At 43.9% G+C, this 144179-nt stretch overlaps 2 protein-coding genes across 2 annotated transcripts; both read right to left on the bottom strand.

Moving 5' to 3' along the window:
• Positions 1 to 51287: 51287 nt before the first annotated feature.
• Positions 51288 to 117820, bottom strand: LOC137322162 (adhesion G protein-coupled receptor F4-like). The gene is made up of 13 exons (XM_067985276.1): positions 117781 to 117820; positions 108470 to 108637; positions 105064 to 105411; positions 102190 to 102296; positions 94340 to 94398; positions 87417 to 87526; positions 85167 to 85342; positions 73521 to 73691; positions 64449 to 65816; positions 60931 to 60972; positions 60783 to 60839; positions 58646 to 58712; positions 51288 to 51361 (listed from the first exon to the last, which is right to left on the bottom strand). The coding sequence occupies exons 1-13, from the start codon at positions 117818 to 117820 to the stop codon at positions 51288 to 51290; spliced, it is 2787 nt and encodes a 928-aa protein (XP_067841377.1).
• Positions 117821 to 117968: 148 nt separating this feature from the next.
• On the bottom strand, positions 117969 to 141546 carry LOC137322161 (transcriptional activator protein Pur-alpha-like). The gene is made up of 2 exons (XM_067985275.1): positions 140946 to 141546; positions 117969 to 118096 (listed from the first exon to the last, which is right to left on the bottom strand). Exons 1-2 carry the CDS (start codon positions 141544 to 141546, stop codon positions 117969 to 117971), a joined length of 729 nt encoding a protein of 242 aa, XP_067841376.1.
• Positions 141547 to 144179: the final 2633 nt, after the last annotated feature.

The following is a 144179-nucleotide window of genomic DNA, read 5'->3' as shown; positions in this document are numbered from 1 at the left end:
TCTGCCAAATTTTTGCCCATTCACTTAACCTGTCAATATCCCTTTGCAGACACTTTGGGCTCGAATTTAGCAGGCCTGCGGGTTCCCAGCGGGTGGTCCTCCGGGAGCGTCGAAAACGCGAACGGCGAAATTAGTGGGTTGCCCACGCGATCGTAGCAGGCAATCCACTAATAGGATCCAATTACCTGCTCCTCCGGGGTCCACGGCGCTGGCCTGCGCGTCGGGCGGGCTGCGCATGCGCAGTACGATCTGTCAGCTGGAGGCTCTCTAGTTAAAGGGGCAGTCCTCCACTGACAGATGCTGCAACCAATGGGACAAATTGCAGCATGGAGCAGCCCAAGGGGAAGGCTGCTCCCAGTTTAATGATGCCTCACCCCAGGTATCATCAGATGGGGTGAGGAGGAGGGGGAGGACACAGATCTTCCCCCCGGCGGGCGGGAGGAAGCGGCCTGCCTCTGCCACCAAGAAGGCCTGGCTCGAGGTGGCAGAGGGGGTCACCTGCGCCACCAACATATCGCCCACCTGCATACAGTGCAGGAGGCGCTGCAATGACCGCAGTAGGTCAGCCACAGTGAGAACACAAAGTCTTTCCCCTACACTCCGTCTGCCACAACACTGCCCCCACCCCAAATCTCCTTCGGCACCGCCAACACTATTCTGTCACATCACCCTTCATGCCCACTCACACCCCATCCTCATCTTACCTCCACCTACTCACCTCGCCAGTACTCATCCTGCCACTAACACGCGACCCAATCCTCATACAATCTCATTGCTCCATCCCATACTCACCCTCTCGTGCATCTTCCTCACGGCCAGCCTCACTCAACCTGCCACCACCTGTGCTGCAGCCACAGGGCATGCATCACATATGTGCAGTAGGCAGGGTAAGGCAAACGTCTCATCAGCATGAAGGGGGTGCACAAGGGTGTCTGAGGGTTTGTCATGGGTGTTACCCATATTGAATTTCAGAGCAACAAACAGCACACATTATATTGACACCACCACTGCCATGTCTCCGCGAATCCTGTCCATTGTGTCCAATAATGCCCGCTCCTGGGTATCACTATGAGGACCCACCACTGATGCGACCCATCGTGTTACTGCAGAGTAGGTGCAGGTGTATTTGCAGGGCTCGTCCGCGCAGACAACTGAGAGACATCGGCGGTGTTGCCGGCTGCACCCTGGAAGGATGCGGAGGAGAAGGTGTGGAGGACAGTGGTGACTTTGCCAGCGACAGGTAAGCAGTTGGTGCTGGGGCCAGCCAGGAGCAGCTCGGCATGAAAGAGGCTGCAGATCTCCACGACTACATGTCGAGCGAATCTGCGCCTCCCTGTGCACTGCTGCTCGGAGAGGTCCGGGGAGCTGCGCCTCGGTCTGTGGACCCTGTGGCGAGGGTAGTGCCCTCTGCGACGCGTCTCTCTCTGCGGTAGCCCTCCCTCCTGCTGTGCAGGTGGGCGTGCAACCACACCGTGTTGGGGGGATCCACGTCTCTGCGGCGGACGGCGTGGACTGCGAGGCTGCTGGTGGTGGTCATGCTCTTCGTCCTCCGAGGGTGTCCACACACCACCCAACTGGCAGGTGTTGGTCTGAGGGGTTGTGCAGGGTAGGTGTGTGGGTCCTCGGACTGGGGCTGCGGTTTCGTGTCGGTCTGTCCTCTGGCTTGGCCGGGGGGTGGTGGGGGGCAGGGGTTGCCCTATGTGACGCGGTGGCCTCCTGCGTGGGTGAGGGCGCTCCCCCGTGGAGCGCACCTTGGCACCTGCCACAGGCTGCTGGCTGCAACACGCCTGGTTTGAAGGGTCCTGTTTCCCCCAGTGTGGGAAACTGACTGCTTTGAACGTAAAATCCCACACTTCCTCTTTTGACAGCTGCTTCAGCTCATTAACTGACCACAACGAGCAAGTTAAGTGCTCTCAAGTGGAACCCCGCTGGCTTTAATTGCCTGCGGGATTCCCACCAGCGGGGCTTGCGCGCGCAGCCCCGCACGTCAGCGCGGTACCCGGAAGTGGCCGGGATTTCGTCCGAATCCGGTCACGTGATCGGAGATCGGGATTTTCGGGGCCCCCCCGCTGGAAACCCGCAGGTAATCCGACCCTAAAATCGAGCCCTTTGTGTCCTCATCGCAACTTGCTTTTCCACCTATCTTTGTATCATCAGCAAATTTGGTCGCAAGTTACTTTGTTCCTTCATCCAAGTCATTGATATAAATTGTAAATAGTTGAGGCCCCAGCACTGATCCCTGCGGCACCCCACTAGTTACAGATTGGCATTTTGAAAATGACCCTTTTATCCTGACTCTTTGTTTTCTGTTAGTTAGCCAATCCTCTATCCATGCCAGTATATTATTCCCAACACCATGAGCTTTTATCTTGTGCAGTAATCTTTTATGTGGCACCTTATTGAATGCCTTTTGGACATCCAAATATCCTGCATCCATTGGTTCCCCTTTATCCACCCTGCCCATTACTTCCTCAAAGAACTTTAATAAATTTGTCAGACATGATTTCCCCTTCATAAAACCATGTTGACTCTCCTTGATTGTATTATGACTCTCCAAATGTCCTGCTACTACTTCCTTAATAATGGATTCTAGCATTTTCCCATTGACAGATGTTAGGCTAACTGGTCTGTAGTTACCTGCTTTCAGTCTCACTCCCTTCTTGAATAGGGGTGTTACATTTGCGGTGGGACCTTTCCAGAATCTAGTGAATTCTAGAAGATTACAACCAATGCATCCACTATCTCTGTAGCCACTTCCTTTAAGACCCTCAGATGCAAGCCATCAGGTCCAGGGGACTTGTCAGCCTTTAGACCCATTAATTTACCTAGTATTTTTTCTCTAGTGATAGTGATTGTTTTTAGTTCCTCCCTCCCCTTTGCCCCTTGATTTTCGACTATTATTGGTATGTCATTTGTGTCTTCTACTGTGAAGACAGATACAAAATATTTGTTCAATTCCTCTGCCATTTCCTTGTTTTCCATTATTATTGATCTTAGGTAGCGCAAAAATTAGGTAGTGCCTAAACTGATCTTAGGTAGTGCAAAAAATGGGCAATTACGAATCGGCAGACCATTTTACACCCTGCCCAAGATTATTTTCAAACGGTTAATTTCAAAGTGCTGCATACCTCCAGATTTAATATTTTAATGCTCGAAATAAGATGACTTTCTATACACTTCGCAAATAAAAATTGATACTTCTTTGTGCTGAGTTTGCAGATTTCAGCCAAGGTGGCAGTAGGGTCATGAAAGTTAGCCTCAGTGCCCCTCAGTTACAGAGGGAATAATTAACAATGTTCCCATTCTTGATCGCTATCCAGTGACCCCTGCTAGAAATGTATGTGCATGAAGGTCAGGTGTGAACACAAACTGTACCCCACAAAGGAATCAGCATCTTCCGGAAAGGAACCACACATTTCTTATAGAGCTACTGTACCAATCTGACAATTCAGACAAATGAAGGTTAATTTATTGAATTTGTGCATGAGTTCACAGTACCAGATATGTATGGGAGGTCACCTTTTATCATATCTGGTACTTGTAGTAATTAGTCTGCCTTCACAAGTACTGACAGATGTCATTTAGTTTTAGTTTTAGTTTTGGCAGGATTAGGTGGAGGCCAACTCTTCAGACACTAACTGAAATAGGCCTATGTGAAATGGAAGACATCAAAAAAACAAAGGGCTGGAGTTGGGGAGATCAATCCAGACTAACATTACTAAGAAAATACAAATTACATTTTGAGTACAAGAGCCGTAGATGGTGTAAACTCAATTGTGCACTGCCAATAGATTACAATGGCTTCCGATGAAGAGTGAATACTTCACACTTGTATTCCAATAAGACCCAAATTCCTACCAAAGCATTTATTATGAACAAAGATATAGCTTAAGTCACACAATTGTGATTATTTTTTGTTTAATTATACCCATATAGCAAAATCATTCCAATGAGTATTCTAGTGTTCACTGCTGGAATGAGGAGCAGAAAGCTGATTGAATAATGAGGTGTAATGGAATATTTCAAACGTTCCCCATTACATACCAAACAATGCTGGAACAATCACTATTATCATTATTGGATCAGACAATATTGAAATGTGTCAGAAGGATGCAACCATGCATTATGTTTACTTTAGTAAAGCATTGATTCTAGTTTTCTTGATTAATTTAATTTGTTAATTCTAATATTACATTTCTTTTACCTATTATAATAGTTGTATGGTTTTGATTATGGTTTTGATAAGACATTGATAGTGTTAAAATTAATTTTAAATATTTCTCTAGATTTTAAGCATTTCCTATTGAACTCAATAAATTAAAAACTCTCAATACCTGGAAATGATGGAACTTCACTGGCTTGTGCTGCACTTTCCTCTTTTTGATTCACTGAAGCAGCAAGTTGGGCGAGAATTTTCTGGAAAATACACACAATAAATACAATAAAATCTTACATCCTTGTTGTTAATGGATCAAAAACACAAGACTGAAAAACTAATCACTGTTGTCTGAAAGCCAAATTCAATTTAAGAGAACAGAAGACTTCACTCCACTTTTACTCTTGAAAAAATATAAACTTTGATTATCTTCAAATAGATGACATAAACTTATTCTTCATGTCCTATTGCTGCTTTTTTTAGATTGTAAGATTAAAGTCAATCTTTCAATTGTTCTGAAGTTTTGACTAAGAAAGCAAACATGTACGATGTAAAACTGAAAGGATTTCACCATTTGCTCAGGCATATCAGAACAGAACGCTCACCAGCAACTCCAGTACTCCTGTCTCACACCTCCACTAAACACTAATTGCCTCCTAGTGATTTTCACCAACTGTTTATATAGCAAAATACAAGGGTTTCAACAGTTAACCAATTATTATAACGAAGATCCTATTTCCAGTCACAGCTATAGTAGGGCTCAGAGATCATGATCTCTGCACTAGGGACATCAGTCAGCATCCTGGACTTGTTAATAGACTGTATGTTAGGGGCCATTGCTTGTGCACTCTTCTCTTACCCAGGGGATGTTCATTCAAGCTGAAAAAACAGAAAAGATTACTATCGTCTCCTTCTGATGATTCTTAAATGTCACAAATAAGATTCATTGTAATAATATCCAGCACCTAATGGGGAAAGTCTTCCACTCAAGTCTACCTCAGCAGTGGACCACAGAGTTTAGTAAATGGAATTATGATATTTGTATCATGTCAAATACAACTAGGAGTTTGAGGATGAACCATCTTTTTTGAGTGATATAGGAGCAAATCTATACTAAGTTGACCAAAGTAGTATCTATTCAAGATGTCAGTTATTCTAGCATTATTTTCTGTCACTAGAATGAACAAGTAAAGATACAGTAAAAACTGTATGTAACTGTTCAAATCTCTATAAAACAGACCAGCAAGATCCCCAAGTTTAATAATGTTCCAACATTCAGAAACAGATATCCAACTATCAAATATGTCCCAACCCCTCCTACAATCTTAATTATTACTACCTAGAATGTTTTTCACTGTTCACCTATATAAGCTGCTGCTTTTAAAATTCTTGCTATAACGTACCCATAATAAATTACTGACCAAAAGATATTTTCCTTATGCTTGAAGAGCGATTCAATGTGATATAGAAGTTGAGAACCAAACAGTTAACACAGATGTTAATGCAGGAAAAACCTCAATACAAAGAATATTTCCAAATCAAAGAAATACATTGAGCTATGGTTAGGAAGGTAAGGAGCAAATAAAAACTGATCTTAAGGAAAACGAGAAAATTTAAAGTAAATAATCAAACTGGACATTGGTTACTTGGAGTTTGAGATAAAATAGACATAAAAGGATCAATGGTGCATTAAAAGGACAAAAGAGTTTATTGTGTTTTTGGGTGATGAATGTTTGTCCAACAAAAGGAAACATCACCTTTAGGCATTTATGAAAACTCTTGTTATGGTTAATTCTGAATGCCATGGTGTGGTTATAGAGGTTGACAGAAGAAAGATATAAATACAAAAAATTCACACTTCCTTCTACTTGTACAAAATTAACTTTGACACATCTTGAGCAATCTGGTTGAAATATGAATGTTTTCCAACCAAACACAAATAATTCATGCATCACATCAACGAAAGAGTGACTCAGGGATTTAAACTGTAACATATGCACCAGAGGCTCTTGTATTTATAAAGTTTGGTCGATGCAGGAGAAGTGAAAAACCAATCAAAAACTTACGGTGAGAGATGATGTTTCCTGGAACGATTTAACTGCCAAAATAAATGACCAGTGTTTTGTGAACAGTTTAATTTCTTTTTACTGCCAACCCAGAAGATTGTTCAAAAAGTAAACACCATTCAAACTACGCAGGTGTAAGAAATCCAAGAAATTCTGCAACCGAGTTACATAGAGATAGTTATTGCCACTACTGACTTTTCAGGTATTCTTTAGTGCTGTGATCATGAACAATGACTGAGAGCTGCAATTCAGTGATTAACCTGATCAAGGATCCCACCCAGTCCTCAGGATTGGAAAACTAATCCTCTGGAGATAAATATGCAAACAGTAAGACACTGGTGAACTCTGCTATAACACGGAGGAAGCAATAAAGAATATTCAGCAGCACAACAACTGATAGAGCAGCTAGGAGACGGTATCCTGATAGAGTTGATCCGGGGAGTCAGACTTTGCTGTACAGATCTATGTGTCTCTGCCGAAATGTATGAAGCTCAGCAGTAAGTCTATGTTGTTTTTTTTTGCCCTGACATAGCTTAATGTGGTGTTCAATAAAATGTTATTGTGTTTTGGTTGAAGAGGAAGTAGCAAGAAAAAAATGTAGTGCAGTGAATATTTGTTTATCAATAGATAAAATGAAAACATATGTGCCTGTTTTAATGTACTATATATTTCTAATTTACTTTTTAACATTGTGCCTACAATATAAATAGAATCAACCATAACAATTCAAAATGGAACATACCTTAGAGTGTATTTGAATATGGAATATTATTTTTATTACATGCATTGTAATTTCTGTGTGTTTTCTTCAAAACTAATCAACTTTCAATTTACAAGTTGTTGTTTTTTCAGTACATAAATTTACTTTCAATGTTTTAGGTCTTGTTTTGATGCATGAACTGAAGAAACAAACTAAAATATTTGACATCACAGGTAAAAATAAATAACGGATTAAAAATGGAAAAAAAATTATGGAAAATAAACTACTGTTTGGTGCCAATGATTTAATTCCTGAGTGTTGAACATACACATACAATTGTGTATAGATATAGACAGTTAGAGGCTTTTTTGATACTTACTGCTGGATATATAGATTGATATACATGATGAGATCTGCATCAATTAAGAGGTAGAACTTGAAAACTGAGATTCCGAATTACAGGGAATATCACAATGGTGGTAATTTGTCAGTGTAGATTGTTTCATTATATTTGAAACAAGTAAGAATTTTTTTAATATAGTATGTTGTTGTTGGCAAGAAACGGTTTTGTTTCACCACCAAAAAAAAGAATAATTTTCTGTGCAGCTTTTTTTTATGACTTTCTGCTCCTGTTTTTAATGAGTGTAATGTATCTTATCCCAACGGATTGTTTTACTTGCTGGGTGTTCGCACTGAATGTTCCAGCAGTAATTATAGAGCTAGAAATTGCTGCGTTTTCACTAAGGTTATAATCTTCTTTTATGTTTGGGATATTTTGTGGTATTTTGTTTGTGATATTCACCAGTCCAGTTGGTAGAGGTAATATGTGCTCTCAACAGGGAGCTTCACCAGCTGCCAATGCACTGAGTGTGTGCTATGTATGATTGTATGACCATTAATTTAAATGGTTAGAAAATCGTGCATAGTATGAGTCCAAATTTCCCATATGTACCTTGGTAGGCAAGACTCCCCTCCAGAAGTGCAAAATCTGAATTTTGTCCCTAATTTTCCAGTACTTTTGCTGAAAATCACTTATTTAGTTGTATGAATTTATGTTTTTCTCCCCTCCATAGCCTTGGGATTCTAGGCTGATTGAAGCTGCCCCGACACCCTCCCTGACTATGAACAACCAACACAGTACAGACTAAAGATTGAACTGCGGGCCTCCTGATCTGCATGGCTCAGTTCAACACTATGCTGCATATTTACTGACTTTTGTGTAAGCTGCATGGAGATGGAGTAATTTGTTAATTTGCTGCCAGTTTGTATTCCAGAATTTGCCAGCATTGTTTTCAATATGTTATACTCATTTTATTCAGCCACATATTTGTGGGAGAACCCCCACATATTTATCATGGGGGTTCTCCCGACCTCCAGCTGTAACTTTAGCGGAAGATCTGTGATCCCTCGGAGAGATGTTGTAAATGGCTAAAGATCACACCATTTATCCGGTGTTTCCATCAATCTTTTATAAAAGTTACAGATTGAAAAACCCCATGGATATTCTTCTTGTGTCTCAAATTGTCCAGATTTAGGACTTCGAACATTTATACTAAGGTAGAAAGTAGTATTATTGGTTATGTAGTTTTGTAGATTGTGTGTGCTATTACTGGGCCTCTAAGATTTATTATTCTCTGTTACAAATACATGCAGTTGGATTTGAACTTAAACCAAATCTTCATTTTTGTCAAGTAATGATCATCGATTCTCACCCATATTTAAAGTTATCCATCACTATCTCTGTGATACTTCACGTACCAAATTACCTTGATTAGGTATGTTGTGTTAATTACTGCTTGTTCATCATGTTGTTCAAGTTGTCCTATTTCATACTGTTTATCTAATATGTTTGTTGTATTTTCAGCAGCACTTGATAACTTGATAACTCAATTTATTTTTGCTTTTCCTGTGATTATAAAAAAATTGTTGTTTAAAAAAAATTGCCTCCCCCAATGGTTCAGTGGAAAAATGTATGCTATGGTCTGATATTGAGACATACTCATTGCAAAGATTCCAGGAATCATCTTGCTGTTGTCCTGAATCAGTTGATCTTAGCTAAGGCAATGGTTGGGATACTATGGTTCACCTCAGTGTATCTGTTCTAGGGAAGGAAAAAAACCAGCCTGTATTTTCTCTGCTAGAGGGAAACGTTTCCTCTGGTTGTTTTGTGGTAGCAACATCACAAAGAATTGAGAGGGGATTTGTGTCTAGTGCAATTGTAATTGTGGAATTGAAGGAGTTTACCAATGTTTTGTAAAGTGTAGCACAGTGTTGTAGACTCACAATCTGCAATGGAGTGCTTTCTATTAAGAGGAAAACTTCTGTGAGAATTATGTTTTGTTCATGTGTAGGTATTGGGGGAAATTTTCAACTTCATAATGGGATGAAAATTGTCAGGTTCTGCAACGGGCAGGCAATCCACTCCGTCAGATTACCGCCCAGACAGTAAGTTGAAAATGAACCTCATTATGCCTGTTTTCATGTGTCAGCTTGCAGTGAATAATATCACATCATTTTTGGTATATTTTGGATATTTTGTGTTCGATTGTCATCAGCAAAATTGTTGTTATCTGTCACTAATTTGAATCTTTTGTTTGGAGGTTTGCGTCTGACTTTTACCTTTTCTGGCAGTTGTGAGGAGCCTGGTGGGGTCTCTGATGCAGTACTTAGTTGATTGTCAGTTGTTTGAACCAATAGTTGAAGTAAGCTGCTCCTTGGAATAAGGTTGTATTGTGTTTCGGAAGTTGATGGTGTTGTTCCATGGCTAGACAGTTTTATTCTGTTTCTTCTAGTACTGATGCTCATTTTTAATTTTTTTCAGTGCTCACGATTGATTGCCTTAAACGAAGTTAGATATACTGCCCCTGGAAACTCATGGACCATCAGTCCTGGTGTAAGTGTTGGAATCCACCCACCAGAGGCTGCCAGTGCTGACCCTTCCAAGGTATATGGGGTGAGGAGAAGGTCACCCATTTTAAATAACAGCAATGGGCATCCGTGTCACTAAGGACGCAACTGCCAGAACAGGCTGGAAATTGTTGCCAAGGGTGTAATGCTCGGGACAGGGATAGTGTTGGCCCCAACCGGAAAGATTCCTTAATTGTGTCCCTATAAAGGTGTTTGGTAAATTATGCTAAAAATGTTCTGACCTTCGGGGGTTCAGGCCATGAAGTGAGCCCCACTTCTGGCATTCGGCAGGCCAGTATGCTAGTCTCACTCAGTATACTAGCCCACTGCTTTTTCATCAGGCCAGGGCCAAGGAAGTTCCCAGCTTTTTTTTGGGATGAGGGACTTCAGTTACGTGGAGAAGCTGGGGTTGTTCTCCTTAGAATAGAGAACATTAAGAGGAGATTTGATAGAAGTGATCACAATCATGACCGGTTTAGATAAAGTAAATAAAAAGAAACTGTTCCCATTGGCGAAAGGGCCGAGGAGCAGAGGACACAGATTTAAGGTGATTGGCAAAAGAACCAAAGGCGATGTGAAGAAAAACTTTTTTACGCAGCGAGTGGTTATGATCTGGAATGCGCGTCTGAAATAGTGGTGGAAGCAGATTGAATCGTCGCTTTCAAAAAGGAAATGAGTAAATATTTGAAGAGAATAAAATTTGCAGGGCTACGGGGAAAGAACGGGGGAATGGGACTAACTGGATTGCTAGCAAGGCTCGATGGGCTGAATGGCCTCCTTCTGTGCTGTAATGATTCTATGATTTCCTCAGTTACACCTCCTCCTATGTAATTGACCTTGTTTGGGGCCAGTGGAGGTTCCTCCCCGAACAAGGCCTGATGGAAACTGCCTGGGAAAGCCGGGAATGGGTGTTTCTTAGTCCCATCCTCATTCGAGGCCCTTCTGCTGCACTCTCTGCACTTACAGCAGCAATGTGCCAGAAGGGCCACAGATATTTCAGCTCAAATAATTTGAAAAGTTGGAGCTCAATCCAACTCATCCGCAGGGGTTTTCCCAATCATCCTCTGTAAGAAGATCCATGGAAAACCCAGAAAAATCATTGGTAGAAAAGTAGACTCCTAACAACCCGGTTAAATTTGGAGAAAATCAGTAAAAGTATTTTTTTTTATTTTGTAGATTGGTAAGACATAAGAAAACAAGCAAGTGATTTACAGAAAAACACAGTCTAGGTAAATAACAACCCACAATGATTTACACAGTTCACCGCTTCTACCAGGTTCACCATCAGACTTTCACTTTACCCCTAGATAGATTTTTGTTTTAATTAAAGTAAAAGCAAAGCACTTGGTCCTGAATTTCTGCAGGTGTCAGTCCTCCAATCTCCTGCTGGGAGGGGTCAGCAGAAACCCCGGACAAATGGCATAATCGGCTAAAAATGGCCCTTCACCCCATTTCCCCAGGATTTCAGGTGATCTGCTGCTAAAGTTACAGCAGGAGATTCAGAAAACCCCTACAGAAATTCAGAGTCCTTGGGCTCGATTTTGAGAGGGCGGTGGGATGGCAGTGGTGGGGGTGGTGGCGGGGGGGGAATCAGTGGGCGCGCCGGTAACCCGACGACGAAAATCTTACCGTTTCCCATGCGATCGCAAGTTAATTGATGGCCCTTTATGTGGCTTCCAGGTCTGCCGTCCGAAAGCTGTGCAGTGGGCGGACTGCGCACCCGCATCACAGGCTGTCAGCTGGAGCAGCTCTATTTATAGGGTCATTGCTCCAATGGATTTTGCTGCAGCAAACACCAAGAACACACAATATGGAGCAGCACAGAGGCAAGGCTGCTCCAAGGTTCAATGATGCCTCTCTGCAGCAGATACTGTCCAGGGTGAGGAGGAGGAGGGAGGTGTTTTACCCCGTGGATGGAAGGAAGTGGCCTGCCTCTGCCACCAAGAAGGCCTGGCTCGAGGTGGCAGAGGAGGTCACCAGCAGCAGCAACATCTCCCGCACCTGGGTCCAGTGCAGGAAGTGTTTCAATGATGTAACTAGGTCAGCAAAAGTAAGTCCAGTTACTGATTCTCCTGCATTCCGTCTTCCTCATCACCGTTTCCCCTCCCCTCTGCACTGCCAAGACTACTCCATCAAATCACTCCTCGCACCCACTTAAGGCTCATCTCCAACTTAACTGCACTTCCTGAGCACTTCCTCACCTCCCAATTTGTGACCTCACCACTACTGCTCACCCCAATCCTGATCCAATGTGATGACTCTGTCTGATATTCACCCTCTGATGCACCTTTCACGGTCAGCCTCACCCAAAGCAATACATTCATCGGCTGACCACTTCACCATCACTCACGTACAAGTCTGTACTTTCTCCCCTTCTGGGAGAAGAAAACGCAAAATGCACTCGAGAGGGTGAGGACTGGAGGGGGCCACAATAAATAGTGGTCCTCACAGACGCAGAGCAGGAGGTGCTCGAGATCAGCCGCACCCGCGAATGCCTGTCCGTCGGGGACGCTGAGACTGGCACCCCAGAAATGTCTGGTGACACAACTTTAACATTCATCACACACAATATGAATTGATGTTAACATGCCTTTCCATCTTCTACACCTCAGTATGCTCATCGCAACATGACACATCTGTGATGATGCTTAATATTGCCTTTTGTTCTCTTACAGGCCATTCAGCGACCTCAATGACTGCAGAGGACGATTCCTCACAGGAGCTCCAGGCCTCTGAGGGTGCACCGTCACACCTTAGCGAGCCATCCACCAGTGCAGATAATCACACCACGGTGGGTCCTAGTAGTCAGTTAGTTGGGTTGGCACCTGGTGAGTCACCACACATAAGTGAACACGAACAGACACTGGTGGCAGAGGCAGCTGTGGAGAGTCTGCGTCGGTGGGAGCACTCGTCTCCAGGCTCTGCTCAGCTGGACTCAGATGCTGAACCCTGGGGGCCATCCTTTCAAAGGAGGATGATCGAGGGACAGCAGCACATTTGTGAGGTACTGGAACAGGTGCCATGTGCACTCTCCACAATAGCGCAGATGGAGGAGTCCAACTCCTGCATGAGTGGAATGGTGGCACATGTACAGGAGGGAATTTCTGAGATACTGTCACAGGGACATGAGCCACTGTCTGATATAGTGTCACAGGTAAGTGCGGGAATGTCTGCAATGGAGAGAAGGCTAGCCTCCGTTGAGCTTCAAGCATGGCTCACAAATGAGTCCATTCAGGCCCTGACAATGGCCGTTCAGACTCAGGGTGAATAACATCCTGCCGCCTTAAACAGGCAGACAGATACTTTAGAAGTGGCCTTACAAGGTGTCACACATGTCCTCCAAACTGTTGTCCAGCAGAGTGGTAGGAGTGATGTCAGCCTGGCCCAGAAGGGGGATGATAACGAAAGGGGACATGGAAGTGGGGACGCCACTCAAAGCACTCCCATGTCTCACCTGTTGCCCCCCTCTCAACCAGCACCTGCAATGCTGCCTCCTCTCCAGGTGGCTGAGTCAGCCCCTGCACAGGTGCAGATGGAGCAGTCTTTGGGGGGGCCCTCACAGGCTCCAACACCCAGAGGGCATAGGCCGAAAGCAAATAAGCAGTCAGGGCATGAACACGAGCCACCTGCTACTACCTCTGCTGCAGCCACAGGGGATGCACCACGTAGAAGTAGTAGGAAGAGAAAGGATAAGGATTTGTGATCATGAAGGGTCTGCACAAGGGTGTCTGACAGACTGTCGTGTTTTTCATTTATATTTGCTTTTTGTTATATTCACATTAAATGCTTTCATTCTCACCACTACTGCCAGATCTTGCCCATTCTTGACTGGCTTTTGTAATAGCGCCCTTTCATGAGTTTCACCATGAATGGCGACACTTGATGCCACCCAGTGGGTCACTTTACAGTGGGTGTATGTGTAGTTGCAGGACTTATTTGTGCAGGGAGGGAGGTGGAGGGGGGCTGGTGTGGACGTTGCTCTTTCCAGGTGGTGTGAGGACTGGACTCTTCACACTTTCTGATGTTAGGAGAACCGTTCACATATGAGTGACTCCCTGGCCTCACGAGCAGCCAGGTGAGCCGTTGCACTGGCCATGGATTCATCCTCGTCCTCCTCTGCCTCCTCAATGTGGATGGCAGATGTGGATGGGGCCTCCTCCAGCAGTCCCCCTCTCTGTTGTGCCATGTTATGCAGGGCACAAAACACGACTATAATGCGTCCCACTCTGTCCGGTGCGTATTGAAGCACTCCCCCAGAACGATCAAGGCACCTAAATCGCATCTTGAGTGGCCCTATAGCCTGTTCAATTGTAGACCTAATAGCGATGTGGGGTTCCTCAGAGGTGTCATGAGCCACGTGTGCAGGAGGTATCCCTTGTCCCGAGGAGCCAGCCCTTAAGGGTGTTCGGTGCCTGGAATAGGGACGGGATGTTGGATTCCCTCAGAATGAAGGAATCGTGGCAGCTGCCAGGGAATCTGTCACACACATGAAGGAATCTATTACGGTGGTCACAAAAGAGCTGAGTGTTGATGGAGTGATAGCCCTTCTGTTGATGAACAGTCCTGGCTCGTGTGGAGGTGCTCGTATTGCTATATGGGTGCAATCGATTGCACCCTGTACCCGTGGGAAGCCAGCCACAGAGTGGAATCCCACTGCCCTCTCCGTCTGGCTGAGGTTGTCCATGGGGAAGTTGATGTACTGCGAGGCTCTGCGAAACAAGTCGTCGGTGACCGGTCTTATGCACTTGACTTGTGTGCAGACGACGGAGAGACCCCGGCGACGTCCCCAGTAGCACCCTGGAATGATCCGGAGGCAAAGAAGTTGAGGGCAGTGGTGACTTTAACAGCGACGGGTATTGAGATACCACCAGGCCCAGCCGGGAACAGCTCGGCATGAAGGAGGCTGCAGATGTCTGCGACTACTCTGGCGAGGGTAGTGCCTCCTGCGATGGCGCTCCCTCTATTGTTGCCCTCTGTGCTCTTGAGCAAGTCCCCAGCACTGTGTTGTGGAGCTCCAAGTGGCAGAAGTGTATGCTGTCCCTGGTGAGGCTAGTGAAGTTGCTCGTCCTCGGATGTAGTGGTGAATGCAGCCATGCTGACCCCCATCCTGATGGTCTCAGTTTGAGGGGGTCTAAAAAGTTGGTAAATATGCGTAAACAGAAGAATTCTGAGTGTAAACCAAGAATTTTCAGTCTAAACACAAAGATCTCCCTGCCAAAAGTTTGTCTGAGAGAGCTGATTGCCCTGCTGCAATAGCTCACCTTTTATCCCCATCTGTCAAAACAGGCATTTAAATGTTTAACTGGCTGCTGCCTGAAACACGTCTCCTTGAACATGGAGTGTTTCCCACAGCACGGGAACCACGCTGAGATTGAATTAAAATCACACCCCTGCCTCAATCTCCACAAAATTAATGACAAGATCAACTATGTCAATAAGTGGTTTAACTATTGTCCCACAATTTGATTTTAAAATTGAGCCCCTTAAGTTTATCGTTGTGGCTCTGACCACTGATATGTCAGTGTGATGGTGTATATTAAAAATTGTTGGAGGTCGTGCACAGGAAAACAGTGGAAATCTTTCCATTAGTAAACAATGCCATGGTGCAAGAACTGAGTCAACCTTTCATTGATTAATTTAGTTTTCAGAGGATTAAATGTGTGGTAACAGTGTCTATGCATCTCTGTCCTTGATCCATATGTAACTAAGAATGAAAGACTGACATTTGCTGTAGTATAAAGAACATAGTTAATGATCTAGGTCCTCCTAAAAAAATCAAATTGTAGTCTTCATTTCTACTCCTGCCAACAATCAGGTCCAGAAGATGCATGTGCTTTGCATCAGTGGCCTTAATGTGGCACATATAGCATCTAATGTATGTGCTCAAGGCACAGATGTGATTTGCATGCTTCTCCAGAGCTGAATTTTGGTAAGAAAACAATGAGAAATTCCATGCTTTTTTTTAAAGTTCAGGAAGAAATTGGTAAAATCCAGGAATGTACTATTGGTGGAAATGGGTAAAAACTGATATTAAAGATGCCCTAACAATGAGAGTGTGATGTGATTGATGATTGATGGCAGATCAGGCAAAGGTGAATCCAAAGAGCTTCTACAAATACATAAAGGGCAAAAGAGTAACTAGGGAGAGAGTAGGGCCTCTTAAGGATCAACAAGGTCATCTATGTGCGGAACCACAAGAGATGGGTGAGATCCTGAATGAATATTTCACATCGGTATTTACGGTTGAGAAAGGCATGGATGTTAGGGAACTTGGGGAAATAAATAGTGATGTCTTGAGGAGTGTACATATTACAGAGAGGGAGGTGCTGGAAGTCTTAACGCGCATCAAGGTAGATAAATCTCCGGGACCTGATGGAATGTATCCCAGGACGTTATGGGAGGTTAGGGAGGAAATTGCGGGTCCCCTAGCAGAGATATTTGAATCATCCACCGCTACAGGTGAGGTGCCTGAAGATTGGAGGGTAGCAAATGTTGTGCCTTTGTTTAAGAAGGGCGGCAGGGAAAAGCCTGGGAACTACAGACCAGTGAGCCTGACATCTGTAGTGGGTAAGTTGTTAGAGGGTATTCTGAGGGACAGGATCTACAGGCATTTGGAGAGGCAGGGACTAATTAGGAACAGTCAGCATGGTTTTGTGAGAGGAAAATCATGTCTCACGAATTTGATTGAGTTTTTTGAAGGGGTAACCAAGAAGATAGATGAGGGCTGTGCAGTAGACGTGGTCTACATGGACTTCAGCAAAGCATTTGACAAGGTACCGCATGGTAGGTTGTTACATAAGGTTAAATCTCATGGGATCCAAGGTGAGGTAGCCAATTGGATACAAAATTGGCTTGACGACAGAAGACAGAGGGTGGTTGTGGAGGGTTGTTTTTCAAACTGGATGCCTGTGTCCAGCGGTGTGCCTCAGGGATCGGTGCTGGGTCCGCTGTTATTTGTTATTTATATTAATGATTTGGATGAGAATTTAGGAGGCATGGTTAGTAAGTTTGCAGATGACACCAAGATTGGTGGCATTGTGGACAGTGAAGAAGGTTATCTAGGATTGCAACGGGATCTTGATAAATTGGGCCAGTGGGCCGATGAATGGCAGATGGAGTTTAATTTAGATAAATGTGAGGTGATGCATTTTGGTAGATTGAATCGGGCCAGGACCTACTCCGTTAACGGTAGGGCGTTGGGGAGAGTTATAGAACAAAGAGATCTAGGAGTACAGATTCATAGCTCCTTGAAAGTGGAGTCACAGGTGGATAGGGTGGTGAAGAAGGCATTCAGCATGCTTGGTTTCATTGGTCAGAACATTGAATACAGGAGTTGGGATGTCTTGTTGAAGTTGTACAGGGCATTGGTGAGGCCACACTTGGAGTACTGTGTACAGTTCTGGTCACCCTATTATAGAAAGGATATTATTAAACTAGAAAGAGTGCAGAAAAGATTTACTAGGATGCTACCGGGACTTGATGGTTTGACTTACAGGGAGAGGTTAGACAGACTGGGACTTTTTTCCCTGGAGAGTAGGAGGTTAAGGGGTGATCTTATAGAAGTCTATAAAATAATGAGGGGCATAGATAAGGTCGATAGTCAAAATCTTTTCCCAAAGGTAGGGGAGTCTATAACGAGGGGGCACAGATTTAAGGTGAGAGGGGAGAGATACAAAAGGGTCCAGAGGGGCAATTTTTTCACTCAAAGGGTGGTGAGTGTCTGGAACGAGCTGCCAGAGGCAGTAGTAGAGGCGGGTACAATTTTGTCTTTTAAAAAGCATTTGGACAGTTACATGGGTAAGATGGGTATAGAGGGATATGGGCCAAGTGCAGGCAATTGGGACTAGCTTAGTGGTATAAACTGGGCGACATGGACATGTTGGGCCGAAGGGCCTGTTTCCATGTTGTAACTTCTATGATTGATGTCAGGATTTTCTAAATATTTTGCAACTGATACTCATGCATCGTGAACAAAAGTTTCAGTAGTCCCTTTGGAAACATAAACCATCAAGCAGAAACTATTTGGAACTCCTCATCTTAGCCTGGAAATTACTCTGAGCTTTACATTATTACATTTGTGAGCTATAACTAAATGATTTCATGAGTGTCGTGTACTGCTGATTTTGTGGGGCTTTATCATGCATTGCAAAATTACTCCCAGCTTAAATTAGCTGGTCAGTTTCATAAAACCGAATCTATTGGTTAGAGTCATTTGTTAATACCGACATAGCTGGTTTTAAAACCAGTTTATACAATATTCCAGTGCTCTCACTTTGTATGTTCGGTGCGGTCAGAGCAATGATTTTAAAACCAGTGCTGCACCAACAGCTGCAGTCTGCTTTGTTTCAGCTGTTGCCCCTGGCTAGTCCCACAAGCTTTCTAGGACATCTATTGTCACTTTTGCAGAGATACTTGGACTGGGCATCATCTTGAAAGCCAACCACCTGATCCTTCATTGCTGCAGAGGCACCTGCTAGAAAGCATAGCCCCGAAATTCCCAGACCCTAGGGGCACAAAACTGCTGGGCAGGGGAGGAATTTGGGACTTGACTCGGTTATGCCAGATCTCCATTCCCTTTTTTAGCCAGTGTAAAATCACACCAGATCAACCAAATCCCCTTTCCAATCCTTTTTATTGTCAGGAATCTTACAACACCAGGTTATAGTCCAACAGTTTTATTTGAAAATCACAAGCTTTCGGAGGCTTTCTCCTTCGTCAGGTGAGAAAGGAGAAAGCCTCCGAAAGTTTGTGATTTTCAAATAAAACTGTTAGACTATAACCTGGTGTTGTAAGATTCCTTACATTTGTCCACCCCAGTCCATCACCGGCATCTCCACATCATTTTTATTGTCATCATTTTATGAAATACAGTAATAATGAGGATTTTCAATTCACAGCATATTTATTGTGACCATTGCATATTTATAAACTGTGGTAGGTAATAAAAGATATACTTTGGTCAATGCTTACTTGGAACATTAATCCTGATAATACAATTCCTTTTTACTCCACCAAAGTGTAAAATACTCAGTCCATGTAATAATGTGAACAAAATAAACACAGAGATGCCAATAACTGCAGCACAAACACATGTGACACCACACACAGCCTCATATTTTGATAAATAAATTCAAATGAAAAATGTTAAACTCATTCTCGTCAACACATTCTATCGGGTCACACCCTGATTGTACTACAACAGATAATTGTATTCTTTATTACAGAAGCAAGGAAAATAAAACATTTCTTGGTACTTTCCACTTTATCGTTCATTTCACATTTTATTGAAAATAATAAACAAGATCTGCAGAACAAAGTGCTTCTTACACTATATATTTTGCCAATTGATGAATGAATCTCCTGGACTGCTTTTCTACCTGCAACTCCCTCCAACAAATGTAGGTACCCTTGGAAAACAAACGCTAGTCTGATGTGGACTTCTGCATCATGACACAGACACAGATCAGATCTGAGTAAAACTCATTTGGGGTAATTTTGACTTTGTGCAATAGTGTAAAACGGATAGCGTTTTTTATTTCCATTGACAGAGATGTAAAACAGGCTGCTGATTCGCTATCACCCGTTTCACTGTATCGCACAAAATGACCTCCATTGATTCAACTCCATCAGATGGTGTCTCATTGTTTTTGCATCGGTCGTGCTGTTGAATGTTTGTTGGTGCCTCCCCCATCTCCTGGTGAAGCTCACTGGTGTCTTATTATTTGTATAGTCATCCCCGAAGAAGCAGTTTTCCAATCCTTAGGACTGGGTGGGATCATTACTAAATAGATTATTTATTGTGTCTTTTGCCATTTACCTTGTAATGTGTTTTCATTTACCCCCCCTGTTTCTCTAGCCGAAAACCCATATTTCTTTGGCTGGAAGTATTCATTTTCTTAGATTGTCCACTGAATTTAGACAGTAAACAACATGCCTCTGACATCTATAAAATGATTTGTTATCTGGGAATAGGGAAAAAATGGCTCCTTTTGGCTGTGAAGATTATTTGGCATGGTATTAAATGTATGGGGAATTTCAGGGTTCCAGTGCTGCCGTGAAGTTTCATTAAAAGTGAGTGTAGGTTGGAGATAGAACTGCACCATTGTAGTCCCCAAGTGCTCCACTCTTGCATTGAGTGAGGCTTTAAGTCCACAACGGAGCCTTGTAATTTCTGCCCTCGATAAGGTGTCACACACTCATTGATTCAGATCATGGTTCTGCTTAAACACCAGGAAGCTAACTTTTCTCCCCCTCACCCCAGTATAAGTCAGGCATTTAAAAACTCCCCAACTTGAACATAGCTGAACCCGACTGAATTTCCAGGGTTATGTCATTTGTCAATCGGGTAGATTGCTTCTGAATGGGTGGTTGCACCAGGTCGGGGAGGGAAACTGAGCACTGCACCAATATAAGAACAATAATTTGAATTTATACAGCACCTGTAATGGAGAAAAATGTCCCAAGACACAGAGGCATAATCAGAAAAAAATGGACGCTGAGCCAAAGATGGAGATATTAAGAGGGGTGACCAAAAGCTGGATAAAGAGGTTGATTTTAAGGGGTGCATTAAAGGAGTAGAGGGAGGTGGAGAGACAGACAGGTTTAGGGAGGGAATTCGAGAGCATTGGGCCTAGACAGCTGAAGGAATGGGTGCCAAAGGTGGGATGAAAAGAGGTACGGGTGGAGGTGATTACAGAGTTCAGAGATAGGGAAGGGTGAGGCCATGAAGGGATTTAAACATGAGGATCTAATTGAATGGTGGAATAGGCTCGAGTGGGGGTCCACATGGGGTGTTGAGTCTGAGGTCAGGGCCTCGTCTCCTGAAGATGGGGCAGGGGTGCCAGGAATTTTTTACCAGGGCTTGAAGCGGCCCCTTCGTCCTGAGACCGTCGCTCAGATTGTTTTTCTGGGTTGGAGGGAGTGGTGGGAGAATTTGGCATTCTCTGGGCAGGCCAGCTTTCGCTGGCATTTCTTGGGTTTTCGACGAAAAGACCATAGATGCACCCCAAACTACCCAAAGCCTGTTCCTCTGGCCTCCCCCGACTCTGTAAACATTGGTTGGGGCAGCAGCGTTCTGCGGTGGGTGCGGTCCCAGCATAACTTCTGGGATTATGCCTCCAGGGATTTTCTAGGCCAATGAGCTTAATATTTTTCAGTTGAATGTATTTATGCAATCATGAGGCTTCATGCAGTCGCATGCATTTGTGCAGCTGTTACCTGCATTTCTGTGTTTATTACGTTTACTTCGTTACATGAACTGAGGACACAAATTGAATATTTTCCATTTTATGGAGTAAAAAGGAATTGTATTATCACAATTAATGTTCCAAGAAAGCATTGATGAAAGTACATCTTTTATTATCTACCACAGTTTATTGTAGCGATAAATATGCTGTGAATTGAAAATCCATATTATTACTGTATTTCATAAAACAGTGAGAATTAAAAGGATTGGAAAGGGGATTTGGTAGTTGTGAGTCTGATTTCAATTTACAATTGTGTAGAGGAGGCACTTATAGCACTTTAATTTATGCAGCATCTTATCAAAGTGTTTCACATAATTAGTCACTTTTGGGGTTGAGTAGCTGTTATTACGTAGTCACTTGTGAACAAAGGTTAATACTTGGAATGGTTAATATTGACAGAACCCATTGTATAAAAAGTGTATTAGAGAGAAGACTTATTTCTAGAATAGTGTTTATTTATGGTCTTGTGATCAGTTAATCATTGTTACAAATGTTCCACAGGAAACACTGGATACAAACATTCATCTTTAAACAATCCCTGTACTGAATGTTATTTCTCTTGATATCAGCAGAAACACCAATGGTGGGAAACATTAGAAGGAACTCGTGGCCCAAAAATACACAATAATGATTATATTTATATTCAATCAGCTTTCGATTAGGTTACGGTACTACTCACTGGAGTAATACCAAATTACCTTGGTGCACAGCACTTGATTACAAATGGGCACCATTGTTTGAAGATCCCCAGGAAACCAGTTCTCTGATGCATTAAATATGCTCCACAAATATGAAAATGTGAAATTGATTAAAATAAACCTGGTAATCTATGGGCTATTAATAGCGTAAGTGCCCTTTTAATGATGTGATAATTGTTAATGACTGCCAATCAACCTCTCTTGCCCAGAAAGTGAACAATTGAAAGTGTGGAGTTTCATTCCTACAGGTAGTGAATTGCTGCTGGAGATTTTAAAAATGTCAAATTTTAAAACTTAATTGTTTTTTCTCTCTCTCTTAATCCAAACTTTCTTTCCCTCTCTTTATTTCTCTTTCTGTGCCTGATTTGACCCTGAATTCACCCACTCTAATTCACCCTCCTTCTCGGTCCTCCTTTCAGTTATTTCTCAATCCTTAAATCTCATTGGTTAAGGAGATACACTGTTGGTCCTGTCGTTCACCACGGTCCGAGATGCCTTGTTCCCCTCGCCGCGATGATATCAGCGCACGCTTCCAGCAACTTGGTGAGCCAAAGTGTTTTGAGCTGAAGGCTGCAGGAACAAATCTAACCAACAGGGCACACCGTGAGATGCCTTCCTCCAGCAAATTCTGGGCCATTAATTCCTTTCAGGCTGCCCCACCACCTTCAGTCACCCACCCCCCACCCCCAATGCCTGCCATTGCTGCTTAAAAGATGAAAAACCAGGGGCTCAATTTTAAAACCGAGCCAGGAAGGGGGCGGGGGGTCAAATTGAGGACAGGAAACCCATTAGTACGGGTTTCCCCGGACGTCCTTACTATTTGAGTGTTTTTTTTTTGTTGGTTTCCTTTCCGACTGACCAGCCTGATTGGGCACGGGGCATGAGGGTACGGGTGGGCATGGGGAATGGGAGGGCATGGGCAGGCATAGGTTGGCATGGGTGGGCATAGGTTGGCACAGGGTCTTGAGTCATGAGGGGAGGGATCAGGGGTCAGTCACGGGGGAGGGGGGCTCTCAGGATTGGGGGTCATCGCGGGGATCCACGATCGTTGAGGGGGAGTATTGGGGGTCGGAGGATCAGGGTCGGGTGGGAGGATCGGAGCGGGGGAGGAGGATAGGGGTCAGGGGTTGGGGGGTGGATATGGGTCAGGGATCGGGGGTCCACGATCGGGGCAGGTCCACAAGCTGTGCCTTTCTAGGCACCTACCTGTTAGTCTCGGGCCTTCTTGCCTCCTTTCACCGGACATAAAACAGAAGGTCCGGGAATCCCGGACACCCGGGGTTGAAATTGGGAAATTCAGAAAAATGGAGGCCCGAAGCCCCCTTGAAAGGTTTAAAGACCTGACCTGCCTCCTAGGAGCGGGTTGGTCACCCGGCCCTCTTCCTGCCCTGGTAAAAACCGGAAATGGGCGGGTTGGAGGCGGGATGGAGGTGGGTCTGAAATGGTGGCAATATTCAATGCCTCTCCTCCCCCAGCTCACCCATTTTTCACTTTGAAAATTGAGCCCCAGAGGTGAAACTGACCAGATTAGAACTTCAGCCACATTCAGCCAGATCAAACAATTCTTTAATTGGTTAATTGCTTACTCATCGTAGATTACTTTGTCTCCAGCATTCTTTTTTAAGCCCTGAATAGTCAATTTAATGTGACTAGCAGGTCTCCGTGATCTACCTGGAGAAAGAATTTCATTGACTATTTTCATGGGTGACAGGTGCACCAGACATCTTAGGCTGTGGGCAATTCTTTCCACACACTTGAAACAGACAGGAAGCTATTCCAAACGGATACTGTATCATCAGTGGCTTTATCAGAGAATGGATTGTTAATTTCCTGCTTACACCATCCACCACCTATAATGAGCATACTGCGTTTGTACGAACACACCCGTTATAAAAGGTGGGGACTGCACCAGGAAAAATAACCGGCAAAGCTGAATGATTGTCGTAAAAGCCAAACTGCTTCATTAATGTCCTTCAGGGAAGGTAACCTACCACCCCTAACCCTTTTGCCTTGCATGTGACTCCAGTCCCACAATATGCAGTTGCCCTCTGAAGTGGCCTAGCAAGCCACTCAATTGTAATCAATAACGAACACAATCATAAGAGAAATATCGGACTGAGCTAATGGCAATGGCCCAGGCATTTTATCAGGGCAAGAGGAAGGCAATCTCAGCCTGATCGATCTTGCAAAGTGCTCTTCACCAACATCACGTGCCTAAATTGGGGGAGCTGTCTCGTAGACTAGTCAAGTAATGACTTGACATAGTCTTACTCATAGGGCCCGATATTAGGAGGGCGGCAGGTTGGCAGCGGTGGGTGGACTGGGCGCGTGGGTAATGCGCCCAGTGAAATCGGGGTGCTTCGCACTCAATCGCAGCTTGATTGAAGGTACTTACCTGTGCTTTCGGGTTTCGCGCTGGAAAGCTGCGCAGCGGGTGGACTGCGCATGCGCATCATAGGCTGTCAGCTGGAGGAGCCCTATTTAAAGGGGCAGTCCTCCACTGACTGATGCTGCAGGAAATAGGAAAAATTACAGCCTGGAGCAGCCCAGGGGGAAGGCTGCTCCCAGGTTTAATGATGCCGCACTCCAGGTCTTATTGGATGGGGTGAGGAGGAGGGGGAGGACTGAGATCTTCTCCCCGCCGGGGAAGTGGCCTGCCTCTGCCACCAAGAAGGCCTGGCTCGAGGTGGCAGAGGAGGTCACCAGCACCACCAACATATCACGCACCTGCATACAATGCAGGAGGCGCTTCAATGACCTAAGTAGGTCAGCCGAAGTGAGTACACTTACTCATTCCCCTACACTCTGTCTGCCACATCACCGCCCCCACCCCACATCTCCTTCTGCACTGCCAACACTACTCTATCACATCACTCCTCACACCCACTCAAAGCTCATCCTCATCTTACCTGCACTTACTCACCTCGCCAGTACTCATCCCACCACTACCACTCAACCCAATCCTCATACAATCTTATGGCTCTATCTCATATTCACCCTCTCATGCATCTCTTTCACAGTCAGCCTCACTCAACCTGCCACTACCTGTGCTGCAGCCACAGGGCATGCATCACATATGTGCAGTAGGCAGCATAAGGCAAACGTGTCGTGAGCATGAAGGGGATGCACAAGGTGCTTGAGGCTTTGTCATGGTTTTTGCTTATATTTAATTTCTGATCAACTCACATTACATATTATATTGGCACCACTACTGCCACGTCTTTGCGAATCTTGTTTGGTTTGTGCAATAATGCCCTTTCCTGAGGATCACAATGAAGACCCACAACTGATGCCACCCATTGTGTCACTGCAGAGTGGGCGTAGGTGTATTTACAGCGCTCTTTTGTGCAGACGACTGAGAGACGTCGGCGATGTCCCCGGTGGCACCCTGGAAGGATGCGAAGGAGAAGTTGTTGAGGGCAGTGGTGACTTTGACAGCGACAGGTAAGAAATAGTGCTTGGGCCAGCCGGGAGCAGCTTGGCATGAAGGAGGCTACAGATGTCCACAACTACATGTCGAGTGACTCTGAGCCTCCATGTGCACTGCTGCTCAGAGAGGTCCAGGAAGCTGAGCCTCGGTCTGTAGACCCTGTGGCGAGGGTAGTGCCTTCTGCGACGCATCTCTCTCTGCGGTTGCCCTCCCTCCTGCTGTGCAGGTGGACGTGTCACAGCACTGTGTTGTGAAGCTCCACGTGTCAGAGGTGGACGGCGTGGACGGCGAGGCTGGTGATGCTGTTCGCCCTCCGAGGAGGTCATGACTGCAGCTACGGCGGCCCCCATCCGGAAGATGTACGTTTGAGGGGGTCCGCAAGATAGGTAAATGTGTCTGGACGCTGGGGTAAGTGTGCAAGTTTGTGAATTTGATTGTTAGGTGGAGAGTGGTGGAGGCCAAACTTTGTCCAAAGTGACAGAGTGGCCTCCTGCAATGAGTGAGGGTCTCCCCCCCAACGCCTGTCAAATGGACCTTTGCAGCTTCCACAGGCTGATGGCCGCAATACGTCCATTTCAACTGGGAGTGTTTCCCCCAGTATGGGAAACAGTCTCAGTTGACTTGAAAATCCCACCCCTCCTAAAATATCAGGTCAATCAGATCTGTAAACGACCTGAAGTACCTAGTTAATTACTTTAAGTGGCATCCCGCCAGCTTTAATTGCCGGCGGGAGTCCCACGTGCGGGGGCTGTGCGCATGTCAGCGCGTCATTGGGGAACCCGGAAGTGGGCGGGTTGGAGCCGGGCTCCGGACCCGCCCCGGGAATCCCTGATTTTCGCAGCCCCCCCGCGACGAACACACCCACTCGGGGGTGCGAAAATCGAGCCCATAGAGTCATATATATCAGCCAATATCATCCATCATCTTCCTTGGGTATATCCTGTTCCCCTGGCAGGATAGACTCACCGGAGATGGTGGAACAGCAGTATAAAGTCTGGGTGGGCCTGACCCTGGGAATCCTCAACAATGACTCTTGATGCCATGAAGTTTTTTTTTACTCGTTCATGGGATGTGGGCGTCGCTGGCGAGGCCAGCATTCATTACCCAACCCTAATTGTCCCTGAGAAGGTGGTGGCGAGCCGCTGCAGTCCGTTTGGTGAAGATTCTCCCACAATGCTGTTAGGTAGGAAGTTCCAGGATTTTGACCCAGCGATGATGAAGGAACGGCGATATATTTCCAAGTCGGGATGGTGTGTGACTTGAAGGGGAATATATAGGTGGTGTTGTTCCCAAGTGCCTGCTGCTCTTGTCCTTCTAGGTGGTAGAGGTCGCGGGTTTGGGAGGTGCTGTCGAAGAAGCTTTGGCGAGTTGCTGCAGTGCGTCCTGTGGATGGTACACACTGCAGCCACTGTGCACCGGTGGTGAAGGGAGTGAATGTTTAGGGTGGTGGATGGGGTGTCAATCAAGCGGGCTGCTTTGTCCTGGATGGTGTCGAGCTTCTTGAGTGTTGTTGGAGCTGCACTCATCCAGGCAAATGGAAAGTATTCCATCACACTCCTGACTTGTGCCTTGTAGATGGTGGAAAGGCTTTGGGAGTCAGGAGGTGAGTCACTCGCCGCAGAATACCCAGCCTCTGACCTGCTCTTGTAGCCACAGTATTTATGTGACTGGTCCAGTTAAGTTTCTGGTCAATAGTGACCCCCAGGATGTTGGTGGTGGGGGATTCGGCGATGGTAATGTCGTTGAATGTCAAGGGGAGGTGGTTAGACTCTTTCTTGTTGGAGATGGTCATTGCCTGGCACTTGTCTGGCGCGAATGTTACTCACCACTTATCTGCCCAAGCCTGGATGTTGTCCAGGTCTTGCTGCATGCGGGCTCAGACTGCTTCATTATCTGAGGGGTTGCGAATGCAACTGAACACTGTGCAATCATCAGCGAACATCCCCATTTCTGACCTTATGATGGAGGGAAGATCATTGATGAAGCAGCTGAAGATGGTTGGGCCTAGGATACTGCCCTGAGGAACTCCTGCACCAATGTCCTGGGGCTGAGATGATTGGCCTCCAACAACCACTACCATCTTCCTTTGTGCTAGGTATGACTCCAGCCATTGGAGAGTTTTCCCCCTGCTTCCATGGCTTCAAGTGAAACAAGGCCAAGGAAACCTGATGATTACTACTCACTGCACCCCATCAACTGAGGAACACCACCTGGAGGAAGCACTGAAGGAAGCAATGTGCACCACCAAAAATGGCTCAGTGGTATCACCACTGACCAAGTTGGCCAAGTCCTAAGGGACATAGCTACCAGACTGGGTCTGCATCAGCTGATGAAGAAACCAGAACAAGAGAGTACCTACTGAATCACATCCTCATCAACCTACCTATCGCAGATACATCTGTCCAAAATAGCAGTTGCAGAAGTGACCACTGCACATTATTTGTCATGTAGTTTGGCATTACTACCATGCTAAGTAGCCTCCCAAAGCCAGGCATTCATGAGGTGGTGTAGGCCAGCATCAATGCAGAATTGTCAACCATCACAATCTGTAACCTGATGGCCCAGCATTTGCCTTACTGCTCCATCACCATCAAGCTGGTAGAGCAATCCTGATTCATGGGGGAATTGTAGATGGGTGTGCCAGGACCAGCACTGGCCGTACATTAGAATGAGACACCTACATACTGTAATTTCAACACAGGGGTAACCTGGATGCTAAACACAACAAACAACAGGATATAGACATAATCAGACATAAACAGATCTAAGGCACCCCACAACCAGTGTATCAGAGCAAAGCTCTTTGATGTACAATATCAGGTCGAGAATGATGGTGAATAACCAAACGAGTAACAGGAGGAGGAGGCTCCATGAACATCCTCTTCCTCAACCATGGTGGAGCCCAGCATGTAAGTCCAAGAGACCAGGCTGAAGTGTTTCTGAGTGTCTTCATCCAAAAGTGCCAACTGGATGATCCTACTTAGCCTCCTTCCAAGGCCTTCACCATCATAGATACCAGTGTCCAGCCAATTCAGTTTACTCCACGTGACATTAAAAAGCGTCTGATGGGGGCAGTAGCTGAGAGGCTGAATGAATCAAGGGTGGTTTGTTGAGGGGAGAGTGACGACTGTGCTTTGGAAGGGCTGAGACATGGGGCTCGAATTTAGCAGGCCTGCGGGTTCCCAGCGGGTGGTCCTCCGGGAGCGTCGAAAACGCGGACGGCGAAATTAGTGGGTTGCCCACGCGATCGTAGCAGGCAACCCACTAATAGGAATCAATTACCTGCTCCTCCGGGGTCCACGGCGCTGGCCTGCGCGTCGGTCGGGCTGCGCATGCGCAGTACGATCTGTCAGCTGGAGGCTCTCTAGTTAAAGGGGCAGTCCTCCACTGACAGATGCTGCAACCAATGGAACAAATTGCAGCATGGAGCAGCCCAGGGGGAAGGCTGCTCCCAGTTCAATGATGCCTCACCCCAGGTATCATCAGATGGGGTGAGGAGGAGGGGGAGGACACAGATCTTCCCCCCGGCGGGCGGGAGGAAGCGGTCTGCCTCTGCCACCAAGAAGGCCTGGCTCGAGGTGGCAGAGGGGGTCACCTGCGCCACCAACATATGGCCCACCTGCATACAGTGCAGGAGGCGCTGCAATGACCGCAGTAGGTCAACCGCAGTGAGAACACAAAGTCTTTCCCCTACACTCCGTCTGCCACAACACTGCCCCCACCCCACATCTCCTTCGGCACCGCCAACACTACTCTGTCACATCACCCCTCATACCCACTCACACCCCATCCTCATCTTACCTCCACCTACTCACCTCACCAGTACTCATCCTGCCACTAACACGCAACCCAATCCTCATACAATCTCATGGCTCCATCCCATACTCACCCTCTCGTGCATCTCCCTCACGGCCAGCCTCACTCAACCTGCCACCACCTGTGCTGCAGCCACAGGGCATGCATCACATATGTGCAGTAGGCAGGGTAAGGCAAACGTCTCGTCAGCATGAAGGGGGTGCACAAGGGTGTCTGAGGGTTTGTCATGGGTGTTACCCATATTGAATTTCAGAGCAACACACAGCACACATTATATTGACACCACCACTGCCATGTCTCCGCGAATCCTGTCCGTTGTGTCCAATAATGCCCGCTCCTGGGTATCACTATGAGGACCCACCACTGATGCCACCCATCGTGTTACTGCAGAGTAGGTGCAGGTGTATTTGCAGGGCTCGTCCGCGCAGACGACTGAGAGACATCGGCGGTGTAGCCGGCTGCACCCTGGAAGGATGCGGAGGAGAAGGTGTGGAGGACAGTGGTGACTTTGACAGCGACAGGTAAGCAGTTGGTGCTGGGGCCAGCCAGGAGCAGCTCGGCATGAAAGAGGCTGCAGATCTCCACGACTACATGTCGAGCGAATCTGCGCCTCCCTGTGCACTGCTGCTCGGAGAGGTCCGGGGAGCTGCGCCTCGGTCTGTGGACCCTGTGGCGAGGGTAGTGCCCTCTGCGACGCGTCTCTCTCTGCGGTAGCCCTCCCTCCTGCTGTGCAGGTGGGCGTGCAACAACACCGTGTTGAGGGGATCCACGTCCCTGCGGCGGACAGCGTGGACTGCGAGGCTGCTGGTGCTGGTCATGCTCTTCGTCCTCCGAGGGTCTCCACACACCACCCAACTGGCAGGTGTTGGTCTGAGGGGTTGTGCAGGGTAGGTGTGTGGTTCCTCGGACTGGGGCTGCGGTTTCGTGTCGGTCTGTCCTCTGGCTTGGCGGGGGGTGGTGGAGGGCAGGGGTTGCCCTATGTGACGCGGTGGCCTCCTGCGTGGGTGAGGGCTCTCCCCCGTGGAGCGCACCTTGGCACCTGCCACAGGCTGCTGGCTGCAACACGCCTGGTTGGAAGGAGACTGTTTCCCCCAGTGTAGGAAACTCACTGCCTTGAACCTAAAATCCCACACTTCCTCTTTTGACAGCTGCTTCAGCTCATTAACTGACCACAACGAGCAAGGTAAGTACTCTCAAGTGGAACCCCGCTGGCTTTAATTGCCTGCGGGATTCCCACCAGCGGGGCTTGCGCGCGCAGCCCCGCACGTCAGCGCGGTACCCGGAAGTGGCCGGGATTTCGTCGCGATCCTGTCACGTGACCGGATATCGGGATTTTCGGGGCCACCCCGCTGGGAACCCGCCGGAAACACGATCCTAAAATCGAGCCCATGATGCCTGAGGAAACCATGATAATGTCAGCTAGGATCATGGCCATGAAGGAGAATTCAGTGGCCATGAGTTGAGTAGGGTACGGAATTAAGGAAGTATGAGGTATGTCCCGTGAATGATATAAGTTTGGAGAAGGCAAGAGGGAGAAAGGGGATAAATAGTAAAAATACAAGGGTTCAGGGCTTGAGTGGGTAGGAGATCATAGATTGGGGCAGAGAGGAAATGAGGAAGAGGCAAAGGCAGTGTGATGACTGGCCTCAATCTTAGAAACAAACGGGATGAATTTCCTCACCGCTTTCATCGCATTAGAGGGACATAAACAGTGCAGGAAACTTTTTCTGCCTGATTTCCACCATTTAAACACTTTCCCTCATGCATTTTGAACCTTCTTGCAATCCACCTGCCTGGTCCTGACTGACCTCATTTGCATATATTGAAGTGCGGGCCAGAGGCTGCAGCTCCCAGTTTCCTGGATTTAGACTCCTAATGCACTTTGGGTAAATTAGACTGAGATTTTCTACAGCATTTTTTTTTGCCTTTCTGCCTACAGACACCATGGGGGGAATTTTAAACCTTAGGACGGGCGAGGGTGGGAGTTAAAATTTCAAAAATCAGAAACCTGACCCCAACCTGCCTCCAACCTGCCCACTTCCAGTTTTAACAGGATGGGTTCAGGAACGGGCAACTAACCTGGTCTCCAGAGGCGGGTCAGTAATTTAAATACTTTAATGAGGTTGTGTGCCTCAAATTTTACTAGAGTTTTAGATTTAATGGCTGAAGCTGGGTTTCCCAGGTCTCGGAAGACCCGGTAGCTGAAGGGAGGCGAGAACAGCTGAATAGTGCCTTTCTAGCACTGCTTGTGGGCCGAGGAGCAAAAGTGCTTCCCTCCAGCCCCCCACCGCAATCGGCCTCTCTTCCCGTGATCGACCTCCCTCCCCATGATCCGATTCCCACTGCCCCTCCACCGATCTCTCCCCCGACCCATGATCTCTCCCTCCCTCCCTCCACAATCCCCCCCCAACCCATGATCCCCCCACCCCGACCCGTGATTTCTTGCCCTCCCTCCTCTCCGCTCCCCGGATGCGGTCTACTAGCACAGGCCTTCCCAGTCGACAGCCAACTAGTCTCCCAATCTGTCCAGCTGCCAGCCAGGAAACTGAGAAAAGAAACTTAAATGAGGTCCTGCCGTTAAATTCCGCAGGATCTCCACGTTGCCCCCATTTCCGGGTTTCCCGGCTGCTACGACACCCCCTCACTGCTCCTTCCCCGCCTCCCCATAAATATCGGGGCCTTTGACTTGTGACAGGATCAGATCACCGGCAGATTTTCAGGCTGAACCTCTTTTCTTTAGAAAAGAGAAGGCTGAAGGGTGATCTGATAGAGGTCTTTAAAATGATGAAGGGGTTTGATAGGATAGAAGTAGAGAAAATGTTTCCACTTGTGGGGGAGTCTAATACTAGGGGTCATAAATGTAAGATAGTCACTAATAAATCCAATAAAGAATTCAGGAGAAACTTCTTTACCCAGAACATGGTTAGAATGTGGAACTTGCCACCATATGGAGTAGTTGAGGTGAATAGCATAGATGCCTTTAAGGGGTCTTACAACACCAGGTTATAGTCCAACAGTTTTATTTGAAAATCACAAGCTTTCGGAGGCTTTCTCCTTCGTCAGGTGAGTGTGGAATTCCATGGAAGGTACCGCATATATAGTCAGAGAACAATGCCTGGTGATTACAGAGAAATTGTTCTCTGACTATATATGCGGTACCTTCCATGGAATCCCACACTCACCTGACGAAGGAGAAAGCCTCCAAAAGCTTGTGATTTTCAAATAAAACTGTTGGGCTATAACCTGGTGTTGTAAGATTCCTTACATTTGTCCACCCCAGTCCATCACCGGCATCTCCACATCATGGCCTTTAAGGGGGAGCTAGATAAGTGCATGAGGGAGATAAGAGCAGTAGGATATGCAGATAGGGTTAGATAAAGTACGGTGGAAGGAGGCTCATATGGAGCATAAACACAGGCACAGACCAATTGGAACGAATGGCCTGTTTCTGTGCTGTAAATTCTATAAAATTCTATGCTATTATCATGGAGGAGTGATGTGGAGATGCCGGTGATGGACTGGGGTTGACAATTGTAAACAATTTTACAACACCAAGTTATAGTCCAACAATTTTATTTTAAATTCACAAGCTTTCGGAGATTTTCTCCTTCCTCAGGCAAATGTTCGAAGGAGAAAATCTCCGAAAGCTTGTGAATTTAAAATAAAATTGCTGGACTATAACTTGGTGTTGTAAAATTGTTTACAATCATGGAGGAGGAGGAGGATCAGCGCAAGTTGGAGCAAGGGAGAATTAGGCAGCATTTAAGGAGAATGCAGCCCACTTTTTAAAAACTGAACAGAAGTTTCCAGCTAGTTTAGCTGCTTACAGCCATTTAACGTTAATGGTTACATCAATGGGAATGCAAATCAGTAGATCCAGCCAACTCGTGTACATCTCCCTCTAGAGGCCATTGGTGGATGCAACACTTTTTTTTTAAAGGTGCAAATCATTGAGGAAATTCTAGGCCTTACAATTTAAAAGGCTTAAATAGTGGGTTGTGCACAGGATTATTGGAGGTACAGTTTCATTAGCTCTCCCATGCAAATTCACAGGAACTAAATTGTACAAAATGGCACATTCAAAAATTAGCTTTACCCAAAAAAGCTGATTTAAATCTTTTTACACCAAGTTATAGTCCAACAGCTTTATTTGAAATCACAAGCTTTCGGAGCTTTCCTCCTTTGTCAGGTGATTTCAAATAAAGCTGTTGGACTATAACCTGGTGTTGTAAGACTCCTTACATTTGTCCACCCCAGTCCATCACCGGCATCTCCACATCATAAATCTTTTTAAGCATTAGTAATTTCTAAGCTTATCTAGCAACTCAGATGAATACACATATATTTAATGAAGGCTTTACTGTGAATGTACATGTAAAGGTGTTTAAAATGTTATTCCAGAAAGACCATTCAGTGCTTTCATGTGCAGTGCCATAAATTACATTTAATTTGATTTTTACATGTTTATGTTGATGCCCTGTAAAATAAGCCACTCTTCTGATGCTGGTCAGTACAAATGTTTGAAATGAAGGTTATGAGCAGAAATGAAAACAAGTTAGATTTTCTCCAATCTAGGATACAATGTAAGACATCTTACTAAGGAATGTGGATAGGAACAGACCAAAGGTATAGTTCTGGCATTTGAATCCTTCATGACAGAGGTGTGAAATTTAAGCCTGGAGCCAGGTTGCTTTATTATTATTTCCACTTCTGCTTCACTCTTGCAAAAGTAATGGTTCCCTTGTGAAATGACTAAAGTTGAACCCTGTCACTGGTCTTCATTAATGAAGTCTGTCTATTTAAAGTATATTTATTTAAAGTTTGAATACCTATATACTCCCTAACTGTCACTAGCAAATTATTTACTAAACTCTTCTACCAATTATTCTTTTGAAACTAGAAAGTAGCTCACTGAATATAATTTTCTAATTATTAGCAATTGACCCTCTTGTTACCCACAGGACTCTATTAACAAGTTACACATATAGCACACATATATACACACTATATTAAGCTTGTGATTAAAGACAAACATGACTTTGAGTATTTGAGGAATAGAAACTCAAGATAAGGATATAAAGACATAAGAAAGCAAAGATCAAGGAAAGGCCATTTGGCTCCTTCCACAATCTTTCCAAGTGTCAGTTTGGCTCAGTGTTAGCACTCTTACCTCTGAGTTAGAAGGTCATAGACTCAAACCCCATTCCAGGATTTCAGCACAGTACTGAGAGAGTGCTGCATTGTTGGAGGTGCTAAACTGAAGTCCCATCTGTCTGTTCAGATGGACAGAAAAGATCCCATGGTACTATTCAAAGAGCATTCCTGACATTTATTCCTCAAACAACTCCACTTAAACAGATTAACTGGCCATTTGCTTTTTGCATGGCCGTGCTACACGCCAATTATCTTTGCTACTTATTATAACTTCTTAATAAAGCTATTGCACTTTGGAACTAAATGCCTTTTTGATTGAAGAACTGAATCATTTAATTGATCACTCACATATTGTCTCTCCAACATGGAACTCGAGGTGTAGTTTTATACAAAGTGTAAATGTTTGGGTTGTTACACCTGTTAAATGGACAAATTTGGGATCACCCATTTTGGGTCGTGAGAGACCTGTGTAACAGTCCAGGGGCGGTACCCTGGTGGGTTGTTTAAAGTGACGAGAGATTATGTCTTTGCATGGACTCAAGATTCTGGAAAAAAAAGGGAGTTTGTTTAGCTATGCAGATGAGGTTGATAGTTGCAGGAAGATGGGAGGAAAGCCAGTAAAAACTCCAGTGGGTAAAACTAAGATGTTTATCAGGAGAAAATATGAACCTGCATTTTATTAGTTAAAAACTGTCAGGCTTTGTGTGAGGTGGAGACTAAGGTGAAGAAACTAGTAAAGGAGAAGAAAATTAAAGTGGATGATTGGAAAGCAGGAATCTTGTTGTTTCAATTACTCGAGTTAGGGAGGTTGAGAGAGGAAGTTGAAGTTATGAAGGGTAGGTTGAAAGATGAGGTAGAGGAACAAAAAGAAAGATGGAGGAACTGGAGGGGAGAACATGGATTGTGAGCTTGAAGTTTTGAATATGTACAGAATGAGGTTAAGTAGCAAAAATCAAAAATTGAAAATTGGTTTAAGTAAAAAGGATAAATTGGTCTATGATGGAATAAAGAAGGAGAAAGGGAGAGAGTTACAAGCTACAGAATGTGTTCTTTGTTTTCAGTGTACTATCTCTTTGAAAGCCTGTGTGTTTGTTTTCTTTTCACTGTGTGGGCTACGCCCCCTTTCAATGCTTTTGTTGTGTGTTTTTCCCTTTTGTGTAATGTTACAAAGATTTTGTTTCGCTGTGAAGGATATTTTTTGGCTGTTAAGAGAAGCAAGGGTGGAAATAACGGAGGCTCTGACCATCATTGTCCAAATCTCTCTGACTACAGGTGTGATGCCGAAGGATTGGAGGACTGCTAACGTTGTACCATTGTTTAAAAGGGGAGAAAAGGATAGACCGTGTAATTACAGGCCAGTCAGCCTAACTTCGGTGGTGGGCAAATTATTAATACTGAGGGACAGTATTAATCGTCATTTAGAAAGGCAGGGATTAATCAAGGACAGTCAGCATGGATTTGTTAAGGGAAGGTCGTATCTGACTAACTTGATTGAATTTTTTGAGGAGGTAACAAGGAGGGTCGATAAGGGTAGCGGGTTTTTGACGTAGTCTACATGGATTTTAGCAAGGCTTTTGACAAGGTCTCACATCGCAGACTGGTCAGGAAAGTAAAAGCCCATGGGATCCAAGGGAGAGTGGCAAGTTGGATCCTAAATTGGCTCAGTGGCAGGAAGCAAAGGATAATGGTCGATGGGTGTTTTTGTGACTGGAAGGCTGATTCCAGTAGGATTCCGCAGAGCTCAGTACTAGGTCCCTTGATTTTTGTGGTATATATTAATGATTTAGACTTAAATGTACGGGGCATGATTAAGACGTTTTCATATGATGGAGATTGGCCGTGTGGTTGATAGTGAGGAGGAAAACTGTGGACTGCAGGAAGATATCAATGGACTGGTCGGGTGGGCAGAAAAGTGGCAAATGGAATTCAATCCAGAGAAGTGTGAGGTAATGCATTTGGGGAGGGCAAACAAGGCAGGGGAGTACACAATAAATGGGAGGATACTGAGAGGTGTAGAGGAACAGAGGGACCTTGGAGTGCATGACCACAGATCCCTGAAGGTAGCAGGAGAGGTAGATAAGGCAGTTAAGAAGGCATACGGGATACTTTCCTTTATTAGCTGAGGGATAGAATATAAGAGCAGGGAGGTAATGTGGGAACTGAATAAAACACTAGTTTGGCCACAGATAAAGTACTACATACAGTTCTGGTCACCACATTACAGGAAAGATGTGATTGCACTTGAGTGGGTACAGAGGTGATTTTCGAGGATGTTGCCAGAACTGGAGAATTTTAGCTATGAGGAAAGATTGGATAGGCTGGGTTGTTTTCTTTGGAACAGAGGAGGCTGAGGGGAGATTTAATTGAGGTGTATAAAATAAGAGGCCGAGATAGAATGGATAGGAAGGACCTATTTCCCTTAGCAGAGAGGTCAGTAATCAAGGGGCATAGATTTAAAGTAATTGGTAGAGGGAGCTGAGGAGAATTTTTTTACCCAGAGGGTGGTGGGGGTCTGGAACTCACTGCCTGAAAGGGTGGTAGAAGCAGAAACTCTCATCATATTTGAAAAGTATTTGGATATGCACTTGAAGTGCCATAATCTACAAGGCTACGGACCAAGAGCTCGAACAGCGGAATAAGCAGGAGAGCTCTTTTTCGGCCGGCACAGACACAATGGGCCGAATGGCTTTCTGTGCTGTAAATTTCTATGATTCCATGATTTTTCTTCAGTTATATTAAGTATTTTTAGAGTCATATGGAAAGGCACCTGAAGAAAGAACAAAAAGATGATGTAATTTACTGGGTTTTTGTAAGCACACGCTTTATGATAATTTTATCTGTTCTGTATTTTGTTTAGTTTAAGTACAGCTGAATTAAATTGGAGTTATTCAGGTTAACTGATTAATTAAATTGTGAAAAACAGAATTTTCTTTTATTCATTCATGGGATGTCAGCATTTATTACCCATCCCTAATTGCCCTTGAGAAGGTGGTGGTGAGCCGCTTTCTTGAACCGCAGCAGTTTGTGTGGTGAAGGTTCTCCCACAGTGCTGTTAGGTAGGGAGTTCCAGGATTTTGACCCAGCGACGATGAAGGAACGGCGATATATTTCCAAATCGGGATGGTGTGACTTGGAGGGGAACGTGCAGGTGGTGGTGTTCCCATGTGCCTGCTGCCCTTGTCCTTCTAGGTGGTAGAGGTCGTGGGTTTGGGAGGTGCTGTAGAAGAAGCCTTGGCGAGTTGCTGCAGTGCATCCTGTGGATGGTGCACACTGCAGCCACTGTGCGCCGGTGGTGGAGGGAGTGAATGTTTAGGGTGGTGGATGGGGTGTCAATCAAGCGGGCTGCTTTGTCCTGGATGGTGTCAAGCTTCTTAAGTGTTGTTGGAGCTGCACTCATCCAGGCAAATGGAGAGTATTCCATCACACTCCTGACTTGTGCCTTGTAGATGGTGGAAAGTCTTTGGGAGTCAGGAGGTGAGTCACTCGTCACAGAATACCCAGCCTCTGACCTGCTCTTGTAGCCACAGTATTTATGTGACTGGTCCAGTTAATTTCTGGTCAATGGTGAGCCCCAGGATGTTGATGATGGGGAATTCGGTGATGGTAATGCCGTTGAATGTCTAGGGGAGGTGGTTAGACTCTCTCTTGTTGGAGATGGTCATTGCCTGGCACTTGTCTGGCGGGAATGTTACTTGCCACTTATGAGCCCAAGCCTGGATGTTGTCCAGGTCTTGCTGCATGCAGGCACGGACTGCATCATTATCTGAGGGGTTGCAAATGGAACTGAACACTGCAATCATCAGTGAACAGCCCCACTTCTGACCTTATGATGGAGGCAATGTCATTGATGAAGCAACTGTGGATAGTTGGGCCGAGGACACTGCCCTGAGGAAGTCCTGCAGCGATGTTCTGGGGCTGAGATGATTGGCCTCCAACAACCACTACCATCTTCCTTTGTGCTAGGTATGACTCCAGCCACTGGAGAGTTCTCCCCCTGATTCCCATTGACTTCAATTTTACTAGGGCCCCTTGGTGCCACACTCGGTCAAATGCTGCCTTGATGTCAAGGGCAGTCACTCTCACCTCAACTCTGGAATTCAGCTCGTTTGTCCATGTTTGAACCAAGGCTGTAATTATGCCTGGAGCCGAGTGGTCCTGGTGGAACCCAAACTGAATATCGGTGAGCAGATTATTGGTGAGTAAGTGCCACTTGATAGCACTGTGGGCAACACCTTCCGTCACTTTGCTGACGATTGAGAGTAGACTGATGGGGCGGTAATTGGCTGGATTGGATTTGTCCTGCTTTTTGTGGACAGGACATACCTGGGCAATTTTCCACATTGTTGGGTAGTTGCCAGTGTTGTAGCTGTACTGGAACAGCTTGGCTAGTGGTGCGGCTAGTTCTGGAGCACAAGCCTTCAGCACTACAACCGGGATGTTGTCGGGGCCCATAGCCTTTGCTGTTTCCAGTGCATTCAGCTGTTTCTTGATATCATGTGGAGTGAATCGAATTGGCTGAAGACTGGCTTCTGTGAGGGTGGAGATCTCGGGAGGAGGCCGAGATGTTTCATCCACTCGGCACTTCTAGCTGCAGATGTTTGCAAATGTTTCAGTCTTGTCTTTTGCACTCACATGCTGGGCTATGACATCAATTGAGGATGGGGATGTTTACAGAGCCTCCTCCTCCCGTTAGTTGTTTAATTGTCCACCACCATTCATGACTTGATGTGGCAGGATTACAGAGCTTTGATCTGATCCATTTGTTGTGGGATCGCTTAGCTCTGTCTATAGAATGCCGCTTCGCTGTTTAGCATGCATGTAGTCCTGAGCTGTACATTCACCAGGTTGGCACCTCATTTTTAGGTACCCCTGGTGCTGCTCCTGGCATGCTCTTCTACACTCCTCATTGAACCAGGGTTGATCCCCTGGCTTGTTGGTAATGGTAGAGTGAGGAATATGCCAGGCCATGAGGTTACAGATTGTGCTGGAATACAATTCTGCTGCTGCTGATGGCCTACATTGCCTCATGGATGCCCAGTTTTGAGCTGCTAGATCTGTTCTGAATCTATCCCATTTAGCACGGTGATAGTGCCACACAACACGTTCGATGGTGTCCTCAGTGTGAAGACGGGACTTCATCTCCACAAGGACTGTGCGGTGGTCACTCCTACCAATACTGTCATGGACAAATGCATCTGCAACAGGTAGATTGGTGAGGATGAGGTCAAGTAGGATTTTCCCTCGTGTTGGTTCTCTCACCACCTGCCACAGGCCCTGTCTGGCAGCTGTGTCCTTCAGGATTCGGCCAGCTCGGTCAGTAATGATGCTACCAAGCCATTCTTGGTGATAGACTTTGAAGTCCCCCACCCAGAGTACATTCTATGCCCTTGCTACCCTCAGTGCTTCCTCCAAGTGGTGCTCAACATGGAGGAGGACTGATTCATCAGCTGAGGGAGGATGGTAGGTGGTAATCAGCAGGAGGTTTCCTTGCCCATGTTTGACCTGATGCCATGAGACTTCATGGGGTCCGGAGTCAATGTTGAGGACTCCCAGGGCCACTCCCTCCTGACTGTATTCCACTGTACCGCCACCTCTGGTGGGTCTGTCCTGCTGGTGGGACAGGATGGCGATGGAGCAGTCTGGGTCGTTGGCTGAAAGGTATAATTCTGCAAGTATAACTATGTCAGGCTGTTGCTTTATTGTGACCACAGTGAAATTCTGGTTATTGTAAATTATGTGAGCGTCTCTAATTCTGGACATGAGATTGATCACATGTAAAACTTGGCATTTTGAATTTCTTAAATGCTTAATGATTTGAAGTGGATAATGTTGAGTGTAATTGACGGCTTTGAAGTTGTGTTGAGAAATGGAGAGCGTGAATTGATGTCTTTAAATTTTGGGACACTGGAGGTGATACTATTTGTTTAAACGTCTTAGTTGTACTGGAATGTGATAGCACACTGACAGCACCCTTTGATTTTGTGACTGACGGTGTGACCAAAAAATCATTAAAGGATCGCCTGCTCTCTCTAAGTCAACAATCTGGAGATGTCTCGTAGTTGGACTATCTAAGAGTCAATAAAATTTTGGACACTTCTTAAATAAACGCTAAATGCTTTATAATGAGATGAACGAACTGAAATTTGGTCCTCCTGACAAGAATGTGTTTAGAATGAATAATGATGTTACTAATGAGTTCTGCTTGTTTTAACAGATTGTATTATCCAGAATTTAATTGCATTTGGATCTTTGTGCAAATTATCACTGTTTTAACAGCACAAAGACTTTTTTTTAAAAAAAGATAAATTTGAACTTCTTCAAAGCACTTTGTTTTAATTGCATTACAGCTAAATACTGCTATTGCTTTAAACAGATTAAATTAATGATGTGTGGTCTTGTTTTAAATCAATTTGAACATTTACAAAGCATTGGATTTTTTTGGTTTGAGACCTGCTATTGTGATTGACTCCTCCCCCACCCCCTAAGGTTTTGACAAGCAAGAAGTAATTAAACCTTATTTCTACATTGCTGAAGTTAATTATTTGGATTGCACTAGTTTTTTAGGAAGTTGGTTTGACACTTTTTGAGTTTCCAGCATTTCAATCTGATGATTTGCAGCCTTCTGAGTGGAAAGAGCAGTCACTGTACAAACAGTTTCATTGCCCCTTGATAAAATAATCAAAGGTGAAGGCTCATGGCCCAAAGATGCCTTTGACAGACAGAACAATGTTATGGTATGTAATGCAGCAGATGTGGTGACCTTGTATGGATCAGACTGTGAATGCCTTTATTAATGACTGCCTCACATGTGCCCAGTGATGAACCCAAGCCCAGAATTTTCAGATTGATTACATTGCCTGTTTCAGAGGACACAGAAGGGTAATCAGTACGTCTTGGTCATAATTGACTGCTTTTCTAAATGGATTGAGGCTATCCCTGTGAGACAAGCCACTGCTACCCAGACTGCGAAAGTACTTATTGAGCATGTTTTCACTCACTGGGGATTGCCAATGAAGGAGATACTAAGACTCCTAAGAATCAGGCAAAAATTTCACATTCCATGTAACCCTCAGGCTGCTGGGATGGTCGAGCGTGTGAACCGTACCCTTAAGCAGCGAGTTATCAAGGTAGCGGAGAGGCTGGAAAGACTTGGAATGTTTTGGGATACCCCCTCTCTGGAGATGGGACATACTCTGTTCGAGGTTGTGACAGGACGCCAGATGCAGTTGCCAGAGCTTTGGCTAGACGGCGCCCTCTCTGAACCTCAACACAAGACAGACATATATATGGAGCAGTTACATGGTCATTTATGTTAAGTGTACCTAAGTTCCACCCTATCCATTGACCACAACAATAAGTGCCGGCACAAGTTTGGTCCTTATGTTAAGGGTCTTGAAGTGGGGGACAAGGTGACGGTGAAACTGAACAATGTCACAGGAAAGTGGGCAATGGGATTCAAAGGACCCTTCTCAATAATAGACAAATTGAGCAGTAATGTGTACAAGATAGAAGGGATGGATGGGTACATATTAACCACATAAAGAGGTGGGAGCGACAGGATGCTGGAAGGGTACATTCCATCGTTCCTATAATCCTTTTATAGCTTATGGGCAATGACGATGGGTAAATTGAGGGGGACGAGACCGCCTCCGCTGACTCCAGAAGGACATTCCTAGGCTATGAGTCTCATGAGCTTTTAAATTTAACACGGGACTTAGAGTCAAAGTTCAAACATTCTGAACTCTCCTTACCTGAGGGAATAGATGAAAACAATTAAAAACACAAAGAGGACTTGGAGTTGGAAATTCCAAATTCAGCCGTCCTATGTACACCTGTGTGTGGGATAGACAGGGTTAATTTCAGACAGGCTGCCATCTCCAAAAAAGAGAGAGAAACATTGGGAGATAAGTAAGAGAAGCTAGGCAGTCTCTCTCACGGTTTTATGGACATATTTTTCTGGGTTTATTTCGGTTAAAGGAATTATTGTCACGGTGCTTTAGTCAAGTGTGTAAAAATTTTAAGTTTCTTAATTTAAGTGGATATTTGCCCACGGTGACAGAAGGAAATCATGAATTGACAAATCAAGAAGAGCCAAAATGAATTTTCTGCTTTTCTTTCCTTTTAAAACAGGGGACTATGGTTTTCGGGAGGACCAAACTTGTGCCGGCACTTATTGTTGTGGTCAATGGATAGGGTGGAACTTAGGTACACTTAACATAAATGACCATGTAACTGCTCCATATATATGTCTGTCTTGTGTTGAGGTTCAGAGAGGGCGCCGTCTAGCCAAAGCTCTGGCAACTGCATCTGATAGTGCAGGATTACCGAGAGTAGTTCTTTGACATAAAAGTAGCTTCACAAAGTTACAGAGCAACCTTTGCTGGAGAAGTGTTGATTCAGGAAGCGATCCAGTGGTGTTAAGAATTTAAGATGGGGCAAAATTGCTCACCTGAGGACGTCATTCATCAATGGCGTCCTCTTTCTCCACCGGCGAATCCAGAAAGCAAGTTCATGAATGCGCACACGCACTAAAACCAGGAAATCGTGAAATTGGTTTGCTGGTGGTTTGACAGGTCCAAATTAAAGGGCCACACTACACTACAATCAATAAAATCATTAAACATTTGTAAACTTTTCCATCTGCCCAGATAGAATGAAGATACTTACGCCACCAAAAGGTACGCTGGAAAATACCAGCTCTACACTACTTTTTAAAAGCGCGATGATTGTTAATGACTGCGAAACAACAAAAAAATAAATTTTTTAAATGTGGAAAGTCGTATTACTCTTATTTTAATGTATTTTGATCATTAAAAAGAAATTTTAAAATTAAAAATTAAAAAGAAATGTTTTTACTTTTAACTTCTGATTCATTAAATTAAATCACTTGCTTGGGTTTTTATAATAAGATATATTAAATTTTTATTTAAACCAACATACAGAAGTTAACTATAAAGGAATGATTTCTACTTGCCTGCTTCTGGGCGTGACTTCTCTCCTTGACAGATTCTGTGGGAGTGGCTTCCATTCCCACAGTCTGTATCGATACGAAGGAACCTGCACTGATTTCATAGCGCTGAACTTAAAAAAAATTAAAGAGGGAGCAAGTGGACGTCGGAGAACACGAGGTAAGTCTTTTCATAGTGTTTGTCCGCAGGATGTGCGGACAGTCTTGCCTCGCAAGTTCCGGCCCCTTATCTGCAGACATCAGCAGATATCAAATGACACAGCACGGTGACAATTTGGATTAACACTTTGCCTCTCAAAGACTCGACTTTAATCCATTCAGGATTATTTGTTGTCTTCTGAGACAGAGTGCTCGAGGTGGGGGAGATATGGGAGTTACATCCAAAAGTAATTACAAGAACTTCTGTCTCTTCTGTAAAACCACCAAGCCTGGGCATAATTTGTTAGTGAAATTAAAATTGTTAAGATAAATTGATATGCTATAAATTGCTGTTCAAGCACCCGAGAAGGGAAAATTTACCTGAAGTTTAAGGGGATAATCAAACTATATATTATTTAAGAAGAGTCCAGTGTAAGTGGTTCCTGCCCAATATCAAGGAAGAAAGTTTTTGGAGGGAAATAAAATTAAATATTGACAAGTCCTGTCAGTCCAACAATACTGCTATCTGGAATTGGGATCATTTTGAAATGATGGAATGGACTCAAGCACAATACAGTGGGATATTTTGGGAAATAAAAAGTAATCCAAATTGAATTCAAGTAAATTTTAAAAATTGAGTTTTTGGACCAAACTGTAAGTATTGTGTTGGACAGTAAAGTACCTCCAGGGCTCATGAATAAAAGAAATGGTAATTTAATGGGATGTGTAAAATTGGATGAGAGGAAGTGTTTGAGGATGTAAGAAAAACAAAGAAATTACATCACCAAATGGGTATTTTTCTAAGGTCACCAAGTGCTTGGGGCACTGGAAAGCCTGCCAGACAGCCTGCGCACAATGAGAAGGGGCATGGAGGAGTCCAGCTCCAACTTGGCACAGGGCTTTTGCACAGAGCTTGAAGCCCATCCTTTCCCACATGTAATGGGCACCTCCATCAGCACACCTGTGGATCCCACCATGATGCAGCGTCTGATGGCTGATGTCGCAGCTTCTATTGCAGCACAAACTGATGTGATCAAAGGTCTGCAAGCTACGGTTGCTGCTCAGACTGCCGCAATGGAAGCTTAGACAGCTGTTATCGTGGCTCTGGGGACCACTGTGGAACGGGGCTTCCTGGTGGTCACAGCACTCCAGCAATCAGTTCTCCAGCTGATCACCAGGATTGCTGAGGTGCTGCCCCGGGAGAGTGGCAGTAGTGCCATGGCAGTCGGACCAGCTGTCCTCTCTCAGGACGACAACATTCCAGCTCCCACCTCAGCGACTCCGCCAGTGCCCCTGTTGCCAGACTGCTGCAGCCCATGCTGAGATGGTGCAGGCTGAAGCCGGACCCTCCCGGTCCAGAGCTGCTCAAGGTTGTCCTCCAAGGCCATCTGCACTCTCTTCCATTGAAGGCCAGCAGCCTCCCACCACCCGTGCTCCAGTCACTGGAGAAGCACCTCATAGGGACACTAGGCTAGGTAAAGGTACATGAACCAACAGGCACTAAGGGAATTCACAAGGGTGAATAGTTCTGTTCTGTTTCCATCATTTCATTTATTCATTGATAAATGTGACTTTGAATTTGCGTTTGTTGGTGGTTTTTATTTGTGCGATGAGCTGAGGGGGAAACCAATGTGTAGTCAGATGGAGGGTGATTTGATTGTCTTGTGTGAGTGGAAAGGTGGGAAGTGTAGGATTGTTGGTGAGTTGGAGGATGTAGTTGACATTATTGATAGAGGGTACGGATCAGGCGAACGCGCAGAGCCCTTGTAGACATGGCGTGTGGTCCCTGTTGCACCCTTGTGTCTTCCTCCACTTCCTCTTCTGGCTCCTCCCCCTCCTCCTCCTCAGCCTCTTCCTCCTCCTCCTCCTCAGCCTCCTCCTCCTCCACCGCTGGCTCAGAGTCTTCTCCATTCATTGGTGGCAAAGGCTGATCCCTCATGGTGGCGAGGTTGTGCAGCATGCAGCATACCACAGTGAATTTACCCACCCGCTCACTGGAGTACTGCAGGGCTCCTCCAGACCGGTCCAGGCAGTGGAAGCATTGTTTGATGAGGCCTATGGTGTGCTCCACGATGTTGCGTGTGGCAGCATGGGTCTTGTTATAGGCCTGCAGTGCATGTGTGTGCAGGTTCCTGACCGGTGTCATGAGCCATGGCGTGAGGGGATAGCCCTTGTCACCCAGTAGCCAGCCTTTGACTTGCCGAGCCGGGTGAAAGATAGCTGGTACGTTGGACTGCCGCATGACGAAGGCGTCGTGACTGTTCCCAGGGTAGTGGGCATCGACCTCCATGATTCGATGCGTGTGGTCGCACACCAGCTGCACGTTGAGGGAGTGGAAGCCCTTTCGGTTGACGAAGACAGCCGAGTTGATATGCGGGGCACACAAGGCAATGTGCATGCAGCCAATGGCACCCTGCACCATAGGGAAGCCAGCAATGCGAGCAAACCCCTGTGCTCGCTCATTCTGCTTGTCTCTGTGGAGGGGGAAAGTGATGAACCTGTTCCTCATCTGTACAGTGTGCTTGTGATCTCCCTTATGCAGCAGTGCACTACATACTGCGAGATGTTGCACATATCACCAGCAGAGGCCTGAAATGATCCTGAGCCATAGAAATCCAGTGCCATAGTGACCTTCTCAGCCACAGGCAATGCTGTCCTCGCCCTGCTCTGAGGCTGCAGTTGTGGCCGCACCAGTTGACAGATTTTGGTCACGGCTTCCTTGGTGAACCTCAGGCGTCGGATGCAATCCTCCTCAGTCACGTTAAGGTAGAGAATTTGTCCCGGAAGGCCTCCATTGAATATGGCCTCCTGCTCGGTGCCCTGCACCTCCTCCTCCTCCCTCTCTTTGCAGCTTGACCTGCTACGCGTGCCCTCTTTGCATGCTCCCAGTCATGCTCAATGTCCAGCGGGAGCCCTAGCTGACCACCCATAGTTGCCAGGAATGTTGTTCAACCACGGTTGTAACTTTCCGAACCATAAGGCAGTACCTGCCAAACCATTCTCAAATGTACTCTAGGAACTCTCAGTAAGTATAGAGAGCTTCAAAAAACACTTCCACCTCCACCAACAGCTAGAAGCAATAATCCAGCAACTAACCTGCAATACCTGCATGGTTCCTTTAAATAGCGCTAGTGGGGGGGTCCTTCAGGCACTCCAAGACACGTTCAGATAGTCGGGGTTAAGGCTGTGCATTGAGTTGAGCGTTAAGGCCCAAAATGGTGTCCATCACTTTAAATCAGCATTGCACACTGATTGAATGCATTTTCTCCCTACTTTACATGCTTCTGGCGTTCGGTATTTGCGCATGCGTTAACTCTTATACCAAGACGGTGTCACGCTTGAAATGTGCGTACTCAGCCAAGATGCCATCTTGGATGTCGGGGAGGCCATGTAGCACGAAACAACGGGCGCTACACTGACCAATTTAGCGCCTTAAGACTGAGAAGTAGTAAAGGAAACCGTTTTCTTGGATTACTTCGGTAGTTTAAAAACCCTAATATTGAAAGACTGAAATGAAACAATGTAATGCTAACATTGAAAAGGGGGCATCTACCCTTGGGAATCATGCATGGTGGGAAACAGTATACAGTGAGGGACAGCATTCTTGGGCTAGAATTCTCTCACAGATTTAAATTCTTACTCAGTTTCTTCTTATTAGTAATTGCTGTCATAATGCTTTGTGTTGTATCCTCAATGTATAAAAAACTGAATATGCAAATAGATGTATTGTGCCATGAACTAAGGATGGGACGGGAATGTGAGCCTACAGGGTTTCCCCTGTGGGCTCAAAAGAAGGGAATATAAGAGAAGCATTATACAAACTTTCTATATAATATTGATAACCTTGTTAGGAAAAGCATTATATAAGCTTTTCCTGTGAATAAGGTTTTCTGTTCTCCGTATGTTAGCATCACAAGCTTTTGGTTATGTGGTGTAAATGAGGCACCCTTGAATAATGAGCATCCTGTGTGATTCTTATTTCATGTGTGTAAGATGGATAAAGGGAGTTGGCCATAGTTTAGTAAGAATACAGGAAGCTTTGGGCAAGCTTAAGTGCCTTGATAAATTGGAGACAACTAATCATATGGGAAGCAATGATGTCAGATGTTGTGTGTCATCTGAAATGTAAAGGGAGTGAAGTGGATGGCAGATCCATGAGAGAGAGAGGATGATTAATGGAAGGCCCCGTATAGAACTAATGTGTTAAAAAACATACATAAGATGCAAATTAAACCGTATTTGTTAGAACGTTCTCGGAACGAGGCTGGACAACTCAACTCAATTTAAAGGAACTTCGAGAGGTGCACCTCGGAATCTTGTATGGTAATAAACTTTTCCAAGTTGTATTTGAACATCTTATTAGTATGTTTAATTGTGCTCTTGTATTTTAACATCTTTGCTACTTATTATAACCTCTTAATAAAGCTATTATACTTTGGAACAAAACACCTCGGAGTCTTCTTGATTGAAGAACTGAACCATTTAATAGATCACTTACAGGGCCCGCCAATCTCCCTATCTGAATTCTCAATATGTGCTCCTGGGGCAGAATTTTGACTTCGAGCTGGGAAGGGAGCAGGGAGAAGATTTTCAGGTGCGAAACCCAGAAGGTAAGTTGGCCCTTGTTGACCTATTGCTTACTGGGAAGATCGGGAAGCCGTTAAGGAGATTGGATGCTCCAGGGCTTGGAGATCGGAGGGCCGGGAAGAAGATCAGGGGGTCAGGGAGGAGATCTGGGGGCTGGGGAGGAGATAGGTGGACCAGGGAGGAGATCGGGAGCCCAGGGAGGAGATTGGGGGGCCGGGACATGGAGATCGGGGGGCCAGGAGAAAGATCGGGGGGCTGTGGAGGAGATCGGCGGGCCAGGGAGGAGATCAGCAGGCTGGGGTGGAGATTGGGGGCCTGGGGTGGAGATCGAGGGTGGGGGAAGAGATCGGGCGGCCGGGGTGGAGATCGGGCTGCCGGGGTGGAGATCGGGCGGCCGGGGAGAAGATCGGGGGGCCGGGGAGAAGATCGGGGGGCTGGAACTTGGAGATCGGAGATCGCTGAAGGTTGGGTGAAGAGTTGGAGGTAGGTGGAGGTACACCGTGGGGTGGGGGTCCACCATCGGCTGGGGTTGGGTGGGGGGGCAGACGATCACGGATTTCCTGTGAAATTGTTGGGCCTGGAAGAAGCACTTCTACTCCTCTGGACCCACAAGCAGTGCAATAAAGGCACTCACCTCATGGGTCCGGCCCTTCCCACCTGCTTTCACCTAACGTGAATGGGAAGTGATGGGAAACCTGAACAGGTAAGGTTAAATTCATTTTCATTTTCCAATACACAAAATATTAAGTACCTCAAGTATCTCAATGAGGTACATTGCCCTTTTTTAGTAAGGGCCCGCCGGCTTTAAGTGGGGGCGGGATTTCCTGATGTCTGTTGTGCACACACAGACAAACCTGCCTGGGTTAAACCCAGAAGTGGGCGAGTTGGAGCCGGAATGCGTTCCCGCTCCAAAAACCTGTAATTTTAACCTCTCACCTGCCCCCAACCCACCCATTCTTGGGGTTTAAAATTTACCCCTGGTGTGAGAAGCTCTGGGTCGGCAGTGTGAATCTAAAAACCCTACCCTCAAGACACAAGAGAGAGGGACTCACAGTGGCTAGTTTAAAAAGTAGTATTGGTGGGAGCCTGGTAGTAAGTAACCCAACTGAAATAAGAGTGTTGGAAATATGCTATTATTAATGCCATCAAGGGTTGTTAACCCTTATAAATAATAACTTCCACAATGATTCAGGCCCGAGTGTGACTGAACATGCAAGCTTTATCATAGACACAAGAACAACATTCTAATACGGTTATACCAAACAACAAGTATTTATATAACAACGTTCTAATACAGTTATATCAAATAAACAAGAATGGTACAACCTGTCCCTTGGAAGATTCAAGCTGATCAGGCCTGGTATCACCGTCCCGAGAAACTGCTTCTAACTGTAGTGGGACAGGGCCTCAGTTTATTTATCTTTCTGAAGCATATTTGCTTCTGGTAGTTCTGGTAGCTTAACAACATTAGTCCCATGATGTCGTCTGTACCGGACACCACCCCAAAGGGTGCCCATTGTTCCAGACATCTTTACCTGTTTTATGGTGTTAACTGTTGTCCATTCTATCTATCTTACGGGGGAGGGACATATCCTTATCATTCTGTGTATTTTGATTGTTCGGATGTAGACATTTAAGATGTCTCATCCTGCATTTGCCAATGATAAAAGTTACCTAATTAACTGAATGTAAGGAATCTTACAACACCAGGTTAAAGTCCAACAATTTTATTTTAAAATCACAAGCTTTCGGAGATTATCTCCTTCGTCAGGTGAGTGACCTGACGAAGGAGATAATCTCACTCACCTGACGAAGGAGATAATCTCCGAAAGCTTGTGATTTTAAAATAAAATTGTTGGACTATAATCTGGTGTTGTAAGATTCCTTACATTTGTCCACCCCAGTCCATCACTGGCATCTCCACATCATAATTAACTGAACAAAGCTCCTGTAATTAACATAACAGGATTAGTCTGTGTCCAGGTCCTGGGTCTTTGATTATGCCTTGGGACGTTTTGTTATCTGTTTCTGATAATTTGGTCTTCAGTATGCCTGTTCACAGTTTTATTGTCTTTGCAATATTCTCAATGACTTTGCCTGATGTCAGGCATATCATTTTCTGTGGGATGCTGGTTCTCTTTGTATTCTCACAGACACAAGCTCTGCCCACAGCCTCGCTTTGCAGGGTGGGAAACATGACTGTGACTTGGTTTAGAAATTTTATTTCTTATAAAGAGCAATAAAAAATGGGAAAAAAGACTATTTATCCATTGACTCTATTCCTACACATGTACAACTCACTCTATCGAGGATGACCGGACAATTTTTCTCCTTTCTTATATTCTCTCTTCGTCTGCGGAAGGTGTTGACTCAATTTGCAATATAGTTCCAAGGACACAAGTAATCCTCTGGTCCTCCCACAAAAGGCCATTCTTTATGTGTGAACCTGGACAGTGAGTATGGTGTGGAGATGCCGGTGATGGACTGGGGTGTACAAATGTAAGGAATCTTACAACACCAGGTTACAATCCAAACTGTGAGTGACAGCAGGTCATTCAATCATGGGGAGAGATACCACAGCAAAGCCCGGCCCTGTCCTTACCCAGCACCCACACAAGCACACTTTCCAGCAGGAGTCAGGGAATGGTGATCAAAAGTGGGAACCCTGGTAAACATTTTCCCCCCTCCCTACCCAGGAATACCGAGGCCACCCCTATTACTAATCCTACTGAAACCAGCTAACAAAGCTGTCTGCATGGCTCAGTTCCACGTTGACCGGTGTATTTACCAGCTGAGTCATTGAAGGAAGGCAGTCCAGCACATTAGATTCCTGAGGAAAGTTTCTGCAAAGTTCTCCATACATCCAACAGAAAATCAACCAAAATTCCAGTCTAATCTTACAGTGTTGTGAATGTTCTAAGCCCAAGAAGTTGTGAGACCCCAAGCAGACCCATAAAAGGAAATGGGGGAAATACACCTGGGAGGCAAAAGAGGGACATTCACTCACCAACATTAAATAGGACACAAAAACACCCCTCTAAAATTAACTAGGACATTGATAACAAAACCACATTATCTGGTTTACTTATACAAGTGAGGTATCTATGACAGTGAATTATTTCACTAATATTAGCACAATCTTCTAATGAACTATATGATACTGCAGGAAATTATCAACGATCAGCTGATAATTTACACCAAAATTATCGCCCTAGTGTGCAACAAAAATATTACCCCATCAAATAAAGTAATTTATGTTAATGAGATGCCCAATGTTCCACACAATTTTATACACTTTTAACAACAGTAATCATTTCTTCTTGAATCACTTCTAAAATGGTTTCTCGTGGCGTAAATTGATTTTTAAAATCATTTCTTCTGCATCTGAAGATGGTCAGTTTTATCTACGGAGATCCAGCAGTTATTTCGGAGTAGAATAGCTCAGAGATTTGTTGTTATCGCTCGGGTGTAACTGACGAGTAAAATCACAGCTTTCTGTAAGATCAGAACAGGAAAATATTAAAAATAGTTGGAGTCACGTAGCAATGTTGTATTAGTATACATTTACTTACCTGTTCAGCTGTTTTTAATTACAGCATAGAGTTAGGTGTCCACAGCAACAATAACGTATATTCTTATAGCACCTTTAGATGTAAAAGAAGCGTTTTACAGAGTTTGACAACTGAGCAGTGATGGGAGAAAGGCTATGTAAGGTGATTTATAGAAGTAGGTTATGAGGAGTTTTTCAAAGGGAGAGAGGTAACATGGCAGAGGGGTTTGCAGATGCAATGTGATGCTGAGGAAGCTGGAGGCTCTGTCACCTAATGGTGTGAGTGAAAAGGAGGCCAATTGAAAGAGCAGAGGGTACATTGTTGTGAACGTTCTAAGCCCAAGAAGTTGTGAGATGCTCAGCAGACCCATAAAAGGAAATGGGGGAAATACATCTGGAAGGGGGGGCAGGGGAGAGGCAGGAAACAACACTAAAGCAATGTGCATAGTATCCAAAACAAAACCGGGGAATTGGAGGCAATAATTCGTAGCGTGGAGCCAGATGTAGTAGGGATAACTGAAACATGGTTACATAAAGAACAGGACTGGCAGTTAAATATTGCAGGATATAACATATTTTGAAAGGATAGGGAAGGAAGAAGGGGGTGGGGTAGCACTACTAATTAGAGACAACAAAATGGCAATGGAAAAAAGGGACATCAATAATATTAAGATAGAAGAAGAATCCATATCGATTGAGACAAAGGATAAGAGGGGATTGATCACATTAATAGGTATATTCTACAGACCACCTAATAGTGGAAGGGAAGTGGAGGAAGAAATATGTAGGCAAATCTATGAAACAGAATAATAACCATGGGAGATTTCAACTATCCCCAAATAAACTGGCAAGAAGAGGTAGGAAAAGGGGAAAGGAGTTTTGAGAGTGTGTACAGGACTCCTTTCTTACTCAGTATGTGAGAAGCCCAAGAGAGGAATCACTGCTGGATCAAGTAATGGGAAATAAAACAGAGCAGAGAAGAAAAGTAAGCGTAGGGAAACATCTAGGCAATAGTGATCATAACATAATATGGTTTAAAATAATGATTAAGAAAGACATAAGTAAGAGAAAGACCAAAGTAATAGATTGGAAAAAAAGTTCATTTTGAGGGGATGAGAATGGAACTAGAGCAGGTAAACTGAAAAAAAATTTAAAACGGTGATCAATAGAGTTTGGGAGAAATATAATCCTCTAAAAAGCAACAACAAATTAGCCAATAATGAAACACCATGGTCAAATAAATTTACCAAGGAAGAAGATGCTGCCAGAGTCTCAGTAAAGGAAGATATAGTTGAGATACTGAACGGGCTAAAAATTGATAAAGAAGAGGTACTAGAAAGGCTAGTTGAACTTAAAGTAGATAAGTTATCCGGTCTGGATGGGATGCATCCTAGGTTGCTGAGGGAAGTAAGGGTGGAAATTGTTGAGGTACTGGCCATGATCTTCCAAACATCCATAGATATGGGGGTGGTGCCAGAGGACTGGAGAATTGCAAATGTTACACCCTTGTTCAAAAAAGGGTGTAAGGATAAACCCAGTAAACCCAGTCAGTTTAACCTCAGTGGTGGGGAAACTTTTAGAGATGATAATCTGGGACAAAATTAACAGTCACTTGGATGAGTGTGGATTGAATAGGGAAAGTCAACACGGATTTTTTAAAGGCAAATCATGTTTAACTAACCTGATAGAGTTTTTTGATGAGGTAACAGAGAGGGTAGATGAGGGCAATGCAGTTGATGTGGTGTATATGGATTTTCAAAAGGCGTTTGATAAAGTGCCGCATGGTAGGCTTATCATCAAGATTGCGGCCAATGGAATAAAGGGGGCAGTAGCAACATGGATACAGAATTGGCTAAGTGACAGGAAACAGGGAGTAGTGGTGAACGGTTGTTTCTCGGACTGGAGGGAGATGTACAGTGGTGTTCCCCAGGGGTCAGTGCTGGGACGACTGCTTTTCTTGATATATATTGATGACTTGGACTTGGATGTACAGGACACAATTTCAAAATTTGCAGATGACACAAAACGTGGAAGGGTAGTAAACAGTGATAGATTTCAAGAGGATATAGACAGGTTGGTGGCATGGGCGGACATGTGGCAGATGAAATTTAACGCAGAGAAGTGCAAAGTGATACATTTCGGTAAGAAGAATGAGGAGAGGCAATATAAACTAGAGGGCACAACTCTAAAAGGGGGACAGGAACATAGAGATCTGGGGATATATGTGCACAAATCATTGAAGGTGGCAGGGCAGTTTGAGAAAGCGGTTAAAAAAGCATATGGGATCCTGGGCTTTATAAATAGAGGCATAGAGTACAAAAGTATGGAAGTCATGATGAACCTTTATAAACCACTGGTTTGGCCACAACTGGAGTATTGTGTCCAGTTCTATGCACCCCACTTTAGGAAAGATATGAAGGCCTTGGAGAGGGTGCAGAAGAGATTTACTAGAATGATTCCAGGGATGAGGGACTTTAGTTACGTGGATAGACTGGAGAAGCTCAGGTTGTTCTCCTTGGAACAGAGACGGTTGAGAGGAGATTTGATAGAGGTATTCAAAATCATGAAGGGTCTAGACAGAGTAGATAGAAAGAAACTGTTTCCATTGGCAGAAGAGTCAAGAACCAGAGGGCATAGATTTAAGATGATTGGCAAAAGAACCAAAGGTGACATGAGGAAAAATTTTTGTTATGAGTGGTTAGGATCTGGAATGCACTGACCGAGTGGGTGGTGGAGGCAGATTCAATCATGGCCTTCAATAGGGAATTGGATAAGTACTTGAAAGGAAAATATTTGCAGGGCTAAGGGGATAGGGCGGGGAAATGGGACTAGCTGGATTGCATAGAGCCGGCGTGGACTAGATGGGCTGAATGGCCTTCTTCCGTGCTGTAACATTTCTATGATTCTATAAAGAGATATGGGTAAAATTGAAACTAAAAAAAAGGCATATTCTAAGAACGTAGTAAATAAAGGAGAGGATGACAAAAGGAAATACAAAGAGGTTAGGAAGGATGTCAAAAAACAATTAGGAAAGCATAGAGGATCTATGAAATTAAATTATCAAGAAATATAAAAATAAATAGTAAAGTATTCTATACACACGTAAATAACAAAAGAAAAATCAGGATAGGAATAGGGCCACTAAGGGATGCACGAGATAAGCTCACAGGTAATGAAAACAAAATGCCAGAAATATTGAATAGTTACTTTGCCTCAGTATTTACTAACAAGGTGGGTATGACATTGGAAGAGGAGATCAAAAAAGGTAAAAATACAAAATAGAAAGCGGAGAGATAATTGATAAATTAATCAAACTTAGAGAGGATAGTATCCCCGGTCCGGATGGATTGCATCTGCACATATTGAAAGCAGTTAAGGAAGAGCTAGCAGAGGCATTGTTACATATATATAAAAATTAATTAGAAAGGGGAATATTGTCAGAGGGCTGGCGGATGGGTAATGTGATTCCTATATTTAAAAAGGGAGATAGAACAAGTCCAGGGAACTATAGACCAATTAGCTTAACTTCGGTGGTGGGAAAGGTAATGGAATCTTTAATCAAAGATGTAACAGAAAAACATCCAGAAAATGAAAATATAATAAAGAATAGTCAGCACGGATTTCAGAAGGAAAAATCATGCTTGACCAACCTTATTGAATTCTTGAAGAAATAACAGAAAGAGTAGACAAGGGTAATGTAGTAGATGTAATGTATTTGGATTTTCAAAAGGCCTTCGATAAGGTACCACATTTTAGACTCATGACTAAGGCTAGAGCATGTGGAGTCAGGGAACAGGTAACAGAATGGATAGCAAGCTGGCTACAAAACAGAAAATAGAGAGTAGGGGTTAAGGGTAGTTACTCAGATTGGCAAAAGGTGGGAAGTGGCGTCCCACAGGGATCGCTCCTGGAACCACTGTTGTTCACAATTTACATCAACGATTTGGACTTGGGAATCGTAAGTATAATTTCAAAATTTGGGGACGACACAAATTGGGGGTGTGGTTAATACAAAGGAAGAATGCGTTAAAATGCAAGAAGACATTAATAAACTTGGAGAATAGGCATGTAATTGGCAAATGAATTTCAATATAAATAAGTGTGAGGCGGTGCATTTTGGAAGGAAGAATAAGAAAGCCACGTACTGCTTGGATGATAAGAGTCTAAATGGGGTAGAGGAGCAAAGGGATCTTTAAAAGTAGCAACTCAGGTTAACAAGACCATAAAAAAGGCAAATCAAGCACTGGGGTTCATTTCTAGAGGGATAGAATTGAAAAGCAGAGAAGTTATGTTAAACTCGTACAGAACCTTGGTTAGACCACACGTGGAGTACTGCGCAGAGTTCCGGTCTCCATATTATAAAAAGGCTATAGAGGCATCGGAGAAGGTAAAAAAGATTCACAAGGATGATATCAGAACTGAGAGGATATTCTCATCAGGAAAGACTAAACATACTGGGGCTCTTTTCTCTAGAAAATGGAAGGCTGAGGGGTGACTTGATAGAGGTCTTTAAGATAATGATAGGGTTTAATAGGGTAGATGTAGAGAAAATGTTTCCACTTGTGGGGGGAGTCCAAAACTAGAGGTCATAAATATAAAATAGTCACTAATAAATCCAATAGGTAATTCAGGAGAAACTTCTTTATTGAAAGAGTGGTAAAAAAAAGTGGAACGCGCGACCTTAAGGAATAGTTGAGGCAAGTAGCATAGATGCATTTAAGGGTCAGCTAGAAAGCCACACAAAGGAGAGAGGAATCAAAAGATCTGCTGATAGGGGTAGATGAAGTAAGGAGGGAGGAAGCTCATGTGGAGCATAAACACCAGCATGGACCAGTTGGGCCAAATGGCCTGGTTCTGTGCTGTAGACTCAATGTAATTCAATGTAACACATCTGTAATATAGTGGTGGAGGAGGTGGCATAGGTAGGAAGGAGTAAGACGGTGCAGGGCAAACATTTTGAATTCAATGAATTAAGGAGCCAACTGAAGTTGATAAGGGCAGGGGTGGTAAGGGAATGGTAGACTTGGTGCAGGATAGGATGCAGGCAGCAGAGTTTAGAATGAGTGATAGTTTATGTAGGGTGAAATTTGGGTGGTTGGCAAGAGAGCACTGGAATAATCAAACTTGGAAATGAGGAAGTCTTGAATAAAGTTTTCAGCAGTGGTGGGAGAGAAGTAAAGGTATACTGCCGAGTTGCAAATAGGCAGTCTTAGTGGTGGATAGGATATGGGGTTTGAAACGCAAGTCAGGGTCAAACAGACCACAAAGGTTGTGCACAATCTGGCTCAGCCTGAGCAAATTGCCAGGGAGAGGGACAGAATCTAACGCTAAGAGTGCAGACTTTTTTGGTGGCATTGAACAGAAAGGTTCTGCTGAAAGTCTTGCTGATGCTTATCCCCAACTTGATGTTGAAAAAGCAATAGAACAACAAGGCACTGCTTGAGACAACTGCAACACAGAAAGCATTGGGCTCTGGCATAACAACATGAGATACCAATGAACACTTATTGACTTAATCGAAAGTTCTTCTCTCTGCTAACACATTAGGGTTAATTTTGTGAGGCTCTGCTTCCAGCTTGTTGTTCTGCTAGATGTCAATGTGAGTTGAAGATAGGGCTATAATTCTACAGGGTCAATTCTGCAACCCCTGCTCATGTATAGTGAGGCCCCCACCGGAGATCTTCACTCTACAAAATGACCCATATTTATTTTAAACGGATTAGCACCTTTGCTAAATTAATGAAAAGAAGAATTATAGATTCAACCGCGAAATGATTGTACATTAGATGGTGTCATTTTAGGGCCTTGGAAACTGTGATCACCAACACAATGTAATCAGGTCACTGACAATATTACTGCACACTGGATATAAATGCTGTAAAGTAGTCCTTTGTTATGATGACAACGTCCCATTAAGTAGAACCAATACTATTAGCATGACATCATTAAAGCCAATTTTAAACCCAGGTATTTTTCCAGGAGTTTTTCAGGTTTTGTTTTTAGCCTCAAAAACCAGGAGAGAATTAATGGGGAGGAATAGGTGGCAAAAAAAAGGTAAATTGAAAGAAAACCAGTAAAAAATGTTTTTTACGTGGATCACTAAAACTCAAGAAATTAATTATGCCCAAGATCCAAGGCAAGGCTAGCAAAGTTCTACATCTGTGAAGAATGTAACTATGATAGACAAGAGACAGCTCTGGGTGACAAACCAGCAATCATTTACTTGGCAAACCTTAGCTCCATCAGACTCGACCAATCAATTGAATTTCATTATGTATTTACTGTGCTTACTATAAATTTTCAATTTAAAAAAAAATTCTATTATTCCACACATCCATTGCACATCATGCTGATTGGCAGTATACTAAAAACTATCATTGTGCTTTTAAAATGTTTGGATCCATCAACATTTTCTTATGAACTGAATGAAAATACAAGGTACACTGTAAGTTGCTTTATCCCAGTGTGACCCAATAGAAACCGGGCGGGTGAGCAGTCCAAAACGAGCAGGTTAGTCACCTGCTCAGATCCTGACTATTTCCGATTTTAACCTGTCGGATTTTGCAAGCGGATGAGTTGCTCACTTAAAGCCTCATAAATTTATGCAAATCGGTGTCGTGTCATTTCAATAGGACCTGATGGCAGTTTAACCCGGGCCTGAGCGGGGAAGCTGAGGCTACTTTCCCACTAGGCAGAAGCAGGTTAGGAGACAGAAGAGGCCCTGACAGGAAAGAAGCAGGTTAGGAGACAGAAGAGGCCCTGACAGGAAAGTCTAAAAACTTTCCTTTGTGAGCAGGGGGAGCAGGAATGCTGCAGATTTGCCCCCTCCCTTTCCAGATCGCAAGACCCTCACAAGACAGCCCCAGCTTCCGATCCCACCACCTATCTGGAGTCGACGGGCAGCCTCCAGGCTGTGCAGTTTTCGTTCGCTTCCTGCTGACTTCCCGCCCGGAACTTTAATGAGCATTCAAATGAATCCCGGCCGAATTCTGGTGCAGACGGGTAGAAAATTAACTCACAAATGCAGTTTTCCACTGGAAATCCACTGACAGTTAAAATCCAGGCCCAAGATCACCAATTTGATCATATAATTAACATGCAGCAAAACACAAATTCTTTCACTTCAGTAATAACCATTAAATTACAGATATTCATGTGAATAAATTTTTTGGAGTAATGTTTATCATATGACTGGGTCTATTTATGCTCAGTTTCATGGTCGTACTTACCCTTTTTAGCAAAAAACCCATACTTGGGTTTTGGGAAAGGTTTTGAAGTAGAAGTGCTCTGTACAGTCTGAAAAAGTAAAAGCACAAGTGTTACTGCATGAAGCTGCCTTTATTTATTTACTTTTGACTTTTTTTCAACTCTTCCTGTTCCTCAGTTCTCCAAGGAGTGATTCCATGAGGATCAGTGCTCACTGGGAGCACATCTCAGGTAATTACCGCCACACCTGCCTAGGATTTCAAATTTGCTCCCTATAAGCACTGCTCCTTGCTGGGAAAACTGGGTGGTGGAAATGTCTTCTCAAATGTCATACACTATTCCCAAGAAGAACCACCAGCAGACAACTTGCCTCCATGTCACTTTGTATCCAGCCACCTGGGGGCAAGGGGGCAACTTACCCTTGAACTTTCCTCTCTCCCCAATGGCAAGTGCTTCATTTTCACTTGATACATCACTTAGACAGGGCGCCTGAGATTGGCAATTCACTGTGTAAATAATCATGGGTTAGAGCCAATAATATACCCTCCATAGCTTAGAACTTTGCAGCATCATGACATTGTGGAATCGAAGATACCTGGAGATCTCTATCCTTATTTCAGCATATTGTATTACATTTATAGTTTTAGTATTACAAATATAAGAGACCATATTCTAGTCTCCACTCGCCAGGGATGTCTGGAATGGGACATCAATCCAGTATTTAGATCCGGCACTATTTTCTCCACTCGCAACAGACGGAACTCTTTTACTGCTGTCTGGAGTGGGGCTCAAATCTTTCACCTTCTGACTCAGACAGGAATGCTGCCAGTAAACCAAAGGCTCACTCCAGTAAAATAGTATACTTAAGCATTTATTTCATGAAATTAGTTAGTAATAACACAAAAAAAATAGAATAACTACAAACTATGTTAATTAGAACAAAAATTATTAAGCTAAAGCTTCTTCAGATTTGTTTCACTCCTGTACTACAAGATAAAATGAAGTGCAAGATTAAATATGTCATGATTAAAATCTAAAAATTGAGTCATGTTCAGGTAGGTTTGGACACCATATAACAATAATTTTAACTTTTAATTATGACAACTGTTTAAATGACCGCCTATCCATTTTAGTTTTGAATCTGGTTTGGTTTATTTAGTGAGCTGCTCAGTAACAGTTCTATCTTTGTGTGGTTAAATATGTACCAGATAGTCAATGTACTTTGCAGCCTTTCTGTTCCACCACCCCCACCGCCCCCCACCTCCCACCATGGCTGAATTTTTATAGAAAATTCTTACACTACTGCTGTGTATTCTGTTTTGACACCTCATCTTAGCTTTGAATTAATAAGCCAATCTGTGAACAATTCACATAATTAACAAGTTTAAAGGTAAGTTTACCTTCAATGTTTAAATCGCAGTGTAGTGATTTAAACAGTGAAGATAAACTTACCTTTAAAAACTGTTTACCAATTAGATCCTTGATTATGAAGGTACTTAGCACATCTGCACTCAATCTTTACCTGTTGTTTACACGGCTGACCGTATCCTGTCCCACAGTTGCATCCTGCGTGTCCATACCCCCTGTCCTCACTGGCCTACACTAATTCCCTATCCCTCAATGCAATGAATTTAAAATTTTCATCCTTGTCTTTACATTCCATCATGTCTTAGTTTCTCTCCATCTCTGGAAACTCTTCCAATCTCAAGCCCCTTCCACCATCCTTCGGTCTTCCAACCCTGGCCTCCTTGTGTACCCCCACTCCCTGCCTTTGCGCTTTTATTGGTGGAACAGCTTCTTGCTGCCTGAGCTCCATTCGGTGGAATTCCATCCTCAGACCCCTCCATTTCTCCATTTCTATACCTTTAAAATCCTACGCAAAACCCATCTTTCTGATCTAGCCTTTAACCACTTTTCTTTAAACTTCCTGCTATAGCTCACATCCATTCCTCTTGTTAATTCTCTGAAAAGCGCCTTGGAACATTTTGTTAAATATATATATTGCACAAGTTGTTATTATTCTTCCATCCCATTTGTTGTGCTCACTCTTAGAACAGGCAACCAATTCCTTCTTATATCACGTCTGATGAAAGGTCTCCACCTAAAACTTTTCTCTTTCAGATGCGAACGATCTGCTGTGTTTATTTTTTATGACCTTACCTTTGTTTGGGAAGAAAGTCCTGCCAATGAAAACTTCTTCATTAAGACTTCACGCACCTAAGTTGGTAGCAGAACAAAGCATTTTATTAGATTAAGAGAAAATAGACAATGCTGGAAAAACGGTTGGAAATGACATCTGGCAGCTCACCTTATTATCCATGAATGTTCCAAAGATCAAAATAAAGAATCCCTAAGAAAAGGAAGATATTCTTAAGCAGTTAACAAACAGATCTTTAACTAATTGCAAACATTCAAGTAACCAAAACAAAATGACCATCCGCCAAATAGTTTACTCAGGTTAAAATAGGCTTTAAACACCATGCAGAGATTTTTTCCAACCAGTGATATCCAGTACCATTGTTATCAGAGCTTAACTCTTAGATTGCTGGCAGGTCCGGAGAACTCCCTTTCTCCCTGCTCCACAATGCAAAACACAATGATGGGCCGTTTTTGGGCCCTCACTCCACCTGCCCAAATCCAGCTCCCAGTTAAAATCTACACATTTCTTATGCAGAGGGTGGTCAGGATGATTAAAATTCTCATCCTTGTTTTCAAATCCCTCCCTATTTCTGTAATCGTCTTCAGCCTTACAACCCGTTGAGATCTCTGTGCTCCTCCAATTCTTGCCTGTTGCGCATCCTCAATTTTAATCGCTCCACCATTAGTGGACATGCCTTCAACTGCCAAGGCCCCAGCCTCTGGAATTCCCTCCCTAAACCTCTCCGCATCTCTAACTCTCCCTCCTCTTTTAAGACACTCCTTCAAACCAACATCTTTGAACAAGCTTTTGGTTTCATGTCCTAATATATCCTTATGTGGCTCGGTGTCAAATTTTGTCTGATAACACTCCTGTGAAATGCGTTGTGACATTTTACTACATTAAAGGCGCTATATAAATGCAGGTTGTTGTTGTTGATGTGAAGTGATGAACAACAACAACAACAACAACAACAACAACAACAACAACTTGCATTTATATCGCGCCTTTAATGTAGTATAACATCCCAAGGCACTTCACAGGATCGTTATCAAACAAAATTTGACACTAAGCCACACAAGGAGTTATTAGGACTGGTGACCAAAAACCTTGTCAAAGAGGTAGGTTTTAAAGAATGTCTTAAAGGAGGAGAGAGAGGTAGAGAGGCGGAGAGGTTTAGGGAGGGAATTCCAGAGCTTAGGGCCTAGGCAGATGAAGGCACAGTCGCTGATGGTGGAGCAATTAAAATCAGGGATGCGTAAGAAGCAAGAATTTGAGGAGCGCAGAGATCTCAAGGGGTTGTAGGGCTGGAGGAGGTTACAGGAATAGGGAGGGATGAAGCCACGGAGGGATTTGAAAACAAGGAGGAGAATTTTAAAATCGATGCGTTCCTGGACCGGGAGCCAATGTAGGTCAGCGAGCACAGGGATGATGGGAGAACGGGCTCGATGCGAGTTAGGATACGGGCAGTGGAGTTTTGGATGATTTCAAGTTTATGGAGGGTGAAGGATGGGAGGCCAGCCAGGAGAGCAATGGAATAGTTGAGTCTAGAGGTAACAAAGGCATGGATGAGGGTTTCAGCAGCAGATGAGCTGAGGCAGGGGCAGAGATGGGCGATGTTAGGGAGGTGGAAGTAGACGGTCTTAGTAATGGAGTGGATATGTGGTTGGAAGCTCATCTCAGCGTCAAATAGGACGCGAGGTTGTGAATGGTCTGGTTCAGCCTCAGACAGTGGCCAGGGAGAGGGATGGAGTCAGTGGCTAGGGAACGGAGTTTGTGGCGGGGCCCAAGACAATAGCTTTGGTTTTCCCAATATTTAGTTGGAGGAAATTTTTGCTAATCTAGTACTGGATGTCGGACAAGCAGTGTGCCAAATGAGAGACAGTGGAGGGGTCGAGAGAGGTGGTGGTGAAGTAGAGCTGGGTGTCGTCAATGTACATGTGGAATCTGATGTTGGGTTTTCAGATGATGTCGCCGAGGGGCAGCATATAGATGAGAAATAGGAGGGGGCCGGGATAGATCCTTGGGGGACTCCAGAGGTAATGGTGCGGGAGTGGGAAAAGAAACTATTGCAGGTGATTCACTGGCTATGACTGGACAGATAGGAATGGAACCAGGCGAGCACAGTCCCATCCAACTGGACGACGGAGGAGAGGCGTTGGAGGAGGACGGTGTGGTCAACCGTGTCAAAGGCTGCAGACAGGTCGCGAAGGATGAGGAGGGATAGTTTATCATGGTTACAGTCACATAGGATGTCATTTGTGATTTCAGTACTGTGGCAGAACCAGCAGAATCCTTCATCGTTTTTAAAAGGGAACTGAATAAGTGTTTGAAAAATGAAAAAGTAAATGGGTATCAGAAAGGGCAGTGGACTGGAATGGAGGATAGGTCTTTTAGAGAATCGGGTGATGGGGGATTGATTTCTTTCTATGCTTTTAAAGTTTATGATTCTAATGTATCTCTACTGTCTATGAATCTCATCAGTTTAAAAGTCCTGGATTATATCTTTTCTTTAACAAAAACAAACTCAGCTCTACAAGCATATCCTCATAGCTTAGAAACCTTTGTCCTGCGATTATCCTTAGAATCATACAGCACAGAAGGAGGTCATTCGGCCCATCGTGCCTGAGCCAGCTCTCTGAAAGAGCTATCCAATTAGACCCACTCTCCTGCTTTTTCCCTATAGCCCTCCAAATTTTTCATTTTCAAGTATTTATCCAATTCCCTTTTGAAAGTTATTATTGAATCTGCTTCCACCACCCTTTCGGGCAGTGAATTCCAGATCATAACAACTCACTGTGCAAAATAATTTCGCCATCTCACCTCTGGTACTTCTGCCAATTATCTTAAATCTGTGTCCTCTGGTTACTGATTCTCCTGCCAGTGGAAACAGTTTCTCCTTAGTTACTCTTATCAAAACCCTTCATGATTTTGAACACCTCTATTAAATCTCCCCTTAACCATCTTTGCTCCAAGGAGAACAATCCCAGCTTCTCTCGTCTCTTGAGTTACATCGAAACTACAGCTTAGAAACAGGCCGTTCGGCCCAGTTGGTCAATGTCGGCATATACAACCTCTAGTTTGGATGCTTCCAGAAAAAAAACAAGCAAATTCTACCCATTTCAGAGCTCTTGTCCACTACATTAGTTAGTTCCACAAAGAAAGCAAAAGGTTTAAAAGTGCAATAAATGAAGTAAGAAACAGGCAGAAAATGAAGGAAATTAAAAAAGAAAGAAAATGGGTAGAAAGAGGATAAACAAAAAAGTTTGAAATAAAAGGCAGAGAAGGGAAAGAGAAAGCTCATGTAGATATAAGAGGAAACAAGGAAGAAACAAAGATGAATGGAAAAAATACATTTTACATTAATTTCTTCATAAAAAAATAATAGATTAAATGAATGGTGATAAATAAGCCTCACAAGGAATGGTGCTGCTCCAGCTCATCTACTTATGAAGAATAGGCTGTCAAGAAAACTGATTTTCTTGCTATGCTTGTCTCTGGTGGACTTACTTTATGGTGGGCTTTGCTTGTTTCCAGGTTGCTATAAATGTGCATATGTTAAGGAATTATCCATGAAATATTGAACCTATGGATCATGCTTAGTTGATAAATGCTTTATATGAATTCTACTGCTTAGTTAACTCAGATTTATGCAGTATCAAAAGTTATAAGTCACAGATAATACATACCTGAAAAGCATTGAGAATGGTAAATATATAATGGAAAGCAATATGGGAATCCTCTTGAAAGGTCGGTATTCCAAATGCCCAGGTGAGACCGAGGATTGGGGTTAGCACAGCAATGCTTCTCACAATTTGTTTGAACTTTTCGATCTCCTGAGCGTGGCCTCTGGGTTTGTCCCCAATTGTTGGTCGCAGCAGCTTAACTATGACAATCATCAGAATAATGATGTTGATTGCGATGATAGCCAATGCAGGTATAATAAATGCAAGTAGAGGGTACTCTTCCTTCCAGCCGAGCCAGCAGGCATCATCTCTTATGTAATAGTTTCTTGGATAGGCAACTCCAACTGTGATGACTGAGATTATTAGTGGACACAGGTAACCAATACTAAATGATATCCCCGTCATAACTGACTTACTGAGTTCATGGAAAAGGAAAAGCAAACGATATGCAAGTAGTAGGCCCAGGGTTAACATCCAAAAAAATAAGGCAAGATAGAAAAAATGAATGAAGAAAGTAGCAGCTGCACAAGCGTCTGATTCTAGTTTTACAGTTGAAGCCACAATGAACCATATATCAGCTACCAGCAGAGATACAGCAATGTTCAGAATTCCAACATGGCGGGTATATGAGGTTGTATTTTTGGTCACATGCTTCCATACAATGGCCTCTATAATAATGGTGATTACTAAACTTCCCATTGATACAGCAACTCCAATTTTGGTTATATAGTCCAAAGCTATGTCATCGATAGTAGCAGGGGACATTAAAATAGAAAACAATGTCACGTGCTCACATCTGCATTTGATTTCTTCACCAATTATTTCAGAGTCACAGCCAGTGTTATCCCATGTTCCTGCGCCACTAAAATTCCAAAACGCACACGTGGCAGTGTTGATATCAAATGAGTCATTTCTTGGTGAGAAGGTCATTTCAACGTTAACAGATTCCTTAGTTATTATTGTCACAACAAGACCATGAATCAAAAAGTTATTACCAAAGTTAGTATTATTGGGTAAAATGTCAATCCATGTTGGATATCCAATAGTGATAACTGAGCCACTTTTTGGAAGGTTTTCTGGGGCAATGATAATATTAGCACTTAAATTGGAATAATCTGCAATGTTAAAATTATCAAAAGTTACATTAATACCAGAGCGATTGTTTTGAGGATCAATTCTAACAGCATTGAGTTGAACATTATCTTCACTGATATTGAAACTGTTCTCCTGACTGACACGAGCAGTAAACTTTTCCACTGACTCCAGGAATTGGGAACTAGTGTTATTTTCAGCTGGTGTTGTGCTAGTGAGAATTTTCCACATATTTATTGATGCAACAGCAATCACAGAGCTTACAGTTTTTATGAAATTCTGAAAAACACAAAAGAAAGCTTCATTAATCAAATGTTCAGATTCAATTCACAGAAAAACAAATTTTTTTGGAGTCAGAAAATGACCAAAAGACATAGGCTTGAACATACGAACATACAAAAAGACCAGCTGGTCCATCAAGCCTACCCCACACTCATGATGCCTGACCCTTCCTACCAATTGTATTCCAGCACAATCTGTAACCTCATGGCCTGGCATATTCCTCACATTACCATAGCCAACAAGTCAGGGGATCAACCCTGGTTCAATGAAGAGTGTAGAAGAGCATGCCAGGAGCAGCACCAGGCATACCTAAAAATGAGGTGCCAACCTGGTAAAGATACAACACAGGACGACATGCATGCTAAACAGCGGAAGCAACATGCTATAGACTGAGCTAAGCGATTCCACAACTAACGGATCAGATCAAAGTTCAGCAGTCCTGCCACACCCAGTCGTGAATAATGGTGGAAAATTAAACAACTAATGGGAGGAGGAGGTTCTTTAAACACCCACATTCTCAATGATGGCAGAGTCGAGCACATCAGTGCAAAAGACAAGGCTGAAGCATTTGCAACCATCTTCAGCCAGAAGTGCTGAGTGGATGATCCATCTCAGCCCCCTCCCAATATCCCCACCATCACAGAAGCCAGTCTTCAGCCAATTCGAATTCACTCCACGTGATATCAAGAAACGGCTGAGTGCACTGGATACAGCAGAGGCTATGGGCCCCGAAAACATCCTGGCTGTAGTGCTGAAGATTTGTGCTCCAGAACTAGCCGCACCTCCAGCCAAACTGTTCCAGTACATCAACAACTGGCATCTACCTGACAATGAGGAAAATTTCCCAGGTATGTCCTGTCCACAAAAAGCAGGACAAATCCAATCCGGCCAATTACCGTCCCATCAGTCTACTCTCAATTATCAGCAAAGTGATAGAAGGTGTCGTTGACAGTGCTATCAAGCGGCACTTACTCACCAATAACCTGCTTAGTTTGGGTTCCGCCAGGACCACTCAGCTGCAGACCTCATTGCAACCTTGGTCCAAACATGGACCAAAGAGCTGAATTCCAGAGGTGAGGTGAGAGTGACTGCCCTTGATATCAAGGCAGCATTTGACCGAGTGTTGCACCAAGGAGCCCTAGTAAAATTGAAGTCAATGGGAATCAGGAGGAAAACTCTCCAGTGGCTGGAGTCATACCTAGCACAAAGGAAGATGGTAGTGGTTGTTGGAGGCCAATCATCCCAGCCCCAGGACATTGCTGCAGGAATTCCTCGGGGCAGTGTCCTAGGCCCAACCATCTTCAGCTGCTTCATCAATGACCTTCCTTCCATCATAAGGTCAGAAATGGGGATGTTTGCTGATGATTGCACAGTGTTCAGTTCTATTAGCAACCCCTCAGATAATGAAGCAGTCCCTGCACACATGCAGGAAGCCTGCACAACATCCAGGCTTGGGCTGATAAATGGCAAGTAACATTCGCGCCAGTCAAGTGCAGGCAATGACCATCTCCAACAAGAGAGAGTCTAACCACCTCCCCTTGACATTCAACGGCACCATCACCGAATCCCCCACCATCAACATCCGGGGGTCACCATTGACATGAAACTTAACTGGTCTAGCCACATAAATACTGTGGCCACAGGAGCAGGTCAGAGGCTGGGCATTCTGCAGCGAGTGACTCACCTCCTGACTCCCCAAAGCCTTTCCACCATCTTCAAGGCAAAAGTCAGGAGTGTGATGGAATACTCTCCACTTGCCTGGATGAGTGCAGCTCCAACAAAACTCAAGAAGCTCGTCACCATCCAGGACAAAGCAGCCCACTTGATTGGCACCCCATCCACCACCCTAAACATTCACTCCCTTCACCACCGGTGCACCGTGGCTGCAGTGTGTACCATCCACAGGATGCACTGCAGCAACTCGCCAAGGCTTCTTCGACAGCAGCTCCCAAACCTGCGACCTCTACCACCTAGAAGGACAAGAGCAGCAGGCACATGGGAACAACACCACCTGCACGTTCCCCTCCAAGTCACACACCAGCCCGACTTGGAAATATATCACTGTTCCTTCATCGTCGCTGGGTCAAAATCCTGGAACCCCCTACCTAACTGCACTGTGAGAGAACCTGCATCACACGGACTGCAGCGGTTCAAGAAGGCGGCTCACCACCACCTTCTCAAGGTCAATTAGGAATGGGTAATAATTGCTGGCCTTGCCAGCGACGCCCATATCCCATGAATGAATAAAAAAAAAACATCCCCCCACAGGAATATCATCTCTCCTGGGAGAGGCAAAGAAGCAGAAAGACCCATGGCCAATAAGGGGGAAAAAAAAATCAGGAATATTCCTCTCAGACCCCCTCGGGTGATCGAAACCAGTCCAGGAGATCACATTGACCAAGCTTGCCCAAACTGAAAATCCTTTTATATGATGCGGTCTCTGCCCCAGCCAAAACTGGTATAGATCCCTTTTGAAGGCTTGCAGAGAGTCAGCACACACTGCACAAGCCAGCAATGAATTTGCATTCCAGAGGCTCAGTACTCTCTGGGGAAAGAAGAACCACCTAACATCTGGCCTATTCCTACTTCTGCGTAGTTTAAATGTATTTCCCCAAGTTTTCCCCAATCTGTTAAACTGAAATAATATATCAATAGGCACACAATCCAGTCTTTTCATTATTTTATAGACCTCTATCAGGTTTTCTCTAAGTCTATGCTGCTCTAAAGTACATAGACCCAGATCTTTAAGCCTATCTGAGTAATTAAGGTTCTTTAAGCCAGAGATCATTCTTATAGCTCTCTTCTGAACCTTTTACAAGGTCATTATATCACCAAACATGTGAGGGGACCAAAACTGTGCAGGGTACTCCAGATGCGGTCTAACCAATGTCATGTATAATGACAGAAAGATGTCTTTTAATTTGTACTGAATGGTTCCATTAATATAACCCAATAACCTGTTGGCTTTGGCTACGGCTTCTTTACGTTGGTCGTGAACTTTGAGCGATCTGTGCACCGAGATTGTTTTCTCTCTCAACTGCTTCCAGGATCGTTCCCAATAAATGAGAAATCTATAGTGCGTAGGTCCTACCCACATGCATTACAGTGCATTTATCAAGGTTCAATGTCATTTGCCATTGTTTGAGCCATTCTCCGAGCTCATCCAGATCTTTATGCTGAAGATTGTACTCTACAGTCTTAACCCGTGCACAGATTTCTGTATCGTCAGCAAACTTACTGACCATACCCCCAATACCACTGTCCAGGTCATTAATAAAAACACTGAACAACAGTGAGCCCAACACCGATGCCTGGGGAACACTACTAGAAACTTGCCTCCAGGCTGATCCACAATCTTTGACTACAGGATTCGAGCCAATTCCTAATCCAGAGTATCAAATTCCCACTGAAACTACAAGATTCTATCTGGTGAAGTAACCTATTGTGAGGTTCCTTATCGAAGGCTTTCTTAAAATCCAGATAAATAATATCAACAGGATTGCCCTCATCCGCTAACCTAGTTACTTCTTCAAAAAACTCAACAAGTTTGAAAGACACGACTTTCTTTTGCAGAAACTCCCAGTCTCCAGCCGTAACTCCAGTGTAATCGGGTTAAGTGGTGTTTCCGTGGTGTTTTTTTTTCGGAGATTCCACCATTCTCACAGCAGAGTTAAAGTAGGAAACCATAAGAACACCTGCTAAATTTCAGAACTTTTGAGCCTGAAATTTCATGCCGCTTTGGCCATTTCTTGTGCCCAAACTCGTGACTGTGATTTGGGCCACTCCACCATCCGCCCATTGGGTCCTCATGCAGCTGATTTAAATATATTTAACTGAGGATCAGTGGCACTGACACCCTGAATTTCCAGAGGTTGCACTTGCAATGCAACAGGGCTAAGTTAGAACTGGAAATCTAAGCGACATCTGTTTCTGTGACCAGCTGAGATTGCTGGGAGTGAGGAACCTTTGAGCCTAAGCTGTGCCTCCTGACTACTGGAGCTGGGAATGAGAATGCTCAGCAATTTGTTTCTGGTCTTGCCACTAGACAGCACTGGGCTCGCCTCTGACTGCCGGTGGGACGGTGAAACCTCCTCCTCCCCGGGATATTTGGCCTCCACCAACAATGAGAGCTTCTCAGGCACAAGAATTATTCCCAATGGACATATCCTTTTTGTCATTTTGACGATGGAGGAGGAGCAGGAAAGGATGGCGGAAAGAGTCAGACAGTAATTGAGGAGGACACACCCTTTGAAATATTACTGCCCACAAAGAATTCTGGGTGCTAAATTGGGCCGTGTAGCGCCCGTTATGTCGGCACTACGCGGCCTCATGAACATCCAAGATGGCGTCTTGGCTGCGCATGCACGTTTCCAGCGTGATGTGTGCCGGATGCCACCTTGGTATATGAGTTAGCGCATGTGCAAATACTGAACACCAGAAGCATGTGAAGTAAGGAGAAAATGCGTACAGTGTGCAATGCTGATTTAAAGTGATAGACACCATTTTGGACCTTAATTCTCAACTCAACGCTTCCACTGCCTGGACTGGTCTGGAGGAGCCCTGCAGTACTCCGGTGGGCAGATTCTTCGTAGTATGTTGCATGCTGCACAACCTCGCCACCATGAGGGACCAGCCTTTGCCACCAATGATTGGAGAAGACTCTGAGCCAGAGGTGGAGGAGAAGGAGCCTGAGGGGGAAGAAGTTGAGGAGGGGGAGAAGCCGGATGAGGAAGTGGAGCAAGACGCAAGGGTGCAACAGAGACCGCACACCGTGTCTGGAAGGACTCTGCACGATCGCACGATCCGTACCCTCTATCAATAATGTCAACTACATCCTCCAACTCACCAACAATCCTACGCTTCCCACCTTTCCACTCACACAAGACAATCAAATCACCCTCCATCTGACTACACATTGGTTTCCCCCTCAGCTCATCGCACAAATAAAAACCACCAACAAACGCAAATTCAAAGTCACATTTATCAATGAATAAATGAAATGATGGAAACAGAACAGAACTATTCACCCTTGTGCATTCCTTTAGTGCCTGTTGTTCATGTACCTTTTCCTAGCCTAGTGGCCCTATGAGGTGCTTCTCCAGTGACTGGAGCATGGGTGGTGGGAAGCTGTTGACCTTCAATGGAGGAGAGTGCAGATGGCCTTGGAGGACGACCTCGAGCAGCTCTGGACCGGGAAGGCCCGGCTACAGACTGCACCATCTCAGCATGGCTGCAGCAGTCTGGCCTGGCTAGCCGATAGGCGACAACAAGTGCACTGGCAGGGTGGCAGGGGTGGGAGCAGGAATGCTGTTGTTTTGAGAGAGGAAACCAGGTCCGACTGCCATGGCGTCACTGCCACTCTCCCGGGGCAGCACCTCAGCAATCCTGGTGAGCATCTGGAGAACGGATTGCTGGAGTGCTGTGACGCCCTGGAAGTCCCGTTCCACAGGGGTCCCCAGACACACGACAGCAGCAGTCTGAGCTTCCATTGCAGCAGTCCGAGCAGCAACCATAGCTTTCAGACCTTTGATCACATCAGTTTGTGCTGCAATAGAAGCTGCGACATCGGCCATCAGACGCTGCATCATGGTGGATTCCACAGGTGTGCTGATGGAGGTGACCACCCGTTCCATGTTGGAAAGGATGGGCTTCAAGCTCTGCACAAAGCCCTGTGCCAAGTTGGAGCTGGACTCCTCCATGCCCCTTGTTATTGTGCACAGGCTTTCTGGCAGGCTTTCCAGTGCCCCAAGCATTTGGTGGTGTACGCCCATCAGCCGCCTTCTGTAGCCTAGTCCATCAAAGTCCTCATCTGACTCCACTGCAGCAGAACTAGTGAGCGACCTCACCCTCCGGTGAGCTGGCACCTGTGGTATCTGTTGCCCCCACCACGGCTCCTGCACACTTGTGCCCGGAGTCTCACCATGTGCAGATCCCTCCTCTAAACTCGCCTCTAAACTACGCACAGTGTCAGTCTCTGAGCTGGTGGAAGCGAGTGTCAGTTCGAGTGACGGTGTGGCTTCAGTGTCCCCCTCCTCCTCCTCCTCCTCCTCCACCTCCTCCTCGGACGGTGCCGTTAGGTGTTGTTGAGTATCTGCAACAGCAAACAGAAACAGGTTGAGTTCTGGAGCAGGGAGAGGAGCAAGAAGGACATGCGTGCCGACAACATCTGCAGCACGTGTGTCAGAAAAGATAATGGGAGGAGGGAGATGTGGGAAACAAGAAGGAGCATTAAATATACAGAGACCCCCTTGACCGGGACCTCCAGCACGGCATGTTGTCACGGCTGCAGCGACGGCCCGACCAATAATCCGAAGCATTGTCTCCTCTAGGGGGGTGAGGAGTGTAAGCATCTCCGTCCACCCTCAGGTCCCTCCTGCTGCCGCTGTTATGCGCCACCTTCGCCTGCAAGACAGACGACAGTGTGTCGGTGAGTATCCTGCAAGGTGCGTGGGTGATGGTCCTGTCGTGGTCGAAAAGCTACCAGTTTGTGTGACCTGTGAGTGGTGGTTGTGTTGCCTGCAAGTGTGGTACTATGTGTGGGTGAGATGCAGCATGCCGAGTGCAGCAATGCGTATGGATGGACACTATTTGTTGGTGGGGGGGGGGGTGTGACAGGAGGTGTGATGCGTGGAGCAGTGGTGCAGTTGGTAGGATGTGCCACTTGACACTTGCATTCACTCACCTTGACCACTCGTGTCAAATCATTGAACTTCTTTCGGCACTGCAGCCACATGCGTGGTGCCATGCTCCTGGCATTTACTTCCTGGGCCACAGACTGCCAAAGCCTGCGAAGCTGCAGTCTGGAGGGTCTCTTGCCACCCTGCGGGTACATGTTGGCCCTCCTTCGTCCACCCCTCCAGTGCATCATCGGAGAAGTGTGAGGCCCGCTCTCGCGCCGGTCCTGCCATCTTTTCGGCCTTCTTTCCCTCTTCCCAGTGGACCGTGCATGACCCATTTAAAATATGCACCTTCACCTTTAACAGGTGCAGACTGCCGATAACGTGCACTGAGCATGCCCCATTTCCGAATTCCTCATTCTCCCCGTGCAGACAGCGCTACCCACGCTGCTGAGAGGCTGCACGGAGGTATCATTTACTGGAAGTAAAACGCTTTGGCACATCCTGAGCTCAAGAACATCACTGTATAAATGCACGTCCTTTCTTTTCTTTTCTTTTTCTTTATCTCAGCCAACCGCACAGGATCTGTGCAATATCACCCAACATGCCATTGGTGCACGTATTCATCATGTGACTAACACCATTTTCTGCAGGGTTCGGGAATACATCCAGTTTGGCATCACAGCAAGGCAGTAACGAGATAGGCCGATCCAATTTTATGGTGTCGCTGGATTGCTCACAGTGCAGGGTGCAAAAGATGGTGCTCACAGACAACCCCCTCAACTCCCTGAACAGAATGAGCTCAATGTCCAGCTTGTGTATGACAGCATGTGAAGAATCCTTCATGTCAACACGTGATTTGCAGAAAGTTGCCACAATGCATCTGTCCTTTGGAATTCGGCCCTCCTTGAATTCTTCAATGAAGAGAATCTCTCATGGATAATGAGCCCTCAGACAGTGCACAAAAGCAGCAGAGGAACGTCAATGTTTACCTTGCTAAACCTCACTTTCACACAAAAGAGACATAGTGCAGAAACGTGCTATAGTTGGCTCAACACTGTTCCTGGCAGATGCTTGTTCTTACCTCCATATCTGTTTCGCTAACATTGACTCTCAAATTTGAAAATGTTGTCAGAATTCCAACCACAGCTTGGACATTTCCAGGGGTGGTTATGTTCTGCTCAGTTGTTGTGGTGTTGGATAACTGCTCAAGAAGATTGGGAAGATTCTCTTCCAAATCAGTAGAGTTTTCCACCTGAAAAAATGAAATTAGAAAAGATTACAAGAACATATGACATTGATGGACAGGAAAAGACAAGCTGGTAAATCGAACGTGTTCCATAGAGTCATGCTGTAACTGACCATCATGATCCCTAATGCTCCTCCCCACCAACAGCCACATAACCTCCTCGGAGAGGTAAAAAAACAGATTTTTAAGAACCCTCGGCCAATTCAACAGAAAAAAGTCTGGGAAATTCCTCTCTATTCCACAGCAGCAATCAAAATGAGCAGGAGAGCACAGTGACCGTGAGACACATCATCCAATACCCAACCTTCCTTTTGCATGCTGTGATATTAGCCACAGCCAAGAACTCATCCCTTTTGAATGCTTGCAGTGAATCTGCACTCACTCAACAAGCTGGCGACTTGCTGCAAAGATTGATGCCCCCCTGCGAAAACAAAAGGCTCCTGACATCTAATCTAATTCTATGCTTACATAACTTATACGCATATCCCTGGGTTCTCCCTAACCTATCTAATTCAAATAGTCTATCCACATGGTCACAGGTTAGTCCCTTCATTATTTTTAAGATCTCAATCAAATCTCTTTGAAATGTACACTTCTCAACAGGAAGTACAAGCTCTCTAAGCCTATTGTGATAACTGAGGGTTTTTAAGCTAATACTTGAAAGGGAAAAATTTGCTGGGCTATGGGGAAAGGACAGGGGAGTGGGACGAATTGGATAACTCTTTCAAAGAGCTGGCACAGGCATGATGGGCCAAATGGCCTCCTTCTGTGCTGTAGTATTCTATGATTCTAAGTATCAATCTCACTGAGCACAGCTCCCATTTCTATGAGCACCCTTGGGTGAATGCTGTCAGGAGCTGCAGCCCAATCTGTTTTGAGACCTCTTATTCTATCCAGCATCAGATCTGCGTCCACTTTGACAGTTACAGTTTGAAAGCTAACAGTGTTGTTTAATAGCATCTACTGTCAGTTAAAAGCCCATAACTGAAATGCAAACACTTGCTCCTTCCTGTGTGAGACAACAAGACCTATTACAGGCAGAAAAAGTGTGCTTTGCTGTGGAGATGATGAGGAATTAAGAATACCCTGTACCCACTGCATAGTTTGTCTGCATAAAGTGGACCTCTTCATAAAAATCCTTCCAGTGAAATAAGATTGAGAAGAGCCTGGAGATTCAGTCACATTCATGTTTATCAACACACAGACACTTCCCAGCACAGTCACTTTGCAAAGGAACTAAACTTATTCTGGAAAGAGAAACTCACAAATCCAATTTAGTGAAAGTCCAGAAATGATTTTTCATCTATAATGGATGGCAACTCACCAATGGCAGACTTACTTATACATGAATAGTACTAAGAATTCCCAGGCAATTTATTGTTCGATCACCTTGTGTGTGGAGCGTTGTGCATTTATAGTGCATATTGTCTATTACTCCAAGTGGCAAAGTATCACTCTATGCAGTGATTTTAGTGGGCAGAAAATTAGGGAGCGAGCATTAGATACGGGCTCTCAGCCTGCAAAGCTCTGCATCAGGAAAACTAAAGATGCAAATTTATCCCTTAATGTCCAAATTGTGGACAATGCTTTGTATTATTACAGTAGTTTGATGTAACAGGTCAATTTATTAACCTAATAGTGACAGGTATAGTATTTTGGGTTTAGAATCTCATTAGGTTCTCAGCATAATATCACTGTAAGCTATTCTTTTATATCTAAGAATAGAAGATTTATAAATTACTGAAAAAATGGGTCTCGCCACTCAAAAATGGTGATAATATGCATTCAAATTTGGTTTATAAAGCAAAAAATTAAACAATAAAGCTTACTTAATTAAATCAAAAACTATAATGATCAAATCAGTGCTAAACACATAATTATATACAAATTTATTTGCTTTCAAGATGTGGGCAATGCTGGCAATGCCACATTTTATTGTCCATCCATATTGCTCTCATGGGCCTTCTTCTTGAATCGCTGCAGTGTGTGAGGTCATGTTGCTACTCCAATGGTGGTTAGACAGGGAATTCCAGGATTCTGACCAGCAAAGATGAAGGAAATGTTATATATGTCCAAGTCAGGATGATGTATGACTTGAAGAGGAATTTGAAGTGATAGTGTTCCCGCAGCATTGCTATTATTGTTCTTCTTGGTGGCAGAGGTCGCAGGGCAAGAAGATGCTGTCAAAGTAAGCTTCGTGAGTTACAATGAGTTACATCAAAACGACAGCACAAAAACAGGCCATTCGGCTCAACTGGTCTGTGCCGGCATTTATGCTCCACACGAGCCTCCTCCCTTCCTACTTCATTTAACTCTATCAGGATACCTTACTATTCCTTTCTCCCTCATTTGCTAATATAGCTTCCCCTTAAATACATCTATGCTGTTTGCCTCAACTACTCCCTGTGGTAGCGTGTTCCACATTCTTAACACTCTTTGGGTAAAGAAGTTTCTCCCGAAATCACTATTGGATTTATTAGCGACTATTTTATATTTGTGACTTTTAGTTTTGGACTCCCCCACAATTGGAAACTTTGGGCGAGAAATTGGGCCGTCTAGCGCCTGTTGTTTTGGCGCTACGCAGCCTCTTGAAGTGTCAAGATGTCGTCATGGCTGCGCACACACGTTTCTAGCATGACGTGCGCCGGACGCCATCTTGGTATAGGTATTAGTGCACGCGCTGATAACGACTGCCGGCTGCAAGTAAAGTAAGGAGAAAATGGATACAACTAGTGTGCAACGTTGATTTAAAGTGATAGACACCATTTTGGAACTTAACGCTCAACACAACGCACAGTCTTAACCACGACCATCTGAGCATGTCTTAGAGTGCCTGGAGAAATCCCCACCAAAGCTATTTAAAGGGACCATTCAGGATTTACAAGTTATTTGCTGGATTGTTGCTTTTGGCTGTTGATGCATTTGTAACTGTTTTTGGAGGTCTCCTATACTTGAATAGTAGGACGCGGGGACATAGCCTAACATTTAGAACCAGGACGTGCAGGAGTGAAGTTAGGAAACGTTTCCACACGCAAAGGGTGGGAGAAGTTTGGAACGCTCTTCTGCAAACAGCAGTTGATGCTAGCTTAATTGTGAATTCTAAACCTGAGATTGATAGATTTCTGTAAACCAACGTTAATAAGGGATATGGGGCTACGGTGGGTATACGGAGTTAGGTCACAGATCCACCATGATCTCATTGAATGGCGGAATAGGCTCGAGGGGCTAAATGCCACTTCCACGAGATGCTTCCTGTTCTGCACCACCTTCTCCTGCAAGCAAGTAGGACTTGTGTTTGGGTGATGTGCTTGTCATGGTTGAATAACTGCCAGTGTGTGTGGCCTGTGAGTTGTGGGTGGGCGGCTTGAAACAGTGATAATGGGCTCGATTTCCCCGGGAAATTGCAGGTGCACTGGAGGCAGGGGGGGCTTTGAAAATTGGGGAATTCCCATTCAGGTTCAGAGCTCCCGATGTCACTCGATGTCCCCCCGATCTCCCCTTCTTCACCCCCCCGACAGTCCCCCGATCTCCCATTTTTCACCCATCCAGATCTTCCACTCTCCCCCCCCCCCGATCTTCCCCTCTCCCCCTCGATCTTTCCCCTCCACCCCCCGATCTTCCCCTCTCCTCTCCCTGATCTTCCCCCTCCTCCCCCGATCGTCCCCTCTCCCCCTCGATCTTCCCCCTCCACCCCCCAATCTTCCCCTCCCCTCCCCCGATCTTCCCCTCTCCCCCCGATCTTCCCCCTCCTCCCTCCAATTGTCCCCTCTCCCCCTCGATCTTCCCCTCCACCCCCCGATCTTCCCCTCTCCCCCCTATATTCCCCCTCCTCCCCCTGATCGTCCCCTCTCCCCCTCTCCCCTCGATCTTCCCCCTCCACCCCCCGATCTTCCCCTCTCCTCCCCCTGATCGTCCCCTCTCCCCCTCGATCTTCCCCCTCCACCCCCCGATCTTCCCCTCTCCTCCCCTGATCTTCCCCTCTCCCACCCGATCTTCCCCTCTCCCCCCCCCGATCTTCCCGTCTCCTCCCCCTGATCTTCCCGTCTCCTCCCCCTGATCTTCCCCTCTCCCCCCCCGACTTCCACTCTCCCTCCCCCGATCTTCCCGTCTCCTCCCCCTGATCTTCCCCTCTCCTCCCCCCGATCTTCCCCCTCCACCCCCCGATCTTCCACTGTTCCCCCCCTCCCCGATCTTCCGTTCCAGCGCCGGATGACATCTCACTCGCTCTCTTTCTCCACCACCCCCCACCCTCGCGTTGCAGTTCCTGACAGCGGCCAGTCTGTCAATCAGGCTGGCTGCCGGGCGCGAAATCCAGAGAGCACGTTAATCACCATCAATTATAATGCGATCGCGTCGGAAATGGTAAGGTTTGTTTATTCAGGTTTGCCACGCGCATCTTCACTCCCCCCCGCTGCCAACCCACCACTATTTCAAAATTGAGCCCAATATGTAAGGGTGAGAGGAAGCATCTGATTGTCAGAGTTGAGTACTGATGGAAAAAGTTTGTTGGTAGGTGGGTGATGGGGGTGTAGTGCGTGGAGCAGTGGATGCGGCTAGTGGTGCAGTTGGTAGGAGACGCCACTTGACAGTTGACCTCGTTCACCTTGACCACTCATGTCAAAGCATTGAACTTCTTCCTGCATTGCATCCATGTTCGTTGTTCTGTGCGCCTGGCATTGACTTCATCCCCCGCTGCCTCCCACTGCCTTTTGGGCATACGTCTAGAGGGCTTCTTGCACCCCCCACACCCGCCCGCTCCACGGATATAGGATGTCCCTCCTTCTGTCCCCCTCTTGCGCCAAGGCCACTAGTGCATCTGCAGAGAACCTTGGTGCATGCACTCTCGCAGGCCTGGTACAAATTCAGATCGGCAGGTTAGTTAGGTCTGGCATGCAGATTGGAGGATGTGGGATTTAGTAGTGTGCAACCTTTATTCAATGTTTTAACATAACTCATCAGTTTGTAAACATAGGGATGGGACCTGCATCTGTGTTTTACGTGTGCGATGTCTGATCTCCGTTCAGACTCCAGACAGCAGACTGTTATTATTAGCAAATAATAGGTACCGGCTACCTTTCGTTTAAGAAACATCCTCCCTTTAAGAGATTGGGGCTCCCCCTGCTGGTGGAAAGTGCACATTTCCTTGAATTAACGCTGCTGTCAGGTAAGCCCTCAAGCCGGACAAATGTCTCATCCTGCCTGTGCAGGAAGCACTGAGCATGGGTTAATCGCGGATCGCGATACCCACGCCCGGTATTGGGGGTTAACCAATTTAACCCCCATAATCTTTATTTCTATCCTATCAAACCCTGTCATTATCTTCAGGTCAGCCTCTATCAGGTCTATCAGGTCAGCCCTCATCCTTCTCTTTTCCAGGGAAAAGATCCCAGCCTGTTCAGCCTTTGCTGATAAGGATATCCTCTCAGTTCTGCTATCATCCTTATGAATCTTTTTTGCACCCTCTCCAACGTCTCTGTATCCTTTCTATAATATGGAGACCAGAACTGTGCACAATATTCCAAATGTGGTCTAACCAAGGTTCTATACAAGTGTAATATAACTTCTTTGCTTTTCAATTCTATCCCTCTAGAAATGAACCCCAGTGGTGATTTGCCTTTTTTATGGCCTTATTAACCTGCGACGATACTTTTAGTGATTTGTGTATCTATACCCCAAAATCCCTTTGCTATTCTATCCCGTTTCTTATTATCCAAGGAGCACTTGGCCTCCTTATTCCTCCTAACAAAATGCACCACCTCACACTTATCTGTATTGAAATTTATTTGCCAATTACATGCCCATTATGCAAGTTCATTAATGTCCTCTTGCATTTTGATGCTTTCTTCCTTTGTATTAATTACAACCTCAATTTGGTGTCGTCCGCAAATTTTGAAATTGCACTTCCGATTCCCGAATCCAAATCATTCATGTAAATTATGAACAACAGTGGTCCCAGCACCGATCCCTGTGAAACACCACTTTCCACTTTTTGCCAGTAGCTACCCTTAACCCCTACTCTCTGTTTTCTGTTTTGTAGCCAGCTTGCTATCCATTCTGCTACTTGTCCCCTGACTCCTCATGCTCTGACCTTAGCCATGAGTCTGCAATGTGGTACCTTATCGAAGGCCTTTTGAAAATCCAAATATATTACATCCACTGCATTAACCTTGTATATTCTTTCTGTTTCTTCTTCAAAGAATTCAATAAGGTTGGTCATACATGACATTCCCTTCTGAAATCAGTGCTGACTATTCTTTATTATATTTTCATTCTCTAGATGTCTTTCCATTACATCTTTGAGTAAAGATTCCATTATCTTTCCTACCACCGACGATAAGCTAACTAGTCTATAGTTCCCTAGACTCATTCTATCTCCCTTTTTAAATAAAGGAATAACATTAGCTGCTTGCTAGTCCTCTGGCACTATTCCCTTTTCTACTGAATTTTTATACATATGTAATAGTGCCTCTGCTATCTCCTCCCTACTTTCTATTAATATTCACGGATGCAATCCATCCGGACCAGGGATTTCATCCTCCCTAAGTTTGATTAGTTTATCAATTATCTCCCCCTTTTCTATCTTAAATATTTTAAAATATTTTTTGACCTCTTCTTCTAATGTTCTGCCCCCCTTGTTAGTCTCCTTTGTAAATACGGAGGCAAAGTTTCAATATTCAATATTTCTGCCATTTCACTGTCAATACCTGTTCATCCCTTAGTAGCCCTATCCTTGTTCTGATTTTTCTTTTTTTATTTATATGTCTGTAGAATACTTTACTGTTTCTTTTTATGTTCCTTGATCATTTAACCTTGTAATTTCTCTTTGCCTTCCTAATTGTTTCTTTGACTTCTTTTTTAACCTCTCCGTATTCCCATTTGTCATCCTCTCCTTTATTGTTTATGTTCAGAGAGTATTCATTTTTCAGTAGTTTCAATTTTACCCTTATCTCTTTATTCATCCATGGTCTTTCATTGTTGGCTAGTTTCTCCTTGCGTTTTAGAGGAATATATTTCTCCTGAACTCTATTGATCACCGTTTTAAATATTTCCCACTGCTGTTCTTTCTCTTTGTCAAATTTTTACTCCAGTTTACCTGCCCTAGTTCCACTCTCATACCCTCAAAATTAGCTTTCTTCCAGTCTATTAATTTGATCTTTGTCTTACTTATGTCTTTCTCAGTCATTATTTTAAACATTATTATGTTATGATCGCTATTGTCTAGATGTCCCCCTATGCTTACTTCTTTTATCTGTTCTGATTCATTTCCCATTACTAGATCCAGCAGTGATTCCTCTCTTGTTGGGCTTCTCACATACTGGGTAAAAAGGAGTCATGTACTCACTGTAAAAACTCCATTTCCCTTTTGCCTTTCCCTACCTCTTTCTGCCCGTTTACTTGGGGGTAGTTGATAACACCCACGATTATTATTCAATGTTTTTTACTCATTTCATAGATTGGTCTACATGTTTCTTCATCCACTTCCCTTCCACTATTAGGTGGTTTGTAGAATATACCGATTAATGTGATCAATCCCTTCCTATCATTTGTCGAAATCAATATGGATTCTGTTTCTACTTTAATGTTACTTATGTCCCTCTTTTCTATTGCCATTATGGTGTCTCTAATTAGTGCAGTTACCCTAACCCCCTTCTTCCTTCCATATCCTTTCTAAATACATCATATCCTGCAATATTTTAAGTTACAGTTACTTATGTAACCATGTTTCAGATATCCCTACCACATCTGGCTCATCACTATTAATTATTGCCTCCAGTTCCCCCGTTTTGTTTCGGATGCTGTGCACATTGCTGTACAGGCAATTTAATTTGTTACCCTCCCTTTGCCTTTAACAATCATTTTGTACTAATGTTCCATAACTATGTTTGTTCCCTGGCCGTTTATGTTACCCTTATTCCTTAACTTGGTCTGACCTTTACTCTCATTTCCTATTTCTTTTTTCTTCAGACTTATGTTATCTTCCCCAGTTCCCACCACCTCCCCCTCCATCGTACTAGTTTAAAGTCTTATTGACACCCCATTTTACCCTTTCCGCTCGGACACTAGTCCCACCCCGCTTGAGGTGGAGCCCATCCTAATGGTCCTGCTCCTTCCTGTCCCAGTACTGGTGCCAGTGTCCCATGAAATGAAACCCTCCTTCCCACACCAGTCTTTCAGCCATACATTCACCTTCCTGATCTGCCTATCCCTATGCCAATAAGCACATGGCTCGGGTAGTAATTCTGAGATTACTACCCGTGAGGTCCTGTTTTTTAATTTATTTCCTAACTTCTGATATTCTCTTAGCATGACCCCCTCCCTTTCCTTTCCTATGTCATTGGTCCCAACATGGACCATGACAACTTGATCTTCCCCCTCCCTTTCCAAGTTCCTTTCGAGTTGCTCTGATACATCCTTTACCCATGCACCAAGTAGGCAACATACCCTCCTAGACTCTCGGTCGCAACTGCAGAGGACTCTATATATCCCACGAATTATAGAATCCCCTATGACTACAACATTTCTGTTCTGCTCCTCCCCTCACCCCCTGCCCGAACTGTCTCCTGCTCCACGGTGCCATGGTTAGCATTCCGGCTGTCCACCCCGCAGCCTACATCCTTATCCTCACAGGTAGAAAGTACATTGTACCAGTTGGACAGGACCAGTGTCTGTGGGACCTCATTCCCTATCTCCCCTTGGTTCCCCTTAACCTACTGAGCTATGTGTCGGAGCGATTCTAACTTGCACTCCAGCTCAAGGATTCTGAGTTGGAGTGACTCAAAGCAGAGACATTTCCTGCAAATGTGGCAATTCGGGACAGTCTCACTGTTCACAAGTTCCCACAGACCACAGTCCCGACACACAACCTGCACGGCCAGTTCTAGCATTTTAAAAATTTATTTATTTGTTAGTATTAATTTAATTCTAGAACTAATAGACACACTTAAGGCCTAGATTATATTTAGTAGATGGAATTTTGCTTGATTTTAAATTAATTAGTATTTAATTATTCTGAATATTTATTTATTTAACTATTTATTTATAGTTTATAGTTAAAGGTAGAGTGTGTAGGTGTATTAAACACTTAGTTTAATTTCCTCAGGTTCTGCCGCTCCCCACTCTGTGCTAACTGTCACGTCACCTTTTGAGATATTTCGCTGGGTTTGTTCAACTACTTCGATTTCTGCTCTTTTTAACTGTTTAGCTTTAAGGCTTTTTAACTAACTCTAATAGACTAACCATTAAAAATACTAACTACCACTAAAGACACTAACCACTAAACACAATAACCACTAAAAACACTTATCAATAAACTAAACACTTACACTGACTTACCCTCAGCACTCATCTGTTACGTCCTTTTTTGACTTTATAAAAAATTTTTTTTTTTGATTTTGCAGCTCAGGTTCGCCTTCCTCTTTTATTCTCCCATGTCCGCTCTGGCCAGCCTCTTTTATTCACTGTAGTGCATCTTGTAGATAGTACATACTGCAGCCACAGTGCAGCAGTGGTGGAGGGGATGGATACTGAAGTCAGTGGCAGGTCTGCCGATCAAGCAAACTGCTTTTGTGCCAGATGCTGTCGAGTTTCATGAGTACAATTATGACTGTACGGTGGTGAGTATTCCATCACAGTCCTGACTTGTGCCTTGCAGATGCTTTGAGAGGCTTTGAGGGCTCAGGAGGTGCCCAGCCACTGCCCTGATCTTGAAGCCACAATGGTGATTTGGCTGGTTCAGTTAAACTTCAGATTAATGGTAATCCCGAGGATTTTAATGATTGTACTGCTGTTGAAGATCAGGGGGATGTGGTTGGACTTTTGTTTTGAAGGTGATCATTGTCTAACAGTTAGGTGGGACGAATGTTACCCATCACTAGTCAAGCCTGGATGTTAGATATTAACCACTTTAATGTCAGTGTCCATGTGACCTCATCATTTTTGTATCTTCAGGTCCAACAAATAAACCCGGCAATTACAGACCATTCAGCCTAACGTCGGTGATGGGGAAACTTTTAGAGACGATAATCCGGGACAAAATTAATTGCCACTTGGAAAAGTATGGGCTAATAAGTGAAAGTCAGTACAGATTTGTTAAAGGAAAATCATGTTTGACTAACTTGATTGAATTATTTGATGAAGTAATAGAGAGGGTTGATGAGGATAGTACGGTTGATGTTGTGTATATAGACTTTCAAAAGGCATTTGATAAAATAGCACATAATAGAATTGTTAGCAAAATTAAAGCCCATGGGATTAAAGGGACAGTGGCAGCGTGGATACAAAATTGGCTATGGGACAGAAAGCAGAGAGTAGTGGTGAACGGTTGTTTTTCAGACTGGACGGAAGGATACAGTGGTGTTTTCCCGGGGTCAGTATTAGGACCACTGCTCTTTTTGATATATATTAATGACCTGGACTTGGGTATAGAGGGTATAATTTCAAAATTTCCGATGACACGAAACTCGGAAATGTAGTAAACAATGTGGAGGATAGTAACAGACTTCAGGAGGACATAGACAGACTGGTGAAATGGGCAGACACATGGCGGATGGAATTTAATGCAGAGAAGTGTGAAGTGATGCATTTTTGTAAGAAAAACGAGAAGAGGCATTATAAACTCAATGGTACAATTTTAAAGGTGGTGCAGGAATGGAGAGCTGGGGGTGCACATGCACAAATCTTTGAATGTGGCAGTACAAGTTGAGAAGGCTGTTAAAAAAGCATATGGGATCCTGGGCTTTCTTAATGGAGGCATAGAGTACAAAAGCAAGGAAGTTATCCTAAATCTTTACAAAACACTGGTTAGGCCTCAGCTGAAGAATTGTGTTCAATTCTGGGTGCCACACTTTAGGAAGGATGTCAAGGCCTTGGAGAGGGTGCAGAAGAGATTTACTAGAATGGTACCAGGGATGATGGACTTCAGTTATGTGGAGAAGCTGGAGTTGTTCTCCTTAGAACGGAGAAGATTAAGGGGAGATTTGATGGAGGTATTCAAAATCATGAACCGTTTTGACAGAGAAACTGTTTCCAATGGCAGAAGGGTCGGTAACCAGAGGACACAGGTTTAAGGTGATCGGTAAAAGAGCCAGAGGTGACATGAGAAAACATTTTTTAATACAGTGAGTTGTAATGATCTGGAATGCACTGCCTGAAAGGGTGATGGAAGCAGACTCAATCATAACTTTCGAAAGGGAACTGGATAAATACTTGAAGGGAAAAAATTGACAGGGCTATGGGGAAAGAGCAGGGGAATGGGACTAAATGAATAACTCTTTCAAAGAGCTGGCAAAGGCACGATGAGACGAATGGCCTCCTCCTGTGCTGTACCTACTATGACATTATGAAATATTTATAAATTGTGATCATTAGCACAATTGTTTTAAACCAGCTAACACCTGCGTTAAAATAATGCAGTGAAGAATTTGGTACGAGCAAGTTTTACATTTGAACAACAAAAGGGCCTACTGCAGATTCGACTCTTACCTGAAGAAGAATATTGTTGATTGCAGATGATATACAGAAATTTAATTCCGCTTCATACTTTCCATTTCTTCCACATTTTCTCCTCATGGTTCCTGTCTGCCCATCGCAGGGGATTTCTGCGGTTTCACCATAATTTGTTGTGCCATAATCTGGATCACTGCATGGTATTTTATCACCTGTTTCAAGAAAGCAACATTCATACAGCTTTCCAAAAGCTATACAATCTGGTTCTTACTGTTCCTATAAAATTATGTTTTGTTCCACACTCACTGTTTTGAGCATACTTGATTATTGCCATGTGAATATATGCCACAATGTGAAATAAGTGCTTAAAAGATCAATGGAAAATAACTAACGACTGCCAACTACTTCTCTATCCAAGAGCATTATACAAACATCAATTGATTTATTAGGAACCGGAATGTGTCAGTTTGCTAAACATTAAAATATATGAAAGAAAATGTAAAAGATAATGGGAACAATTTTGAAGCGATCAATTCCATCAGGCAGGAGGTGGGTGGAAGGAGCCAGCCATCCACCTGACTGAGGTGGTTGGAGACCATTTTTATGTTTGGGCCTCATTTAAATATAATCGTTGAGTTGCTCGCACACTTGGAGCGGCGACACTGATTGGGGGATTTGGGGGGGGAGGGGGGAAATCCAGCGACTCCTTTGTGGAGCCAAGCTGCCTCGGGTTAGTAAAAAGGCAGGGGAGGGTGAAACAATTCTGGGGTAGGCCCCCGAGGGTCAGACATTTGGGGGAGGGGTCGATTTTTGTGGGGCCACAAGGAGCATTAATGCCCCTACTGACCCCATAAAAATAACTTAAAATCTTTCTCTTACCCTTTTTCGGAGCAACCCACAGTGATCCCACTGGTTAAGCCACTCTATGCCAAGTAGCAATGGGCAGAGTGTGCAAGGCATATGCTCCCCCTGTGGGTACTGCAAAATTGCACTGGATGGAGGCAGGAGGTCATGTAATGAAACTTCCAGGAATTCATCCAACCAGGGTTGGCAACCCTAGGTTAAAATCAAGGCTTCACTTTCCAGTTAACATGCACACCATCAGAGCTATTTCTATAAAATAAGAAGATAAATGAGAGAAAAGGTTCCACTGTAATGGCATTTTGAAAAACTACAATATGGCTCTTGCCATCTGTCCCAGGTCTTACAACTTGTATTCTGCAAAATTCGCCACTTCACCACCAAGGGAGAATTCAAGTTGAATGATTCTGCTTTCCATATTTCAATGTCTTGCATCTAATACCGTAGTTTGAGTTTTAGAAGGGTAATCATGAAGCCTACATTCGAACTGGCAGTAATTTTCACATGTTGTCATGCATTATTTGGCAATCTAGGCACTAAAGCTACAATGGAAACTATTAATCCCAGTTCACAAATTCTGATGTAGCCATTGAGTGGCAAAAAGTATGTTATGCTGGAGGACTAAAAGCACCAACTGAGCCAATTATTGGGGGAAGGCACTGAATCCAATTAAAGTGCATCTCAGAAAAGAGGAAATTGGGACAGACAGCCATTGCATCAGGTCTGTTCCCTCACAACACAGCTCTGCTCCCATTTCCATCCCTAACCGAAGTTCCCAAGGAAAGCCCAGTCAGGGGTGGACCTGTGCCAGAAGGGTACAGGCAAATTGTCTAGGTCAGGAAAGTTAGATACACACCTCTCTCAGCAGGTACAGCACATGTCTTCCAACCAACAGACAACCTAAGAGGAAAATTGGTCCTCATAAAAAAACATTCAGAATTAGAGCATCAACAACTCCAACTGTGCAGCCTTTAGGCAAGGAAACAATAGCAGTCATGCATATTTTGGCCACTGGATCGTCCAAACACCAAAGGAATGAAAAGTGATATCATCAATTATCGACAAAGCAGCAACATCCTGAAAGGTTATGCAAGTCTGGTTTAAATTCTTCTTTGTGCTAAAATTCACATTTTTCAACCATCCCTGCTCCCATAATTCCTACAGAGAGTAATAGGAGTTCTGATTAGATAGTTAACTGTGAGATGAGCACATGTCTTACCACCAGTGGCTCAGACTATGCAGCATCCCTAGTAAGTGAATGTACTTACCATTACATAATTGCCGAAAAGTGTTTTAACATCCAACAATGCAAATATAGACACCCTATTTAGTTAGGCAATAAGTATTCCATTTCTACCATAAACTACACATTTATAACTTGAAACTTTCTATCAAAATTATTTTCTTATGCAAAAATCTACTTACCGGGTACTAATATGTATTTTTCAGAAAGAATTTTGCTGCTGGATTTGATATCAGCATCACTTAAACTCCTGTTAGTGCGTACGTCATAGAGCACAACTACACTCCCGTTCCTAAATTAATAAAGATAAGAGGAGAGGATTATTACAGCCATTTTCTTAAAAAAAAATCATTCAAACTGGAATTAAAAATACTAAGAACTTAACGAATGGGAATTTCTGCCTTTATCTTATATCGTTTGCAGTTGCTAGGATGAAAGTAGAAGCTGCTTTCTTTTCAATAAGCTTCAAAATCTGAAATTGGAGACTCACCAGTCTGGATTTTCCACTGAAGTTTCGGTGGATCCCCAGTGTAGGACATGAGTGCAATGGAGCACAGAGTGATCAGCTGAGAGTTTGGTGAGTGTGGGAGTTCGGTGAAGTGGGGAAAGGAGGTGCTGCTTTGCCTTGCTTTTCCTAACTTTTTCCGCAGATCAGCGGTGGACCTGAGCAGCAGAAGACTGAGAGCGGAGATAAAAGCAGCAGCAGACCTGCAACAAGAGAAAACTACTATGCGATGTCACAGGTGAGGCAGGAGAGTCCGAGAGCGGGAGGAGCGTCCAAGAGGTGAGCACAGTGTAAAAGGAGAGTCCGAGAGCGGGAGGAGAGTCTGAGAGGTGAACGCAGTGTAAATCTAAGGCAAGTCATGGCAGCACAGCTCACACCCGTGATATGCTCCTCCTGTATTATATGGGAAGTCATGGACACTACCAGTGTCCCTAGTGACCATGTGTGCGGGAAATGTGTCCAGCTGCAGCTACTGGCTAACCGTATTTCAGAGCTGGAGCTGCCGGTGGATTCACTGTGGAGCATCCGCGATGCTGAGATTATCGTGGATAGCACGTTCAGTGAGGTGGTCACATCACAGGTAAAGATTACGCAGGCAGAAAGGAAATGAGTGACCGCCAGGCAGAGTAAAAGGACTAGGCAGGTAGAGCAGGAGTCCCCTGGGGCCATTTCCCTCTCAAACAGATATACCGCTTTGGATACTGTTGGGGGAGATGGCTTATCAGGGGAAAGCAGCAAGAGCCAAGTTTGGGGCACTGCAGGTGGCTCTGCTGCACAGGAGGGGAGGAATAAGAGTGGCAGGGCTATAGTGATAGGGGATTCAATTTTACGGGGAACAGTTAGGGTTTCTGCGGCCACAAACGTGACTCCAGGATGGTATGTTGCCTCCCTGGTGCTAGGGTCAAGGATGTCACGGAGCGGCTGCAGGGCATCCTGGAGGGGGAGGGTGAACAGCCAGTAGTTGTGGTCCATATCGGTATCAATGACATAGGTAAAAAAAAAGGGATGAGGTCCTGCAAGGTGAATTTAAGGAGTTAGGAGATAAATTAAAAAGCAGGACCTCAAAGGTAGTGATCTCAGGATTACTACCAGTGCCACGTGCTAGTGAGTATAGGAACAGGAGAATAGACCAGATGAATGCGTGGCTGCATGGATGGTATAGGGGGGAGGGATTTAGATTCCTGGGACATTGGGACCGGTTCTGGGGAAGTTGGGACCTGTACAAGCAGGACCGGGACCAATGTCCTCGTGGGGGTGTTTGCTAGTGCTGTTGGGGAAGGTTTAAACTAGAACGGCAGGGGGATGGGTACCTGAACAGGGAGACAGAGGAGGGGGAAACAAGGACAGAAACAAAAAAAACAGAAAGGGAAGAGCAATCGTGGAAGGCAGAGAAAACAAGGGTGAAAAACAAATAGGGCCATAGTGCAAAATAATACTAAGATGACTAGCAATCTTAAAAAAACAAGTCTAAAGGCATTGTGTCTTAATGCGCGGAGCATTTGCAATAAGGTAGATGAATTAACAGCGCAGATAGATATTAACGGTTATGATATAGTTGCGATTACGGAGACATGGCTGCAGGGTGACCAAGGATGGGAACTGAACATCCAGGGGTATTCAATATTTAGGAAGGACAGGCAAAAAGGGAAAGGAGGTGGGGTAGCGTTGTTAGTAAAGGAGGAAATCAATGCAATAGTGAGGAAGGATATTGCCTCGGAAAATCACAATGTGGAATCTGTATGGGTGGAGCTAAGAAACACCAAGGGGCAGAAAATGTTGGTGGGGGTTGTCTATAGGCCCCCAAAAAGTAGTGGAGATGTAGGGGAGAGCATTAAACAGGAAATTAGAGATGCATGCAAGAAGGGTACGACTATAATCATGGGTGACTTTAATTTATATATAGATTGGTCAAATCAAATTAGCAATAATACTATGGGGGAGGAATTCCTGGAGTGTGTACGTGATGGATTTCTAGACCAATATGTTGATGAACCAACTGGAGAACATGTGATCCTAGACTGGGTATTGTGCAATAAGAAAGGATTAATTAACAATCTTGTTGTGCGGGGTCCCTTAGGAAAGAGCGACCATAACCGTAGTAGTTGAATCTGAAACTACGGTCCTGAATCTAAGTAAAGGAAATTATGAAAGTATGAGGTGTGAGTTGGCGAGGATAGATTGGGGAACTTTACTAAAAGGGATGACAGTGGATAGGCAATGGCTAATATTTAAAGAACGTGTGCAGGAATTACAACAATTATTCATTCCTGGCTGGCGCAAAAATAAAATAGGAAAGGTGGCTCAACCGTGGCTTACAAAAGAAATGAAGGATAGTATTAGATCCAAAGAGGAGACATATAAAATTGCCAGAAAAAGCGGCAAGCCTGTGGATTGGGAGCAGTTTAGAATTCAGCAAAGGAGAACAAAGAGATTGATTAAGAGGGGGAAAATAGAATATGAGAGTAAACTAGCAGGGAACATAAAAACTGACTGTAAAAGTTTCTATAAATGTGTCAAGAGAAAAAGATTAGTGAAGACAAATGTAGGTCCCTTACAGTCAGAAATGGGGGAAATTATAATGGGGAACAAAGAAATGGCAGAACAATTAAACACATACTTTGGTTTTGTCTTCACAAAGGAGGACACAAATAACCTCCCGGAAATGTTTGGGAACCAAGGGTCTAGTGAGAGGGAGGAACTGAAGGAAATCAGTATTAGTAAAAAAAATAGTGCTAGGGAAATTAATGGGGCTAAAGGCTGACAAATCCCCAGGGCCTGATAATCTACATCCCAGAGTACTAAAGGAAGCAGCCCTGGAAATAGTGGATCATTGGTGATCATCTTCCAAAATTCTATAGACTCTGGAACAGTTCCTACAGATTGGAGGGTGACAAATGTAACCCCACTATTTAAAAAAGAAGGGAGAGAAAAAACAGGGAATTACAGACCAGTTAACCTAACATCAGTAGTGGGGAAAATGCTAGAGTCTATTATAAAGGATGTGATAACAGAACACTTGGAAGGCATTAACGGGATTGGACAAAGTCAGCATGGGTTTATGAAAGGGAAATCATGCTTAACAAATCTACTGGAGTTTTTTGAGGATGTAACTGGTAGAATATATAGGGGAGAACCAGTGGATGTGGTGTATTTGGATTTTCAGAAGGCTTTTGATAAGGTCCCACACAAGAGGTTAGTGTGCAAAATTAAAGCACATGGGATTGGGGGGAATATACTAGCATGGATTGGGAATTGGTTGACAGACAGGAAACACAGAGTAGGAATAAACAGGTCTTTTTCCGGGTGGCAGGCAGTGGGGTACCACAGGGATCAATGCTTGGGCCCCAGCTATCCACGATATATACCAATGATTTGGATGAGGGAACTAAATGTAACATTTGCAAGTTTGCAGATGACACAAAGCTGGGGTGGAATGTGAGCTGTGAGGAGGATGCAAAGAGGCTCCAATGTGATTTAGACAAGTTGGGTGAGTGGGCAAGAACATGGCAGATGCAGTATAACATGGATAAATGTGAGGTTATCCACTTTGGTTGTAAAAACAGAAAGACAGATTATTATCTGAACGGTGATAGATTGGGAAAAGGGGAGGTGCAATGAGACCTGGGTGTTCTTGTACACCAGTCACTGAAAGCGAGCATTCAAGTGCAGCAAGCAGTTTGGAAGGCGAATGGTATGTTGGCCTTCATTGCAAGAGGATTTGAGTACAGGAACAAGGATGTCTTACTGCAGATGTACAGGGCCTTGGTGAGACCACATCTGGAGTATTGTGTGCAGTTTTGGTCTCCTTATCTGAGGAAGGATGTCCTTGCCATGGAGGGAGTGCAACAAAGGTTTACCAGACTGATTCCTGGGATGGCAGGGCTGACGTACGAGGAGAGATTGGGTTGACTAGGCTTATATTCACTAGAGTTTAGAAGAATGAGAGGTGATCTCATCGAAACATATAAAATTCTAACAGGACTAGACAGACTAGATGCAGGGAGGATGTTCCCGATGGATGGGGAGTCCAGAGCCAGGGGTCAGTCTCAGGATACGGGGTATGCCATTTAGAACTGAGATGAGGAGAAATTTCTTCACTCAGAGGGTGGTGAACCTGTGGGATTCTCTACCACAGAAGGCAATGGAGGCCAAGTCATTAAATATATTCAAGAAGGAGATAGATTCTTAATGCTAAAGGGATATGGGGAAAAAGCAGGAACAGAGTGCTGAGTTAGACAATCAGCCATGATCATTTTGAATGACGGAGCAGGCCCGAAGGGCCAAATGGCCTACTCTTCCTCCTATTTTCTAGGATTCTATGATTCTATGCAATATATCTGCTCAAACGTACAAATGATGGGAATATGACACGTGATATCTTTTCCATTATTTTTCTCCCAGCAATGCTGAGTGCTAAGACCCCAGTGCATTCCCGGCATCCAGGAGAGCAGGTGGGACGGCAAAATTAAAAAACTAAAGTGCAAATTTCACCTAAGAAATTGCAGGATGATCTTTTTAAAAATGTTGTCTTTTATTCACTTTGGGGCTACCCTGAGGCAGCTGGCCATCCGCACTGTGACCTGGTAAAAGGGTAGTCAAAGGAAGGGTGGGGGCAATTCGGAATCAAAAGGTGATCTTCATGTGGAGGCAGAGGGCATGGCTGAGGCACTAAATGTGTACTTTGCATTCGTCTTCACTAAAGAAGAAGATGCTGCCAATGTCATAGTAAAGGAGGAAGTGGTAGAGAAATTGGATAGAATATAATAGATAAAGAGGAGGTACTTAAAAAGTTGACAGCACTCATAGAGTCATAGAGTCATAGAGTTATACAGCACGGATAGAGGCCCTTCGGCCCATCGTGTCCGCGCAGGCCATCAAGCCCAGTCTAATCTAATCCCATATTCCAGCATTTGGTCCGTAGCCTTGTATGCTATGGCATTTCAAGTGCTCATCCAAATGCTTCTTGAATGTTGTGAGGGTTCCTGCCTCCACAACCCTCTCAGGCAGTGAGTTCCAGACTCCAACCACCCTCTGGGTGAAAAAGTTCTTTCTCAAATCCCCTCTAAACCTCCCGCCTTTTACCTTGAATCTATGTCCCCTTGTTATAGAACCCTCAACGAAGGGAAAAAGCTCCTTAGTATCCATCTTATCTATTCCCCTCATAATTTTGTTCACCTCAATCATGTCCCCCCTCAGCCTCCTCTGCTCCAAGGAAAACAAACCCAATCTTCCCAGTCTCTCTTCATAGCTGAAGCGCTCCAGCCCTGGTAACATCCTGGTGAATCTCCTCTGCACCCTCTCCAAAGCAATCACATCCTTCCTGTAGTGTGGCGACCAGAACTGCACACAGTACTCCAGCTGTGGCCTAACCAGTGTTTTATACAGCTCCATCTCAAAGTAGAAACGTCACCCGGTCAGGGTGGGATGCATCCTAGGTTGCAGAGGGCTCTGGCTGCAATCTTCCAATTCTCCTTAGGATATGGAAGTGATGTCAGAGGACTGGAGGATTGCAAATGTTACACCCCTGTTCAAAAAAGGAAGAGGGATAAACCTGGCAACTACAGGCCAGTCAGCCTAACGTCGGTGGTGAGGAAACTCTTAGAGACATTAATCTGGGTCAAAATCAATTGGCACTTGAAAAAATACGGGTTAATAAATGAAAGCGAGCATGGATTTGTTAAAGGCAAATCATGTTTGACTAACTTGATTGAGTTCTTTGATCGAGTAACGGAGGGGGTTGATGAGGGTAGTGTGGTTGATGTGTGTATGGACTTTCAAAAGGCATTTGATAAAGTACCACATAATAGACTTTTTAGCAAAATTAAAGCCCATGGGGTTAAAGGGGAAGTGGCAGTGTGGGTACAAAATTGGCTAGGAGACAGAAAGCAGAGAGTAGCGGTGAACGATTGTTTTTCAGACAGGAAGGAAGTATACAGCGGTGTTCCCCAGGGGCCGATGTTGGGACACTGCTTTTTTTTATATATATTAATGACCTGCACTTAGGTACACAGGGCATAATTTCACAGTTTGCAGATGACACGAAACTCAGAAATGTATACGTGCACTCGTCTTTAAAGGCAGCAGGACAAGTTGAGAAGGCTGTTGAAAAGGTATACGGGATCCTCAGATTTATAAATGGAGGCATAGAGTACAAAAGCAAGGAAGTTATGCTAAATATTTATAAAACAATGATTAGGACCAAGCTGGATTGTGTCCCACTGAAGAGTCCAGAAAGACTGGCAAAAGTGCCCAGATTTGGAGTTAGGTCGGGTGTGTTGTGTCCCCTGCCCCCTCCTATAAGTAACTTTAGGGTGCCCCTGTGGTCCCATTACAAAGGGAGCCACCTTAAAATTGTGTTTTTTTTAAATTGCAAAGTAGATGTTCAGGATCCAGGCCCTCGTGTCCAAAACAAAATATAATCCGTAATTTTTCTAGTGTTCCATGTGTTGGATCCCACTTTCCAGCTCCTACTTATACATCAGGCTCTCTGTTTTTTGTCATTGGACCTTCAGAATAAAATGCGAGTGTGAAATAGTCTCTCCTCGAAATGTGGGCAGAAGCCTCGACACTGCCCTGATCTGTAAAGATGGTTTCACTTACGTGAATCCTATAATGTTTACTTCAGCATCGGGACGCACTTCTTTGTAGATGTTTTCAATCTAGAGAAATGGTTAGAAATAAATTAGAAAAATAACATTTTAAAAATAAATGTGAAAACAACAAAGGGTGACAAACATTTTTAGTTCTACAGGAATATATGTGTGCAAATGAAATACATTCATATCAATAATCTGGAATATATTGGGCTATGATTTACTGTAGCAGGACATCTAACAGCGTCTGCTATTAATTAGACTTGCCCTTGTACGTTTAGGTTTTTACATTTTTGCGGGAAGTTGCTGTAAGTGCGAGCTGATAACATCACAGCGAGGGAAACAGGGCATCTGGGACCTGAGTGAACAGGGCAAGCAACTGTGTATCTCCTTAACCAATCAGATTGAAGGATTGTGAAATTAACAGTGCAAGGACTGAGAAGGAAGTGTAAATTAGAGTGGGTGAATTCAATGTCAAATCAGGTACAGAAAGAGAAATAAAGAGGGAAAGAAAGATTGGATTAAAAGAGAGAGAAAAAAGAGACAGAAAGCAAAAATTAAAAAGATGTTTTAATTAAAAAATTTACATTTTTAAAATCTCCAACGATTAAAACCTGAAGGAATGAGACGCCACACTTGTAATAGTTAATTTTCAGTACCAGAGAGGTTGACAGGCAATAATTAACACTTATCATGTCGTTAAAAGGCTACTTAGATTGAAATGGATAAGACTTAACTTTCTGTGGCGAGTTTAGTTGGTATCTACCACGCAAATACATCAACTTCACGCTGCTGAATGCATGTCAATGGTGAGGCAGACAGCGAGATCCCATTTACGGATAAATAACGGGGAATGCCATTAGCTTCACCATTATTTTCACAGCAAATTATGACTTATTAAGTTTATTATGTATGTCACGCACTCCTTATTTGGACATCACCATTCTGCCATGCCTCCAGGTAGCATCTCAATCAGATTTAGCATTATCAAGCTGCCTGCCACTGTCACACCCTGCAGCAGTACATTTCTACCACTAGATGGAGCTTCATAAGCTTCACAAGCTGCCCCTGCCTATACCTACAGCATCATCAAAGGACTTTTGAAGGAATCGCCAGGAGAGATCCACTGATTTGTACATTTTGAGGTGATTTCAGAATTATAGGCATATTACTTTGGCTAGTAAGTACATTATCCACACTAAGGTAATGGCCAGGAAGAGCTCCATTTTTTAGAAACACACTCAAGTTACTGAATTATCACTTCGAGCCTAGGAAGAGGTTACCAGGTGGTTGAACATGATACCTTGAAATAACATTGGTATGGCATCCACAATGGTTTAATGCCAATGAGAACATTGTATTGAATCACCAAGAATACAACCACAGAAGGGATCAATGCAGGAAAGATCTGCTACCGGTTATGAAGAGAATTAGCTTTGAATTGCAGCAGGTTCTCTCAATTGGTACAATTACCACATTCATGACAGAATCAAATCAGAAAACACATAGTGGGTAGATAAATCCACCAAGTCCAAGAAAGCAACTTTGCTTAAACCTAAGGTTGCAAAAAGTCCAATGCAAATATTCCACATTAGCAAGTCAGGTTCATTTCTATGGTTAAAAAAATAACATTGCTATATTTATACATCATTAAAAAAATCTCTTGTGTTATACAAGCTTTGTGCCAGAAACATTACTTCATGTAACACTTTTCATTTCAACATTTAAAATGGGAAACCATATGGAAACCTTTATAATCGGATACTCATATGTAAACAGTTGCCTGTCACAATTGGTTAATGAACCAACTGATTCACTCAAAATGTTTTTTCAAAAGGTCTTCACCCACCATTTTTCCCAGTAACTGAAATTTCTATGTCCGAAGTTAGGTACTAAACCAAATTTTAAAAAAATCAAAAACAATTACATATTGCACAGTTACGGGATTAAATTTCCCCATTTATTTGCCTTTTGAGTCTTTTAATATCTTCATTAAAGGTTTTTACTTCAGGGCATCAGCCTGAGCATCGACTGGATCTTTTTACTCATAACAGTTGGAGAGTGCATTCAACCACATCTGTGCATTCTGAGCATGTGCTTTACAGAATTTCACAGCAAGCCTCAACAAGAATTGAAAGGTAGGACGGTGAGTTGCTTCATTCTGGGGATTTGTGAGTTTTGCTGCTTTTCTCTAAAAGGTTTTGAGCTGGAATTCTTAAAAGCTTTTCTTTCTGGCAAGTGATTTCACAAATCTTGGCCTAGAAATCCAATCACGCCTGGAAAAGGGAGCTCAGGAGTGGGGAGGCACTGTCCCCACCCGTTAACATGGACTCAGGTAGCACACAATATTTGTGCTGCCGAATCATTTTAATCATGCAGGAGAGCAACCAGCTCTACTTGCGCTACTTATTGGCTGCACGCCTATCAGGGGGTTCAGATATCAGGCATCTTTGACGCCATTAAAGGCAGCCAGCACCTCTTAAAGGGGAAATGCACCCTGGCTGCAGAACAAAGGGAATTCTTAACAATACTAAAATGTCTCCAACAAGCGCTCAGAGAACACTAGGTTCTCTGATGCTGCCTTGGAGGCTCTGGTGCAGGCAGTGGACAGGTGGAGGGACAACCTCTTCTCCCCAGGCGGCAGGAAGCCCTCTAGACATCAACTCAGGAGACAATGGGAAGAGGTCATAGTGTACGTCAATGCCAAGAGTTTAGCACTCAGGGCATGACTGCAATGCCGGCAAAAGTTGAATGACCACACTAGAGTTGTCAAGGCAAGAATACTGCTCTCTTACTCTCTCTTCACATCTACAGCCTCACTACTCACAATACTCCCCTCTCCCACTTCCCTTCACTCTCCTGCAGTCACTGCACCACACTCCACTACACCTCCTTCTACTCATCCTCACCACTATTATAGCTGTCACTTACTTACAAGTCACATCTGACACATCTTACCCACAAGTCACATCTCTCCAACCACTGGTGAGGGCGATGGGTCCTCTGGGTGTGCAGCCAGAGCCAAGTCCACGGCACCATGGGTGGCTCAGCTGTACAGGGGGAGAGCAGGAAGGTCAAGAAAGTGATAGTGAGAGGGGATTCAATAGTTAGAGGAACAGACAAGCGCTTCTGCGGCCGCAGATGTGATTCCAGGATGGTATGTTGCCTCCCTGATGCCAGGGTCAAGGATGTCACTGAGCGGCTACAGAACATTCTGAGGGGGGAGGGTGAACAGCCAGAGATCGTGGTCCACATCGGTACCAACGACATAGGTAGGAAAAGGAATGGGGTCCTGCAGGCAGATTTTAAGGAGTTAGGAAAGAAATTAATAAGCAGGACCTCAAGGGTAGTAATCTCCGGATTACTCCCGGTGCCACGCGCTAGTGAGTTTAGAAATAGGGGGATAGTGCAAATGAATGTGTGACTGGAGAGATGTTGCAGGTGGGAGGGCTTTAGATTCCTGGGGCACTGGGGCCGGTTCTGGAGGAGGTGGGACCTGTACAAGCCGGACGGGTTGCACCTCAACAGCGCCGGGACCAATATCCTCGTGGGGAGGTTTGCTAGTGCTACTCGGGAGGGTTTAATCTAGCTTGGCAGGGGGGTTGGAACCTGAGCATAGAGGGGGACGATGCAGGCATTGTAGTTAAGGAGGAGGATTGTGAAATATTGGAATGAATAAAGATAGTGAGAGAGGAAATATTAAGGGGATTAGCATCTTTGAAAGTAGATAAATCTCCAGGCCTGGATGAAATATATCCCAGGCTTTTAGAGAAGCAAGGGAGGAAATAGTGGAGGCTCTGACCATCATTTTCTAATCCTCTCCGGCTACAGGTGTGGTGCAGGAGGATTGGGGGACTGCTAACGTTGTACCGTTGTCTAAAAAGGGAGCAAGGAATAGACCGAGTAATTACAGGCCAGTCAGCCTAACCTCAGTGGTGGGCAAATTATTGGAAACAATTATGAGGGACAGTATTAATCATCATTTAGAAGGGCATGGATTAATCAAGGACAGTCAGCATAGATTTGTTAAGGGAAGATCGTATCTGACTAACTTGATTGAATTTTTTGAGGAGGTAACAAGGAGGGTCAATGAGGGTAGTGTGTTTGACATAGTCTACATGGATTTTAGCAAGGCTTTTGACAAGATCCCACATGGCAGACTGGTCAGAAAAGTAAAAGCCCATGGGATCCAAGGGAAAGTGGCAAGTTGGATCCAAAATTGGCTCAGTGGCAGGACGCAAAGGGTAATGGTCGATGGGTGTTTTTGTAACTAGAAGGCTGTTTCCAGTGGGGTTCCGCAGGGTTCAGTACTATGTCTCTTGCTTTTTGTGGTATATATTAATGATTTAGACTTAAATGTAAGGGGCATGATTAAGAAGTTTGCAGATGATGCAAAAATTGGCCATGTGGTTAATAGTGAGGAGGAAAGCTGTAGACTGCAGGAAGATATTAATGGACTGGTCGGGTGGGCAGAAAAGTGGCAAATGGAATTCAATCCGGAGAAGTGTGAGGTCATGCGTTTAGGGAGGGCGAACAAGGCAAGGGAATACACAATAAATAGGAGGATACTGAGAGGTGTAGAGGAAGTGAGGGACCTTGGAGTGCATGTCCACAGATTCCTGAAGGTAGCAGAACAGGTAGATAAGGTGGTTAAGAAGGCATATGGAATACTTTCCTTTATTAGCCGAGGCTTAGAATATAAGAGCAGGAATGTTATGTTGAAACTCAGAGGAGGCTGAGGGGTGATTTAATTGAGGCGTATAAAATTATGAGGGCCCTAGATAGAGTGGATAAGAAGAACCTATTTCCCTTGACAGAGAGGTAAATAACCAGGGGGCATAGATTTAAAATAATTGGTAAAAGGATTAGAGGGGAGCTGAGGAGAATTGTTTTCACCCAGAGGGTGGTGGGGGTCTGGAACTCATTGCCTGAAAGGGTGGTAGATGCAGAAATCTACATCGCATTTAAAAAGTACTTGGATGGTCATTTAAAGTGCCGTAACCTACAGAGCTATGGACCAAGTGCTGGAAAGTGGGATTAGGCTGGATAGCTCTTTATCGGCCAGCATGGAAATAATGGGCTGAATGGCCTCCTTCTGTGCCGTAACTTTCTATGATTCTATGAAAAAAGCGACTGTGTTGGTGTGAGTCTTGTGAGGTGTTTAGAGAATGTGCCTATCATTGTTGAATAGCTCGTTGTCAGTGTGTCATAGACTGACTACGAGCTATTCAATAATGATAGGCACATTCTCTAAACACCTCACAAGACTCACACCAACACAAGCGCTTTTTTCATAGAATCATAGAAAGTTACGGCACAGAAGGAGGCCATCGTGTCTATGCTATCCATCATAATCCCAATTTCCAGCATTTGATCCATAGCTCTGTAGGTTACGCTACTTCAAGTGCACATCCAAGAACTTTTTAAATGCGATGAGGGTTTCTGCCTCTACCATCCTTTCAGGCAGTGAGTTCCAGACCCCCACCACCCTCTGGGTGAAAAAAATTCTCCTCAGCTCCTCTCTAATCCTTCTACCAATTACTTTAAATCTATGCCCCCTGGTCACTGACCCCTTTGCTAAGGGAAATAGCTCCTCCCTTTCCACTCTAACTTGGCCCCTCATAATTTTATACACCTCAGTTAAATCACCCCTCAGCCTCCTTTGTTCCAATGAAAACAACCCCAGCCTATCCAATCTTTCATCATGGCTTAAATTCTCCAGTCCTTGCAACATCCTCGTAAATCTTCTCAGTACCCTCTTTAGTGCAATCACATCTTTCCTGTAATGTGGTTTTTCTTGCAGGACAAGATTGCACACAACACCAGACAGCAGGTTAGCACAGAGGAGGTCTGCACACCCTCCCCACCTCTAAGAAAGTGTGTTAGCCATCATGAGCAGGGGCAGAGTCGAGGCCGTGACGACTGACAAGGCTGGATGAGACCTGCACAGGGTTTCTTCATAACTAACTCTCTTTTTCCCTTCTGACTTCTATCTCACCCCATACATGCTGCATGACAGATGCTGTAGCCACTGGGGAAACACTTTGTAGGAGGATATAGTTAATACTGAGTAGGACTGAGACCAAATACAGGAAGATATTAATAAACTTGCAGAATGGGCGTGTAATCAGCAAAATAATTTTTAGACAGATAATTGTGAGGTGGTGCATCTTGGTAGAAAGAATAATGAGGCCACATACTCCTTGGAAAATAAGAATCTAAATGGGGTAGAGGAGCAAAGGGATCTCGGAGTACAGATACACAAATCACTAAAAGTAGCGACGCAGGTTAATAAGGGCATAAAAAAGGAAAGTAAGCACAGGGGCACTGGAAGTGGTACAAAGACAATTTACAAGAATGATGCCAGAACTGAGAGGTCATACGTAACAGGAAAGATGAAACAGGCTGGGGCTCTTTTCTCCAGAAGGCTGAAGGGTGACCTGATAGAGGTCTTTAAGATTATTAAACGGTTTGATAGGGTAGACGTAGAGAAGATGTTTCCATGGCATGGACCAGTTGGGCTGAACGGCCTGTTTCTATGCTGTACATTCTATGTAATTCTATGTAGGACCACTAGGGAATGTAAATAAAAATATAAGACAGGCAGTAAGGGGTTGCCCAAGGATGATTCATGATTTTCTTCGTCAATGCTGACATACTGTGAGAATATTTATTTTGGATTTGGTGTTAGTGTTTATCTTTGTAATGAAGTGAGGGCAAGACCTCAGGAAAGGGATATTGGCCTTGGATGGGGTACACGATTCACCAGAATGTAACCAGGGCTTAAAGGGATAAATTGTGAGGCCAGGTTGCATAAACTTGGTTTGCATTCCCTTGAGTTTATACGGTTGAGAGGTGATCTCATCAAGGTATTTAAAATGATAAACGGATTCGGTAGGGTCGATGGAGAGAAACTGTTGCCTCTTGAGGGGGATTCCAGAACAACGGGGTATAATCTTAAAATTAGAACAATCCACTTCGGAGTGAAATCAGGAAGCCCTTTCTCACACAAGGTGTGGTGGAACTCTTTCCCCCAAAAGAATTGGGCCAATTCAAATTATCGAGTCTGAGATCAATAGATTTATGTTAGGTAAGGGTATCAAGGGATATGGAGCAAAGGTGGGTAAATGAAGTTGAGATAAGGTCAGCCATGATCTAATTGAATGGAGGAACAGGCTCATGGGGCTTAATAACCTACTCCTGTTCATATCATCCTATTACTGCCTTTTATGATAAGCTACCTAATCTATGGAAAGCAAAAGACATTTGAGGGGTAATTTTCCAATTTTGCACTCTAGTCATGTCGGTTGGGAGCGCACATCAAAAATTCAGCCACATGAGTAGAATTGGCCTATAATCTCTGGAGTTTAGAAGAATGAGAGGTGATCCCGTTGAAACATATAAGATTCTGATGGGGCTTGACAGGGTAGATGCTGAGAGGTTGTTGGCTGGAGGGTCTAGAATTCGGGGGCATAGTCTCAGGATAAGGGGTCAGCCATTTAGGACTGAGATGAAGAGGAATTTCTTCATTCCGAGGGTTGTGAATCTTTGGAATTCTCTACCCCAGAGGGCTGTGGATGCTCAGTCATTGAGTATATTCAAGGCTGAGATAGATAGATTTTTGGACTCTAGGGGAATCAAAGGATATGAGGATCAGGCGATAAAGTGGAGTTGATGTCTACCCTTGCTCCTATTTCTTACGTTCTTATGCTGCTTAAGATTTTCTGACCATTAATAGCATAGCACAGCATACACTGAATTTCTGCTATACTCTCCTGAAGGGCAAGGCTCCAACCAGTAGCACAAAGTTAAAAAAAATACCCTTGAGTTTCTAATGTTATTCATTCAGTTACATACCAAAGTCTTAACATTTTGTGACAGGCTCTTATACAAGGGTGAGGAAGAATCTCTTAGTTCCTTTGTAAAATTCAGATCTGTAAATTGGATTGCAAATCTCCGCGTTGCTGCAAAAAAACAAAAATAGGCATCATTAATCTTTATTGTTTCAAATATAAAGAAGGTGTAATTTTTTAATAAAACTTAAGGTACTTTATATTGTGATTGAATTATGGTTATTCTATAATCCAGCATCCTCAAAGAAGTATGGGTGGAATTTTTCAGAAAAATATTATAGAAAACTGCAAATTTCATTGATTAATAAAAATAGAATGATCATTGTGTAATTAAGAGATTCAGGCTAGTTTATAACACTACTGTTATTTATAATACTTGCTGTGTCAATATTACCTGGTGTTTTAGTTTATCCTTTGGTCAGTTTTAGTGCTGGCAGTCAATTTAGGTGCCAGCTCAGTATGTTCCATGTCTACAATAAATGATAATATTCCCTCAACATTACGAAGGATGGTGACCCACATTACTGCATTACTTGCTGAGAAATAATCTGTCATTGATGACCAGCACATTATGGTCAGGATTTTCCACTACTGTGGAATCCCGGTACGTCTTCCGTAGGGTTCGAGTTTCATTGACTGCAAAGATGCACCCTCAACACCACCAATTTTCCAGGTTTACACCAATTTGTATATTTTACGGCAGGCTCCCCAGACTCTGCCAGAGAGTCTGCCCAGGAGGATGACTGATTGCACTGGGCAATTTGGACATTTTAATTTTTAAATTTCTCCCCCCCACCTCCGCCACACATAATGACACTGAATAACAGGCACCCCCAGCATCACTGTTGCTACAGGTGCAAGTAAGAAAAATATATTGGAGGACATATTTCTATTGTTTGCATTCCATTACAATTGCCCACCCATATATGGCAGGACACATTCTACTTCCTCATCACTTCCTGGCAGAAGTGACTCCCTGTTCCATTCAATTCATCCTGTAGCGACATAACTCAAGAGGAAAATCTAGACTTCTATGTTCAGTATATATATATATATATATATTTAAAAGATCAATAGGAAAAATATACAGATAGGGCAGAAAAGCAATCATGAAATTAGCTCTTTCACTAAATTTGCAATATTTGAAATAAATACAACAATGTTTCATCCTTCCTCCAAAAATCTCCAATAAAAAATGTATTGCTTTCCTCTGTGCATCGTATGGCTCTCCGTTCAGTTGCACAACTTTCCATGATATTGAAATATTTAGCAATAGCCTGTTCTGCCACCTCTTCCCATTCAGCCCTTACTGTAATTTGTTTTGAGGAAGATGCCCCTTATGCCCAAAGGTGGCACACTTCCTTGCCTGCACCTCCATGAACACAACTTCTGAAGCTGTATCAGTAAAGGGAACAGTCATGCCTGCAACCTTGGAATTGTCAGACTTTGTACTCTGCTTCAAAGCTGCTCTCCAAACCAACCAGTTCCTGCCCCACACTAAGTGCACGTACACCTTTATTGTGCTCTACCTGCACTTTTAAGGCTCTTCAAATGGAATCCTGCCCCCATCCTTGGCTCTATCAGTGAGCCATACAAAGTGCACTGCGAGGCGCAGCACCCATATGCTAACGAAGAGACTGCACAAAATTTGGCAAGACCCCTCCTCAGTGCACTTGTGGTGCAAAGTGCACCTGCGTTGCTGGCTTGTCTCAGACCCTTCAAGTTTGACAGTGTTTGGGTGCACTTCCATTTAAATTAGTTTGGAACTATGTGCAATAGCTTCTCCTGCTTTGTGGTATGTAATCCACTACTTTAGGCTTTGTAAGCAATATGCCATTTGAAAGCATTGTTATTATTAACAGAAATAAAGCCTTCTGGTCTAAACCTCACACTATCACAAAACAAATATTCAATCTGTGACTTAAGTCTTACAAACTAGGCTTTGATATTCTCTTACAGAAAGACTCATTACCAGTTAGGGCAACACTTAGTTCAAATCCCGTGGAAGAATAACAGGTTGTTTGCTTTTGGTTTGGTCTGCATTCTTCAAATGACATTTCCCATGTACTAAGTATTTAGTAGTATTTATTTTTGGAAAACAGCGTTTATATCAGAGGGATTTACACTCCCATAACCACCATTCCTGGGGCTGGTTTGCCTCATTCTTCTGCTCATACCAGCCGCTAATCCCTTCATTGGCCTTTCCCCGGCCAGAATACAGGAACTCCCGGGCTGGAAATTTTCTGCAAGGAGGTGCTGTAAACAGTTTAGGGTGACTATAAATGTAATTAAATGCTTAACTTCACTTCACTGAATAACAGTATAACTGAAACCAAAGAGATGAATTTCCATGAGGATTCTCCTGCTCTTCCATTAACTTTCAGCAGAGGACCTATGAAAAGCCCGAGAAAACAGCCTAAATGATGTGCACGCCATTCTTCCAAAATTTCCACGGCTCTTCTGCCGAAGTAAAGGCAGACAAGTAGGAGAATCCCCACAGAAATTCACTCCCCAAGAATTCAGTAAGTGGAGGATCATGGTCACAAAGCTGTCAGTGCCACCAACTCGGATTAATGATTCTTGAAATGGTCGATATTTCAGAACTGGTTGCCTTAATGTCCTACTTAGTTTCCAATACTTTTTCTGCAATTACACTATTCATTTATATTTGTTACACAGATCAGTATTGTTACTGTTATTTCTTTAAAATAATGCGAGCTAGATGACATTCAGTTCAGACCTACAAGTGTACTTTCTTATTTGTTCAATGTACCGAACCCAGCTCGCATGGTCATTGCTGATGTTGACGCAGTGGTGGGTGCTGTTGTAGTTGTCTTAACCTTTGACACAGTTGTTGGTGTTGTTGTAGTTGTCTCACCTTTTGACCCAGTTGTTGTAGTTCGTGTGGTTTTTGATCCAGTTGTTGGTGTTGTTGTAGTTGAGGTAGTTTGTGACACCATTGTTGGTGTTGTTCTTGGTGTACTTGACGCAATTGTTGATGTTCCTATTGATGATACGATTGTGGGTGCAGTACTTTGTGTGGGGGTTGTCGTTATAGGTGCAAGCTCACAGAATGTCCCTTCTGTTGGATAATCCTTGATGCAGTCACAGGTCTGGTCTTTTGTAATATTCACACTGCAAGAGTGGTACTTTCTACAGAACGTTGAGTTCCAAGTAAATTGATCATCACACGTGCATCGAATTTCATTATTCACAGATTGACAGACTACAGGGAAAAAAAGCAAAAGTTATTAAAACATTACCAATAATCTGTGGTTTCCAGGTACTCAGCAGAGATTTATTTCCCCATCACTTAGTAATGGATCCATGACATATTAAACAAAGCCAACAAATCAATATCCAATACATTATCTTGTGACATTTTGTGAATTAAGTATAGAGATTTGTAAATTCGTTCTAGCCATAAAAAAACTTTGAAAGTGGAAAAACATTTACCAGCAAAGAATACGAACTTTGCTAAAGCCATAAGTATAACTTGTATTTAACCAAAGTGGGAGGGGGGATTCAGTAATTACCTGCTAAGTGATGTAATTTATCAAAGCCAAATTCCAATTTAAGCTTGAAATGAGTTATTTCACCATTGCCCTCATTTAAGTGAAGTTAAATGGCAAAAAGGTGTTGATTAATTCTTAACCTTTAATTACTGTGCTGCTTTATATTATAGGAATCAATATACTTGATTGCTAGAATATTTAATATATTTAATGTATAATATTTAATGTACAAGACTTCATTCCCACAACAGAATCTCGCTCAATGCGAACGCAGATCAGAGAATTAGGCCCAGAGGTCAGCATATCCGATTTATGTGCTCCCCATTTTTCAGTGAGCATTACATCATAAAATGTACCTCTATATGTTTTGGATGGATGACCATACCACAGAATACCAGGCCAACAGTGGCTTTGACATAGTGCCCCTGGAGCTTTTTGAGACATGGAGATGTGAAAACATGGAGGCAAATTATTTGCAAAACAAGTCAATTCCTTCCATTGATCACATACTATTTTCTCTACTGATATCTCTGCCCCATTATTGAGCGAAGTGACTAATCACAGGTAAAAATAGAAGATGAAGCTCCATAAGATACTCTCAGACCCCCAAAGTAATTGAACACAATTCCCAGGTCATCGATCTAGAATTACAACCTACATGATTCAATCTGGGCCAGTTGCATTGCACAGATGATAGTTCTATAATTCCAACATTGCGATCTGTAGAATATTTGGTTACATCTTTATATATTTTTTCATGTAATATTTAATCTTTCTCAACCAGATAATTATTCAGTTCTTTTAATAAAAAGTGCATTAATACTAATTTTGATTCGGAATCTATTCACATATCTGATGATTTGAGGGGGGAAGTATCAATGTCTTTTAAAATTAATTTTTCAATGAATTTTGTGATTATCGCAGCGAGAGATGTCAGTGCTGAGAAATGGAACACATCTGCCACTTTTGGCACCAGTGTTAGTATCAAGCACCATCAAATAAGGTAAAACTTAAGTCAGATGTACAGTAAAGCTCCTTCTACTGTGCCCAACAGAATACCTTAATCCCATCCTTACAGGAACACTCCCTACTGCACCATGTTAATTTTTCCAATTATCACATCTACCATTGTTATGGTCTGAGAGTGAGATTGTCACTTTAGTGTCAAATCGTGGTCAGTTTTGTATTCTGGGCCCAATTCGGTTAAGACTGTCCAAACTCATTTTTATATGATTTTACAATCAGCAGAGATTTTCATTTCATCAGTCTGAATTGGACTTATGCCCACATGCCAGTGGTTCTAGAACAGTTACTAACTCAACACAGCTCCCAGTTCCGTTCTATTATAACATCTAGTGTTGCTTGAATCATGTTAATTCTGCGCTTGTGTCCTCTAGATTTGTTACACTGCATATATTCACATTATCCATTTTATTCACCTCAGATGAATTACCACTTCCAAACCCATAAAGGAACTGGATATCAGATACACAGCCAGATAGGGCTCAGGGCCAAATCTGGCATTTATTATTTTACCACAAATAATTAAAGTCAAGCAGAACAAAGCAAAATGTTCAGAAGTCATCACAAGGAAGACATTAAAGTCTCAGAAATCTTGGTCAATCTAGACTGTACACAGTACATACAGTATATGTACACTATAGTCAATATTGTGATATGCTTTCAGGCAATTAGTTTAAAAAGATAACAATAGAAACTTTTTTTTAATTCTGCGAATAGTTTTGCAAATTATTTTTTTGCTGAAGAATGGTGGAGATTTGTATTTGCTTTGGACTGCAACAGATAGGATTGGCACACAATGACATTTTTCTTGCTAAACAACTCCTGGCCACTAGATGGAGGAATATGTTTGATATTGAAGTCAAACGAAATGAAAATCGGGAAAGATGTATAATGGGAGTCTGAATCAATATTGTCCGCTTCACACTATCGCCAAAAGTCAAAATTACCTCCTTTGTGTATGAGTCAGACAGTTAAATAAAGCAGCCTTTCATAATGTGCCTGTCACCATAACGTATTTTTATGTAGCTTGCAAAGGGAGTTTTATAAAGTGTAGTTACTATGTTTGATGTACAATTTCAGAACCAACTTCAGATTTATTGAACATGAGTATTTTTTTTCCCGTTTTGTCCCTTATGTTTCCTTCTCCCCTGAAGACAACTGACTCTCATGTGGGAATGTACCACAAGCACTGGCAGCCTGGTACCTCATCGATAAAGCTCTTCTTCATCTGTAAGCCCACACAGTAATTGCTGGCTGGCAATTTGATGTGGGGCATCACAGCAAGCATGATTCTGTCCTTACAATATGCCCAGTCGCTTTCCAACAGCAGTCACTGATTAGAAACCAGAAGCAGGAGTCTTTGCTGATTTTTCCTCCAGAGGTATTGAGGTTGACTGCAGTCCCTTTACTGTTACACCTTCTGTGATCAGCTAACTCAGCACAGACTGGGATTGAACCTAGAATCTCCCGATATTAGCACACTTGGTGGTGGCTTTACCAGTAAAGCAGCAGAAGAACTTGGTGAACCAAAGCAGACAGCTCCAGTTGAGGATCTACTGCCAGTGTAAAGGGTCTCCTTCTGTTTATGATATATATATATATATATATATATAAGAGACATATAAGAGACTCTTCAGCTGAAGCACCATTTGCACCATAGGCCAATTTTGAGATGATATTAAATGAGTTATCATTGCAAATGGCATATTTTGCATAAAATTTTTGATATATTCTGTTCACACTCACCTGTTGTAAGGGTGATGTTATAAATTTTCAAAGTGCCATTTAGTGATTCAATAGGCAATTCAAAGGGATATGATAATTCATTCAGTAAAAGTTTCAGCAAGTCTTCAGAAATGTCATTTTCGTTGAGGCTTACTTCAACATCTATCTCATATTCAACTTGTTGATTGACTGTAGCATTTAACAACCAAAAAATAGAGTTAGGTCAGGGCAAAAATATTAAACGGTAACATTTAATAACAAAACAGTCAAATCTGGTTAATAGTTTGCCACCACCAAAAATAAAACATGAGTGGAAATGAAGTGTTTTTTTTTCATGCAAACTGGAATGCCTGTAAAAAAAAAATCCTAGTATAATCTAAGAAGATCGGAAGCAGGCTAATGTGGTGTCCATGTTCAAAAAGGGTGATAAATCAGATACAGGCAATTACAGACCCACTAGTCTTACTTCCAAAGCATGTAAAATAATGGAATCGATTATCTGGAGTAAACATAAGAATATCTGTACAATAATAACCTAGTAAACAGCAATCAACCCAGATTCAGAAGGAGTAGATCTTACCTAATCAATCTCCTCAACTTCTTTCAGGAATTGACATCCCAAAAGGACTGTGGGAAGCTCTTCAGAATGATGTAGTCAGACTTCCAAAAAGCATTTGACAAAGTTTCACATTAAAGACTATTAGTTAAACACAAACCATTAGGGATCCAGGGTAAAGAAATTGCTGAATGGTAGAAAACAACAAGTGCTCATTAAAGGACTCATGTCAGGGTGAGGTGGGGGCTGAGAGGGCAGGGGTGGGGGTGCTGAGTGAGGTGCCCTAGGGCTTGGTGTTGGGAATAGTACTGTTTTTAATTGAGATAAATGACAAAGGCACAGGTACGATGGGCTGAACGGCCTCCTTCTGTGCTGTATCGTTCTATGATTCTATGACCTAGATTCAGAAACTCAATGCAATATGGTCAAATTTGCAGGTGATCCCAAACTAAGAGGGGCAGTGGATTCAGAGGAGGATGTTCAGAAATTACAGATTAAGTTGAATAAACTATGCAAGTTGGCAGAATAATATGAGATGAAATGCAGAAAAGTGTAAAGTACTGCACAAAGGAAGAATAAACTAGTGACACATGTACTCCATGAATGGTGTTGAAATAGCCAAGGACAAAATCAAAAGAGTCCTAGTATTCACTCTAGACTCAATGCTCAATATGTCCGACCGATGCAGAGCAGCAATCAATAAAGCCAATGGAATGTTGAACAATATAGCCCAAAACATTGGAATACAAATCATGACCAAAACCATATGGTGCAGTCAGACTGCATCTTGACTACTGCATCCAAGCTGGCTACAAAACAGAGAGTAGGTGTTAAAGGTAGTTACTCAGACTGGCAAAAAGTGGGAAGTGGTGTTCCACAAAGATCGGTGCTGGGACCACTATTGTTCACCGTATACATAAACAATTTGGACGCAGGACTCGGAAGTACAATGTCAAAATTTGTGGATGACACCAAATTGTGGGGTATAGTTAATACTGAGGAGGACTGGGACAAAATACAGGAAGACATTAATAAACTTGCAGAAAGGGCATGTAATTAGAAAATGAATTTCAATATAGATAAGTGTGAGGTGGTACATTTTGGTAGGAAGACTAAAGAGGCCACATATTCCTTGGAAAATAAGAGACTAAATGAGGTGGAGGAGCAGAGGAATCTGGGGGTACAGATACACAAATCACTAAAAGTAGCGACACATGTTAATAAGACCATAAAAAAGCAAACAAAGCACTGGGGTTCATTTCTAGGGGGATAGAATTGAAAAGCAGAGATGTTAAACTTGTATAGAATCTTGGTTAGACTACACTTGGAATACTGTGAACAGTTCTGTTATAAAAAGGATTTAGAGGCACTGGAGAAGGTGCAAAAAAGATTTTCCAGGATGATACCAAAACTGAGAGGATATACTTATCAGGAAAGGCTGAACAGGCTGGGGCTCTTTTCTCTACAAAAGAGAAGGCTGAGGGGTGACCTGATGGAGGTCTTTAAAATTATGAAAGGATCTGATAGGGTAGACGTAGAGAAGATGTTTCCACTTGCGGGGGAAACCAGAACTAGGGGCCATAAACAGAAGATAAACACTAATAAATCCAATAGGGAATTCAGGAGAAACTTCTTTACCCAGAAAGTGGTTAGAATATGGAACTCGCTACCATAAGGAGTAGCTGAGGTGAATAGCATAGATGCAATAAAGGGAAAGCTGGATAAACACATGAGGGAGAAAGGAATAGAGGGATAAGTTGATAGGGTTAGATGGAGAAGGGTGGGAGGAGGCTCGTGTGGAGCATAAACACCGGCATGGATCTGTTGGGCCGAATGGCCTGTTTCTATGCTGAAAATTCTATGTAATTCTATGTAGTTCTGGTTGCTAGGACACAAGGAAGAAATTCAAGTTCTAGAGGCAGGAAAGAGAAGAGCAACAAAGCTGATCCAGAGTGTCAAGTGCTGAGTTATGAGGAAACACTTGGGCTTTTCAGCCTGGAAAGGAGGCAGCTGAAAGGCAACCTTACAGAAGTATGTAAGATAGTTCAGAGAATGAAAAGGTAAATCCAGCACATTGTTTTAAATTAAATAGCGAAAGTAAGACTAGGAGACTCAGATTCAAATTAGTAAAAGATAAATTTATGACTAACAACAGGAAATTCTTTTTCATACAAAAAGTGATCAACAAATTGAATGGACTTCCAGGAAGAATAGTGAAGGCGACAACCGCAGAATCTTTGAAGAAACAATTAGATGTTGAAATGTTGAACACTTTAGGAACTCTCTGAGTGGATGAATTAAGATAAGCCAAATGGCCTTTCTCACTGATTTAAATTTATTTCCTCTGATCCTACTTTGCTGGCTTGTTTGAAGTAATATTCATTAATTCTCATCAATACTTTTTATACTTCAATGAGGTCCCCCTTTATATTCCTTCTTTCTAGACTGCACAGCTAAGACTGCTTTATCTGACTCTAGCCTCTTGTGCATCCCCACTCCCATTGCTCTACTACTGTCAGCCATGCCTTCAACCACCTCAGCCCCACCTTCAGTCACCTTAGCCCCATGCTTTGGAATTACTTCCCTAAACACCTTCTCCTTACCACCTCTCCCTCTTCCTTTAAGACCCTCTTTGAATCATAAGAATATAACAAATAGAAATAGGGCTAGGCCATACCTCCTCTCGAGCCTGCTCCATCATTCAATAAGATAATGGCTGGTCTTCAACCTTAACTCCATTTTCCCGGCTGATCCCGATATCCCTTGGTTCCCCTAGAGTCCAAAATCTATCTATCTCCGCCTTGAATGCGACTCAGCATCCACTGCCCTCGGAGTAGAGAATTCAAAAGATTCACAATCCACTGAGTGAAGAAATTCCTCCTCATCTCAGTCTTAAATGGCCGACCCCTTATCCTGAGACTATGCCCCCTAATTCTAGACTCGCCAGCCATGGAAAATAATCTCTTAGCATCTACAATGTCAAGCCCCCTCAGCATCTTATATGTTTCAATGAGATCACCTCCCATTCTTCTAAACTCCAGAGAGTATAGGCCTATTCTACTCAATCTCTCCTCATAGGTTAACCCTCTCTTCCAAGGAATCAATCCAGTGAACCTTTGTTGCACCACCTCTAAGGCAAGTATATCCTTCCTTAAACTAGGAGACCAAAACTGCATACAGTACTCCAGATGTGGTCTCACCAATTGTAGCAAGACTTCCTTACTCTTGTACTCCAACCCCCTTGCAATAAAGGCCAACATGCCATTTGCCTTCCTAACTGCTTGCTTTGCCTGCATGCTAACTTTCTGTGTTTCTTGTATGAGGACACCCACTCGGAATGCAAACATTTAATCGTTTCTCACCATTTAAACATATTCTTCCTAGCAAAGTGAATAAGCTCACATTTCCCCACATTATACTCCATCTGCCACTTTCTTGCCCACTCAGTTAACCTGTCCATATCCCTTTGCAGACTCTTTGTGCCCTCCTCACAGCTTACTTTCCTACCTAGCTTTGTATCATCAGCAAACTTGGATAAATTACTCTCGGTTCCTTCATCTAAGTCATTCGTATAGATTGTATATAGCTAAGGCCCAAGCACTGACCCTTGCAGCACTCCACTAGTTACAGCCTGCCAACCTGAAAATACTCCTCACTTGCCTGGATGAGTGCAGCTTCAACAACACTCAAGATGCTCGACACCATCCAGGACAAAGCAGCCCGCTTGATTGGCACCCCATCCACCACCCTAAACATTCACTCCCTTCACCACTGGTGCACAGTGGCTGCAGTGTGTACCATCCACAGGATGCACTGTAGCAACTCGCCAAGGCTTCTTTGACAGCACCTCCCAAACCCGCAACCTCTACCACCTAGAAGGACAAGAGCAGCAGGTACATGGGAACAACACCAGCTGCACGTTCACCTCCAAGTTACACACCATCCCAACTTGGAAATATATCACCGTTCCTTCATCGTTGCTGGTTCCTAACAGCACTGTGGGAGAACCTTCACCACACGGACTGCAGCGGTTCAAGAAGGCAGCTCACCACCACCTTCTCAAGGGCAATTAGGGATGGGCAATAAATGCCGGCCTCGCCAGTGACGCCCACATCCCATGAACGAATTTTTAAAAATGACCCGTTTATCCCTACTTTCTGCTTTCTGTCTATTAACCAATCCTCTATCCATGCTAATATATTACCCCCAACCCCATGTGCCCTTATCTTGCATAACAATATTTTATGTGTCACCCTTTCGAATGCCTTTCGAAAAGCCAAATATACTACATACACTGGTTCCCCTTTATCTGCTAGTTACAAAGAACTCTAACAAAACTGTCAAACACGATTTCCCTTACATTAAACCATGCTGACTCTGCCTAATCATATTATGATTTTCTAAGTGCCCTGTTACCACTTCCTTAATAATGGATACCAGCAATTTCCCGACGACTGATGTCAGGCTAACTGGCCTGTAGTTCTTTTTTCTCTCTCCTTCTTTCTTAAATAGCGTGGTTACATTTGCTACCTTCCAATCCACTGGGACCGTTCTAGAATCTAGGGAATTTTGGAAGATCACAACCAGTGCATCCACTATCTCTGCAGCCACAACTTTTAGAACTGTAGAATGTAGGCCATCAGGTCTAGGGGATTTGTTGGCTTTTTGTCTAGTACTTTTCCTCTACTGATATTAATTATTTTAAGTTCCTCACACTCATTAGACCCTTGGTTCCCCACTATTTCTGGTATGCTTTTTGTGTCTTCTACTATGAAGACAGAAACAAAATATTTGTTTAATATCTCTGCCATTTCCTCATTTCCAATTATAATTTCTCCTGTCTCAGCCTCGAAGGGACCAATGTTTACTTTTGCTACTCTCTTCCTTTTTACATACTTGTAGAAGCTCTTACAATCCATTTCTATATTTCTTGTTAGTTTACTCTCATTCTATTTTCTCCCTTTTTTTCAATTTTTTGGTCATCCTTTGCTGATTTCTAAAATCCTTCGGCTCACTACTCTTCTTTGCAACATTATAGGCCTCTTCTTTTAATCTAATACTATCCTTAACTTCCATCTCACTGACCAAACTTTTGGTCACCACTCTGAATTTCTTTTTTGCTCTATGTTATGCCTCTATGACGTGCTTTGGGATGTTTTTCTATGTTAAAGGTGTTATATGAATGCAAGTTGTTCCTGTTGTTGCAGGGAAGATAGCTGATAATATGTCAATGGTTACTGACTATACAACAGGCCAATTGCTGTGAAAATTTATGTATCAAAATTACTGTCAATAGGTAAACCAATAAATTAGTTTGGATTTGGTAGCCCTGACTACCAATGTCTCCATGTGTCATTATATAAAATAACTTGATTACAAATTTTACTTCAGAATTTTTCCATTGAAGCCTCTAAGATCAAAGGAAACCGTGTATTTAAAGCTCCACTTTGTGGCATTCAATAAGTTACTGGCATAACAATTGTACAGTGATGTGAAAATTAAAAACTGTGGGCCTGAAATTCCGCAGACTCTTGTAAGAAAGCAGAAGTGCAGTGGAGCAGGACTTCCGCCTGTTGCTTTGCCTAACCATTAACCCCCATCTCAAATTGCTGGGGTGGATGTTCTGCACCTGTGGGAATGCAACATAGGTGCCCACCCTGATGAGATGGCGGAAATAAGAACAGCACCCTGTTATTATGGCATGGGAATCCAAGGCCCTGGAGGGCCTAAGAAAATTGGCTTTCATTTTTTTTTGCATGTACCTTATTTCCAGTAATCTTGGTGTTGTCTGAAGGTCTAGTAAAGGGAATGATGCCTGCTCTCTGATCAGGTGGTGAGCTGAGCAGAATTTCCAGGCTAGCCCGGGAGCACCCGCCAGACATGCCCCAAACTGGTCCCAGGACATGGGAGTTCTGGCAGAAGATGCACCCACCTACCCCGATCTGGATTTCCAATACAGCGCAAATGGGGCAGAAATCCGACAGATCGAGGTTCTGTCCCAAACTGCCATTGGCATTGCATCGCACTTCGACCTTACCCTCCCCCCTGAATTTTGGATTCTATATAACAAAGCAGATGCAAAAATTAAGTTTTGAAAAACTCTCTACATGCATGGGGTTAGGTTTTCATCTTCACCGCCTGTCCAGTAATCTGGTGGAGCGAATCATCCGCCCTTTACAGAACTTGCCATTTTCACTCCATTGAAATCAATGGGATGAATGTCAGGCCGGTTTTATAAAGGGCAGGCACTCCACTCCGCCAGATTACCACCCAGATAGAGAAGGTGAAAGCCACCCCATGGAGTCTACCCAACACTGTTGAGATTTGACCTTTGAACTATGATATAGCACAGTGACATTCATTCTGAGCAAGTTTGGAGCCAGTAATAAGTTATTAGTTCAATATTATTCTAGTTTAAAGGATTTCATTGAAAGGTTGACAATAAATATTTGTGATATTCTTCCTGACACACTGAAATTCAGACTTTAGTTAACCCCAACCATGTGCTGCTTTCCTCTTATTTGGCTCATAAAACTAGAATAATTTTATTATTTCAAAATCGGCCGGATTTTGTTCTGAGCAGTGAACGAATGACGCCCGCCACTCGTTAGACTTGGACTTCTCCATAGACTTTTCATGGGCGTTTTCACAGCAAGTTCCTCTTATCCAATGTGACGCCCTCTCCTGGACATCTGGGACTTGTGTGAACGGGGCAAGTAACTGTCTACCCCCTTAATCAATCAGTTTGAAGCATGTTAATAAACAGTACAGTCAAAACCAGAAAGCGTAAGTTAGAATCGGGAATTCAATGTCAAATCAGTTACAGAAAGTGAAATAAAGAGAGGGTAAGAAATATTGAATTAAAAGATAGTGATAAAAGAGTCAGAAATAAAAAATTAAAAAAGTTAAATTAAAAATGTTTTTTGTTTAATGACCAACAACAATTAAAATCTGAAGGAATGAGACTCCACGCATGTAAAAGTTAATTTTCAGTGCCAGAGAGGTTGTTTGGCAGTCATCCAATTTGGCAGGAATCCAAAAGTCTTCTAAAGGCATGTAAACAGTAAAAGGGTTGCAGGAGGAAGGTGGGGCTGATTAGGGACCGTAAAGGAGATCTATTCATGGAGGCAGAGGGGCAGGACGAGGTACTAAAAAAGTACTTTGCATCTGTCTTTATCAAGGAAGAAGATGCTGCCAGAGTCTCAGTAAAGGAAGATACAGTTGCGGTACTGGATGGGCTAAAAATTGATAAAGAAGAGGTAATTGAAAGGCTAGCTGTACTTAAAGTAGATAAGTCACCCAGTCCGGATGGGATGCATCCTAGGTTGCTGAGGGAAGTAAGGATTGAAATTGCGGAGATACTGGTCATAATCTTCCAAACATCCGTAGATACGGGGGTGGTGCCAGAGGACTGGAGAACTGCAAATGTTACACCCTTGTTCAAAAAAAGGGTGCAAGGATAAACCCAGCATCTATAGGCCAGTCAGTTTAACTTCAGTGGTGGGGAAACTTTTAGAAACGATAATCTGGGACAGAATTAACAGTCACTCGGACGAGTGTGGATTGATTAGGGAAAGCCAGCACGGATTTGTTAAAGGCAAATTGTGTTTAACTAAGCTGATAGAGTTTTTTGATGAGGTAACAGAGAGAGTAGATGAGGGCAATGCAGTTGATGTGGTGTGTATGGACTTGCAAAAGGCGTTTGATAAAGTGCCGTATGGTAGGATTGCGGCCCATGGAATAAAGGGGGCAGTAGCAACATGGATACAGAATTGGCTAATGGACAGGAAACAGAGAGTAGTGGTGAACGGTTGTTTTTCGGACTGGAGGGAGGTGTACAGTGGTGTTCCCCAGGGGTCAGTGCTGGGACCATTCCTTTTCTTGATATATATTAATGACTTGGACTTGGGTGTACAGGGCACAATTTCAAAATTTGCAGATGACACAAAACTTGGAAGGGTAGTAAACAGTGATAGATTTCAAGAGGATATAGACAGGCTGGTGTCTTGGGTGGACACGTGGCAGATGAAATTTAGCACAGAAAAATGCGAATGATACATTTTGGTAGGATGAATGAGGAGAGGCAATATTAACTAGAGGGCACAACACTCAAAGGGGTACAGGAACAGAGAGATCTGGGGGTATATGTGCACAAATCATTGAAGGTGGCAGGGTGCGTTGAGAAAGCGGTTAAAAAGCATATGGGATCCTGGGCTTTATAAATAGAGGCATAGAGTACAAAAGTATGGAAGTCATGGTGAACCTTTATAAAACACTGGTTCGACCACAACTGGAGTATTGTGTCCAGTTCTGGGCACGACACTTTAGGAAAGATGTGAAGGCCTTGGAGAGGGTGCAGAAGAGATTTACTAGAATGATTCAGGGATGAGGGACTTTAGTTATGTGGATAGACTGGAGAAGCTGGGGTTGTTCTCCTTGGAACAGAGACGGTTGCGAGGAGATTTGATAGAGGTATTCAAAATAATGAAGGGTCTAGACAGAGGAGATAGAGAGAAACTGTTCCCATTGGTGGAAGGGTTAAGAACCAGTGGACATAGATTTAAGGTGATTGGCAAAAGAACCAAAGGTGACATGAGGAAAATCGTTTTTACACAGCGAGTGATTGTGATCTGGAATGTACTGCCTGAGGGGGTGGTGGAGGCAGATTTAATCATGGCTTTCAAAAGGGAACTGGATAAGTACTTGAAAGAAAAAAATTGCAGGGCTACGGGGATAGTGCAGGGGAGTGGGGACTAGCTGGATTGCTCTTGCATACGGCCGGCGTCGACTGGATGGGCCAAACGGCCTCCTTCCATGCTGTGACCTTTGTATGATTCTATGATTCTATTAAGAATTACCACACCATTAACAGGGTGCTTAGACTTAAAATGACTTGACGTACCTTTTTTTGGCGCGATTAGTCCGTATCCATCAGGTCAGTGCAGGAACTTCATGCCGTTCCATTCATTTGAATGGAGAGTCAACCAACGAGATGCCGTTCTCGCGCAGCTTATGGAGGAGGGCCGCATTTGGTACAGCAACTTCTGGATTTCCACGTTTGCACATGTGCGGTCGCCGGAAGTTGCAGTACCCTATGCACAGAAATAACGATGAGCCCTGTTAGCCTCACCGTTATTTCCGCAGGAAAATCCGGCCCATTAAGATCATTTTAAACAAATCTCAGCCATTGTAGACAAAGTTTAGGAAATCATCTCTGAATTTCACCTTCATCTTAAAGGAACCCTGCAGGAATTCCTAGAGTAGTAATATGTACTAATTCCTTACCAGTTCTTTTCAGTCTGTTGTGATGGATTTGAATATTACTGTCTTCTGTTATGGAAGTATCTTCTGCCTAAATTATAATATATTGAGGTTATTGGATTATACAGCATTAAGTATAAAAATCTCTTGAAAGTTCACAGAACTCACTGTTTCTTTAGCAGCAATAGCAATGAAAAACTCCACCTTAGAATGTTGCCTCAGTTTAGTTCACAGACCCAATTCCAGAATGTTTGTGCTATTAAATAATGACAAGTATGAAAAAAATAAACTGAACACAAATTTTACTTCAAAACTTCAGATTGAAATAAGAGGTTAACAATAAGACTTGCACACTTGGCTGGAGCCAACCATTTTTGTGGTGACATCAATGATGTTTACTTTTATTTTTATTTTCCACCTTCCTCTTTCCACATCCCAAACCCACTGCATCATCTGGCCACAACATTTGATGAGGTCATGGACATCTGCAAACTTTTACACTAGTGTTGCCCAGCAGGTCACCCATAAGGTGGTCCATTACTGTGTGAAAAGACTTAGTGGGACATCAGTTATTCCTCTACACTGCAATAACGTTTCCCCCCCCAACAGTTTTCACTGTAGAAAACATTAGCATGTCTTTTCTGGTAGTTAAGAACATAAGAAATAGGAGCAGGAGTAGACCATACGGCCTCTCGATCCTGCTCCCCCATTCAATAAGATCATGGCTGATCTTCGACCTCAACTCCACTTTCCAGCCCTATTCGCATATCCCTTGATTCTTTTACTGTCCAAAAATCTATCAATCTCAGTCTTGAACATACTTAACGACTGAGCATCCACAGCGCTCTGGGGTAGAGAATTCCAAAGATTCACAACCCTCTGAGTGAAGAAATTTTTCTTCATCTCGGTTCTAAATGGCCGACCCCTTATCTTGAGACTATGACCCCTAGTTCTCCCACCAGGGGACACAGCCTCTCAACATCTACCCTATCAAGCCCTCTAAGAATGCTCTACGTTTCAATGAGATCACCTCTCATTCTTCTAAACTCCAGAGAATATAGGCCCATTCTATTCAATCTCTCCTCATTGGACAACCCTCTCAACCTAGGAATCAATCGTTGCACCCCCTCTAAGGCATGTATATCCTTCCTTAGGTAAGGAGAACAAAACTGTACACAGTACTCCAGGTGTGGTCTCACCAGAGGCCTATATAATTGCAGCAAGACTTCTTACTCTTATACTCCAACCCTCTTGCAATAAAGGCTAACATGCCATTTGCCTTCCTAATTGCTTCCTGTACCTGCATGTTAACTTTCTGTGATTCGTGTACAAGGACACTCAAATCTATCTGACTACCAACATTTCTTAGTCTCTCACCTTTTACAAAATATTCTGCTTTTCCATTCTTCCCACCAAAATGGATAATTTCACATTTCCTCACATTGTACTCCATCTGCCACCTTCTCGCCCACTCACTTAGTCTGTCTATATTCCTTTGCAGCCTCTTTGTGTCCTCCTCACAGCTTACTTTTCCACCTAGCTTTGTATCGTCAGCAAACTTGAATACATTACACCCGGTCCCCTCAAGTAAGCCATTGATATAAATTGTAAACAGCTGAGGCCCAAGCACCGATCCTTGTGGCACCCCGCTAGTTACAACCTGCCAACCCGAAAATGACCCATTTATTCCTACTCTGTATTCTGGCTGTTAACCAAAACTCAATCCATGCTAATAAATTACCCCCAATCTCAGGAGCCCTAATCTTGTGTAACAACCTCTTGTGTGACTCCTTATCGCATGACTTTTGAAAATCCAAATATACTATATCCACTGGTTCCCCCTTATCCACCCTGCTAGTTACACCCTCAAAAAACTCTAATAGATTTGTCAAACATGATTTCCCTTTCACAAAACCATGTTGACCCTGCCTAATCGTATTATGATTTTCCAAGTGCCCTGTTGCTATGTCCTTAATAATAGATTCTAGTATTTTCTCTACTACTGATGTCGGGCTAACTGGCCTATAGTTCCCTGTTTTCTCTCCCCCTCCTTTCTTGAATAGCAGGGTTACATTTCCAACCTTCCAATCTACTGGGAGCTTTCTAGAATCTAGGGAATTCTGGAAGATCAAAACCAATGCATCCACTATCTCTGCAGCCACCTCTTTTAAAGCCCTTGGATATCGGCCATCAGGTCCAGGGGATTTGTCGGCTTTTAGTCCCATTAATTTCTACAGTACTTTTCCTTTACTAATCTTAATTACTTTAAGTTCCTCACTCTCATTAGATCCTTGGTTCTCCACTGTTTCCAGTATGTATTTTGTGTTTTCTACTGTGAACAGATACAAAATATTTGTTTAACGTCTCTGCCATTTCACTATTCCCCATTATAATTTCTCCCGTCTCTGCCTCTAAGGGACCCACATTTACTTTCGTTAATCTCTTCCTTTTTGCTTACTTATAAAAGCTCTTACAATCTGTTTCTATATTTCTTGCTAGTTTACTTTCATATTCAGTTTTCTCTCTCTTCTACAATTTCTTGGTCCTCTTTTGCTGATTTCCTAAACCCTCCCAATCCTCAAGCTTACTATTCTTTTTGACATCATTGTAAGCCTCTTCTTTAATCTAATACTATCCTTAACTTCTCTAATTAGCCACGGTTGAATCACTTTTCCCATGGAGTTTTTATTCCTCAAGGGAATGTATATCCGTTGAGAATTATGAATTATTCCTTTAAATGTTTGCCATTGATTTATGTTTTAATCTAATTTCACAATCTACTGCAGCAACTCACCCCTCATACCTTCGTAATTGGCTTTTTAAAAAATTATGACCTTAGTATCGGTCTTAACTACATCACTCTCAAATTCAAGATGAAATTCTATCATATTATGATCACTCTGCCCCAGAGGATCCTTAACTATAAGATTACTAATTAACCCTGTCTCATTACACAATACTAGATCTAGTTGAAGGGATTGGGATGTATCTAAATTCATAGAAACTAGACATTTAAAACAGGATGCTTATTAATAACTGGGAGTGCTTGGATATTCATAAAGCAACATAACTAGCTGGAATTCATCTATGCCTAACTTAGCAAAATCCGTTATCTACAGCTCTGCTTTCTTGTTTTCATTCAGTTACTGACATAACAATTCTAATCTTACTTGAAAATAAAAGCTATGGGGTGGATTTAAAAAATTGTCTGGTAAGTGTATCCATCAGGAATTCAGGCATGGAGCAACATTACTTCATCCAAATGGAGAGAAAATCATGTGAGATAAGCTGACCTCTGTGCTTGAATTCCTGATGTGTGCACTTATCGTGAGAAGCTCTGCCCTGGGAGCAATAATTTCACTCCTAATCGGCAAAACAGATGTATAAATCATTTTTTTAATATAAAGTCTCACTATTTGATGCAGAATCTTCCTCAAGACTCTGATTTGACCTTTGAACTGTGATAGAGACATTCAGAATGAGCAAGTTTAGTTTAACAATGCCAAATGAAAGTTTATTTAACTTAACAATTTTTGAACTTTGATTTAGAAATCTTGGAAAAACCTCATGGTTAATGGAATTCTGTCGGGATACCTTTCAGCGATACAAACGTGGAAACCATATCAGGGAACTGAGAATAGGCTGCCTGATTGAAGAAGTTGAGTGAATCTAAGGCCCCAATTCCCACAACAGACCTTCAGTCCATCAGGCTACCCCCTATTTGCTGCTGCACTAGATCCAAGCGACATTATTACTATTGAATGGCACCTTCAAAAAAAAACATTCAATGAAATTACTCAAGAAACCAAATCCATTTTGTTTAAAATTCACAACAGGAGATTTGGAGATGGAGGGAGTTGAACAATGCTGGCACCTGGGTTCAAAAATTTTCTTACTTCAGTTCTAAATCAGCAATTTAGGCAGGTCAAATGCGGTATATTTTCCTCTATTCTCAGCACCATCATTTTTGAAATACAGAAATCTACCTCTGTTCACAGCAATGTAAAATGCCACCAGCTAATAGTTCAATAGCAGTAATGTCACTTGCATCTAGTTCAGCAAGGTCTTTGACAGGAGGTGGGACTTTGAATAATTGGCAGCAACAGCATGTAAAATATAAACAGGCACAAGTGGTACATGGATTTTTGTACGCAACAGTGTTAGCCACATCTTCAGAATGGGCATTTTAAAAAGAAGCCGCCTCCATTGTTATTATTTGTTGAGTGAGCTGCGCAGTAATTTGGCTATTTAAAAAATGGCACTGCACATGAGCAGCATTCCCATATGCACAATGTGAAAAAGTTTAAATCAATTTGCAGTATTAGATAGTGGTACAGCTGTGGCTCAGTTGGTAGCACTTTTGCCTCTGATTCAGAATGTCGCGCATTCAAGTCCCACTCCAGAGACTTCAGCAGAAATCGAGGCTGACATTCCAATGCAGTATTGTTGGAATGCTGCACTGTCAGAGGTGCCGTCCTTTGGATGAGACGTTAAACCAAGGCCTCGTCTGCCCTCTCAGGTGGACGTAAAAGATCCCATTTCACTATTTCGAAGAAGAGTAGGGGAGTTATCCCTAGTGTTCCAGCCAATGCTTATCTTTCAACAAACATCATTAAAACAGATTATCTGGTCATTATTTCATTACTGTTTTTGGGAGCTTGCTGTGCACAAATTGGCTGCTACATTTCCTACATTACAACTGTAACTACACTTCAGAAGTACTTCATTGGCTGTAAAGCGCTTTTGGGATGTCTTGAGGTCGTGAAAGACTTTAAATAAATGCAAGTCTTTCTTTCTTCTACCAATCTCAATCAGTGAATTGACAAACTTTTTTGCACAACAAAAACAACATGTATTCACGTAGTGAAACGTCTCAAGGCGCTTCACTGGAGAGTTATCAAACAAAATTTGACAGAAGGCTGCCCATGCACAGAACCAAATTCCTCTTCTCCCCAACTTCTTCAAAACTGGACTCGCACCTTGTGGTTTTAAACTGATTATTGTTTATCCTTCACAAAACTGGACCATCTGGCTGAAAACAGGGTAAATGGCCACCTTAATTCACAATAATTCTGTAAAATGAATCTCAGAGCCAACTGCCCTCTGGCTCAGTGGGTAAATGTCATTTGTGGTCCTTCTGAGGCCAGAGATGCAGGAACCCCTGTCGTAAGGACATGCTGCCCCTAGCCCCGACCCCTACTCCCTCAATGGCCTTGTTTGGGGCAGACAGGGACTCCACTCCTAACAGGACATCCAGTAAACTCTCAAATAAGGCCAGGACCTATGCCCAGGTCCCAGCCTAAATTTTGGTCTTTGCTGAAGTTGTGGCCAGAAGGGCTGTGGATTTCTGATCCCATAGAAAGTTTAGAGAAACATGATTGGAAATGTCTGTCACACAATTGCACATATTAAGGAATCGCTGCTCTCACTGTTCCTTCGCTAACCTTGGGGTTTTGGCTGTATATGAATCAAATTTCACCAATAATCTGAAGGTACATTTCCTTTAAGAATTACATGTCACATTTTGCAATAATCTGTTTCGGTTGGGGGAAATTACTTCATCTCTGGGTAACAGCGGAGATAAAAATATAAGCACATTGGTGTGGAGCTAGAATTTTAATTGTTTTGCTTTCAGTTACATGCAGTTTACAAAAGGTAGCTACTCACTGGAAGAGCAGGATTTGAACTATATGGCCGACCGACTTCAACTTCTACATGTTGAAAGACAAGCAACAGGAACAGGCAGTGTAATATAATCCCACGTCGAGCCATCATTGCAAATGTCCAAAATCATAGAAATACTGAAATAACTGGAAAAAGCAATAAAAATATAGGATTAGAAAACAGCAAATAAACGGTCTACTTTGTAAATCCATTTATTGTGAAGAAATGGCTCAAAACCTCCAACAGCAGTGAAGCTGCAGAACTCCTGCACTAGGCATCATGATGGGGAAATGAGGAGGGGAACAGACCGGGGGTGGGGGGGTGAGGGCAAGTCACACCAAAATTTCTGACCAGAGTTATGTTCCGCACGTTTCTCCGCCCCTGTCCAAATCATAGAATTGTACCAGATACCCCCAACTCTGCATGTTCCTTCGTCAAGTTCCTGATCTCCCTCGTCCAGGAACTTTTCAATAATTTATAGGATTTCTCTCCCTTTCTGTAATATTTTCAAATTTGTAAATGAAAAATAATTTCTTAAACTCACCACAAGATGACTGATCCGTCTAGTGCTGCTCGATGCTGGGCGCAGAACCTTAAAAAGACCGAGTACAAAGACATAAAATTTCTTTTTCCATGGCTCTGCTCCCAGGGTACAGCCTCATGAGAAGGGAGTGTGGGATGAAGTAAGGACTTTAACACAATTCTGCGACTCCTCTCCCATCTTATGAAGCTTCACGCTGCGAGCAGAACCTCGCAAAATAATATTGTTGTTGCTCAGCCTCGGCTCACTGCAACACCCACACACATCTACAAACGCAAAATATTGTGGATACTGGAAATCTGACATAAAAACAGAAAATGCTGGAAACGCTCAGTAGGTAAGGCAGCATTCATCCTGCTCCCACCTCCTCATTTTCCCTGGCTCTGTACTTACTTATAAACTGTTAAATCTCCAACTTCTTCCAGTTCTGATGAAAGGTCACTGACCTGAAACGTTAACTCTGTTTCTCTCTCCACAGGTGCTGCCTGACCTGCTGAGTGTTTCCAGCATTTTCTGTTTTTATTTCAGATAGCACCATTGTTGAACGATGTATTCAAATGAGATGCCATCTCTGCAAGGGTGGAACTTTGTGAACACTTAGATATATAAGAAATAACATATACACAACGAAAGAAAGACTGCTAATTACTACAATAAGATTGTTATGTGTTCTCAGGCCACCCGTCATTATTATTCCACTTCATCTTGCACTATGCTCATGACCTGTGCAGTGACTGGACAATTTACAAATGAACAGAAAGTAGTTTAACAATAACAGCAATCCTCAAATGCTTATCTTTAAATGTTAATTCTTCTCAAAAAGGAACAGGAAATTTTGAACAACTGCCTAATAAGGGAATTTAGCAAGATTTCCTTAGGGATAACCAGTCCTGATCAAGTCTGCAATGTCATGGTGAATGTATGTAGTACTTTTCAGTTAATGAAACATTCCTGTTTGTATGTTATTTCCCTGTGCTTTTTTCCAATTTAGAAATATAACATTTCACCTCAACAAATATGCTCAGCTCAGCTCAGCTCAGTGTACTTTTGGCATCATTATATTATAGATACATCGAACCCAATGCCTGCTGAAAGCGATGTGGCGCTGACAGGCTGTGGTCTCTGACCAGACAAACCAGCTTTGTACATACACATTGTATGGATTTACAGAGCTTCACACATTGATGTCCAAATGCCAGTTAAATTTTAAAATTAGCAAAGTGCCAACACTATCACTAAATACATTAAAGTTCCTAGGCAGTCGAATCTACTGCCTGAGACTTTATGGGCTCTATTTTAGCACCCGCTATCGGGTGCGTTCCTGGCGGGGGGGCTCCGAAAATCGGGGAATCCCACAGCGGGTCGGGAGCCCGGCTCCAACCCGCCCACTTCCGGGTTCCCCACAGACGCACCGACGTGCGCGCGCAGCCCCCACATGTGGGACACCCGCAGGCAATTAAATCCGGCGGGGTGCATTTATTCAGGTATTTCAGGTCATTAACAGACCTGATTAAGGGAATATGTCAGGAGGGGTGGGATTTTAGAGACAACTGGGACTGTTTCCCATACTGGGGGAAACACTCCCAGTTCAAATGGACGTGTTGCAGCCATCAGCCTGTGGCAGCTGCAAAGGTCCATTTGACAGGTGGTGGGGGAGACCCTCACTCATTGCAGGAGGCCACTCTGTCACTTGGGACAAAGTTTGGACTCCACCACCCTCCTCCTGACAATCAAATTCACCAACTCGCACACTTACCCCGGGGTCCAGAGACATGTACCTACCTTGCGGACCCCCTCAGATGTACATCTTGCGGATGGGGGCCGCCGTAGCTGCAGTCATGACCTCCTCGGAGGGCGAACAGCATCACCAACCTCGCCGGCCACGCCGTCCACCTCTGACACGTGGAGCTCCACAACACAGTGCTGTGACACATCCACCTGCACGGCAGGAGGGAGGGCAACTGCAGAGAGAGATGCGTCGCAGGGGGCACTTCCCTCGCCACAGGGTCCACAGACCGAGGCTCAGCTTCCTGGACCTCTCTGAGCAACAGTGCACACGGAGGCTCAGAGTCACTCGATATGTTGTCGTGGACATCTACAGTCTCCTCATGCCGAGCTGCTCCCAGCTGGCCCGAGCACCATCTTCTTACCTGCCACTGTCAAAGTTACCACTGCCCTCAACAACTTCTCCTCCACACCCTTCCAGGGTGCCACCGGGGACATCGCCAACGTCTCTCAGTCGTCTGCACAGAAGACCCCTGCAAATACACCTACACCCACTTTGCAGTGACACAATGGGTGGCATCAGGTGTGGGTCTTCATTGTGATCCTCAGGAAAGGGCATTATTGCACAAACCAGACAAGATTCGCAAAGGTGTGGCAGTAGTGGTGCCAATATAATATGTGATGTGAGTTGCTCAGAAATTAAATATAAGTAAAACCATGACAAACCCTCAAACATCCTTGTGCATGCCCTTCATGCTCATGACACGTTTGCCTTACGCTTCCTACTGCACATATGTGATGCATGCCCTGTGGTTGCTGCACAGGTAGTGGCAGGTTGAGTGAGGCTGACCGTGAAAGAGATGCATCAGAGGGTGAGCATGAGATAGAGCCATGAGATTGTATGAGGATTGGGTTGAGTGGTAGTGGCGGGATGAGTACTGGCGAGGTGAGTAAATGCAGGTAAGATGAGGATGAGGTTTGAGTGGGTATGAGGGGTGATGTGACAGAGTAGTGTTGGCAGTGCAGAAGGAGATGTGGGGTGGGGGCGGTGATGTGACAGACGGAGTGTAGGGGAATGAGTAAGTGTACTCACTTTGGCTGACCTACTTAGGTCATTGCATCGCCTCCTGCACTGTATGCAGGTGGGCGATATGTTGGTGGTGCAGGTGACCTCCTCTGCCACCTCGAGCCAGGTCTTCCTGGTGGCAGAGGCAGGCCGCTTCCTCCCGCCCACCGGGGAGAAGATCTCTGTCCTCCCCCTCCTCCTCACCCCATCCAGTAGGACCTGGAGTGAGGCATCATTAAACTGGGAGCAGCCTTCCCCCTGGGCTGCTCCATGCTGTATTTTTTCCTATTTTTTGCAGCATCTGTCAGTGGAGGACTGCCCCTTTAAATAGAGCTCCTCCAGCTGACAGAGCTTACTGCACATGCGCAGTCCGCCCGACACGCAGATCAGCAGTGGGGAACCCGGAAGACCAGGTAAGTGGATCCAATTAGGCTGCGATCGTGCGCTGGACAGACTGATTTCGCCGGGCGCATTACCCACGCGCCCAAGAGACCCCCCGCCGCAGCCCTGGCAATATCGAGCCCCATAAGTTTGCTTTGTATCAGATGCAGTTATATTGCAGCCAGTGCAAAGTCTAGCAGCACCCCTAGCTAAGCTCTTCCAGTACAGCTGCAGCACTTGCATCCACCTGACAATGTGGAAAATTGCCCAGTTATGTCCTGTCCACAAGGAGCAGGACAAATCCAATCCAGCCAATTACCACCCTATCAACCTACTCACAATCATCAGCAAAGCGATGAAGGGCGTCATCAACAGTGCTATCAAGCGGCACTTACTCACCAACAACCTGCTCACAATGCTCAATTTGGGTTCCACCAGGACCACTCAGCTCCAGACTTCATTACAGCCTTGGCCCAAGCATGGTCACAAGAACTGAATTACAGAGATGCGTTGGGAGTGATTGACATCACAGCAGCATTCAACCATGTGTGACACCAACAAGTCCTAGCTTTACTGAAGTCAATGTGGATCAGGAGGAAAACTCTCCAATGTCAGGCCAGAGAAAGGTGGTTGTGGCTGTTGGAAGCAAATCATCTCTGCCCCAGGACATTGCTGCAGGAGTTCCTAGGTCCAACTTTCTTCAACTGCTTCATCAATGACCCTCCCTCTATCGTAAGGTCAGAAGTGGGGCTGTTCGCTGATGATTGCACAGTGTACACCACCATTAGTAATTCCTCAGATAATGAAGCAGTCCGTGCTCGCATGCAGCAAGACCTGGACAACATCCAGGCTTGGTCTGATAAGTGGCAAGTAACATTTGTACGACACAAGTGCCAGACAATGTCCATGTCCAACAAGAGAGAGACTAACCACCTCCCCTTGTCATTCAACAGCATTACTATCTCTGAATCCCCCACTATCAACATCCTGGGGGTCACCATTGACCAAACTGGAACAGCCACATAAATGCCGTGGCTACTAGAGCAAGTCAGAGGCTGGGTATTCTGCAACGAGTGACTCACCTCCTGACTCCCCAAAGCCTCTCCACCAAGGCACAACTCAGGAGTGTGATGAAATACTCTCCACTTGCTTGGATAGGTGCAGCTGCAACAACATTCAAGATGCTCAACACCATCTAGGACAAAGCAGTCTACTTGATCAGCACCCCATTTACTAGCTTAAAAATCCACTCCCTCCACCATTGGTGTACTGTGGCTGCAATGTGCACCATCTACAGGATGCATTGCAGCAGCTCACCAAGATTTCCTCACCACCACCTAGAAGGACAAGGGCAGCAGGTGCATGGAAACACCATCACCTCCAAATTTCCCTCCATGTCACATACCATCTTGATTTGAACATATATCGCTGTTCCAGCATCGTTGCTCGGTCAAAATCCTGGAACGCCCTACCTAACGGCATTGTGGGAGCATCTTCACCGTATGGACTACAGCGGTTCAAGAAGAAGGCCCACCACCATCTTCTCAAGGGCAACTAGGAATAAGCTATAAATACCATTCTTACCAGCAACTTCCACATTCCAAAGATTGGTAAAAAAGAAGTCAGAGCAATGCACAACTATCTCTCACATCACTTGCTATAATTTAATCTGTCCAATTTCACTCCTCAGTTATGCAACACAATTTGCATCAATGCAAAACACAAATTGCTTTACATAAATGCAAACTGTACAGTGTAAAGGAATGCAAGGCAAGACATTGGAAAGATATCTAAAAAGACTTTCTGTACTTCACCAGTAAGCATCTTAATTGTATTTTATTAAGATACCAAATAGTGAGAAACATTGCCTGCCAGTAAGATCATAGAATCATAGAAAGGTTACAGCACAGAAGGAGGCCAATCGGCCCATCGAGTCCATGCCGGCTCTTTGCAAAAGCAATCCAGCTATTCCCACTCCACTGCCCTATAGTATGCAGGTGCAGCAGGTGATCAAGAAGGCCAACGGAATATTGGCTTTTATTGCTAGGGGGATAGAATATAAAAACAGGGAGGTATTGCTGCAGTTATATAAGGTGAGACCGCACCTGGAATGCTGCATACAGTTTTGGTGTCCAAACTTAAGAAAAGACATACTTGCTCTCGAGGCAGTACAAAGAAGGTTCACTCGGTTAATCCCGGGGATGAGGGGGTGGACATATGAGGAGAGGTTGAGTAGATTGGGACTCTACTCATTGGAGTTCAGAAGAATGAGAGGCGATCTTATTGAAACATATAAGATTGTGAAGGGGCTTGATCGGGTGGATGCAGTAAGGATGTTCCCAAGGATGGGTGAAACTAGAACTAGGGGGCATAATCTTAGAATAAGGGGCTGCTCTTTCAAAACTGAGATGAGGAGAAACTTCTTCACTCAGAGGGTAGTAGGTCTGTGGAATTTGCTGCCCCAGGAAGCTGTGGAAGCTACATCATTAAATAAATTCAAAACAGAAATAGACAGTTTCCTAGAAGTAAAGGGAATCAGGGGTTACGGGGAGCAGGCAGGAAATTGGACATGAATTTAGATTTGAGGTTAGGATCAGGTCAGCCATGATCTTATTGAATGGTGGAGCAGGCTCGAGGGGCCGATTGGCCTACTCCTGCTCCTATTTCTTATGTTCTTATCCCCATGGCCCTGCATATTTTTTTCTTTCAAGTACTTATCCAGTTCCCTTTTGAAAGCCCATGATTGAATCTGCCTCCACCACCCGCCCTGGCAGTGCATTCCAGATCATAACCATTCACAGTGTAACAAAGTTTTTCCTCATGTCACCTTTGGTTCTTTTGCCAATCACCTTATATCTATGTCTTGTGGCTCTTGACCCTTCCACCAATAGGAGCAGTTTCTCTCTATCTATTCTGTCTAGACCCTTCATGATTTTAAATGCCTCTATCAAATCTCCTCTCAACCTTCTCTGTTCCAAGGAAAACAACCCAGCATCTCCAGTCTATCCATGTAACTAAAGTTCCTCATCCCTGGAATTATTCTAGTAAATCTCTTCTGCGCCCTCTCAAAGGCCTTCACATCTTTCCTAAAGTGCGGTGCTCAGAACTGGATGCAATACTCCAGTTGTGCTCAAACCAGTGTTTTATAAAGGTTCATCATGACTTCCTTGCTTTTTTACTCTATGCCTTTATTTATAAAGCCCAATATCCCGTATGCTTTTTTAACCGCTTTCTCAACCTGCCCTGCCACTTTCAACAATTTATGCACATATACCCCCAGATCTCTCTGTTTCTGTACCACTTTTAGAATTGTGCCTTCTAGTTAATATTGCCTCTCTTTGTTCTTCCTACTGAAATGTATCACTTCACATTTTTCTGCATTAAATTACATCTGCCACGGGTCCATCCATTCCTCCAGCCTGCCTATATCCTCTTGAAGTTTATCACTATCCTCCTCACTGTTCATTACACTTCCAAGTTTTGTGTCATCTGCAAATTTGGAAATTGTACCCTGTACACCCAAGTCCAAGTCATTAATATATATCAAGAAAAGAAGTGGTCACTGTACTGACCCCTTGGGAACACCACTGTACACCTCCCTCCAATCCGAAAAACAACCGTTTATCAGTACTTTCTGCTTCCTGTTACTTAGCCAATTTTTATCCATGCTGCTACTGCCCCCTTTATTCCATGGGCTTCTATCTTGATGACAAGCCTATTATGTCGCACTTTATCAAACGCCTTTTGAAATTCCACATACACCACATCAACCACATTGCCCTCATCGAACCTCTCTATTACCTCATCAAAAAACTCTATCAAGTTAGTTAAACACGATTTGCCTTTAACAAATCCATGCTGGATTTCCCTAATCAATCCACACTTGTCCAAGTGACTGCTAATTCTGTCCCGGATTATCGTTTCTAAAAGTTTCCCCAACACTGAGGTTAAACTCAGCCTGTAGTTGCTGGGTTTATCCTTACACCCTTTTTTGGACAAGGGTGAAACATTTGCAATTCTCCAGTCCTCTAGCACAACCCCCATAACTAAGGATGCTTGGAAGATTATGGCCAGCACCTCCCTTACTCCCCTCAGCAACCTAGGATGCATCCAATCCGGACCAGATGACTTATCTACTTTAAGTACTGCTAGCCTTTCTTTTACCTCTTCTTTGTCAATTGTTAGCCCAACCAGTATCTCAACTACATCTTCCTTTACTGAGTCTCTGGCAGCATCTTCTTCCTTGATAAAGATAGATGCAAATTACTCATTTAATCCCTTGGCCATGCCCTCTGTCTCCATGAGTAGATCTCCTTTTTGGTCCCTGATTGGCCCCACCCTTCTTCTTACTACCCGTTTACTATTTACATGCTTATGTAAGACTTTTGGATTCCCTTTTATGTTTGCCGCCAGACTATTCTCATAATCTCTCTCTACCCCTCATTTCTTTTCTCATTTCCCCTCTGAACTTTCTATATTCAGCCTGGTTCTCACTTGTATTATCAACCTGACATCTGTCATATGCCCCTTTTTTCTGTCTTATCTTACTCTTTATCTCTTTTGTCATCCAGGGAGCTCTGGCTTTAGTTGCCCTACCTTTCTCCCTCATGGGAATTTACCTAGACTGTACCTGAACCATCTCCTCCATAAAGGCCGCCCAATGTTCAATTAGAGTTTTGCCTGCCAGTCTTTGATTCCAATTTTCCCGGGTCAGATCAGTTCTCATCCCACTGAAATTGGCTCTCCTCCAATTGAGTATTTTTACTTTAGGGTGGTCCATGTACTTTTCCATAACTATTCTAAACCTTATGATACTATGATCGCTCTTCCCTAAATATTCCCCCACTGACACTGCTCCACTTGGCCTGCCTCATTCCCCAGAACCAAGTCCAGCAATGCCTCCTTCCTCGTTGGGCCAGAAATGTACTGGTCAAGAAAAATTCTCGTCAGCACACTTCAAGATTTCCTCCCCCTCTTTGCCCCTTATATTATTACTATCCCAGTCTACATTAGGATAGTTGAATTCCCCCGTTATCACTACTCAATGGCCTTTGCACCTCTCTGTAATTTCCCTGCAAATTTGCTCCTCTATATCCTTCCCACTGGTTGGTGGCCTATAGAATACACCCAGTAGTGTAATGGCATCTCTATTGTTTCTTAACTCTAACCAAATAGATTCTGTTCTTGACCCATCCAGGACATCCTCTCTCTCCAGTATTGCAATATTCTCCTTAATCAATACTGCCCCTCCCCCACTCCCCTCAACCTCCTTTCTTCCCTTCCCTATCTTTCCTGAACATCTTGTATCCAGGGATATTTAGTACCCAATCCTGCCCTTTTTTGAACCAGGTCTCCGTTATTGCCACAACATCATATTCCCATGTGGCTAATTGCACCTGCAGCTCTCCAACCTTGTTTAACACGCTTTGTGCATTTAGATACATGTACCGTAAACCTATTTCAGACTTCGTTGTACTCTCTCTTAGTCTGGTCCCATCTACTACCATACTATTTCTTGCTCTAGTGCTATCTTTCTCTCCTGATCCTTTGTGCACCTTGTTTCTCCTTTCCAATGCTACATCCTGGTGCCCAATCCCCTGCCAAATTAGTTTTAACCATCCCCCCAACAAAGCACTAGCGAACCTACCCACGAGGAGATTGGTCCCAGCTCTATTGAGGTGCAACCCATCCGGCCTGTACAGGTCCTACCTCCCCCAGAACTGATCCCAATGCTTCAGGAATTTAAAGCCCTCCCTCCTGCACCATCTCTCCAGCCACGCATTTATCTGCTCTATCTTCGAGAATTTTCAGTTAATTAGAAAGAGCCAGCATGGATTTGTGAAAGGTAGGTCGTGCCTGACAAACCTGATTTAATTTTTTGAAGAGGTGACTAAAGTAGTGGACAGGGGAATGTCAATGGATGTTATTTATATAGACTTCCAGAAGGCATTTGATAAGGTTCCACATAAGAGACTGTTAGCTAAGGTAGAAGCCCATGGAATCAAGGGAAAAGTACAGACTTGGTTAGGATGTTGGCTGAGCGAAAGACAACAGAGAGTAGGGATAATGGGTAGGTACTCACATTGGCAGGATGTGACTAGTGGAGTCCCGCAGGGATCTGTCTTGGGGCTTCAATTATTCACAATATTTATTAACAACTTAGATGATGGCATAGAAAGTCTCATATCTAAGTTTGCCGATGACACAAAGATTGGTGGCATTGTAAGCAGTGTAGATGAAAACATAAAATTACAAAGCGATATTGATAGATCAGATGAATGGGCAAAACTGTGGCAAATGGAATTCAATGTAGACAAATGTGAGGTCATCCACTTTGGATCAAAAAAGGATAGAACAGGGTACTTTCTAAATGGTAAAAAGTTAAAAACCGTAGATGTCCAAAGGGATCTAGGGGTACAGGTACATAGATCATTGAAGTGTCATGAACAGGTGCAGAAAATAATCAATAAGGCTAATGGAATGCTGGCCTTTACATCTAGAGGACTGGAGTACAAGGGGGCAGAAGTTATGCTGCAGCTATACAAAACCCTGGTTAGACGGCACCTGGAGTGCTGTGAGCAGTTCTGGACACCGCACCTTCGGAAGGACATATTGGCCTTGCAGTGTAGGTTTATTAGAATGATAACCGGACTTCAAGGAGAGATTACACAAATTGGGGTTGTATTCTCTGGAGTTTCGAAGGTTAAGGGGTGATCTGATCGAAGTTTATAAGATATTAAGGGGAACAGATAGAGTGGATAGAGAGAAACTATTTCCGCTGGTTGAGGATTCTAGGAGTAGGGGGCACAGTCTAAAAATTAGAGCCAGACCTTTCAGGAGCGAGATTAGAAATCATTTCTACACACAAAGGGTGGTAGAAGTTTGGAATTCTCTTCTGCAAACGGCAATTGATACTAGCTCAATTGCTAAATTTAAATCTGAGATAGATAGCTTTTTGGCAACCAAAGGTATTAAGGGATATGGGCCAAAGGCAGGTATATGGAGTTAGATCACAGATCAGCCATGATCTTATCAAATGGCGGAGCAGGCACGAGGGGCTGAATGGCCTACTCCTGTTCCTATGTTCCTATTTCTATACTCGCTCGCGCGTGGCACCGGGAGTAATCCGGAGATTACTACCTTTGAGGTCCTGCTTCTTAATCTCTTTCCTAACTCCTTAAAATCTGCCTGCAGGACCTCATCCCTCTTTCTACCTATGTTGTTGGTACCGATATGGACCACCACCTCTGGATGTTCACCCTTCCCCTCCGATACAAGACATTAACTGAATTTCAGGATTCTGATGACAAACACCATTAGAGTCCCAAAATTCTGAATTCACATTGGCGAGTGTATGGCTCAGCATAGTATTCAGCATCAACAGTAATCCAAGGGCAAGAGTTATGTTCAGCACCATAGTTAGAACATGTAAATTCATGAATTTATAATATCAAAAGATATCTTCATCTCATTCTGACCAAGAGCAGCTGTATGGCTTTCACGAACAAAAACCTGAAAGCAGCGGTAGCTCCAACTTCTCCCTCTCATCCCAAGCCACGGTGGTTTTCAATTATTATCAGGCCTCACAGGCACAGCTGCGGTCAAATCTCAGTGGCTGTCTGCTCCTGGAACTCCACCATTCTCCTCTGGCACCCAGCCCAAACCTGAGTCTATTGATACAAAATCAGCAACATTCAAAACCCAACCCAAGGGCTCGCAGCAGTTGCAGTTACCACTGCTACAACTCACAACACCAAAAGTCCTTTTCACTCACCAATGCAGCGCCTACGCTAAAAGACCCCAGCCCAGCCGGCCAATCCACACATCGCTAAGACAACGGATCCATGCGAAAAGAGACTACACATCCCAATACTGAGTGCTACAGCTCACAACCTCGCAATCCCTTACAACAAAAGGATGTTTCCCTCATCCGCACAAGACTTTGCCCCATCCACATGCTAGTAAAACAGAGCCATGCCACAAAAGACATCCCCCAATAGCACCTCAGGAACAGCAACGGGAAGAACACTAACACCACATCTCATTCACAACCTTACTTTTGCTGCACACACTAGCTCAACCCTCTACCTCCCTGATACTCCTACTTTACACAATTCAGCTAAACCTTAACCAACATCCCATCTTCCTCCATCTCACCTATAACCTACGCATACACTTTTTCTCCCTTCTCACACTCAGAGATCAAACGTATCTTACTAATTGGACAGTGGAACACAATACAAAACATTACAATAATGGAAAACCGTCACCTTCACCTTTGCATCATGGGAAAACAATCTCAGTTTGATGCTCCTTTCCGTACAAAACATCTGGCTTACTGAGAGCAGTTCTCAGGGACGTCCAATAGTCAATCCATTATATATTAAAAGCAGCAAACGGTCTGACGATTTTAAGGGACAAGCACCCATGGGTGGCACTGGAAGTACAACTTTGTGTGACTAATAAGCTGGGAAATAAATTTATACCATGGCCACCAAATTAACTCACAGCAATCAGAACCATCAGTCTTCGTCCTGAACTTCCATCCCTACACCCCTCTGAACAAGAATGCAGTGCCACACCTCTCTCCAAAGAACAGAATCTCAAACCTCAATTCCACCCCCACCCCCCTCCACCAACACTGAGCAAGATTTCAGTGCCGACTCCCCAACCTCCCAGATGAACAAGATAAACCCCCTACCAATAAGCTAGAATTCGGCCCGTACCTCACTGGTTGCATTTTTTGCTCTAACCCACCCACTGGTTGCAGTTCCATCACACAGGTCACCCTTACCCAGTTTATGTACTCCACCTACAGTAATTTTGTCCCCCCAACTGCAATTCCCAACCACAGCACACTCCCGGCTGTTTTTCTCCTCCTGTGATGGCTGACTATTCCATGCCTCAATCCCCCTACCCCCACTGATCTCAAAATTCCTTTCCTCTCCCCCTACTTCCCCTCTCCCTTCCTCCCCATTCCCCTTCTCTCCTTTGCCACAGTCTTTACCCTGTTCTCTAACTCTGTTCTCCCTCTCCTACCTCCTTTCCCCTTGCCCCCACCTTTCCTTCTCTCCAGCTCCTCCTGCAATGGGTGGGAAGGGAAATCGTGTGAGCAACCATCCTACCCAAAGTGACATTTGGCGTAGAATACGTCTACCCAATCATGGGTGGGTGAATTGTAATGAGATGCGTATTTTCTGTCATAGGAACATAGGAACAGGAGTAGGCCATTCAGCCCCTCGTGCCTGCTCCGCCATTTGATAAGATCATGGCTGATCTGTGACCTAACTCCATATACCTGCCTTTGGCCCATATCCCTTAATACCTTTGGTTGCTAAAAAGCTATCTATCTCAGATTTAAATTTAGCAATTGAGCTAGTATCAATTGCCGTTTGCGGAAGAGAGTTCCAAACTTCTACAACCCAGAGGTGTTGACACCATAACACCTCTGGACACGAAGAATGCCAATACATTCCTGGCGTCCAGGGTTGATAAAGCGGCAGTGGAGAGGTTTAAACTTTTAAAAGCCTAGTGCAATCAATCACTGAGCAAATTCTGGCCCCCAGCCCTTCTACTAAAGCAGCAGAAACCCTGCCAAGGGCCTGTCAAAATTATGGAAATGGTTCTAATCCTGGGAAATCGGTCAGGGTCAGGGATGCTGGTATTGGGCTGGTGGAAGTCATATCCTGTTAAAGTTGTGCCACTCTAGGGACGGAGAGGAAAATCCAACCTGATGTCTAGCCCACATCTCCTGTCCATCACACCCAGATTTCTGTATCATATCTCAAAAGAAAATAACTTCCATTTATAAAGTACATTTAACGTGAAAAACCTCCCTCGGTACTTCTTAAAGTCTAAGTCAAATGTGGAGAGAATAGGAGAGATCGACCAAAAGTGGGAACCTAAAGGAGCAAAGGGAGGTGGAAAGGTGGAGAGGTTTAGGAAGGAAATTCCAAAGAGTGGTGCCTAGCTAAAGGCATGGCCACCAATAGTGAGGCAAAGAGAAAGAGGGGGAAAGTAAAGGAGACCACATTCAGAGAAACTGAGAGTTTGGGGGTGGAGGGGTGATTGTAGGGCTGGAAGAGGTTACAGAGATAGATACGAGTGAGGTTATAAAGGAATTTAAACATGAGGGTGAGAATTTTAAATTTGAGGCATGGGGGACTGGGAGCCAATGTAGGTCAGCAAAGACAAGATCATGGGTGAGCAAAACTTCGTGGGGGTTAGGATATGGGCAGCAGAGTTTAGGATCAGCTGAAGTTCATGTAGGGTGTAGGATGGGAGGTCAGCCAAGAAAACATTGGAATAGTCCTGCCTTGCAGTGACAAAGTGATGAGGGGGTCAGCAGCAGATGGGCTGGGGTAGGGGCAGGGGTAGGCAATGCTATGGAGTTGGGAGTAATTGCCACTTTGTCTCATATTCCAAATAACGGTCCTTAACATCAGCCCTGAGAGCTTTTGGGCATCTCATTGTTAAGAACATAAGAACATAAGAAATAGGATCAGGAGTAGGCCAATCGGCCCTTCGAGCCTGCTCCGCCATTTAATAAGATCATGGCTGATCTGATCCTAACCTCAAATCTAAATTCATGTCCAATTTCCTGCCCACTCCCCGTAACCCCAAATTCCCTTTACTTCTAGGAAACTGTCTATTTCTGTTTGAAATTTATTTAATGATGTAGCTTCCACAGCTTCCTGGGGCAGCAAATTCCACAGACCTACCACCCTCTGAGTGAAGAAGTTTCCCCTCATCTCAGTTTTGAAAGAGCAGCCCCTTATTCTAAGATTATGCCCCCTAGTTCTAGTTTCACCCATCCTTGGGAACATCCTCACCGCATCCACCCGATCAAGCCCCTTCACAATCTTATATGTTTCAATAAGATCGCCTCTCATTCTTCTGAACTCCAATGAGTAGAGTCCCAATCTACTCAACCTCTCCTCATATGTCCGCCCCCTCATCCCCGGGATTAACCGAGTGAACCTTCTTTGTACTGCCTCGAGAGCAAGTATGTCTTTTCTTAAGTATGGACACCAAAACTGTATGCAGTATTCCAGGTGCGGTCTCACCAATACCTTATATAACTGCAGCAATACCTCCCTGTTTTTATATTCTATCCCCCTCGCAATAAACGCCAACATTCCGTTGGCCTTCTTGATCACCTGCTGCACCTGCATACTAACTTTTTGATTTTCTTGCACTAGGACCCCCAGATCCCTTTGAACTGCAGTACTTTCCAGTCTCTTGCCATCAAGATAATAACTTGCTCTCTGATTTTTCCTGCCAAAGTGCATAACCTCACATTTTCCAATATTGTATTGCATCTGCCAAATCTCCGCCCACTCACCCAGCCTGTCTATATCCCCTTGTAGGTTTTTTATGTCCTCCTCACTCTCTACTTTCCCTCCCATCTTTGTATCATCTGCAAACTTTGATATGTTACACTTGGTCCCCTCCTCCAAATCGTTAATATAGATTGTAAAGAGTTGGGGACCCAGTACCGACCCCTGCGGAACACCACTGGCTACTGGTTGCCAGTCCGAGAATGAACCATTTATCAAACTCTCTGCTTCCTGTTAGATAACCAATCCTCCACCATGCCAGAATATTACCCCCAATCCAGTGATTATTTATTTTGAGCAATAATCTTTTATGTGGCACCTTGTCGAATGCCTTCTGGAAGTCCAAATACACTACGTCCACTGGTTCTCCTTGATCCACCCTGTAGTTTATGTCCTCAAAGAACTCAAGCAAATTTGTCAGACATGACTTCCCCTTCATAAAGCCATGCTGACTTTGTCCTATTAAATTATGTTTATCCAAATGTTCTGCTACTGTCTCCTTAATAATAGACTCCAAAATTTTACCCACCACAGATGTTAGGCTAACTGGTCTATAATTTCCAGCCTTCTGCCTACTACCCTTTTTAAATAAGGGTTTTACATTAGCAGTTTTCCAATCTGCCGGGACCTTTGCCGAGTCCAGAGAATTTTGGAAAATTATTATCAAAGCATCCACAATCACCACTGCCACTTCCCTCAAGACCCTAGGATGTAAGCCATCAGGTCCAGGGGATTTATCCGTCTTGAGTCCCATTAATTTACTGAGTACCAATTCCTTAGTGATTTTAATCGTATTTAGCTCCTCCCCCCCTAGAGCCCCCTTTTTGTCCAGTGTTGGGATATTCTTAGTGTCCTCTACCGTAAAGACTGAAACAAAATATTTGTTCAGCATTTTTGCCATCTCCATGTTTCCCACCATTAATTTCCTGGTTTCATCCTCTAAAGGACCTACGTTTGCCTTAGCCACCCTTTTTCTTTTTATATAACTATAGAATCTCTTGCTATCTGTTTTTATATTTTTTGCTAATTTATTTTCATAATCTATCTTCCCTTTCTTAATCAATCCTTTAATTACTTTTTGCTGTCTTTTGAAGACTTCCCAATCTTCTATCCTCCCACTAAGTTTGGCTACCTTATATGTCCTTGTTTTTAGTCGGATACTATCCTTAAATTCTTTACTTAGCCACGGATGGCTGTCATTTCTTTTACACCCTTTTTTCCTCAGTGGAATATATATTTTTTGAAAGTTGTAAAATAACTCCTTAAATGAACACCACTGCTCATGTACCGTCTTACCCTTTAATCTATTTTCCCAGTCCACTTTGATCAATTCTGCTCTCATACCATCATAGTCTCCTTTATTCAAGCTCAGTACGCTTGTTTGAGAACCAACCTTCTCACCCTCTAATTGGATATGGAATGTAACCATGTTATGGTCACTCATTCCAAGGGGATCCTTAACTAGGACATTATTAATTAATCCTGGTTCATTACACAGGACCAGGTCCAAGTTTGCTTGCCCCCTTGTAGGATCAGTTACATACTGCTCAAGAAATCCATCCCTAATACACTCAATAAACTCTTCCTCAAGACTGCCCCGCCCAATTTAATTTGTCCAGTTAATATGATAGTTAAAATCCCCCATAATTATAGCTGTTCCCTTATTACATGCCCCGACTATTTCCTGATTAATACTTCTTCCAGCAGAGTTGCAACTATTAGGAGGCCTATATACTACGCCCACTGGTATTTTTTTCCCCTTATTATTCCTTATCTCTACCCAAACTGTTTCATTATCCTAATCCTTTGTCCCAATATCATTTATCTGTATTACAGTGATTCCTTCCTTTATTAACAAGGCCACCCCACCTCCCCTTCCTTCCTGCCTGTCCTTCCTGATTGTTAAATAACCTGGCATATTTAATTCCCAGCCGTTAACTCGTCCATTTTGTTACGAATGCTACGTGCATTCAGATAAAGAACTTTCAAATATGTTTTGTGACACTTAGTTCCTGCTTTTTCCTCTTTGTCCCGATGTTTGTCTTGGATCTCCTTCATCTCCTCGGCGTACTTGCTGAAGGCGCTGCCGAACTTGGACCAGGCTTTATAGGGGATGGTGATGGAGTTCCTGTAAGAGGGCTTCACCTCACTCACTCGCATGAACACGCCGTACTTGTTGGAGCCCACGTCGAAGTAGAAGCGCTTGCTGTCCACGGTGATGGACGTGCCCTCGGGCAACTCAGACTGGCCGCACGGCTCGTCGTCCACATCGTCGTCATCGATCAGCTTCGCCAGCGCATCCCTGAACTCGATGAGCCCTTGGGCCGGCATGACGATGGTCTGGCCTTGCGTCCCCCCCAAGCCGGGGCCTCGATTTAAGGCCTGGCGGATGCGCAGGAAGCAACCTCGCTGGTTCTCCTTCAGGTCCATGTAGTACTTGTGGTTCTCCCGCACCAGGAACTCGCTCTTCAGCGCACGGCGGGGCTCGTCGCAGCTCAGGCCGGCGTCCGAGTCCGAGAGGCCCAGCTGCGCATAGTGCCCTTTGTTAACTGAATCTATCTTCATCACAACATTGGGCACTGAAATTTTAGGGGTAATTTGCCCCCAATGTAGAATCTGAGATCAGCTTCCAAGGACGTGTGGCATCTGACAGCTGTGGCTCTGGACTCCACAGCCCTCAATTTTTAGAGCATGGAAGCTTTTTGTTCCTTGCGAGCATCAATGCAGCTTCCTTGGAGTCATCGATCAACCTCCCCCCACCCCCAACCCCCCCTCCCCACCACCTCAGAAGTGGCCTGGGACTAGTGGAAGCTGAATTCCAAAGTTGAGGTGAGAGTGACTGCCCTTGACATCAAGGCAGCATTTGACCGAGTGTGGCATCAAGAAGCCCTCGTAAAATTGAAATCAATGGGAATCAGGGGGAAAACTCTCCAGTGGCTGGAGTCATACCTAGCACAAAGGAAGATTGTAGTGGTCGTTGGAGGCCAATCATCTCAGCCCCAGGACATTGCTGCAGGAGTTCCTCAGGGCAGTGTCCTAGGCCCAACCATCTTGAGCTGTTTCATTAATGACCTTCCCTCCATCATAAGGTCAGAAATGGGGATGTTCGCTGATGATTGCACAGTATTCAGTTCCATTCGCAACCCCTCAGGTAATGAAGCAGTTCCTGCTCACATGCAGCAAGACCTGGACAACATCCAGGCTTGGGCTCATAAGTGGCAAGTAACATTCGTGCCAGACAAGTGCTAGGCAATGACCATCTCCAACAAGAGAGAGTCTAACCACTTCCACTTGACGTTCAACAGCATTACCATCGCCGAATTCCCCACCATCAACATCCTGGGGGTCACCATTGACCAGAAACTTAACTGGACCAGCCACATAAATACCATGGCTACAAGAGCAGGTCAGAGGCTGGGTATTCTGCGGCTCATGACTCACCTCCTGACTCCCCAAAGCCTTTCCACCATTTACAAGTCACAAGTCAGGAGTATGATGGAATACTCTCCATTTGCCTGGATGAATGCAGCTCCAACAACACTCTAGATGCTCGACCCCATCCAGGACAAAGCAGCCCGTTTAATTGGCACCCCATCCAACACCTTAAACATTCACTCCCTCCACCCCCGGCGCACAGTGGCTGCAGTGTGTACCATCTACAAGATGCACTGCAGCAACCTGCCAAGGCTTCTTCTCCAATACCTCCCAAACCCGCGACCTCTACCGCCTAGAGGGACAAGGGCAGTAGACGCATGGGAACAACACCACCTGTACGTTCCCCTCCAAGTCACACACCATCCTGACTTGGAAATATATCGCTGTTCCTTTGTCATCGCTGGGTCAAAATCCTGAAACTCCCTTCCTATCAGCACTGTGAGAGAACCTTCACCACACGCACTGCAGCGGTTCAAGAAGGCGGCTCACCACCACCTTCTCAAGGGCAATTGGGGATGGGCAATAAATGCTGGCCTTGCCAGCGGCGCCCACATCCCATGAATGAATAAAGAAAAAGCACAGACTGAAACCCTGGTGGCTGGGGGTGCAGGTTAGACAGAACCCAGTGCACAGGCTTTCCTACACTGTGGGCCAGGATGTGGGTGGCTGTCTCTCAGGGCTTTCAGGATCTGATAGCTGCCATCAAACCACATGTCCCACATGCATGGAAATGGATCCAGGGCCCAGTAGATCGGCAACAGCTGGAGTTGACCTGCATGAGGCTGCAATTTCTTAGTACAACGACATGAAGCAGGCATCCAGCCTATCTTCTCAGAGCACCATGTAAGTAGCACATAGGGGGCAACACCAGCCACCCAGGCAGAGATGCAGCCAGCAGCAGGTCCCTTGCAGGACCAAACTGTCATGAATGGAGAGCTGCTTTAGTCCCATGAGCCTTTTGCACCAGAAGAGCAGTCAACCAGCTCTTGTGATACTGGCCCTCAGGTTGCATGTAGGAGAAGCACTAGACTAGGAGAAAGAAAAGCATATTTAGACACCATGAGGAAACAGCGTGAAGCAAGATTAGGATGGGTGGTGCTCACCCAAGAAGTTGCTGCAATAAATAAAAAGGTGCTCTGATTCCATGCTCTGTTACTCATGAACTTGTCGTCATACAAGCAAAGAGGCAATTATTTTGTGGTCAGTTATTCATGGAGTTTGTAAATAGTTTGTATGATCAGGTAAGGGCAAAGAGATCTGAGATGCTGTGAGGTTCTAGGATGTGATATGGTGGGACAGATCGTATCGCATCCACCTTGACCTCTGCCCGCATGGCTCCAGCCAGGAGTTAAAATCCAAGCTTATACCTGCACTTTACTGGGTACTGGACAGACTTTAATATCTATAGCTCCCAGCTATAGGGTTATCAAAGGGCGAGAAATTGATCCTCATTCCATCTGCTTTACAGGCAGATAAAAAAAGGACCAATTATGGGGCCTAATGGCCCGCACCCGATCTGTGCCTGCATCACGAGTACCGCCATATTGGTAAAGACGGCTTTGCAAGCATCTTGGGCGACAGCCTAAAACAGTCATTAGGCCCTTTTCATATGTAAATTAGGGGCCTAATACCTATTTGAGGCCCCTATTTGCAAAAATTGGTTTAGATTGAGCGGAGCAGTAGTTGGGCCTGCTCCGCTCAGCTTTCTTAAGCAGTCGGTGCAGCCTAACCAGCGACCACCACCAAAAGGTAAGTTTGTTTTT

This window comes from Heptranchias perlo, chromosome 5 (genome assembly GCF_035084215.1).
Source record: "Heptranchias perlo isolate sHepPer1 chromosome 5, sHepPer1.hap1, whole genome shotgun sequence".
Lineage (NCBI taxonomy): Eukaryota > Metazoa > Chordata > Chondrichthyes > Hexanchiformes > Hexanchidae > Heptranchias > Heptranchias perlo.
This window is presented reverse-complemented; position numbering and strand designations above follow the sequence as displayed.

Excerpts from the sequence above, each read along its gene's own strand:
- LOC137322161 (XM_067985275.1), bottom strand. The coding sequence starts at position 141,546 with ATGAAGATAGATTCAGTTAACAAAGGGCACTATGCGCAGCTGGGCCTC. Across the intron at positions 118,097-140,945 it reads AGTTCTTTATCTGAATGCAC|GGTACTGCAACTTCCGGCGA; the intron begins GTAGCATTCGTA and ends TTCTGTGCATAG.
- LOC137322162 (XM_067985276.1), bottom strand. The coding sequence starts at position 117,820 with ATGGAAGGAGGCCGTTTGGCCCATCCAGTCGACGCCGGCC. Across the intron at positions 102,297-105,063 it reads TACAACAACTGGGTCAAAAG|CAACGCGGAGATTTGCAATC; the intron begins GTGAGACAACTA and ends GTTTTTTTGCAG. Across the intron at positions 85,343-87,416 it reads AAAATACATATTAGTACCCG|GTGATAAAATACCATGCAGT; the intron begins GTAAGTAGATTT and ends TTCTTGAAACAG.